This window comes from Thermobia domestica, chromosome 11 (genome assembly GCF_964235325.1).
Source record: "Thermobia domestica chromosome 11, izTheDome1.hap1.1, whole genome shotgun sequence".
Lineage (NCBI taxonomy): Eukaryota > Metazoa > Arthropoda > Insecta > Zygentoma > Lepismatidae > Thermobia > Thermobia domestica.
This window is the reverse complement of record NC_137464.1, coordinates 217,663,801-217,770,612: the sequence shown is the minus strand read 5'-3', so window position 1 is coordinate 217,770,612 and position 106,812 is coordinate 217,663,801. Positions and strand designations below refer to the sequence as shown.

The following is a 106,812-nucleotide window of genomic DNA, read 5'->3' as shown; positions in this document are numbered from 1 at the left end:
TTTCAAATCTGGAATGTTATTTTGATAACGCACCGCCTTAGGGGGGCACAGGGGGCGAAACATAAAATGATGGATGTTTATAAAAATTCCAAATTTTATCCTGGAAGTGTGAATGAGTATTAGATTAATCACAAATGACACAGAATTAATATTCCGATGTTCCTTGCATGTGCCAGTGATTGATGTGGTGCTACAGCCACCTTCCACAAATCACCAAAAATCACGATAAATATTCTTAACCAGGGACATACCAGAAGAAGCTTTTTTTTCTATTGGTCGATTAATGTGAAATTTGGCGTTATTGTAATAAAAAAGTTATGTATTTTCCAAATTTGAAATGTTATTTTGGTAACAGTGGACAAAGGGCGCGGTTGGTAATTTTTGCCTTTGGAGGGCACAGGGGCCGAAGTATAAAATTTCCAAATTTTATTTTGGTAGTACCAATGAGCATGAAATTAAATGCAAGGCGCACAGAATTAATGCTCCTATGCTATTTCTATGTACAATCCGCAGCAAAGAACCTGCAACATGAGCATATAAGTTTATTGTGAAACTACGACTAACAGCACAGGGAATCAACATAACGTCTAAGTGGCATGAATCACGCCAGGAGAAACCTCGGCGCCCTCCCCTGCACAGTTATTTTGGAGCAAAAGACTTCGTCGTTTCACAATAAACGTATATGCTCAGGTTGCAGGTTTTTTTGCTGCGGACTGTACCAATGACTGATATTAGGCTACAATCCCCTTTCATAAAACAATAGAAATTCATGATGAATGTCCTTATATGCAAAGACCTACTGGCAGAAGGTAAATATTTTTCATTATAAAAGTGAAATTTGGCATTATTGTCGAAAAATGTTTGTTTAGAAAAAGAGCTAAAGCGATAATATGATAATGGTCATGTGTTGATCTCTTTTAGTGGCGTCAACTCAAAATTTGATTGGCCTAACTGGAGTTTCAATGTAAAATGCGGAAATCAGTTCGCTCTATATTTATACGAATTTTGCTGTGCAGTTTTAGGTAGAAAATACGATACCATTCCTCTTCTTCCTCCCCTTTCATTATGATGGTACATGCGTTTCTAGTTTTATTACGCCAAACCTCCAAATTAGGGAAGATAGGCAGTAAGAAAAATTCAAACTTTTCGTTACTTCCCGTGAGCGTCAAAATATTTGGAAATATACCAAAATTAATGCTTAGAAGCTACCTCCATGTGCCAGCGACCACCTTAGTGATTCAATTCCCCCTTCACGGTCCCAAAATCATTTAAAGAACCACACCACTTTGCTTTATTATCTTCCATGCTTCTCTCTGGCCTATTCAGAATGCATGCTAAAAGATGTGTGTTTAAGAAGCACTGGAACACGTCCGAATCATTTGTTGGCGTCCCACTGTAAGCTGATTTTAAGCAATGTCAACAAACTTTTGTTTATAAAACACCCTCTAATTCCTGACTCAACTTCTTGTTCATGTGTGCTGACAACAGTTTCAGACATTTTCTTATCGCAATACACCAACGATTTAAGAGTTACCGTGTTGACAGTTCAATAGGATTTCGTGTCTGTAATCAACACCTGGGTTAGATTGACTTCTTCGGAAATGGACATTACATAGTAGGTGAATCTCGGGTATAGACTGGTTTAATCATTTGATAATTACTTCCAGTATACTTTAAGAGTGCATTCATACTGTAGTTTCCTTCGATCATGCAGTCTTTAACTCAGGATCAGCGTGCTAATGTAATTGAATGGTACATTTTATCAGAAAAATCTGCAAGAGCAACAAGATCCCGTATAGTTAAAGAACTCGGATCAAAAGCACACGATATGCAAATTCACCGTTTGTACAAACAGTTCAACAGCAATTGTTTTCACACTGCCCATCTTGCATCTAGAAAAAGTGCAGGAAAAAAAGAAATCTGTAAGTTTAACGTCCCACGATTATGCCGGTTAGGCTAAAGGAGACGGTGATAATGAGAAATAAGTGAAATGGTAGAATGAAGAGTGGGAGGAAACGGGAGTATCCCGAGAAAACCCACGAGCACGGTGTTTGTCCACCACAAAGTCCACACGGCTGGGATCGAACCTGGGACCCCAATCACCGGAGGTGAACGCTCTACCACTGAGCCACCGCGCCCCCTAAAGTGCAGGAAGATCTCCAAGTGTATCTACAGAAGAAACAAGAAGACAGGTGTTGTTATCTGTTACTAGTTCACCGCGGAAATCCCTTGCTCATCGAAGCTTAGGCTTAAATATTAAGAAAACTACGCTACAAAGAATTTTAAGAAACTTGAAGGTAAAACCATACAAGGTCCGAATGGTTTCTGAATTGTGTGCAAGTGATTATGGTGATCGTGTTTATTTCTGGAACTGGTTTATCGAGAAGTTAAATGAAAACCCTATGTTCTTATTTCAAGTGATGTTTTCCGATGAAGCAAAATTCTTCTTAAATGGTTCTGTGTCCTCATCACATGCAAGATATTGGTCATCGATACAGCCGAACGTGAGATCAGAAGTGTCAATGGACAAACGAGGAATAATTGTTTGGTGTGGTATAACTGCGACTGAGGTGATAGGACCTTTCTTTTTTGATGAAAATGTAACAACGTCATCATACCAAAAGCTACTAAGAGAAAAAGTATTTGCTGAACTTGATCGTTTAAATTTAGGTCAAAATGATGAATTATGGTTTATGCAAGATGGAGCGCCAGCGCATCGCTCAAATACGACTATAAATCTTTTGAGAGAGACATTTGGAGAACGGATTATTTCTATGGGGTCAAGTGTCGAATGGCCACCAAGAAGTCCGGATCTTACACCATGCGATTTTTTCTTGTGGGGATTCCTAAAACAAATTGTCTACCAAAAATCATGTAACAGTGTAGAGGACTTGAAACAGAGGATTGTCCACAGTATAGAGATGATTGCCCCAGATATGTTGGAGAAGATGTTCACAGTTTCTTTAGTAAATCGCATTAATTTGTCTTGCTCGTTCAAGAGGGCATGCCGAATAAAAGTAAGTTGATTTTATGGGTTTTACACTTAGGTTAATGATCTTTTTAAACAATTAGTGATAGTAGAGCCAAAAAGAGTTGTTTTGAACAAAGAATAATTTCCAGCAACTGATTCTTATTCCTCGGGAAACATTTGTTTCTATTACAACCGTGTGTCCGTGTGTATTACGTCTGCAGGACATACGAGTAAGTTGTTATATGGAAAGTTGGATAATACGGTTATTGCGTTAGAAGTAATGAAAATACATGCTTTTTCTTTTTAGGAATAAAGCAAACAATATTGAAGCTTAAAGCTCACTTTTAATTTTTAAGATCTTACTTTTCATTAAGTTTTTTTGTTCCTGCTACGTTTTCCATTGTCATTTTGTGTTCTATTTCGAGATGGTTCTGTTTAAGTGTGTAGAAAATACGTAGGTGATTTGTGTGTGTGAGATTTTCTGCTATAAAACTAGCCCTAATTGATTTTTAAAAATATAAAATTCTTTGATTATATTCCAGTGACACCATAACAACAAAGCTATATGCATAATCAGTTACACTGACAGAAGTTATTCATTTACAGTAATTTCCAGGTTTATTGTATTTTTTTTTGTTTCGCAATAATGACAACTTACATATTAATTATGACATATTTATCGTGAATTTTTGTGATTTTTGGAAGGGGGGTGTAGCCCATATAAGTCACTGGAATATACAAAGAGCATCGGAATATTAATTCTGTGACATCAAATTTAATCTGACCCTCACTGGCATTTCCGGAACAAAATTTGGAATTTTTATAAAGGTCCATCATCTGATGCTTCGCCCCCTGTGCCCCCCTAAGGCAGTGGTTACTAAAATAACATTTCAGATGTGAAAAACTCATACCTTTGTGCTACAACGACGCCAAATTACACATTAATTGACAAAAAGTATCTTCTTTTCGTATGTCACTACTAAGGATATTTATGGTGACTTTTTTTTGTGAGGGGGCTATAGCCCCATATAGGTCACTGGCACATGCAAGGAGCATTAGATTAGTAATTCTGAGACAATGGTGAAAAATCTGACGCTCACTGGCATTTCCGGAACAAAATTTTGAATTTTTATAAAGATCCATCATCGAGTACTTCGCCCCCTGTGCCCCCCACAGGCGGTACGTTATCAAAATAACATTCCAGATTTAAAAAACGCATACTCATTTGATACAATGACGCCAAATTTCACATTAATTAACAAAAATACCTTCTTCTCGTACGTCTCTACTAAGGATATTTATGGTGATTTTTTTATTTTTGAAAGGGGGCTGGAGCCCCATTATCAGTCACTCTTACACGTAAGGACATTGGAGCACTAATTCTGTGACATTTGTGATTAATCTCACGCTTACTGGCATTCCGAAAATAAATTTTGAAATTTTGGTAACATATCACCAACCACTTTTTTACGCCCCTTGCCCCCCAAAAGGGGGACCTTAGCAAAACAATGTTTGAGACGGCTTTACTAGCTTTGAGAATGAGTGTTTTTGCATTTTGTAACAAATACAACTCATTTGCTCCAAAATCTTTACGAATAATTATTGAAGAAAATTGCTTCTAAAATTTAACATTGAATCTCCCATAAGGAAAATGAACTTTCGTGTTTACACCCCTAAAAGGGGGGCTAAACAGCAATTTTCTCTTATTTTCTTTACAAATTCGAAAAATTCAGATATTTATCAATAAGAGTGCCAAATTTTACATTAATAGTGTATAAACTTCATCTTCTCCCAGCGCTGTAGAAAATAACACGAATTATGGAACAGTCTGTATATATATATATATATATATATATATATATATATATATATATATATATATATATATATATATATATATATATATTACAAGTAATAGCAATGGGCCTTATGCAGAGGCGGTTTGACATACGATTAGCATCACACTAAAAACGAACAACTGCAGGAAACATATGTTAGTCGAACTCTTTAGTATGGCACTAAACACACGTCAGAGCGACTCTGCAAGATATCCAATATGTTAAAGTATATAACAAACTAGTATCAGAAAATATTTTTTCTCATCTTCGTGCCCATTTATGAATTAAAGCTCCTTTCTTTACTCCTAACTTTATTGTAGTAAACATATTGAGTCTCTCGTTTTTTTTTTTTTTTTTTTTTTTGTGATTACAACTAGTGAAGTAAGCTTTTTGAGCCATGAAACATAAATCCGTTGAAATCTCGAATTTGATTTTTTAGCTTTACCCTAATTTATTAATCATTCGTCTCCGTTAACCTAAAGACCTAATCATGGGACATTAATCTAATTTTTCATTAACGTTCATGTCGTATTTAAATTTATTTCTAGCAAATATGATTCTTCCCTCTCTTCTCACTGAATCTATAATTGCTTTTCTCTTTTGATACGTGCGTCTGTGTGTCAAGTCATTGCACTGAAAGATAACTACAAGCTTTATAAGAATATAAACGCGTGAGAACTACAGAAAAGATAGGTTAAATGAATTTCTTATAACGTATTCTCAAAATTTAATTAAACGAGGGTGTAAAATTTGTCTTGTAGAATATAAGAGATACCACTGAGCCCAAACAGCGTTTTGTTCAGGCATGCAACCAGAGTGGGCTAGGAGGGGCCTGGCCCGCCTAAACTTTTCGTGGCCCTCTAGACCTCATTACAAAATGCTATTTTTAGTACAAAAACATAATTTAGATATTTATAAGAGAATTTTTAATGACTTGCCCCCCCTAACATATTCATGATCCCCCAAACCTCTGTGGCTGGTTGCGGGCCTGGTTTTGTTTAATCTTTTTGCGTATTGTGTGCAAACGCACTGCATTACTTAAGGCCGTGTCCAAAAGTGCATAGTGCACACTTCGAGGATGCACACTCGAAGTCTACAAATAAAGTGCACACTAAATAGTGTACACTTCGTCAAATTAGCTTTTGATCCACACTTGTTTACAGCGCCTCATAGTGGTGGAATATGGAACATTGATAACAAAAGAAGGGAGAATTTCGCGTACTAGATTTTTTTTTTTTTTTTAGATGAATGACTTTCCAGTTATATTAAAGATAAATATATCTACAGATTGACAATATGGAATAACCATAAAATGACTTAATGGTTTCTTTCATGTATGCCAACAGCTTCAGCTTTGCAGTATCTGCAAATATTTATCAGCATAAAAACCACTAAACTATTGGCGGTTCTATTTTATTAGGCATGCTTCCTAATATTTATTAATCCCCCGGAAGAAAAGCAGCACTGGTGGTTAGGGCGCTGATGACACTGTTGCGAAGTAGATAAAGAATTTTATTGCAGGTGAAAGTAGGCAATTTGCAAAAGCGTTAGGAGACCGAGGGGAGATCGCTATTTACAATAATGTGGCTCAAATCCACTTTGGGAGAGAGTTCATATTGAGTATAATTCCTTTATGTACAGTAGATACACAAGAATGACACTATAATTGTCGTCGTTCTACTGTATTGCTTCAGTTACAGGCATAGTGATTAGACTATTTCTACCATATTATGCTCATGTTGAAGTTCCTTATATATTACTCTTTCTTTGTGAATCTATAGATTTTACCCGTAAGTCTTAAAAATAGTGTCTCCATATTGTTAAGGTACACCAAAATTAATACTTACAAGGATGACAAGGAAAGAAGTGGTGGAGTTGAACAACATGAGGACCAGAATTTACAGGAAAAAGCTATTATGTCACTATGAAATACCAATTTATAAGGATCACGTGTACTCAAGATTACTATCTTATAAGCCCGCTTAAATTGAGTTCTGTACATTGTATACACTTCAACATTTGCGTGCACTTCACTATGCTTTCGGTGCCCTACATCTTTCTTGAAATATATCCGCTGTCTCTCCGACATTCTTCCCACTACGAAAATGTTTACTCATTAACGAAACAAATCCCCTCGTCCAAATATAACCATAAAAAGCTACTATTAACCTAATAAGAATTTTATGAAAAGTAAGAGACGTTTTTATGAAAAAAAATACAGTATGCAACGTAGTGGCCCTCATTGTTCAACTATACGGAAGGAATTACTTGTTCATAATCAATTCATAATGGATACCGTAATGGGATTATATGAATTAAAAGGAAGGCAAGTCTTTACTTTGGCCATTTCATTCAATGAACCGATTCATAACCAAGACTGAAAAGATATGCCTTGCGAGCCTCTAACCTGCCTTCACTCGCTGACGCTCGCTCAACAATACTATGTGAATTAAATATTAAACTTTGGTAGAGAAAGGAACCAACCCAGTAACTAACTTATAAGTTAGTTACTAGGTTGGTTCCTGTTCTCAAAACCGGAACCGAAAGATCAAATCGCTGAATCGAAGAATCAAAAAAAATAAATAAATAAAATAAATAAATAAATAAAAATAAAAAATAAAGTGGCCAAAGTAAAGACTTACCCAGAGGAATTTATGAAATCTTTGATAAATGTGGAGAAAGAAATTTTTGATCTGTACTTCACTTTTGGGCAGCTGTCAAAAATGCAAAATGTATGGTAATTGGTATATTATAGTCTCTTAAGCGCAAGGAAATATGCGCTTTGAAAGGAATTTGTTTAGAATCAAAACTAGAAAATTAGACCTATCTACCTACGAATTAACATTGCACCTGCAGTTGTAGCTGTAGCTATAGAGAAATGAATAATCTAGGTATTCATTATTCTATGCTAGAACTTAACATTTTAATTCATACGCCATTGAAATTTATCATTTACGTGCAAATAGCTCCATTACCGATAGTGTAATTATTTCAAATAAGCTACATAAACCACGTAATATTTAAAGACAAATGTCTTTATAGCATTATTAAATAAACACTTGGTTGCTTTTCCTATACTCCATTGCATACTCAAAGAACACAACGTAGTACGTTTGTTATTTGCGTAACATTTTGATATTCCACTTGTAAAATCACTAATTTGTATATTTATCAAGTAAATTATTATTAGATTAGCCCACATATATATTCACCTCAACAAAAGTATTAAAAATGTGTCTTTTAAAATTTTATTAAGTCACTTTGACATTATTGCTGTTTCTACTACGAAGAACTCCCATCTTAAGTACGCAAGTGTGCTAACGGAGTGTACATCCTCGCACACTACGTACTATGCACTCGCAGACTTGTGAACTTGAACCTTTTGACGCACACTAGGTGACGTCAGTTCCGGAAATAAGCGTACTTCGAATGCACACTTGTATCTTTTGGACACGGCGTTAGTATAAGAAGACGAATAAAGGTAAAAATTACATTTGAAATAGCGAAGATTTGGTAGATTAAAAAATGCACGCCAGGAATCAAACATTTGGACATCATTAATCCTATAATATATTGTAGAGCTGATATTTTGGTTACTTCCAGACCATCGAGTCTGTTCGAATAGCTAGGTTTATTTGAGTTACCGGATCTATCCGTGTGGCACCGAATCTGAAACGCAATCCTCGACCCGAGTTACAGGGATAAAAATCGTGACCAGAGTGATCCAAGTTACAGCAGTAGCAAACAATTACCATGAAATAATAGTGTGCGATATCGATAGCAAAGAGACTTTTCAAGATGAGCAATCTAAATATGATATTGTGTGTATTTAGTTTAAGATTCCTTTTTATGAGAAGCACTTTTTAAGTTAGGCGCTAATTTAAATTATTACATGAACAATTTTCAGTACTGAAAAAGTGTTGAGGAAAATATTCAACTGTCTGTGAAAGATGAGAAAAATATATGGGGAAAAGTTTTAGAGGACGATACATGCAAAAAGGCAGATGCCAGTATTTTGTAAGCTATTGATAAAATAATTGCTGGAAAGAAAATCTCTTAAGAAATAAAACTGAGCAATGTTCCAATATTCAAGCTTAAGTTACTACTAGTGTCACATATTACATTCAACGTAAGATATATCTTGCAGATAAAATTAACAGTTTGATTGTTGATAACATGAAAAAATGTTATGTATTATTCAACATCTTAAACATAATCCTCCTTATGCAGAGTCGTTACGAGGAATGATTAGCGTCATACTAAACCACTGACTACTGCAGGAGACTTATGTTAGTCGAACTCTTTAATATGGCACTAATCGAGCTTCAAAACGACTCTGCATAAGGCCCAATAACTTGCTTTTGACGCTAATAAATAACACACATACAAGACAGCACCAATACTATAAATCTACATCTATATTATACAAATGATGTCTATCAAGGGAAAATGGCTGAACTGTTTGAAAGGAATTTTTAAAACATAGTTAATATCTACCTCGACGTAGGTTTTATTAAAATGAGCATCCTAATTGAGGAGAGGGGGTTAAAATGTATGCCAAAATAGAATATCTCATGTTAGAGAAATGGAACTTGGTATACAAAATTCTTATTTAAAACAGGTGGTCATATGTTCTTTTTTTATTTTTTTTAAGGAATTTCAGCATTCAGTGGAGAAGAGGAGCAATTTCTATAACTTTTGCTTAATATTAAAGAATGATGACTTCGAGGTTGTATTGTCAGTATCGCAACAAAACGGATAAATCGCTTGAAATTACTTTTTTAACACACTGAATTTAGTAATTGGTTTCAGTCACTTTTTTCTCATGTCACATTCATTAACATGTATATCATAAGAGAAAGAGGTATTTAAAAGTTATACCAAAAATAGAGTATTCATCAAGTCCTTGTGCAATAGATATGAAGCTATGTATATAAACACTTTATTTTAAAATGCATGAGCACATCCTCCATGCTCTTCAAAAAATCCGGTTTTAAGGGGAAAAGGGTCAATGTATAAAAGTGACATAGTGGTTGTCTGTCTGATCATCACGGGTAAATAAATGATTTGTTTTAAATGAATTTTTAAACACATTTAGTTCTTACAAGAAAATGGTTAGCCGGCACTCACTGGAAATTTGACAAAACAGAAACAATTAGGAGGATGGTCAAATATGCCGAAATATAAAATTTTAGATGCAAGTGAACACAAGGAGAGAAGTAATATAGGTTTGAAGTTTAGCATTCGGGGTAATTGAGAAACAGAATTTGATGCGTACAAACGAAAAAAAGCGTAATTTCTTACTGGGTTTAAACACATGGACATCTGATTAACATATTTTCTTTTACCCCAACTGCTCGGGTATTGATTACGCTTGTCTAAATTGTTTAACTGCGCTCTAATTGTTACTGACCGATTACAGCTGCATCAAAATCTGTTTCTTATTGAGTTTCAATGCTAAACTCCACTTCAAACCCCATATCTTCTGCACATGAAATTTTTGTTTTTAGGCATAGTTGAGCATTCTCTAAATAATAGAAATATGCCACTGAAAGCCAGCTGACCATTTCTCAGTTAGCTTTGGCTGGGTTTTTATCATGTTACTTTCATTACCATGGTCGCCCTACGCGGGGAAAGGAGGATTAAAAATGTACGTCTTAAAATAAAGTATCTCATGAACCTCTTATCATAAGAGGATGAAACTCGGCATATAAACATCTCATTAAAAAATGTATGAACAGGTGTTCCACCGTTTTCGAAAATTTCGCCTCTAGGTGAGAAAGAGAGGCAACTAATACAATGTTTTGATTTCCTATTTTGTATTTATAAATTGGACAAAGCTAGGAAATGTTTTAACTCTTTAAATGAATCTTGAACATAGTAATTGGATTTACTTTTATCTTTATCATTTCACTTTGATTCAATTCTCAAATAATATTTTCATAAACTTATTCTTTATATTTGGAGAACAAAAATTTGAAGTAGTTCATGTCTGCCGTTTACGGATTTATCCAACCAATATTTTTGAGAATTGTTTATTCTTTTTTATGATTTTAGAACATACTTGAAGGTCTTTTGAGCTTATATTAGGAACCTAAAAGCACAATATTTGCAAGTTAAAAATCCAAAATTTAATTATGGTTCTCAATGGTTCAGAGAGAGATCCACTTGCATACCCAGATTTCTGACTTTAATCTATTTTTGAATTTACGTGGAAATCGTTCCATACATATCTTTTAGATTAATTGCGACCCTTTACGGATCACAAACTAATCATCTTCGCTGAAACTTATGAGCTTTAATACTGATGGGTTAAGAAATTTAGAGTTTGGCATCCCTTTCAGCACTGAGGTTATATGAAACATAGCTGTACAGTTTAACTTCGAATCCCAAACCAAGTCGGTTCCGATCACGAATAGAATATAAAGTTCGAAGATAATACTGCATTTCCACTCGGCTAAAACAGTAGTTTGTTAAAAATAATTTGGTTAAATAGTATAACTTATCTCCTTTTACACCATACTGAAAGCTTTAATAAAATAAAAATAGAACTTCTAATTAAATATAAAATACTTTTTCTTTCCTCTTCTCTTTATGTTTTCACACACAGAACAGTATTTCATTGATAAAAATTTTGATGGACTTTGAAGGGAAAATTAGTAGCTCGTGATTGGGGAAATGGGATATGTTAATCTTATATATGTCAATCTTCAATTTAATAATTTAGTAAGTATGAAATAAAAAAATAAATGAATTTTGGAATTTTTGCTTCATATGTATGTTTTATGATTAACTAATTCATATCGGACTTCCGAAGAGAAACATCAAAGCAATTTAATGATCGTGTCTATAGCGACAACTCCCAGTTACGACTCCTTTTCAGTTTTATTAGAAAGAGGAAAAGAAAGAGTGAGAAAGAAGAGAAGAAGGTAGGAGAAAGATGGAAAAGAGGAAGAGGAAAAGGAGAAATGAAGAAGGAACTAGAGATAAAGGATTACTGGATAATGATGGAAATATGGTAAAGGAACTTGAATAGTTATTAAAAAGGTGATTCATACTCGAATGTTATTACTTCAAGATCGTTTCTGAAATGATCCTGAAGAGACACATGTTCCCTCATATTACCCCGACCTGGATCCAGGCAACTGCACAAGTGGGAATTGCCCTAACCTAGCCCAGGTGATGAGAAGTTTTAATTTAATCGTTTGTCTGTTATTTCCAAACGTTAAATAACCTTTATCCAGTATCTGAATATCCATGGTAGAGATCAAACACACATTTGAATTAGCCAAGGAAAAGAAAAAATTCAAAGTGCTGTACATATTTTTCAGAAATAGAAGTTTTGAAATTCCTGAAAAGACTGGCGTTATTCAGGCTCATCATGTTATTTTGGCTTTCCTCCCAGAGCCGATTTAGACTAATTTAGACTTAGTTATCTTTCATGACCTCGGTCATACACTAATACATATAGCATGCCATTACACACTTATTATAAATACTATCGCCATAAATCAATATTAAATGCTACCACTTAAGACTAAATTGTCACTCATTCACGCACACACACATACATACAGGACAATGTATTGTTATAGGTGAATTAGTTTTAAAGAAACCATAATCTAACTACAATTTGTGGACATTTATTACATCTATTGAAAAATTAAACACAAAATGTTTTAAACATGCAACTAAATATACATATAAATGTATCATTCCATATATATTATTGAATTACAGCTATATAGATACATATATTGGTTAATAACAGACTAAAGAAAAAAATAATTATTTAAATGTTGATAAAATAAGATGTAAATCTTTCTACACTATTACATAAAAAAACTTGAAATGGTGGTTAGAATGAGCCAATATCTCCTTTAAAAAACTAGAAGAAAAAAGTAATCCAACGAGTCCTTTCTCGTGCTTTCAGATGATATGTGAAGTTACACGTATTATCAAAGCACGTTTTGATATTCATGCTTTGCCTTCATTTCATTTAAATGTACATACATGAGATCATGTTTATGAATTTTAAACGACATATATTCAATCTGTAGAAGAATTTATTTATACATTTTCCCATTTCCGGAATTAAAAGAACAAAGTTTCGTGACTAATATCACGGTGACTACGTCACTTATTTGGTCAGTTCATTTATTATTACATTAATTGACTATCTTTAAATCACTATCATCTTGTATCACAAGGTGCACACATTTGTCGTTATATTCGCACAATGTATAGAGAAATGAGAATTTTACAGATCCACAGCGATTTTTCTTTTGTATCGAGAGCACAATTACTGAAGTGGAAACACTGTTCAGGTTTGAGGATTCGCATATGAGGGATGGAATTAAAATGTAATTTCACAGGATTTCAGGTTTACGAACTTGAGGGTAGATTTAATAATACATTAGGGTTACGATGATCTGCCTTAATTCCATGCTACGTGCAGTTAGGATAATAACAAGATATTAACAGTTACATATATTACTTAATGATATTACAATACTTGAAGAAAATTATCTAACATGCAGCGGTATTTTAAAACTTACATTTTACATTCGTCGGATATTTTGAAACTATGGCAACCAACAACCGTTCGGGGTAAGGTACCAAGACCCTTTACACATATTTATCTACTCAATTTAAAATTATACATTTCACTTTAATATCATATTTATATTAAATTCGCATTTATATCTCAACATACATATACAGTATTTAATAATTATTTAAACTTTCAAATTAATAACCCCTACAAATAAATTTTTCCAGGTTGCAACATTTCATATAAAAATATTCCGACTATATCATAAATTTAGCTAATTGACCGCACATAATGATAAAATTCATATTCTCAAGTATTCTGTTTAAAATAGTGGACATTTAATGTGCGAGGCAGGCACGTAAGAATATGTATAAATATATGACTCTAAAATGTTAATACACTTTTGGGTCCAAACAACTACGACAACATTCACATTTATTGTTACCAATGGAAACGAAAGTAGAAATAACTGATAGTCCAACAGAGAATTCCAAATGGATAATGATAAAAGGAATGAAAGCAAAATTTAATTGTATATCGCAGTGGGTCGAAATGTGACGGAAAACGGTCCCTTAATATTCAACATCAACGAATACCTCCACGAATCGTGTCTCGCGATATCTCAGTGGGTAATTTAGATTGAAAAGATATATGTTAAACAGTTGCTATTTGTCAAGTACAAAACTGGGGGAAGGTTGAAAAATTAAAAAAATTCTTGAAGAGAAACTAGAAGTTTCGCTAGAGAAGGGAAGACAGCAGCGCGCCAAAAGAATAAGCTAGGACACTAAAACTACAAAGACAAGTGGTCGAATTTAGACATAACAATCCACAGACAAATATACTTTCATATGTGCCGAAACAGGTGGCCCAACGGGGTCTCTGAGTGCCTAAGTACGAGTCCGTGCCTTCTAGGCAATCAACTCACAAGGAATGATACCGTTTCCGGTACCAATTCACTCACATTACGTTCGGTTCAGCTGGAAGGTTAGTGTAGTCTCTTAATTTAGAATTTCTAAATAAAAAATATCCAACCCCTCAGAAACTGAGAAGAGTTAGAGTAAAGTATGGAAACTAAAATAAAATCAATAAAATAGAGGAAATCCTAACAGGGATTTGCCAAATTTAAAAAAAATACATGTAAATAAAATAAATTTTGTACTAGTAAGTTGTTTACAAATTCTTACTAGTCGCTCCAAGTCCGCAAATTCGCTACATCTTGAGGCGTCAACTAATTTCTGGACGCTATATCTACTAGAAGTAGAAGAAATGACAATTCATGGACATTGGGATTTTTGGATGACCTGGTACGGTAGTACGAAATTATACTGTAATTCATTTTCTATATTATTCGATTCTATCCACTTCGTCACCTCTGCGAACAGTAATGAACTTAGCTTAATCAGGTGACGTGGAAAAAATTTCAAAGTTGCAGAGTAGTATCGCAAATGTAAGCTGAACACATATATTTAAACGGTACCAATTCTGCAAATAGATATTATGTTCTGTGATCAATTGGAACATATACGGATTCATTCACTACATGACCACTATTCGCATCGTCAGACCGGATGAGCAGTCTGAATGTGCGTTTACTATTAAATGTCTAGCCACAAAGTGAAAATACAATCCATCATTTTTATACGACACACTATCCTCACACAATATTTATTACTGTATAAATACAATCAATACCTTGTAGCAAAATTTACAACTGGGCACATATATGCACGAGTGTCCTATTATTTATTCACACTCACTACAATATATATATATATATACCATTATTGTTACTCATTTATATATTTATTCATTTTTCTATTACGTCGATTTATTTTCAGACACCCTATATTCTACAATTACGCCCGAGACTGTTCGAAACAGTCTCATTATATATATTAAAATGAACAAACTAGAGCCTTTCTATTTGATCTGTGCCTCTTCTGGCGCTGCAGTCGATGTGTGCTTTCCCGTACCTCCCTCAAAAGAGGATTGACAAGTTGTTGCGGCCGAGATCTTTCAATTGTTAGATGCGGAAGCGTTGCCAAAATGAATTATTTCACGGACTTTGCTGTCGTCTATCTTGTTAGCCGTTCTAAGTAGCTATGATCTTCACTCGTCAAGGCTAAACGATTGAATGACAAATTGGTAACACATCTGAGTTTCCGAGGGCATGTAAGAGGTAGACAGGCTCTATTATAGTACACTTATCAATACGTGCGAATTGGTATGATCTGAGACTAGATTCTTTTAGTACAGACTACAGTATATTTCACTTTACGGCTTAATATTAATTTTATATACAATGAGAATTCAAAATCATTAGTTATCTTCTTAACTGAATGCAATTATACAGGGTGCGGCAGCGTTCATAGTGTAATTTAACTTACGTAGTATAATGACGTACTGCATGAATGCGCGCCAGCTCGTGTCGCATTGGTGTACTAATGAGCTGCCATTTTGAGTGTGACAGTGATATGGAGCGGTGGACTGCACAGCATCGTTTCTTTGCTGTTGAAAGTTATTTCAAGAATAACGACTCTGTTATTGCTACCCAGCGTCTATTTCGGCAACATTTCAACTTGGGACGTCATGGGAAAGTTCCAGATGAACGAACCATTGTGAGGTGGGTACGTGTAAATGCGAACAACAGGTTTTGTTTGCAATGGCAAACGGGAAGAAGTGAAAGATCTGTGCGGACACCAGAAGCCGTGGAAAATGTTCGTGCTGCAATATTGCGTAGTCCAAAAAGATCTGCTCGTCGTCATTCGCAAACTGTGCATATGTCCGATCCCTCATTCAGGAGAATGTTGCACGAAGATCTCTATTTTCACTAGTGAAGAGTCTTGGTCTTGCAGTTTTTGCAAGAGTTTTGCATGCAAGACCAAGACCAAGACCAGGAATCCCGATGCAAGACCAAGACCATGTGGTTCGGATTCCACGTTAATGAGTAGGTCCACGTCTCATATAGCCTCGCTGCTGAACGGGACGCTAAACTAAAAAAATCAATCAAGCAAGCAAGCAAGACCAAGAACAAGACTCTTGCACTATTACCGACACTACTTGAATTTTTTATAGAATGTATAAAGGAAGGGGACAATCATTACATCTTTCACTTGAACTTCTTGGATTCATTAAAATGCCGCTGAAGTGAATGTATTCCCACTAGTTTATGCAATCCGTGTGAGTCGATCTCGCCTTGTGGCATGTAGCTACAGTATGTCGTTTCCTGAATCGGTTCGCGTTTTCTGTGGTTATTACTCTTTTATTAAGTCACACACAAATGTCATCTTGCTCCTTATGAGTTTTTTTTGTTGGACAAACACCGTGTGCGTGGGTTTTTCTCGGATTTTCCAATTTTCGTCCTACTTTCTTCATTCCACCATTTCATTCATTTCTCATCACCGTCTCGGGTGCATAATAGTGGGACGTTAAACTAGATATTTAATTTCATTTCAAAACATACTAGTGGTGTTCTTATTCAAAAACTGAAGAGAAATATAGTATTGAACATCGGTAATTCAGTACACCATAGGTTCCGACTACATGGCTCCGAGGCTCAAGCATCCGTTGTACTCTTAAAACTAATATCGAAATAACGTTTCATGGCATTGACAAAAACTTAGTGCATGTGACCGCAAGACACAAATGACATAGACCGTTGAGTCGTTTTCAATTTTCACTCAAACTATTCTTAAATATCAAGAGGTTTGATTATAATCATTATTATGTAACAGACCGATTATCGGTTGTTTACATTCTGTTTAAGTTGGCTCCCGTATTCTAATATTTACCGGTTGACGTTGGTTCGCGTATAGTATTACTGTGCCCAGTTTTGTTATTGTTAATTTGTTTTCATTATTGTTAGTACAAGGAATGGCACAGAAGTATAAATGTACTCAAATTTTAACATGAAATACGCACGTAAACACATCTGAAAATTTCATTCGAAAATTCTATTGTTTTCTTTAAACTTAGTAAAGTACCGATTCACTTCAAATCATGTAACAATTTCTTTACAGTCTATACAGTATTCTTAGAACAATTAATATAAGTAAAACTAAATACTACCAAATTTTAGCTTAAAAGTTTACCGAATGTCTGATGTAGTGTTGTTATATTTCATTCATTTGTTAATCACTTTGGCGTCCATTTGTTACATTATATTACTGCTGATATGGCGATCATTCTGGTTCAGAATATGCGTTACTGGAGTGATGTAAACCTACATGAACTGCTCATCAACCCCTTGTACAGTTCTCGTGTCACAGTGTGGTGTGGAGTTGGCACCTTTGGAATTATTGGCCCTTACTTCTCTGAAGATGACAGCGGTGTGGTTGTAATGTCACCAGTGAACGCTACCTAAAGATGCTGCAAGTCTTACACATTAGTAAATGGCATACTTTTAAATATTAATTGACATAAAAGGTAATAAATAAATTACAGTTACTGCTTCATGGTGTGTTTTTAACATCCTACTATGAACACTGCCGCACCCTGCATTTTAAAGTGTCAACAATGCGATCGTTCATAGAAGGCAACGAAGAGAGAGAATTTGAGACCTCAGCCTGACAGCAGAATAATGCCATATAGATGAACTTCCATTTAAGGGAAAAACTCAAAGTTTACTATTATTAATAATTCGATTACTGGACTATATAAATGAATGTGCTTTTCAAGAAAGTTAATATATAATGTAGTTCGTCTAAATACCTATTCATATGGACCAGAACTAATATTTAGGCATCCATAATTACAAAAGAAGGGTAATTTTCGTGTTGACTAGGTCCTTAAGTCGCCGAGGAACAAAAACCTAGCGGTGAATAGTTCTCAGCCTGACACGAGATGGCATTAGTAGTACGAAAATAAACTTTGCACTATTAAATACTCTTTGTACTCTGTTGTCGTTCACCATAAGCAATATACTATGTAGTTACAGTACAGAATTACTATGAATTTGCGTGTAGAATTAATATACCCCTTTAAACTGACCAAAAGAAATGAATAATTACACGACAATATACTGTTCGTAACTAAATAAATCATACTTTCACTCACACATTACTTCTACTATCTACGTACTCAATCACCCACATACATGCGACATCCCACATAAACTAAGAAAACAAATACTAATACATATCACTACACATGTTAAATCATATCACACCACTCGACTATACATAAATCAAACAAATCACTAAATTTCATCATCTTAAACCAGCTCTATGAACTGGGAAAAGAAAACGGAATAACCAGAGCCCAATGGCCCTTCTATCAACTAAATCATGGTTTCCAATTACTATTAATGAAAAACAAAGATAAGTCCATTTCCTGATGTGAAAGGAACCCTCACGAAATATCGTTCAACTCATTTCCGTAAGAAGCTTTGGTCAATTTAGGAGTAAATGAGAGTCCCTGTTGAAATTTATACTGACATAGTGAAAACTAACCTAACTATATGAGAACCTAAACATACCGCCATGTAAAAAAAATCATATTTACTACGTATACGGACAAAGCTATATTAGGACAGGCCTATCGTAACCTAGCAGGAATTTTTAGGGGTAACAGGAGTATTCAGGAGAAACACTAATCTTCAAAACTGTTTAAAAGATCACTTATAGAATAACCGGAAACTCGATGCACTTCACTCGGAATTCTGTCCATAGCTATCTGCATTCTCAACATGGCGTCTGCTGAACCCAAACCTTATTTTAGATTTTCTGGCTGTTTTCACTGCAGAATTTTACTGTTTAACACGCCTTACTGCTTCCAACGAGTCTATTTAACTAATTTATACATTGTTACCTGATTTCTGTGCTTACTACTGAAGAAAACCAACATATTTTTGGATCAAACTAACGTGGAGTTATTCGATGCTTTTCCCAAGTAAAATTACATTTAGACGCGCCATAATACTAAGGCGACAGAAAAAAGTCCAATCAAAACAAAGAATTTTGGCGTCGGAAAATATAAAACGAATGAAAAATAGTAAAAACTGGATGAAACCGGATTTTGGGAGGATATGGGAATCTCAGAGGGACCAAAGGTGCCTAAATTATTCTGACAAACATCAGATTGGTGGATAATATTAAGAATTTCCGTCCAATTAACGACCTATGTTTTTGTATATCATCAAGCTGTATAATTTCAATAATCATCCATTTGAAATGCCCATATACCGAGTTTATAATGAAATAATATATAAAGAAAGAAATTACTGCCCGAAATATAATTCTTCCGAAGCTCCCACATTAATTTTGGTTTGAGTAAAGAACAAATGAATTTACTACATGAACCGAAAATTATGTGCGGGAAAAAATACAGTACGCAGTACGTTCGAAAAGTATTGGGTCTCTCCAAGCAAAAATTTAATTACCTTGATTGTGATGGCACATCACAACTTCACAGTTAAGACAAAGACAAGACAAATATTTCAATGAACATCTGAGTTTGCTATGCTCTCTCACCCCATAGCGTTCAGTAGTGACTCACCTAAAAAATCTACGCTTTCTATATTTTTCGAAAAGAAAAGCATATAATTATATTTGTATATGTGAACAGTTACTTGTTTCTTTACGAAAATAAAACTAACAACACCAACAATAATGAAATATGATTTAATAAATAAATAAATATTTAATAATAATAATAATAATAATTTAATATACGAAATGTTACTCTGGTTTTTAATACACGCTTTCACATTCGTTCATTCAGTGTAGTATTTTGTCTGTGGTTTAATTGGTGTTAGCAAAGATGCCTAAAGCTGGAGGCTCTTTTAAACTAACCATAATTTTTATTTGTAAAAACAGGACAGGATAGGATGAATTGGGAGATAGGAATTCACAAACCTCTGATTACCAGATTGCATTAGGCAGCAGCAATGATTTTCTAATTACAAAATACGCATAAAAAGTTTTAAGCACTCAAAAGTATTTAAATATTCAAGGCATGACCTGAAATGAAATGAAACAATTAATATACTTTAATGTTCCATGGTTATTCCCTTTGGCAAGATGAGATAGGTGATTATTGAAGGCGAATGTTTGTAAAATTTACTTTTTGTGTTGTCCCTGGTAATTGAACCTGGAATCACGTGCACCAAATTCACATGCGCAAGTCACTAAATCAGTGGGAAGATCTGCAAGGTCTAAACATTTTCAATGAGTATTATTAGAAAAAAAATAGCCGTACACATAGTCATTTTAACGAGGGAGTGTACATTCAATCTCATCTTATGATTTACGTTTTAAATAACACTTAAGGGACACTGTTCATTTTTGCTTAAAACCGGACATTTAGGCGCCCCGGTTGGGAATAAGAAACAGGAGAACAGCTGAAACGGGGCGTCTGGTCACTTTCGGTTCTTTAGATTTGACTGCCGCTCAAAAAGGTAATATTATTGATCGTGCTGCTAATGGTGAGATGTTGTCTCACATTGCTAGAAATTTTGGTTCTTATTCTAGAAATATGAGGAAGCGGCTAAATGTGTTGATGTCACACGGAGGAATGAGACAGAGAATGAACTAGGAGTAGAAGACCGCAGGCAACATCAACGGTACAAGTTTTACTGCAAGAAGTACAGTATCATTTTTTTTGCGATCTCAATCTGCCTTCAAGATAAGATGAGAGACGTCCACGTCCCGTTTGACTCACATCCAGTTCAGGTATACTATGAAAATCTAATTATTTTCACGAAAGCTTTCGTAAGACACATTTTCTAAGATGTAGGAAATAGTTACATTCTTTCTTCCATCCTCGACTGATTCTGTATCCAAGCGTTGGGCGATGACTGGAAAGCCTCAGATAACCTATCTATCCTATATTCAACAAAACCCGAATTTATGAATGTTATCGTGAATCATTTTTTGATCGGCAAACTCATTTCATATTTTTTATACTGACTTGAACTGTCTACAACGGGAATTATTGAAAAAAAAAAAAATCAAAGAGAAAATATGCACTATGCTGCTACAAAATCATATATATAATTGGGGATTCACTGCCCTTAAGTTCTTGACAGATGCAAATAAGCAACAAAATTTTACTACCCTAGAAAAATACTACTAGCCCACATCCCAATTGTGACTTTTATAGTCTTTACTGTTTAAAAACTCTCCCCTATCGATGCACCACTCGCCCCGGGCGAGTAGGCGAGTGGTTATTTTCATCTTTGCTTTAACCCCATGCAGTGGGGTCTTTGGAAAGCTTGAAAGAAAGTGTACGCCATATTACATCTAAATCAAATCATTATTGTAAAGTTATCAAAGAAAACTATTTTCTTAATATCATTTTTTTTCAATAATAAAACTACGAAGTTTTGGGAACTTACATCTTTTACCAATTTATCCTCGATCCCCTAAAGAAAGTATGCACTACATTTTATCGAATTCAAATAATGTTCACTTAGTTCCTATCAGAAAACGATTTTCTATGTGTGAAAAGTTACAGCATGGAGAGGATTTTATTCCCTTTTTCTCCGTTATTTTTGATAAATTTTTGAAACATCAAACAAGATTAATTGCAAAGATTGAAGGAAGACATACACCAAAGTTCATTAAAATTGAGTAAGTCAAACGAGAAACAGACAAGCTGACGGACGGACAGAGTTGGTTGAGTCAATAGGTAAACTCTTGCTACTTTCGTTTCAATTACGATTATTAATGGGAAAAATATAAAACACCCTTATTTTTGATCTAGAATCATACTTGTTGCCTTATATTACTACCATAGCAAAATAAAAAAAATCTAACAGAATAAAACCATATCTTAAACTCTGATATTATATTACGGAGCTGTTTCTTGGACGTAAAAAAAAAAAAATACTTGATGAAGATTCGAACATGGAGCAGCTGATTGGCAGGTAAGAACGTTACCCACTTACGCTATATAAAAATGAAATGAAATATTTGAGTTTTACGTCCCACGATTATGGCGATTAGGCTAAAGGAGACGGTGATGATGAGTAATGAATGAAAATGGTGGAATGAAGAAAGTGGGAGGAAACGGGAGAACCCCGAGGAAACCCACGCACACGGTGTTTGTCCACCACAAAGTTCACTTGGCGCGGGCACTTACGTGGCACTTACGCTATATAGTCACATGCTGCCTCCCTGCTATAAACTTTAAAAATTAAAGTAATTTTTATGTTTCTGTCGTGTGGAACTTACTATATAACATTATTGTGTTACATTATTTGTGTTAACTGCATAATATGTTCTGTTATTTTACAAAATCTACTATTTTAAAAGCTTTAATAAGGTCAATTAGAACATTAAGCGATTTGACTTTCTCATATTTTCCATTGCTTCAAAGGCTAAAGATATTATCCCGCGAAAAACATGCATTTTATTTTGTGACATAATCCATATACATATAAAAATGTGGTAATTACTCTTTCTAAAGACGATGACGTTCTTTGCATACATGAAGATCGTTGGTTAAACCCATTATGTTGGTTACTTCATCAGAATATATATTGGATACTTTGGGTCCTATTTCACAGATTCGAAAAAAATGACGCGAATACCTTTTATGCACTTAATAAAACAAGAATATCATAGAATATCATAATGTCATAGAATTACTTTAACTGTACTATGCCATAATCATTGACCGTGGATTTTGAGACTGTCTGGAGATTCTTGAAGAAATGAGCCTAGTACTATCTGCCTTTTGGAATACCCAAGCACAGTCTTCTATGGAAGAAACCAATGAGAGACGTTTAGTGACAAAAGTTCGTAAAATTATTAAGGCTGTAAATGACGTGCCTGAAGTTGCCCCCCACCTCTTCCAAATTACAACAAACATTGCACATCGTTAGTGCATCGTTAGTGCACTCAGAACTAACGTTAGTGCTATCAGCGTTTACGAGATATTGAAGATTTTTGGTGGGGGGGCCAACTTCATATGAAGTTAGCCACCCCCACCCATCTTTATGCAGACAGATTTTCACAAAACTTAGCGCATCGTTAGTGCATCGTTAGTGCACTTAAACACACTAAGCAGTACCGTTAGTGCTACCATATTTTGGGATTTATTTAAGATTTTCGGTGGAGGGGGCAACTTCAGAAATATCAAATTCTATACAATTAGAGGTAGAAACATAGAGTTAACGGCAATCGTTAGTGCATCGTTAGTGCACTTAAACGTACTAAGCACTAACGTTAGTGCTACCATATTTTGGGATTTATTGAAGATTTTTGGTGGGGGGCCATCTTCAGAAATATCAAATTCTATACTAATAAAGGTAGAAACACAGAGTTAACTGCAATCGTTAGTGCATCGTTAGTGCACTTAAACACATGAAGTACTAACGTTAGTGCTACCATATTTTGGGATTTATTCAAGATTTTCGGTGGGGGGCCAACTTCAGAAATATCAAATTACATAAAAAGTGTCAGTATTTTCAGGAAGCACTAACGAATCCACTAATTACTTTGTTAGTGCTTGAAGTGGGCGTAAATTCATGGTGACCACCAAAAATATTTTACTTGTAGCACCTACACTAATTAAGCAGTAACGTTAGGGGTTGGTGCACGAAGAAGCACTAACGATGCACTAAGGATTGTACTAGAAGTAATCATTAGTGCTTTTTAATTTGGCAGAAATTTGACACAGTGAAAAACTCCCCTTAAATTTCTTATGTGAGTTTCCTGAGATGAAACTGGCCATAACTATACTAATAGTGAAGCACTAACAAAACTAAAAGTATTTTCTAGAAGCACGAACGATGCACTAACGAACGGCTCTAATTTTTTCGTTATTGGTTGAAGTGGGGGCGCCAAGTTCATGAAGGCTTCCAAAGGTTTTTTTACTTGTAGGACCTACATTAATGAAGAACTAACGTTAGGTGTTAGTGCACTATGAAGCACTAACGATTTCAGTAGAAGAGGTCATTAGTGCTTTTGATTTTGGCGAAAATTTGACGCAATGAAAAATTCCCCATGAATTTCTTATGAGACTTTGTGCCATATAATTGGCCATATCTACATCAATAGTTAAGCATTAACGGAACTATGGGTGTTTTGCAGAAGTGCTAACGATACATTAACGAATGGACTTATTTTTCGTTAGTGCTTGAAGTGGGAACCAAGTTCACGCTGGTCCGCAAAGTTTTTTTTTTTTACTTGTAGCGCCTACACTAATGAAGCACTAAACTTAGGTGTAAGTGCACTAGGAAGCACTAATGTTACAAGTAAAGAAAACTTTCGAAATTAGCGTGAACTTAGCCCCCACTACCAGCACTAAGGAAAAATTAGTTTTATTCGTTAGTGCATTGTTAGTACCTCTAGAAGATACAAGCAGTTTCGTTAGTGTTTCACCATTAGTGTGGATATGGCCAATTATAAGTTACAAAACTCCCATAAGAAACACATGGGGAATTATTCATTGTATAAAATTCCCATCGCATTCAAAAGCACTAATTACCTATGTTAGTGCAATTGTTAGTGCATCTTAAGTGCTTCGTAGAGCATAAAACACACAACGTTAGTGTTTCATTAGTGTAGGTTTTACAAGTAAAAAAGACCTTTGGGGAAGTCAGCGTGAATTTCGCACCCATAATTTAAGCACTAACGGAAAAATAGTGCCATTCGTTAGTGCTTCTATAAAGCACTAACAATTTCGTTAGTGCCTCACTATTAGTATAGTTATGGCCACACGAGACTCACAAGAAATTTATGGCAATTTTTTTATTGAATCGAATTTCCGCCAAATTCAAAATCACTAATGATCTCCTCTAGATCAATCGTTAGTGCATTGTTAGTGCTTCTTAGTGCATCTACACCTAAGGTTAGTGCTTCATTAGTATAGGTGCTACAATTAAAATACCTTTTGAGGCCAGAAGGAACTTAGCGCCCCCACTTCAAGCACTAACTAAAAACTGAGTGCCATTCGTTAGTGCATTGCTAGTGCTTCTAGAAAACACTAACAGTTTAGTTAGTACTTCACTATTAGTTTAGTTATGGCCAATTACATATCACGAAATTCACATAATAAATTTATGGGAAATTTTACATTGCATCAAATTTCCGTCAAATTCAAGAGCACTAATGATCTCTTCTAGTACAATCGTTAGTGCATCGTTAGTGCTTCTAAAAAACACTAACAGTTTCGTTAGTACTTCAATATTAGTGTAGTTATCGACAATTACATATCACGAAACTCCCATAAGAAATTTATTGGGAATTTTTAATTGCATCAAATTTCCGCCAAATTCAAAAGCACTAATCATATACTCTAGTGCAATAGTTAGTGGTTCTTAGTGCACCAACCCCTAACGTTAGTACTTCATTAGTGTAGGTGCAACAAGTACAATATCTTTGGAGGGCACGGTGAACTTGCCACAACTTCAAGCAGTAACAAAAAATTAATGCCATTCGTTAGTGGATCTTTAGTGCTTCTAGAAAGCACGCAAGGTTTGTATGGACTTTGATATTTCTGAAGTTGGCCCCCCACCAAAAATCTTGAATAAATCCCAAAATATGGTAATGCTAACGTTAGTGCCTAGTGCATTTAAGTGCACTAAAGATGCAATAACGATTGTCGTTAAATGTATGTTTCTTCCTCTATTTGTATAGAATTTGATATTTCTGAAGTTGGTCCCCCATCTAAAATCTTGAACAAATCCCAAAATATGGTAGCACTAACGTCAGTGTTTAGTGTTTTTAAGTGCACTAACGATGCACTAACCATTGCAGTTAACCGCATGTTTTTACGTGAATTTGTATAGAATTTGATATTTCTGAAGTTGCCCACCCCACCGAAAATCTTGAATAAATACCAAAATATGGTAGCACTAACGTTAGTGCTTAGTGCGTTTAAATGCACTAACGAAACACTCCCCATGTTTCTACATCAACTTATATGGAATTCGATATTTCTAACGTTGACATCTAACCAAAAATCTTGAATAAATCCAAAAATACGGTCGAACTGACATTAGTGCTTACTGCGTTTAAGTGCACTAACGATGCACTAACGATTGCCGTTAACCCTATGTTCCTATCTCTATTTTAATATAATTTGATATTATTGAAGTTGCCCACCCCACCGAAAATCTAGAATAAATTCCAAAGTATGGTATCACTAACGTTAGTGCTTTCAAGTGCACTAACGATGCACTAACGATTGCCGTTAACTCTATGTTTCTACCTCTATTAGTATAGAATTTGATATTTCTGAAGTTGGCCCCCCCACGAAAAATCTTGAATAAATCCCAAAATATGGTAGCATTAACGTTAATGCTTAGTGCGTTTATGTGCACGAACGATGCACTAACGATTGCCGTTAACCCCATGTTTCTACCTCTATTTGTATAGAATTTGATATTTCTGAAGTTGGCCCCCCACCAAAAATCTTGAATAAATCCCAAAATATGGTAGCACTAACGTTAGTGCTTAGTGCGTTTATGTGCACTAACGATGCACTAACGATTGCCGTTAACCCCATGTTTCTACCTCTATTTGTATAGAATTTGATATTTCTGAAGTTGGTCCCCCCACCGAAAATCTTGAATAAATCCCAAAATATGGTAGCACTAACGGTAGTGCTTAGTGTGTTTAAGTGCACTAACGATGCGCTAAGTTTTGTGAAAATCTGTCTGCATAAAGATGGGTGGGGGCTCACACCAAAAATCTTCAATATCTCGTAAACGCTGATAGCACCAACGTTATTTCTGAGTGCACTAATGTGCACTAACGATGCACTAACGATGTGCAATGTTTGGTGTAATTTGGAAGAGGTGGGGGGCCAACTTCAGGCACGTCTGTAAATGACCAGCTCAAGAACTGGGAAACATTAGATAATATAATGTCAAATATCGAAATACCATATAATGGAGATTATGTTAAAATGGTGTGTATAGTTCTCACGTTTCCGCCCAGCAAGAGCTAGGAATGTGGAGAACGACGAAATCATTGCCCATTGGATGCTTGATTTAGTTTAAGAAATAAATCTCTTGCCGCAGACGGATGAAAAGAATGGTTGGCCCAAAGAGAAGGAAATATGGAGTATGGACTCTGCTAAATAACTGTGATCTTTCAGATTTCCCACGATTAAAATAATGGGATGAGCGATATTTGACTGCTGGAATATATCAGCTGGGGATAAGAGATGGCGCTGTACACCTAAGTATTGGGGAGCATTTGCTCTCAGTTTTTCTTCAATTTTTTACTATTTACAATTTATTACTATTGACAATTTTGATATTTAATACAATTTTAATACAATGGCTTTCTCTTTTAATATCTACATGCATCGTTTATCCCTCCTTATTACATTGGAAGTGTGATAAACAAGTCTATTTAAACACAGGCAACTTCGGCCATTTTAATACAAATATTTAATTCAAATAACTTTTATTCAAAACAAACTTAGTGAAACAGTCCACATGGCTCTATGGCCGGGGCTATAAATCTCCCGTAAGGGAGAAAAGTGAAAGTGAAAAATATATCAGCTCAAGCAAAGCAGATCTTATGTTGAAGCATTGCTTAGCTAAACGTATATATATATAAATATATAAATGCTCCCTCTGAAAAGATTCATATAGTTCGGGCTTTTTCATGTTTTAGGTCCTGTAATGATTAGTATGAAGTCTTCCCTTGCTTCTTCTTTTTCCTCCATGTTTTTTAATTCTTTTAACCGCTTGTTGCTTTCAAAAAGTCATACTTCTTCCATGTTTTCACTTTATTTTTAGCTTCAGTCATCCGTATTCCGTTTTTATCTTTTAGTACAGTGCTCTTTGGTCTTCGCAGTTTGAAGTTTCTTTTAATCTTCTTATAAGCCACATCTACTGTTTCTATGTTCATAACATTTTCTATTTCTTCACATGTCTTAGACACTCCTCCTTGACAAGTAGCTATACATTTTCGAATGATTTCATTGCTTATTTTTTATTCTTCTCCTTAGCCTAGTTGTTGCTAATTATCCTCAATTGCTTTCCCTCATCTAGTAATTCCAGAATCTCCTTGGTCATTCCATTTTCTTTTCTCTTTTCTCTTCGTGACCTAATACTTCATTCTTTTGATTGTAAGATCAGTTTTTTTGTATGTCCATCTTTGATTAATTTCTTCTTTCATTGCTTCTCATATTCCTAGACAATATGTGTATAGTTAATCATATTTCTAGGCTAAAAACCGGAACCTTTAGAAAATTTACAGTATATTCATATTAGTTCACTTGCCTCCTTGCCGAAATTTCAGAAAAATCCGGGACGTCAGTATGTGAAAACAACAATTGATACTCGACCTGCGACACCGTTTTAAATACCGTCTCACATGCCATGGTGGTCCTATCAGAAGCCATTTTATCCATGTTCTCCCATAAATCCTAGACTTTTTCTCTCAGTGGGAGTATTACACGTATTACCTTATTTACGGTCTTCTTCATGAAACTTACTTGAATTTCTTTGTTCTTCAGCTTATCTGTATGAACTCACCCATTTTTCTTTTATCCAAACTTCTGTTGTGGCCATTATCTATATCCACTTTAAAGTAACTTCCAGAATATGTCATTTGTCTTCCCTTGATCTCTCCGAGTTCGTATTTTCCTTTCTGCACCTTCTCCCAAGATCACATCCAATGTCATGTCTGAATAAGATTTCCTTCTTCTTTTTCATCTTTCATTACTTCTTCAATTGTTTCTTGCGACTTATTACTTCCTCATTACTGAGCGCTGTTCTTGGCATCTGGTTAATAGTTGTATCCATTGGTTTTACCTAGTTTTACTGTTATGACTCTGTCGTTGGCTATATTGTTATTTCTTATTCATTATAAATCTAAGTGACTCCGCTTTCCATTTCAGAAGTAATAATTATACATTAATCTGACAAGAAACCGTCTGGTTTTCCTTCTGTTTTACTTCGTTGATCCAAATTATATTCGCATTTACTCACTCTATCGCCTGTGTGAAGTTGGCCCCCCAAAAGTTTGGGCTACACGAGATATTTATTGGGCCAGAAAGTACTTCATTTGGGCTGTTTGGGCTAGCAACTTTTAGCGTTTGGGCTGCTCTGGAAACAAAGTTACAGCCTCAGACAGTTTGAGGGGCCAACTTCACGTTAGCCCCCCAAGTGTTTGGGCCAGACGAGATTTTTATTGGGTTGGGTAGTACTTCGATTGGGCTGATTGGGTCAGCAACTTTTAGCGTTTGGGCTAATATAGTTTCCGAAATATGGGCTATTAAACTTTTTGAAAAGTGATTTTCTTGCTTCTTTTGTCGGGGCCAACTTCACTAATATAATATTTCTGACAAACATGTTTATTGGAATTTACAGTACTTTGTGTCCACTAGCAGTTTAGGAAGTTTCAAGATTTGTGCTGTTTTCGAAACAGAATTAGAGCTTCACAAAGTTTTGGGGGCCAACTTCACGTTAGCCCCCAAATGTTTGGGCCAGACGAGATTTTTATTGGGCTGGGTAATACTTCGTTTGGGCTGATTGGGTCAGCAACTTTTAGCGTTTGGGCTATTATAGTTTCCGAAATATGGGCTATTAAACTTTTTGAAAAGTGATTTTCCTGCTTTTTTTGTCGGGGCCAACTTCACTAATATAATATTTCTGACAAACATGTTTATTGGAATTGGCAGAACTTTGTGTCGACTAGCAGTTTAGGAAGTTTCAAGAGTAGGGCTGTATTTGAAACAAAATTAGAGCTTCACAAAGTTTGGGGGGCCAACTTCACGTTAGCCCCCAAGTGTTTGGGCCAGACGAGATTTTTATTGGGCTGGGTAATACTTCGTTTGGGCTGATTGGGTCAGCAACTTTTAGCGTTTGGGCTATTATAGTTTCCGAAATATGGGCTATTAAACTTTTTGAAAAGTGATTTTCCTGCTTCTTTTGTCGGGGCCAACTTCACTAATATAATATTTCTGACAAACATGTTTATTGGAATTGGCAGAACTTTGTGTCGACTAGCAGTTTAGGAAGTTTCAAGAGTAGGGCTGTATTTGAAACAAAATTAGAGCTTCACAAAGTTTGGGGGGCCAACTTCACATTAGCCCCCAAGTGTTTGGGCCAGACGAGATTTTTATTGGGCTGGGTAATACTTCGTTTGGGCTGATTGGGTCAGCAACTTTTAGCGTTTGGGCTATTATAGTTTCCGAAATATGGGCTATTAAACTTTTTGAAAAGTGATTTTCCTGCTTCTTTTGTCGGGGCCAACTTCACTAATATAATATTTCTGACAAACATGTTTATTGGAATTGGCAGAACTTTGTGTCGACTAGCAGTTTAGGAAGTTTCAAGAGTAGGGCTGTATTTGAAACAAAATTAGAGCTTCACAAAGTTTGGGGGGCCAACTTCACATTAGCCCCCAAGTGTTTGGGCCAGACGAGATTTTTATTGGGCTGGGTAATATTTCGTTTGGGCTGATTGGGTCAGCAACTTTTAGCGTTTGGGCTATTATAGTTTCCGAAATATGGGCTATTAAACTTTTTGAAAAGTGATTTTCCTGCTTCTTTTGTCGGGGTCAACTTCACTAATATGACATTTCTGGCAAACATGTTTATTGGAATTGAAAGTACTTTGTGTCGACTAGGAGTGTAGCAATGTTCAAGATTTGGGCTGTAGTTGAAATAGTTGGACCTTCACGAAGTTTGGGGGCACGTTAAAGCCCTTCCAAGTGACTGCACCTGACGAAAATTTTATTGGGCTGGATAGTATTTCGTTTGGGGTAATTGGGTCATCAAGTTTTAGTGTTTTGGGCTATTAAGATTTGGTCTGTATTTCAGAGAGGTTAGACCTTCAGATATTTTGCTGCCGGAAATAATAGGTTTTAATGTAATAGGTACGGATTTTTCTTATCTTATAAACTGTTAGGACTATACATCGGTGGAACACCATATGGTGAAGAAAAATGCTATGTTCCACACAGTATGCAAGAGGTTTTGACACAGAATTTCGTCATTATTAATTTCTACGATAGTACTAAATTTATATTTGGAAGAGATTGGAAGTGGTCACCCAAAACCATTAAAATGATTCCGTGCGATTTCGCACTGTACAGTTTCACACAGTGCTCATTATCGAGCAATTTCGCACCGTCTTCTTTATCGGATTAATCATTCTGCAGGTGTGGTGCATTCTCACACGGTCCACCTGTCAATCGTGTGATTCATCCTGAAACCGCTTTCACCATAGGGGCAGGGAGGACAGAACAAATGTTAACTAAGTAAGAACAGAATTGAGCAAACACAATTTAAAATACATACGAACAATTGAATTAATACTACCTCAATTGAGCCGATGGCTTGACCAGGGTGGGTGGAAATGAGTCCATCGGCTCGGTTTGACTCGGCTCAACTGAGCCCATGGCTCAAGCCGACTCGATTGGATGAGTTGTAAGCTCGGCCAACTTCTCGGTTCAGCTCGATAGTGAATGAGCTGTGACCCGAGCAGCTCGAGCCGTTGACACCCCTAAATCCGGGCCGAGTATTTTTGAACATGTTTGCCCGATGCCCTGTAACTTTTAATGATTTTTGGCTCGAGCCCGAATACTTGCTTCTCCGGAACTCAAACCGAAAAGCTCGTAAACGGTGTCATTGCCTCCTAGAATCGCCTTGGATTTTGGTATTCAGATATAAACCGCCTGTCTTTCCTCTTTATATGCTGTGTTGTTGTTGTTGTTGTTGTTAAAATAATAATAATAATAATAATAATAATAATAATAATAATAATAATAATAATAATAATAATAATAATAATAATAATAATAATAATAATATAAAGGACACTAGTTACAATACTGTATGCTTCTTGAGACTTCATTGGGAAACAAACCTGGAGCTTTTGTATCAAACACAGGTATATATTATCCACGTAATCACGAAAGGCTTACGTAAAAAGGAAAGAATGAATGGATATAAAAATTATTTGGACATAATTCTTCAAGGTTTGACGCAATTCAATTATGTATGTAGTATATATAATTTTCACCAGTGTCTTATTCATAGGTCAGATTACCGTATATAACCAAACAATTGTAAAGTTATTGCTTTTACAGTTTATTAAGACAGTAATTGTTTTCCAGCAAAATAAATTTATGGGATTAAAGCCAATAACTACTTACACAAAATTAGCGCTGTCAAAAATTTAGATTAAAAAAAACCGGATTTAGAATTTAAACTGAAACCGAAATCCGAATTTCCGATAATAAAATGTCAGAAACCGAAATTAGAATTTCGGATAATGAAATGACGAAAGCCGAAATCCGGATTTCGTATAATGAAATACTAAAATCTGGATACATGCATATTGGGCAGCATTAGACAAAATCTTATGAAAAAGAATTCCAAACTGTATTACATGAAGACGAAGAAAACATCGTATATTTGAGTATATAGTAACTGGTATCTTATCTATCTCAAATTAATTGGCACAAGTATAATCTCCATTATAAATAACATTTAAAGAACTAAAAAAAAAAAAAAAAAAAAGAGAGAGAGAGAGAGAGAGAAATTGCACTAATTAGTAAAAGTATTTGTCAGAAATGTCATATTAGTGAAGTTGGCTCCGACAAAAAAAGCAGGAAAACCACTTTCCAAAAAGTTTAATAGCCCATATTTCGGAAACTATAATAGCCCAAACGCTAAAAGTTGATGATTCAATCAGCCCAAACGAAGTACTACCCAGCCCAATAAAAATCTCGTCTGGCCCAAACACTTGGGGGCTAATGTGAAGTTGGCCCCAAAAACATTGTGAAGCTCTAATTCTGTTTTGAAAACAGCCCAAATCTTGAAACTTCCTAAACTGCTAGTCGAAACAAGGTACTGTAAATTCCAATAAACATATTTCTCAGAAATATCATATTAGTGAAGTTGGCCCCGACAAGAAGCAGGAAAATCACTTTTCAAAAAGTTTAATAGCCCATATTTCGGAAACTATAATAGCCCAAACGCTAAAAGTTGCTGACCCAATCAGCCCAAACAAAGTACTACCCAGCCCAATAAAAATCTCGTCTGGCCCAATCACTTGGGGGCTAATGTGAAGTTGGCCCCCCAAACTTTGTTAAGCTCTAATTCTGTTTCAAATACAGCCCAAATCTTGAAACTTCCTAAACTGCTAGTTGACACAAAGTACTGCCAACTCTAGTAAACGTATTTGTCAGAAATGTCATATTAGTGAAATTGACCCCGACAAAAGAAGCAAGAAAATCACTTTTCAAAAAGTTTAATAGCCCATATTTCGGAAACTATAATAGCCCAAACGCTAAAAGTTGCTGACCCAATCAGCCCAAACGAACTACTATCCAGCCCAATAAAAATCTCGTCTGGCCCAAACACTTGGGGGCTAACGTGAAGTTGGCCCCCCAAACTTTGTGAAGCTCTAATTTTGTTTCAAATACAGCCCTACTCTTGAAACTTCCTAAACTGCTAGTCGAGACAAAGTACTGTAAATTCCAATAAACATGTTTGTCAGAAATATCATATCAGTGAAGTTGGCCCCGACAAAGAAGCAAGAAAATCACTTTTCAAAAAGTTTAATAGCCCATATTTCGGAAACTATAATAGCCCAAACGCTAAAAATTGCTGATCCAATCAGCCCAAACAAAGTACTACCCAGCCCAATAAAAATCTCGTCTGGCCCAATCACTTGGGGGCTAATGTGAAGTTGGCCCTCCAAACTTTGTTAAGCTCTAATTCTGTTTCGAATACAGCCCTACTCTTGAAACTTCCTAAACTGCTAGTTGACACAAAGTACTGCCAATTCTAGTAAACGTATTTGTCAGAAATGTCATATTAGTGAAATTGACCCCGACAAAAGAAGCAGGAAAATCACTTTTCAAAAAGTTTAATAGCCCATATTTCGGAAACTATAATAGCCCAAACGCTAAAAGTTGCTGACCCAATCAGCCCAATCGAACTACTATCCAGCCCAATAAAAATCTCGTCTGGCCCAATCACTTGGGGGCTAATGTGAAGTTGGCCCCCCAAACTTTGTGAAGCTCTAATTTTGTTTCAAATACAGCCCTACTCTTGAAACTTCCTAAACTGCTAGTCGTCACAAAGTACTGCCAATTCAACTAATCGTATTTGTCAGAAATGTCATATTGGTGAAGTTGGCTCCGACAAAAGAAGCAGGAAAATCACTTTTAAAAAAGTTTAATAGCCCATATTTCGGAAACTATAATAGCACAAACGCTAAAAATTGCTGATCCAATCAGTCCAAACGAAGTACTACCCAGCCCAATAAAAATCTCGTCTGGCCCAAACACTTGGGGGCTAACGTGAAGTTGGCCCCCCAAACTTTGTGAAGCTCTAATTCTGTTTCGAAAACAGCCCAAATCTTGAAACTTCATAAACTGCTAGTCGAGACAAAGTACTGCCAATTCTAGTAAACATATTTGTCAGAAATGTCATATTAATGAAGTTCGCCCCGACAAAAGTAGCAGGAAAATCACTTTTCAAAAAGTTTAATAGCCCATATTTCGGAAACTATAATAGCCCAAACGCCAAAGGTTGCTGACCCAATCAGCCCAAACGAAGTCATATCCAGCCCAATAAAAATCTCGTCTGGCCCAAACACTTGGGGGGCTAACGTGAAGTTGGCCCCTCAAACTTTGTGAGGCTGTAGCTTTGTTTCCAGAGTAGCCCAAACGCTAAAAGTTGCTAGCCCAAACAGCCCAAATGAAGTACTTTCTGGCCCAATAAAGATCTCATGTAGCCCAAACTTTTGGGGGGCCAACTTCACACAGGCCACTCTATCTCCCTATTCAGGATTTCTAAATTATTTGCTTTTTTTAGACTCCTAATGTTACATCCCCCAATGTCTATTACTAACCGACTTTTTGCCCCGTCCAAACCTTTGGGCTTTTGCACTGGTGTGGTTCTAAGTCTTGTTCTACCCATTTCGTGTAATGCAGTTTCAAAATTTGAAATTATTTTTCTGAGTGTTCTTGGGAATAATACGGTAATGGTTTCCTATAACATTTCACTAGTTAGAAATGAATTTTCTTTTCGATACTCTACTGGTTTTGGGCGTTGCCCACTACTATTGTAGGCACTTACTAGACCTTCGTTTAGACTGGTATACTTTTGTTTGCCTGCTGCACACTTGCCCAGACTCGGTTAGATAGTATTCGCGCTTTTTAATGGCCACCTAGCACTAGTTGGTTTGTGGTTTAAAGTTGGTTTATGTTTTTAATTTGTCTCGTGTTTTAGCAATCTGCAGCCCTTAATGCAACTCCTCCCTTAAGAAATACTATTTAAGGTAGTAAGGCCGCCCCTCCATTACTTCCGAATGCGATTACGAATGCGAATGAGAATTTCCCAGCACGTGTAAATAAATTGGAGTGCCTCGACCAGTTCCGACCTGCGAATTGCGAAAACATACGAAAAGATGCAAATTCGATCGATCCCAATTTGCTGGGATTGTTCGTCCGAAGTCGTGCGAATGGAGAGTGTTCTGCAGAGGAATTGAGCGCTACGTGAGAGAAGAAAGTTGTTTTGCGTGAAAGCAGATGATATTGCGCGGTGCGGAGATAAAAAATAAAATTAAAATTAAAAAATTTACGATGGAAATAGATGTTGATGCTTTAATAAATTGTGTTTTTGATAAAGTTCCATTGTGGAACGAAGCTCATCCAGATTACCACAAACGACACGTCGTGAACAAATTATGGGCAGATGTAAGCAAAGAACTTGGAGATGAAGGTATGTATATTTTTCTTTGTCTTTAAAATATGAAGATATAATTAATACACGAACTGGAACTTTTATTCAATTTATATTTCCTTTCTGTTCCTCAAATAATGATTTTACGAATACATGTAATTATTGACAAATATGTTTGAATTAGCACAAACGGGTTTGAAATGAAATGAAATCTTTCAGTTTTACGTCCCACGGTTAGGCCGGTTAGGCTAAAGGAGACAGTGATTATGAGAAATGAGTGAAATGGTGGAATGAAGATAGTGGGAGGAAACGGGAGAACCTCTAGAAAACCCACGAGCGCGGAGTTTGTCCACCACAAAGTCCACACGGCGCGAGCTGGGATCGAACCAGGGGCCCCAAGCACCGGAGGCGAACACTCTACCACTGAGCCACCGCGCCCCCCCCCCCCCGCAAACGGGTTTCTTTAGTCATGGAGAAACTTTCTTGGAAAGTAGGTTGATTCTGTAATCTCTATTTTTATTTAGTTAATTTATTTTAAAGTGAAAATAGAAACGGTTACCACGGAAGCATAATAATAACCAGTGGTGGCTAATGTTAGTGTTGCAGCATTGCGCAACGACCAAAGTATTTCAAGAAAAAATATTATTATCAATAGTAGTAAAAAACAGAAAAAATAATTTCTAATACTCGCATATATACACTTTAAATAACATTCTTTTTACTTCTGTAACCGTCCGTTCTGTTAATCCGTTTTAAAAAGCGAAAAATAATCCGTCTCAGAGTCTCTAATTTATATTGCGTTGCAGTGAGCATAGAACGACCAGATTCTTTCAGCGCGGCAATTGAAGCGAATGTTAAGTCTCCTTTTCCCCTACCTCAGAAGTTAAAGGGACTGGTCGTTGCAGTGCTTCTGTAATACAGCACGGCTTCCAGTGAACGATAATGTTTTTCGCGTTAAATGAGATTTCTGAATTTTATTTCAGTAGCAATTAACAATTGGAATTTGTTTTTATCTTCTATATATATAAAAGAGAACGCACAAAATCCTTTGTCCGCTCATCACGCTAATACGGCTGAACCGATTTCTTTCATTTTTGGGGGGTTGTTAGGATTTGGACCCTAGATGGTTTTTATCATATCACTTTAATTTTCAATTAGCAGTGTCTTGAGATAATTGACCAATCAGGTGTTCATACGTACAAAAAATCCTTTGTCCGCTCATCACGCTAATACGGTTGAACCGATTTCTTTCATTTTTGGGGGGTTGTTAGGATTTGGACCCTAGATGGTTTTTATCATATCACTTTAATTTTCAATTACCAGTGTCTTGAGATAATTGACCATTCAGGTGTCCATACGTACAAATCCTTTGTTATTAGTTCATCATATAAAAATAAACGTACTTATATGCAACCCGCATGACCCTGTGACTCGGCGGGTTAACATAAATGACAGGCGCTATAAATCACTTGAAAGCGAAAAAGTAAAAATTATCTAAGTAACAAAGTTTATTGCGTTCCGGGATGACCGCAGCGAAGCGGGGCGGGTTGGGGTGACCGCAGCGAAGCGGGGCGGGTTAACATAAATGACAGGCGATATAATGTTAACATTAGTGCAATCTTCTATGGTTTTTATCATATCACTTGAAAGCGAAAAAGTAAAAATTATCTAAGTAACAAAGTTTATTGCGTTCCGGGGTGACCGCAGCGAAGCGGGGTGAACGCTGCTAGTACATTCATATTTTTAAATTACGGTACTTATACTGAAGCAAATCAATATAATGACAATTAAAAAAAAGTGATTGCAGAATTACAAAATAAGAAAGAAAATATCTAGTAGATCAGAAAACAAATGAAAGTAGACCCGCATTTACAAGATAATTCTTAGCTTATATTGATAATGAAGGCTTGTTCTACAGTAATTTGTGAATCAAATATTAATAAGTCAGTATGTAGAATCGCCCCCCTCTGTGGATAGTATTTTAGAATATACATATTTCTTTTATAAAATAAGTATATTTTACACTCTTGATAATTTCCACAGAAAACTGTATGATGGGGAACGCCACATTGAATTCGGGACTAGTTAGCAATGCTCAGGGGCGTAGCCACGAGGGGGTCCACTGTGTTCGGACCTCCCAAAAATTTCGAAACTTGACCAACATTTCTAGACTTTCCTAACGAACTATTAGTGATGAGCGCAAGAGTCTTGGTCTTGCAGTTTTTGCAAGAGTCTTCCATGCAAGACCAAGACCAAGACCAAGACCAAGACCAGGAATCCCGATGCAAGACCAAGACCAAGACCATACCTGCAAGACCAAGACCAAGACCAAGACCATATCTGCAAGACCAAGACCAAGACCAAGACTCTTGCGCAAGAGTCTTGCACAAGTAAGGTACTACTTGATTTTTTATAGAATGTAAAAAGGAAGGGGAAAAATCATTACATCTTTCACGTGAACTTCTTGGCTCCAGTAAAAATACCGCCGGAGTGAATTTGTTCCCAGTAGTTTATGCAATCCATGTGAGTCAATTTGCTCCTGTAACATATAGCTACAGTATGTCGTTTTTTGAATCGGTTGTTCACGAGACGACCGACAGCATAATTCTATGAATTGTTACAAGCTATAATAACTTCAGTGTCTGATTTACTTTGGTCATCATTTGATCATTCACGACGGCCCATGATTGGATTTTATGAAATCATACGAAGAATAGTTGTGTCCTTAAGAAGTGGATAAGCAAAAATAAACTAAAGCATGTTATGGACACGGTAACTCAGTGGCAGAGCGTGCACCTCTGGTACATTGGGCCCTGGTTCGATCGCAGCTTGCGCTATGTGAGCTTCTTTGGTGAACAAACACCCTGTGCGTGGGTTTTCCCGTTTCCTCTTTCCTCTTACTTTCTTCATTCCACCATTTCTCATCATTACTGTTTCCTTTAGCCTCAGTGTAATAATCGTGGGACGTTAAAGTAGATATTTCATTTTATTTCAAAACATATTAATGGTGTTCTTCTTCCAAAACTAAAGAAATGTAATATTGAACATCGGCAATTCCGTACACCATAGGTGCCGACTACATGGGTATGGCCTTGGCTCTGAGGTTCAAGCATCCGTTGGAAATTTTTAATGTGTACTTATAAAATTAATATTGAAATAACATTTTCATGACATTGACAAAAACTTAGCGCATGTGACCGCAAGTTTGATTTCATAGATGGATGCTTATACGTTGAATAATTGTTTATCAATATAACTTATAGCCCCCTTAGGTATACGGCATATCTAGGATTCAACGATATAACATTATACAACAATAAATAATCTATATTCACAACTGAGAGTAATTTCGTACTTATTTCAAATAACTTGAAGTTTGATGCCGTTATTATGTATTTCTAATGTAGGTCAAAAGTATTTATATAAATTGAGTTTACACAAAAGATATAGACAGTTGAGTCGTTTTCAGTTTTCACTCAAATTATTCTAAAATATTGTGGCCGCGGTGGCTCAGTGGTAGAGCGTTCAGGTGTTTGGGGTCCCGCGTTCGATCCCAGCCCCCGTCAAGCGAACTTTGTGGTGGGCAAACACCGTGTGCGTGGGTTTCCTCGGGGTTCTCCCGTTTCCTCCCACTTTCTTCTTTCCACCATTTTCATTCATTTTTCATTATCACCGTCTCCTTTAGCCTAGCCGGCATAATCGTAGGACGTAAAACTCACAAATTTAATTTCATTTCATATTCTAAAATATTGAGGTTTAATTATTATTATTTTAATTTTTTCTCTCTATTTTGGTCAATATTGCAAAACATATCATCATCGTCATAATAATAGCTATTCTGCCATTATTGGCAGGTCACTTGCTGCAGCTGAGAAGCTTCAATGACTGTCGTCCTCAGCTAGTCTCTTCGTCTTAACGTAGCAATATTCTGTCTTAATATCTTTCTTCAACTACAATCTCCTTCGTCCCCTCCCTCTAGCACGTCCCTCATAATACAGTTCCTCCTCAGCCAATGTCGTCCTCTTCATTACATCTAAAATTCTTCTTTTCTCCCCTACTGCTACTATTTCTAAAACCTTCGCATTCGTTTTCCGTTCAACCCAGCTGATTCTCTCCTTTTTTCTCCATGCCCACATTTCGAAAGTCTAACTGTTTCATCGTTTTTGCGTAATGTCCTTGTTTCTGCCCCATACAGTACATATTAGAATCAGTAAAACAAAATCTCTATATTTAATTGGAAGTTTGTTTAATACAAGGATTAGCTAATCGTGGTTGAAAAGAAAGATCTGACGCCTTTAGAGTGTAAAAATAATTTTGGAATTTATGGTATTTCAGTGATCTGTGCCGTCTTGGTTTTCTTTCATGCGTCTCAATGTCAGGGGTAGCCTCCCCAGTTTGGAAACCAGTGGAGTATTGGATCTGTTAAAACATAAAAATATTACGAAATGTTGTGATTTATCTTATAAGTAGTGAAGCGTGATCACCCATTGAAAAAAAAAAAAGTAAAGGTCATCGCCTATGTTGTACAGTATCATCACACTTACACGAAGGTAAAATATATTACATTTAGAAACATACATTGTATTTCCCTCACTATTGGCGCAATGTAGGATTTATTATCCCTTATATCCAGAGTAAAATTTACTTATGAAAATCATAGATTTCTTAAAAGCAAAACTTGCAAGACTCTTGCAAGCAAGACCAAGACTGGGTGTGCAAGACCAAGACCAAGACCAAGACTAGGTGTGCAAGACCAAGACCAAGACCAAGACCGAGGGTTCCAGTGCAAGACCAAGACCAAGACCGCATGTGCAAGACCAAGACCAAGACCAAGACCACCCGGGTCTTGGTCTTGGTCTTGCATTTGCTCATCACTACGAACTATACTTGTCTAACAGAGAAACGATTGATGTAGGCTAAATATTTTATTTTACGCCTCATCATGTAGTTTCTCTTTTCTTATAAAAATAATCGTTCTATCATTTTTTTCTAAAAATATAGGTGACAGTAATTAAGAATTACTTATCGTCTTTTCGGGCGCAGTATAGGACAGGTTTCATATTACGTAGACGTATTGGACCTCCCTCAAATACTTTGGACCCCTCCCATCTAACATTTTTGGGTGTAGAACTGACAGTGCTGTTAGTTAGTTTTTGGCTTCTGTTACATGCAGATCCTACATCTGGCGGGTTTCGAGGTTTCCTTTCCAGAACATATGCCATTGTTTCGCCTTTTTTCGCAACAAAAATAATTGACACTTTCAAGGAATTGAATGTGCCCAGAAAGGTTATCACCATTGGTTATGCTTTCCATCGAAAAAGACCTGACAATAAGAATACCAGAGTTCAACCAGCATGTACGAGGGTCACTACGAAAGTTTTGAGATGTGAAACAACTTACATACTTAAAATCAATTTAACACTTACATTTTCTCAAAGTATTCACCATTACACTGTACACACTTTTGCATCCTCGAAAACCACTTTTGGAAGCAATGTTGCCAGTCTTTTTCTTCAAGTGTTGAAAGTTCATTCTCGTAAGCCACTACAGCTTTTCTAAGGGCTGCAAAATCTCTTCCCACGCATGCGATCTTTGATCCTGGGGAACAGAAAAAAATCACACGGGGCCAGGTCAGGGCTATACGGCGATTGAGTCATAAGTTTGATCTCCGTAGATTCTAAAAACTGAACTGTGATGTTGGCCGTGTGTGCGGACGCGTTGTCATGATGAAGCAGGATCCCACGCAATCCAGTTCTTACACGCCGTTCCCGAAGCTTCTGGAACACTTTTGTTAGGCAAACAGTGGTGTACCACTGAGCAGTAACAATCCTTTGTTCTTCAAGTGGAACAGTTGCAACATGCCCAGATTTGGAGAAGAAAGTTGCGACCATCTTCTTCCCCACACTTCGCGGTCGCTTCACTTTCGTGGGTGGATTTTAGTTTGGAAAGATCCAAACTGTAGACTGGCGTTTATTTTCAGGGTCAAATTGATAGATCCAAGTCTCATGACCAGTAACAATGTCAGAGACGCGTCGAGAATTGCCTCCTTCAAATCTTGCAAGCATTTTTTCACACTATTCCACACGCATGCGCTTCTGCTGTCCAGTCAAAGTGTGAGGCACCCAACGAGATGAACCTTCATGAGCCGAAGATGATCATGAAGAATTTTTGTTACTGCTGGCGATCCAATGTTCACTGTAGATTCAATGTCCTTGAAAGTTGTTCGAGATTTTCTCGAATCATTTGTTCCACAGCGGCAATGTTTTCATCTGACACAGCTGTTGCCGGACGTCCAGCTCTTTCTTCATCTTTAAGCGATGTCCGGCCTCTTCTGAATTCACCAAACCACCGAAAAATTGTAGCACGGTAAGAAGCAAGGTCCCCAAATGCCCCCTGCAAACGGTCAAGGCTTGGCGTCTCGTTCAAACCACTTTTGAAATCGTAGAGAATCATTGCCCGAAAATGTTCCCTTTCGAGCTCCATTCTAGACAGCCGAATACTGCTCACATCAACAAACAAGTGAAGGCGATACGGCCACGCCGATAAACGAGGCGAGTTGAAACTTGCTTCGCTTCTTCGCTCTGGATACCACTACCGAACGCAATTGTTGGAATTCAAATACTGTGCCACAACAATGCGTATCTCAAAACTTTCGTAATGACCCTCGTATTAGACAGATTTGCTCCAATCAAAGAGAGGAGAATGAACTTACTAATTAATTAAGGTGATTAATAGGATAAAATGTTCTGAATTTTTTTATTCTTTAAAAACAGAATTTTATTTAATTTCACATGTCACATAGCATTTGCATCTAAAGTTATGCTGATTAGTCAATGAGTCCACTTTATATCTTCTGTCTCCGATTGTTCGTACTGCAACCCCGGAAACCACAATCTACCGACCGCCACTGATAATAACGGGAGCGACATTCACCCTATTTTGCACACAAGGGAAATTAATAAATATTATTATTATTATTTAGGCTCTCAAGACTTTAAGGTTCGAATTTTCAAGCAAAGATATTTCACATTGAAGCCTAAAAAGAGACATTGCAATTTGATTCGCATTTGCAAAACTTCGGATGTACAAAGGAATATGAATTCGCAGTTCGTATTGGCAATCGCAATCGCATTCGGAACCAATGGATCCACGGCCTAAGAGTACATTTCCTGCTTAAAAAAAAAAAAAAAAAAGTTCATATTACGTGAATATAAGTATGCTCCCATATAATGGGTTGCAATACCCGGTATATGGTCACTTACATTTGCTTGTTTTAGAATTTATATCTCGTGGCTGTCCGTAAATATTTGCGATGACTACTACGGAATGAGCCCCTATGGAAATCGTCAAGCAGATTTGTTGACTTTTTTTTTTTTTCACTAACTTGGTTGAGTTCTGTGTGATTCAGTTGGTAACACTAGCTGACTGTTAACCAGTCGCGCAGACCACAGCGCAGTCAGTCGGGTGCTTGTTGCGGCCGACCGTTTGGTAGGAGTGAGAAACTTGTTTAGTTCATTAATTTTACAACGTTGTTATGTGTGGTTTTGATTTTTGTGTGTGGTTTAAGTTGAAAACTTGTTATAATAACAATTGAAGATTGTTTACATGTAAGTATTGTAATGTGTAATTATATCGAAGCTCGTACAGCTATTGGACATACTATACCAAATTACCCTTAGGGTAAATTCCGCTAGTTGAATAAATTTGAGACAAAACGGTCATTAAACAAGCTACACAAGAAATACTTAAGTTAGTTCTACTTGTAATTTAGTATGTGTGGTTCGTGAAAGGTCACTGCTACAGGGTGATTTTTTTTCTTCTCATACAAGCATGAGTCATATTTAGATTGTAGATAGAAGAGCATCCAGCAAACATCGTTGGAACGCTTGGAAATCCTTATTGGGAAGTGTCAGATTGGAATATGTTGAGGTGTTTACTGAGCTTTAAATAATGATATAGTATATAAATTTATTTCGTTTTTTAGTTCATGTACCAGTAGAGTGATGTAGATTTAATAATCTTAACAGTTGAGGACGAAGACGCTACTTAAGAAATACCATACCAATAGTAATATAGCTAAATATTCATGATCTGCTGAATGCTAAGAATGCGCGATTATTTTGATTAAATTTTACCGGTAAAATCTGTTTAGTCAGAAAGAAAAACTAATATGTAAGAAATTTAGATTTGAAGGCGCAGGGGATAAGTGAACATAAACAGCGTTAAAATATGGTTAATTACTATAGAATTTAAAGTAAAACTAGCTTGTACGGGAAGGTTCTAGAGCACAGTTCCCCCCATATAGGTTAGTAGCTAGGTTGGTTCCTTTCTGTACCAAAGTTTAATATTTAATTCATACAGTATTGCCGAACGAGCGTTAGCGAGTGAAGGCGGATTAGAGCGCCGCAGGGGACGTTGTTTTCTGTCTTTATTACAGCTAAATGGGAAGGGGGACCTGTGTTCTAGAACCTTGCCAGCTTGTACCGACACCTACCACAGATTAGTGTGTAGTATTTTTGGTTATAGTTAAGGAGCCGTACTTCCCATTTAGGGAAGGACGAGAAACGCCATACTTTCAGGAATTATTCATTGACTACCTAGGATGTTAAAAAGTAGGTAATAGACTGAGTTCTTGCCCTTGTACTTAGGGTGCTTAGGTAGTGCAACAGTAAGATGTATCCTCGTGCACGGGAGATGAGAAGTAGCTGTTCTTAACTATTACCGTATTTTTTTCTTTTTCCTTTATATAGCCTGATCTATGCATATATGTATATGCCTGGTTACTTTGCTTCAAATTTTCGTATCCGACTCCCTTAGCCTAAAGGATGGCAGGGTTCTAGAGCACTGTTCCACATCCCTTGAGTTATAGTAAAGTAATCAACCTGGCTGTTAGCCCGCCTTCACTCGCTATCGGTTGCTTGTCATTGTTGTGTGAATTGAGAGTGCTTGTTTAGTTTTGGCACATCACATTTTAGAACATATACAGATAAAATTCAATCAGTACTTTGCATGTAAAGAGGGATTTATAAGGAAGGCGTGTCTTTACTTTGGCCATTTCATTCAGTGAATCGTTCAATGAACCGATTCATAAGAAAAAGTTTCCTCGGACCAGTTTGATAATTATTACCAGGAACCTGTTCGTTACGAATCGAAACGATTAGAAATCATAGTGGTTCCGACTGTAATAATTCTTCTCTTTACAACATTTAATGTTTGAAGTATTGATACATGTAGGACTAAGCGAACTCCGTATCGTATCAGTTCTAAATGTAACAAAATTGAAATACATTGGGTATTATAATAGATGAGACTACAGCAAAAACCACCACACTTTCATAATGAAAACAATAAGCATACACGGGATCGAGCCCCCTACCTCCCGTAGAATTAGGAAAGAAATACAAATTACACAAGTTAAATACTTTAAACGACAGGAAACGAAACCACATACATATTTTACAATTACGGATAAAAATAATTTAAACTAAATACATGATATTTCAATGCAGTGTGTACAATTGCGCAACATGTTCCATGAATAAAAAGTATTTTTGACCAATGCTGTAACCTGAAATAAATTTCGTATTCCATAAATATTATCCAAACAGCAACATCATCCCTTCTGCGTGCAGCTCAAACTCCTCTTCAAATGGCACCAGAGATTCTCAATAGTTTATGCATATGCTCCACTTACAGGATCTATAAATTTATAAGAATAGATCACAGTCAGATACTTCTATTGACCACTACCTAACGACGAGTAACCTTTCCAGCAATCAGTGATAATCGTTGAATTCACATGAACATGCCTCGAAGTTATATCTAATAATTTTTTTGAATTTCTCTCATTATCTGGACACTCACTAACAAATATGTCATCGTTTTCCCTGGAAATTCCGCCAACAACTTCCAGCATTATACTTGCGTCGACTGAAAAATGCTTCATCTACTTCTACAGTCATACCATCACCACCAATGACACCTACGAAATGTCTAACCACAGTCTCAAAAACAAACTTCTCTGCAGAAATTGAGGCAATCAGAGACAGTTCTTGTGCTTAATACAGATCCAAATGAACATTCATGAATAATTATCATTATATTGCGAGCGGTGATAATGATTAGAAATAATGTAAGTAAAAGGGTAATAGTCACCGCAAGAAACAAACCTCATGAATTCATGTTTGATCGAAAAAGCAAAAACAGCAGCAGAACGGAAAATTAAAGATGCTTATTACATTCATAAGCAGAAACCGGCACTCAATTCAGATAAAGGTGACATAAATGCCATTTGGATAAATTTTTGGTACTCATATTTTCACCGTCTGGAAGATAGTGAAAATAGAAAAAGCAGTAAAAAACAGTGACAAGTGGATTACTATTAACATATGTCTAATTCTAGTGACAAGAAGATTTTTACTTCGTATATTTTAAATTCTTTTTATGGTTTAAATCTTTTTTGAAGTGTGCCTAGGCTGAAGATGAAGACTATGTTCTTCGAAAGTACTTCCTAGTGATGAGGATTGTTTCTTGCGGTGACTATTAGCCTTTTACTTACATTATTCGTTAATAATATTCTCATATCTTGTAACTCCAGACACAAACCTGTAACACTAAAAGAATCTCATGTATTTCCAACCTAGATCCATCAATAAAGCTGCCATTTCGAACATAACGAAGTGCACTTAACCGATTATGTCGAACTGTACTCAATAGCTTCTACTGTATTGTACTCAGTACTCTTTTTCACAAACACTGCAACTCCTCTCAAGGTCTAATAACTTAACAGTGAAGCAAAATCTATAAGCACCAAATCAGTTCCGCTGACTAATGTCGATAACCTGTCAAAATTTAAATTTCCTAGCACTTCATCGAAAGGAACCTTTAGCTCCTTGAAGTTCTAGTACCTATTTTTAGGTACTAAAAGTAGTGTCTTCATTATTCGATTAAAAACGAACCAATAAAGCTTTTCACTTTTTCAAGTCTAGAGGCATTGTAGAACATGTTACGTATGGTTTCACGCCTTTCTGCGTTGAGACATAGGAGGTGATGACGTCATAACTTTAAAGAAAATATTTTTGTTAGGCCTATTTTCATTATTGTTTGGTGGGCTTACTTTTGCGTCTAGACGATTGAAATTTTGCACAAATATTCAGTCCACCGAGTAGTATTTTTCAGATTTCTGTGTTAACACAGAGGGGGTCTAGAGGGGCAAAAAGGTTAAAAAAAAAAAAAAAAACTATTTTTCCGCCTCAAATATGTGATAGAGACATGTGAATGGTACCGTCTGAAAGGCAGTTCTATTCTGAAGAGAATGATGGGCGGACCATGATCCTAGGGTTAATTAGGGATGTCTCAGGGAATTTTATTGAAGATCCTATTTTATACGGGAATCTGCGGTATTGTGGCTATATATCTCTGTACTAAATAACTGTTGATTAACCTTTACAGCATGCATTTTGAGTAGTAATGTACTCTCTTTGTACTTCTGTAGCTCCCTACTATGTCCTGTGAACGAACCTGTAAAGCTGGCAGATATGTGTCCTTAAAATCTCATGTCTTACTATTACCTTCAGTTCATACAAAGTTCCCGGTGTCGGGATGTGGCGCCCCCATCGCCCAGTTCTTCGGAACTACAGTAGCCATTATTCCTCCATTTTTAGGGATGGTGCTGGGCCGATCTCCCGACTTTTAAAATCTGCGATCAAAGTACAAAGATAAGCTTCAGATGTGGACTGCTTTCTCTGGACACCAACCTCGTTATGGCCTGTTTTTGATAATCGGATTTGTGATTTGAAAGACGCATGGGACAGAGGAGTGAAGCGCATACGCACCCAGCAGGATCAGATAGAGTGGTGTCCGAAATGATTGGTGGGAGTTTTGAGAAGTGGATGGTCTATGGGTGTCTTCCTCCATCTGAGGTAGAAGTGCATTCATCTCGGCCAACTGTTACATGCGTCCAGTGTTTGTGTTGTCCGGTGTTCAAGTCTTTGGAAGTATAAAAAATACAAAAAGAAAAAGATAAAATAAAAAATAATAAAAGCGCAAAAAGATAAAAGAATTCGCATACTTTGTTCTCTTGTGGGCTGGTAGGGCGTATCTTTTTAATCGACAGGTCGTTTCTTTTCTTTCTTTTTTTTTTTCTGAGCCGTGAGTTTGTCTACAAGAATGGTTTTCTTGCATTCCCATTCCCCTTGACCGCGTTGGCCTCGAGTTGATCCTACGGTGAGGATGTGCTGATCAGATAACAGGGAATTAGCGTACTTTCTCTTCGTAAGCGCCCCGATGTGAAGTTGCCAACTGTTGGGGCTTTCACACGCTTTTTTTGTTTATCATTGTATATTTAACATCAACATTTCATGAGTACTAAAAATATAAAATCGGGTCCCGGCTAACCCTCTCATAAAAAGCTCGAGTGAAACAAGAGCGAGACAAAATCTCAAGGTAGTAGTGTGGAAAAGACAAGTATCGTGATGCCTGTAATTCTATATCTTCTAATTAAAGATAAAGCTGTTGATAGTGCCAATGCTGAAGCTAATCGTCCGGGTATTATTATAGTCTTGTCCCCTTTCCTTATTAATAAAGTTATTACTTATAACGCCGGACAGGTTAAAGATACAAGAAATTACGGAATAGCACCTTATTGGTAGAAACGGTCGACGAGAAATAAACAGTAAAGTTGCGAAAATTGACTTAACATTGGACCAGTGAAGGTGTCGGTAGAACCTCATCGTCTACTGAACGTTTTTCGCGTGTATATCAGTAAACGCCAGCGAGGAGAGATTAAATCGGAGCTAGCTGACCAACATGTAGAGGTAGCTCGCATCAAAAGTAAAGTCAGGCGTAGTCGTTTCTACTGATTCTTACTTTCAGTTTGTCTACACTTCCGGACTGCGTGAAGGCTGGTTATTGTCGGCTAAAGGTCCGTCCCTATATTCCCAGTTTCAGATATCACCACTTCAGGCACACCAGCTGTCATGTAATGCGAATGCTGCTCTTTGTGCGAATTGTGGCCAGGGTAGTCGTGGTGCGGAACCCTGTACAGCGACCAAGCCCTTTTGTGCCAACTGCAAGGGAGGGCTTTCAGCTTGGTCTCGGGATCATCCTGCCTTACAACGGTCAAGAGAAACGTATCAGAGAACTAATGGTTGTTGAGAAGATTTCTGCTGCTGATGCTAAGCGTCGCTTAAACAAAAGCATCCCTTCCTCGCTTTCTATTCCCTTTGATACTGTTACAGGTACTTCTTGTAAATCTGTGGCGACCCAGACTTTCGCCTTTTCCACCCTAACTGATCTTGCTTCTAGTAGAAGTCCACAAATTCCGACTCCAGTTGCAGTGATAAGTCATATGTGTAATTTCTCTGAAAAATCGGGAAGGGGTAGTTTGTTTGGGTGAGTTTTCTTTCGGATGATTTTCGCGACTCAGGTGATTTTCTTTATTTCATAAAGAAATATTTTACTAATAACCTGAGAGTATGGCATAGCACATTTGCCCTGAAAATAATATGTAGCTTCTTTTTGGGATGTTTAATCCAGACTATTTTCTCAAACTACTATAGCGATTTTGTGCATATTTCGTAAATAAATATTTTATTAATAACTCTGTAATATTTTGTAAATTATTCCTTACGGAAAGAAAATCACAAGGGGTAGTTCACTCTTGTGAATGAATTTATTTTCAGATTACTTTCTCAAAAATGACTCAGGCAATTTTGACTATATTTCATAAATAAATATGTCGTTGTTATTCTTATAATATTGCATAAATCACTTCCATGAGAATATCTACAACGGATAGTTTATTCTTGGGGTGAGGTCTACCAAAAAATATTTCATCAATAACTCTGTTATATGGCATAAGTTATTTCTTGTAGAAATGTTATACAAGGGGTACTTTACGTTTGGGGATGAGATTTCTTTTTGGTGAAGTTTTCCGAAAACTCCGTAGAGTTTTGTTCGTATTTGACAAAACATTTTCTTAATTGCAGCACAACATGACTTAGTTTAAGGAATTGGAGAGAGAAAGTTTAGTTCGGTGGACCTGTACCTTTCATTAAACTTTGATTCCCATTTGTAATCTTACTCGGGGAAACAAAAAAGTAACTTTTAATCTTGATCATGTGATTGAAGGCTTTCTTCTGGGAGACTATGAAACAATAATTTTGTTTTCGATATTGCAAATAGAAGAGTGTTACATCTCAAAAAATGGAAATTTTGAGTTATCATCGCTCAAAAGAGAATATAGAGAGAGGCTTTACGTGGTGATATTTTCACTTAAACGTAACTAAACAAATCAACCCGTAGATGGCAGAAATACTATTATTCCAGGGAGAGATTTTGATAGAATAAGAAACATTAAAAGTCATGTACCCACCAGCGCGTATTTTTGATATGTAAATCTTCCACCGGGTGTGCTATTAGTTTATCAGATTTTGAAATAGTTTAATATAGTTTTCTTTTTTATGTGGTTTATCGAGTTTTGATTTGTCGTTAACCTGAAATTTTTGAAAGTTGAAAATGATAAAAATTTTGCGTATTCTTATTAGGGATGGGCTGAACCGGTTTTTATAGAAACTGAAGACCCAACCGGTTTTTAATAGAGCATCGAACCGGTTTTGAAACCCCTCCGGTGCTTGGGGTCCCTGGTTCGATCCCAGCTCGCGCCGTTTGGACTTTGTGATGGACAAACAGTGTTCATAGGTTTTCTCGTTGTTCTCCCGTCTCCTTTAGCCTAACGGGCATAACCGTGGGACTTAAAACTCAAAGATTTCATTTCATTTCATTGGTTTTGAAACCCCTCCGGTGCTTGGGGTCCCTGGTTCGATCCCAGCTCGCGCCGTGTGGACTTTGTGGTGGGCAAACACAGTGTTCGTGGGTTTGCTCGGGGTTCTCCCGTTTCCTCCCACTTTTTTCATTCCACCATTTCATGCGTTTCTCATCATCACCATCTCCTTTAGCCTAACCGGCATAACTGTGGAACCTAAAACTCAAAATTTCATTTAAAAAAATGAATTATGAAAAATGAATTTCGAAGGCAGAATTTCATTTTTAAAAAATCTTAATCCCAATGTTCCACGTGACCACAGTTTGTTATTAATTTGTACCTTGGACTAATTAAAAAGCACTTTTAATTGATGGGGGCACCCTTAAGTCATTCCATGTCAAATGGACCAATGAAAAAACCTGACCATCTCTGATTTTGTTTATACTTGGTTGTCACGAAATAGCATCTAAGGTAGGAAAAACTGCAAAATTTGATTTTTATGTGTTGTACTTTCCAGTTAGAGCTTTCCGAAATATGGAAATTATAGTGAAAGTGTAAATAGTTTTCCTTGTAAGTTGTAGCGAAATTTTAGAATTAACTGTAATAGCTACTCATGTACCATACATTGTGATCCTATAACAAAACTTCTTGTGATGTGAAATGTGAAGTTATTCAAAATATGGGTTTTTGAAGGAAAAAAAGTTGTTATAATAATAATATGAATGACCCTGAAATTAAAAAATCGAAAGGTAATAATGTGACATGTCAAGTTAAAGCTCATTACAAAAGCTACAATTTGGTGCTTATTCCACTCTTCCACGTGAACTCTTTATGAGTATTTTGTGATTGCAGGTGTGCAAGAAATAGCAGTTTTAGCAATTTTTGTTTTTCATATTTCAGAAGGTTTTAACTGGAAACATGTACTTCATAAGAACCAAGTATGTATAAGATCAGAGATAGTTACGTTCAAAATGGGATAATAATAATAATAATAATAATAATAATGAAAATAATGAAGAAATACTTTATATGAAATGACCCTTCTACTTGTTTAGTTCAACTAGACAAATGTTCGTAATTGTCTAATTAGATCTACTCTTTATCATTAGTTGAACTGTTCTCGTTTTTGTTCTTTTCAGGTGTGTTGCTGCTGTTTTCGTAGCTGATTCGTTGGATTAGCTGTGCGATGTTGTCGGATGTTCCTTATTTGTTTCAGAAGGGCTGTGAATTTAGTTTCTAAACCTCGCTGCACAGCTGATATAAGACTTCCGTCATTATTTGATAAATCCTTTGAAGTGGTTCCTTGAAGTAGAATAAACATGTCAGGAAGTAAGTGTTGGCTAAAGTTCGATAGTTGAAAATAAATCCTTATATCGATAAGATATGTAGGCAATGTGAATAAAACGTGTGGGGCATATGAGCATGAAATTGCAAATAAGCATTACAAACTTCGTGATTTTGTCTGGGCTTAACTACAATAAAAGTGGAAATATTATTTCCTGAGTGGTGCGTCAATGAGTTATTTGAAAACGCTATTGTTTCAAAAAAATATTAGTGTTCTGTGTACAGTTCTCAGCAGACAAAAAGGCATACTAACCCACTTAATTTTGATTTTAAGTGTGGAAGAACTTTTTTTTCTTGACAGGAATAAATATGTAACTGTTCGATATTAATTAAATAGACCTGGTATATAGCACAAACGGTGAGTTGTGTAGTCGCTAACCTCTCGCCTTCGGTGCGAGCGGTCCCTGGTTCGATTCCTGATGGGGACACTCGGTCGAAAAAGTATAAAAAGCTTTTTCACGTCAGCTACCCTATATGGAGTTTTCCTGGGATTTCTTCATTCACACCAGGCAAATGCCAGAGTGGTACCTAACCTACAGTACCCAGGCCACTTCCTTCCCCAGTCCTTTCTACCTTACCTCTCCCCAAATAGTGTGCTCGCCGAGGAACGTCATCCCTCATACGTGACGGGCTAAATAGCCGTAGATCCCGAAAGCTCAGAAGTCTAAATCCTAAAATGCTAAACACAAACGGTGAGATTTCTGAAATATTGTAGGAAAGGACAACTCGACGACGCACCACATAGGTGACAATAATGCATTCTTTTGTGTTAAAATGCATTCTTTGATGTTTTAAGATAACACATATTAAAAGTAATGTCAGTGTGCATATTATAATATTAATAGAAAGGATGGGTTTAACTTGCCGAATGTGTTTAGTGGTTATCTGTTAACGGTTTCGGCAACTGCTGTTACCATCGTCTAATTAAGAACTTCTTATAGCTAAGAAATGTGACGCTCTCCTGGTTCATTTTTAATGTATTCCATTCACTGTAAACTTGTAAGGATCGTATCAATAAAGGAGCTTACTTTTACTCCCCCAAATTATTATATGTTGTTTTAAAAATTACATTTATCGTCTAATTTTCCATTAATAACTATCAGTATTGTCAAGACTAAGTTAATGAAAGCTTTTATTAGGGACAAGATTATAGAGATTAAATTATTTACACTCATAAATTAAAACATTCCTGCTTCACAAAAAGCACGTCTTCAATTTTTATTCTTTTCCTTCAGCAGTTGGTAGCAACTGAGGTTTTTATTGATGATATTCCAAATTTTGTTCACGGTATCCGTGTGTAACAAAGTTTAAATCTTTTATGAATCACTTGTTACAAAGTATTTTTCACGAACCATACCATAACATGTTGTTTACGTCAGTCAGCTGCTTCTACTCCAGTCAATCGAGATCTCTAACATTAGCTAGTGTTAGACGACTTATGACCTATGCTGTATTATTATTATTATTGGTGCCTTCCATTTCAACTCAGGCAAAAAAATATAAAATTGTACCATCACCATCTCAAATATTGTTGAAACTTTTTTTATAGCAACTAGACATGTTTTTAAGAGACCCATATTTTTTTGTTTTGTCGAAAAAAAAAAATTCCCGCCAAGTAATGGGCCACCAAAGACGGGGAGTACAAGTTATGTATTGTAGAAGACATGGAAAATGGTCAACTTTGGAGCCTCACCATTCGGCTATGGAGACAGGTAGAGTTATAATTCTTGTTGTGGTATGTACATAGGGATATAAATAAACTATATTTTATTATAGTTTGGTTTGCGCATGCGTATCTTTTTGTACAAAAATTAACAAATGAACGTCAATTTATCTGAAAAGTCGAAGTTTGCGAATTTTTTTCGAGCACTTCCGGTTCGAATTTTAAAATTCTGTTTTCGCGGTTGATAAGACCTGGTTACCTGCTTTCCGAAAAAAATTTGTATCGCTTGTGTGTGCAACCGTTTAGTCGCAAAAAATTCGAGAAATTGTAAAATTTTCAAAAATCGCCATTTTTGGGCGCCATTTTCTCGAAAACACCATCTTTTAAAATTCTGAAATTTTGTCAGATGGTTCAACTTTACATGAATAATAAACACACCAAATACCATTCTCGACCAATGCTTCATGAATTAACTGCAGCCTTTTAAAGTTATCGAAGTTTCGTTAACTTTGATGTCACAGTTAGCAACACTGCAAACAATAAAAGTGCAATGATTTGATTATGTTTGTGGTTGACATTCATTAAATGAAGAATAAAAGGTTTTCTTGACTGTTCTTTTCCATCATTTTGATCAAGAAGGCTCTCTGAAATAGTAAAATGAGCCTCCCCCTACTCCTCCGTTTTGTTAAACCGAAATAATCTGAGGTGGAAATTACGATTACGAAACGCACAAATTTCAAGTTCACTTACTTAAAATGGTCTTCGGAAACAAAATTTCCCTGATTTTATTATTATTATTATTATTATTTTACATGGACCAATCATTTGCTTGGTTGGTGTCTTCGCTAAGAGCATGTAACCGTGCAGGTGCTCCAATAGGTGTTGGCTCACTCACAACTCGTCCAGGAGTGGATCAAGGGGAAGAATTTTTTATATATATATATAAATAAAACCGATTTCAGAGTTTGGAGCTCTTAAAAGTACCTCTAAGTAGCAGTATTACTCCCCCCCCTTCCAGAAGTCCGTCCTGGATCCGCCCCTGCGTAGCACATTGTCGATAGTCACAAATGCTGAAGGTCCATGTAGAATCATAAACAGCACTTCAACTTCACGTAATTCATGATTTATTCATAATATTTCTGCTACGCACCACTGGTTATCATACATGTAACAAGAGTTCCTTTTTGCAGATTTCATAAATCTACACTTTGAATTGCAGAAGTTCGATTTTGGGGGAAGCATGAAGTTAGTTCATGGTGACCCATTACTGCCATAAAAACTTCGCCATTTTCCGAAAGCCAAAGATGACTTCGTTGAATACCAGTTACCGGTCGCATACTTTCCCTTTTTTTATTCCGAAAGTCGTCGAATTCAGTTCCAGGCAACAAAACGATATTAATACCCGGAGTTTGTACTTGCACTATACTCACGAATTCTTCTGTGGTTTTAGTGGGGGCGCGGTGGCTCAGTGGTAGAGCGTTCACCTCCGGTGCTTGGGGTCCCTGGTTCGATCCTAGCTCGCGCCGTGTGGGCTTTGTAGTGGACAAACACTGTGCTCGTGGGTTTTCTCGGGGTTATCCCGTTTCCTCCCACTTTCTGCATTCCACCATTTCATTCATTTCTTATAATCACAGTCTTTAGCCTAACCGGCATAAACGTGGGACGTAAAACTTAGATTTCATTTCATTTTCTTCTTCTGCGGTTTTAATACTGTGTATCTGTTTTTGCTTAAGGTTATGCCGCGTTGCCACATTCTTTACACCTCCCCCCTCAATACCGTCGCAGAAACCGGTTTCATGGCCGGTTTCACTGCAAAACCACTGCTTTATCGGACCTGTCTGCATATCAAACATCTGAAAGCGATTTTTAAAGTGGGATGCAACACCATCAGAAATCACTGACACGGTTTGGAAAATTGTAGACACTAATTTCACGTATTCAAACCTTTTTCTATAAAATATATTTTCGCTTTTCTTCGAGTATTTTTAGAATCTTGTCTATGGCTATGAGTACATGAGCTGAATCGTGTGTTTTATCGTCGTTTATTACAACAAAACTGCCAGTTGTTTCATATTCCGGTGATAACTCTGAATTTCACTTTGAAGATAAACAGTCCAGTTTTCACCGAAGTCCACATGAAGTAAAATAGAATTTGTATATTAAAATTTTATACGGTGCTTTGGATGATGGAAAAAAACAGTCAAGAAAACCTTTTATTCTTCATTTAATGAATGTCAACCACAAACATCATCAAATCATTGCACTTTTATTGTTTGCAGTGTTGCTAACTGTGACATCAAAGTTAACGAAACTTCGATAACTTTAAAAGGCTGCAGTTAATTCATGAAGCATTGGTCGAAAATGGTATTTGGTGTGTTTATTATTCATGTAAAGTTGAACCATCTGACAAAATTTCAGAATTTTAAAAGATGGTGTTTTCGAGAAAATGGCGCCCAAAAATGGCGATTTTTGAAAATTTTACAATTTCTCGAATTTTTTGCGACTAAACGGTTGCACACACAAGCGATACAAATTTTTTTTCGGAAAGCGGGTAACCAGGTCTTACCAACCGCGAAAACAGAATTTTAAAATTCGAACCGGAAGTGCTCAAAAAAAATTCGCAAACTTCGACTTTTCAGATAAATTGACGTTCATTTGTTAATTTTTGTACAAAAAGATACGCATGCGCAAACCAAACTATAATAAAATATAGTTTATTTATATCCCTATGCACATACCACAACAAGAATTATAACTCTACCTGTCTCCATAGCCGAATGGTGAGGCTCCAAAGTTGACCATTTTCTATGTCTTCTACAATTCATAAATTGTACTCCCCGTCTTTGATGGCCCATTACTTGACGGGAAAATTTTTTTCGACAAAACAAAAAAAATATGGGTCTCTTAAAAACATGTCTAGTTGCTATAAAAAAAAAGTTTCAACAATATCTGAGATGGTGATGGTACATGCTCTGCCTGAATTGAAATGGAAGGCACCTATTATTATTATTATTATAGAAGGAATAAATTTTTACTTCATAAACGTGAATAAGTGACTTGGATGGGAATCTCCTCTTAAATTCTTGAGGACATCACTGCTCTTACAATAACCGTATCCTGATTAATCTTCAGTTACATTACATTTTTTTTTTAAATAATGTTTTTAATCGTATTTAACATGTTATCTTTGCAGGACAGAGGCCTAAACTATCGAAGTTAACAGTCCCGAAGGAGGCAGCACCAGTGTGAGTTTTCTTTACTTTTAGTTATTTTGTTTACTTCGAAAACGCGATCAAGAAACGTTTTTTTTAAAATATATTTTTTGTGTATTTGCGGTTATGGTAGCGGCTGTGAGGTTTTCTGAAGTTTCACCGTGTATCTATTGAACATATAGTAAAGTACTTGGTACTTTATATACAGGATGTTACAAAAAATGTATCACAATATTTTGAGAATAAATTCCTCACATCAAAATAAGAAATAAGTTCATATGGACCTGTGCTCAAAAGTCAATAGTTTTCGAGTTATAGGGTGCCGAAAACGTGAAACAAGGGAACTTGAAAAGTTCGTAGCTCCAAGAACGCTCCAAATATTCATGTTTAAAAGTGCTCTAGTACTTGCACACCAATTTTGAGAGAGGGAGGTGCAGAGTGATTAAGTACTCTGAAACAGCCTCCTAAAAATGATTGAACAAGTACCGAAGGTTCTGAAAGATGGATATTTGGATAGTTCCTCAGTATGACTCGACTACGATCGGTGTTATAGTAGTGGAACTATGACCTTTAAAGTTAATTTTTTCACGTTTTCGGCGCCTTATGACTACGAAACTCTGCACGTCCAACCACAGGTCAATAAGAACTTTTTTTCTTATTTTGATGTGACGAGTCTATTGCCAAAATATTGTGACAAATTTTTGTAACACCTTGTATAAGACGTAGACCTACAGCTTAACGTGAAACCGTAATGTGTCAAGGTTGTCTCGTTCTCGATTGATTTTAAATCCAAGTAGTGATTCTGAATATGTCCTAGTGCATGATATTCTATATTCTTAGGAGATATCGTGGATCATATTTTTTAATCGGAAGGGAGGGGAAGCAGTTATCCATCGCACATTAGGAGGCTAAATTCACCGCCCATTTGTGGGTGATTGTAATTCCAAACATTGGGGTTACGGAAAAGCTGAAGAAAATATGCATAATACTGTATCAAAACCGAATGAGTTTTACGAAACTTATAGTGAAAGAAAAAAATCGGAGGGAAAGAGATGATGGATATTTTACTTCATTCTTCGCTGATTTTAATTCTATACAGAGAAAAAGATTGGGGAGCCTAAAAGAAAATGTTCGGCATGTTGGTGTAAAATCGCATATATTTCTTCATGAAAATTATTATGGATCACTTGTTCATTGTCGGCAGGTTTTGTCAAGCTATGGAGCTGATCAGAATGACGTAAAGAAATTATATCTATGTTTTGTCGTAATCGGATAATTTTCACGTCTTTTATATTGGAAAACTTGTTTTTCTCGTATATGTTTCCTTTGCTGATAGGGAGCCAAGTGTAATTAAAGTTCGGATAACGTTACGACTTTTACCGTGGAACAGACGTACTAACACACAAATGCCGATCGATAGGAACCCTACCTCTATTAATAATAATAATAATAATATTAATAATAACTCCTTGCTCTATTGTGTCTGTGTACTGAAGAAAAGTGTTTATAGGGTAAGACACACGACTTTGCTCCTCCATGAAAATTAGCTTCATTAGCAAAGTAAAAAGTAGCCTTAGAAAGTTTATAACGAACTGTAGATTTCATAATTTAGTTGTGGATAATGGATAGGTAGTACCCGAATTTCGTAAACGTTCATTTTACGAGTTTTTTATCGTTGCGCGTCAGGGTTGGCTGGTTTAAACCAAGCTGGTTTAAACCAGCTGTTTTTTTCAAAAAAAAAAAAAAAAAAAAAAAAAACAATTGGTTTAAAACAAAAAACAAAAAAATGTTCGTAAAAGTGTAAGTGTTTGTAGAATCTTGATGAACACACATTTGTGGGTTATCACGTTTCACTCCCGTATATTATTCGTATTATATTCAGACCTAAATTCCCCATTCATTACTCAAAAAGATTGTACTACAAAAACAACTTCTTTTTACAAGTTTATTTTGTGATTTTTTTGTAGTTGTTATTATTGTTATGTAATTGCAATCGAAGAAAAATTCTAAATATTGTTTCGTTTCAATGTTTACTATTGATAAAATACATCGAAAATGCCGTACTTTTTGTGTGTGTGGGGGGGGGGGGGTCATACAGACCCCACGAGAGGCATTTAGTAAAATAAGTATCTTTGGTATCTATTTATGTATAAATGAGTTCGAGCCAAAGTGGACTCAAATAATTCGTATCTTTATTCACTTTTCTTATTGATATGCAGATTAAGTCGGCGCATTTCTTTAATTTGGACCAATAAAAGTCGTTGTTGACTAACTTGAACTAAATTAGTTCTTCTGTACTCCGTAGTACTTTGAAATTGTTCATATGTAATTCTGTGTAATGGTTTCACTTGTGCAACTGTTTATCTTTTTGTCCTTCTGAAATGACTCTTGACAGTTATATTAAGAAGCATGTAAAGATCAGTATAAAGTTTTTTTTAATAATCAGGATTCCTTCGTGAGTGAGTCGGCAGACGTATCGCATTTGTGGCCAATTAGTCCTGGTTCTGAGTTCAAATGGGGGACAATTTCTCTCGGATGTAACTCGAGAAGCGGTTTTTATTCCGCTTTAAGCTTATGTGACCCCTTTCAGTATAACCCGGTTGTTGCATAATAACATCAAGGCGAAACAAACTTATTTCTGTCCATATATGATATGAATATATAGAGCAAATCATTTAAACCATAAAAACCTGGTTTAAACAAACAAAAAAAAAAAAAAAAAAAAAAAAAACTGGTTTAAACCAAAAAAAAACTTTTTTTTAAAAAATAAAAACCATGGTTTTTGCCAACCCTGTTGCGCGTAAATGTGGGGATCAATTTTCTGTTGCTTCGTTTTCTTTGAACTCTAATGGTGTTGGTGATCGAAAGTTGTGACGAAGTATTATACTCATTTGTTAATTACTCTCATATCCTTAACACTGTATGAGCACTACCATATCGTCGTCTGAGATTCAATACCGCGTAAGTAACATTTCATCAATTTTACAGGCGAGACAAAAAAACTATTTAAAAACTAGCTTTAGCCTCAAACAATACGGCAGTGGTTCTCAAACTTTCCGATAACGTAGACCCGTGTTCAGTCGGAAAGTGATATGCGAACCCCCTTGCTATACTATCTGAAATTTCATATGGTATTAAAAAAAATATACTGATTAGAATTACTACTGACAAGAAAAATAATGCAATAAGTAATTTATTCAAAAGATACATGATTGTTTCGTAGTGAACGAAATTTAAATTGAAAATACAGTATCTTTCAAGACTATTTTTTTAAAAAAGGAAACCTATTTGATAAACAATGTTCTCAAATGTGGGGTCACTAATGTGATCAATGACATTCTTTCCGTTTTTCCATAATTGCATTGAAATCTGCAATAAGTTTTGTCACCATCAACCTTCGATCCGATTCCACATTAAGATGATGTCGCTTTAAGGTTTTAATACTTCAAAGAGCAGAAAAGGTCTGCTCACATAAGTGGTACGGAAAGGCACCTAATAATGCAATGCTTTTTTAGACAACTCCTCATCCTCACAGGGCTGAAATTTATTAAAGGAGGAAAACATTTAAATTTACAAACGTAGGTATAATTTCTAATTGCTTTCTTTTTAGTAACTGAAAAATAATTCTTGCATAACAACTGTGAGTTCCATTTTATTACAACACATTTCAATTTTTAGGCGTCGCGGATCCCCTGGCTAGATCTCGCGGACCCCTCTTTGAGAACTACTGCAATACATATTTTAGGGAATAACAGCCATTTTCGTGATATAAATATACTACTCAACCAGAGTGTCCTTCATCCTATGCTGATTCTAATAGTATCAAAAACTCAAATTCGCCAAAAATGGAGATACGCCGTATTGAATCTCAGACTACGATATACAGTACCAATACTATAAAAGTGTTAATGTTGAAATACTAGGCTATAAGTTATCGGTTGTTAAATTATTGTAGTTTATATATAGTCATTTTTAAAAGTCCGAGAACACTACTTATTTTTTTCAGAATTTTCAAAATAAAATACACAGTATCCATACAAATCCCTGTTTGTTGGGTTTGTTTTGCAAAATAAACATCATTAATCACATAAGGAAACTCAAATAAACGTCCGGTTTGTATTGAAACAAATTTATTGAGGAAATTTGCGTTGATGGAAGTGCCAACCTTTAGCCTTGATATGAGCTTATATATCCTGGGCATTTATGTGATCAATGTATTCAGTCTTTGCGATTCCAATGGCTTTGAAGACCTTCCCATAGATCTTCATTATTCGTTGGCATGTGTTCACGAACTGTTAACGTGAAGTTCATCCCACAAGAGCTCGATCGGTGACAAATTCTGAGACAGTGGCGGCTCTTCTGTTTTTGTGATAATATGAGTTTCTTCTTTGTTTTGCAGATAATTACTTCATAACTTGAGAGAATATTTGGGACCGTTATCTTGTTGTAGTACGAAGTTCGGGTCCAAAATCATTGTTCCTAATGGACTTGCGTACCTCACTTAAATGTTGTGATACACGTTTTTCTCCATTATTCTATTGATTTCAACCAAACCATCAACTTGATTAGCTGTAAAACATCCCCACATAGTGACACTCCTTTTCCGTGTTTTATTGTGGGAATTACGTATCAAGATGAAAGCATCTGTTCCGTTTGCTTGTAGTTCTAATGAACTTGTGCTTACGAGAAGGTATTATTTCTGGACGATGAGCTTTTTTCCGCGCAATATTTACACCAATTTATGGCTGTCTTTTCAAGAGTCCGACATATTGCCTTTACTGATATCTGCAACCACTGAATGATTTTTCGCACAAAAAAAAAAAAAGCACTCTTCTCAAAATAACAACTTCAGCACACGATTTACACTTAGTTCAGTTTTACTTCTGCTTTTTATTATGGTACTTCCACGTTCTTTGTACTGATTTACTAATTCACTCAAATGAAAGCAACACAGTCGCATGCAGCAAGTTCACACCCAACTTTGCCTATATACGACACGAATAGAATACACACAACTGCTCGTTTTAATGAACAGACAACTAGTGATAAGGATTCGTACAAACAAGGCTGGGTGTCGTTAAAACGATGCAATGCATCACCAGGCAAAGCGTGACGTAAGTTGTCTGTTATTTATGTGTCGACTGGAAAGTAGTTTTCCTTAATAAATGTGTCCCAATGTAAGCTGAAACATGCATTCCTGTATCCTTATGTGAACAACGTTAATTTTACAAAACAAGACCAGTAAATACGCTTTCGTATAAATGCAGTGTCTTTTATTTGGAAAAGTCTGAAAACTCGAAGTGTACTCAATTTTTGAAGTGGACTTTAACATAATAAATTTAGTTATAATTGTAGAACTTAAAAATATGATCAAATTAGAGGTTATACTATATAATAAAAAAAAAAAAAAAAAAAAATTAAGTCATCTTGTAGGTCAGCTTTGTCCAACGCTTTCCGCTCATAGATTCCGTGCTGAAGTACGATTCTGAAAGACTGCAAAGTATCTACGGCTCCTAAAGCGTCGTCATTCACTCAAAATATTTTCAGCCAGAACTATTTAGATATAGGCGGAAGTCAGAGGGTGCCAAATCTCCTGAACATGGTAGATATTCCAACAATTCGTATTCCGGATCTCCAGTTTTCCCATTGCCGAAGTACCTTGTCCTGCTCTGATGATTTTTTAAAATTATTATTTTGGCTTCTTGTCACGTATTTTCACTAACTTTAAATGGATTTCCGTAGGCTATAAACCTTCTAGAACATAGACTTATATGACGACACTGTATTTCAGTTTATTCATTTGAACGAAACATAGTCAGTGAGGGTAATTATGAGACTCTGCTTATGGAGACTAATTATGAGACGCCTCTGACTGATCTTCAACCACTGTATGGTAAATACTAATTAAGAACACGGGCATTTAGTAACATCCTTCACAATGCTCTGTCTACATTTTTAAGTTTCAGTTTACAAAAGTTTGAATGTACCTTTTTTTTTTAAACAAACTCATTCAAAAAGATTGTTCCGAAATTTGAAATCTTGCCATTAACTTTGATATCTATTAGTGCAGTAATATCACAGTCGTAAAACCAATGGGTGTTGGTGGAAGCCTGGTAGGTCAGCAGTTATAGGTTAAGTTGAATTTATCCCTTGAGCTTTCGTTTCAGAGTTACAAATATTTTTGTTGTGTTATCTCATTTTGCTTATATGTATGGAGTGTAATTATGAGACGCATGTTAGATGTTAGATTAATGTATTTCAGCAATAACTGGGACCTGTCTCTGCATCCTAGTTTGTTAAGTTTCGAAAAAGCTCTATTCTGTAGGTCAGGTAGTCCTATAATCTTGCTTCTTAATAACTTCGAAAATTCTAGACTACATTATTTTGTTGAAAATAGCCTAGGCTGCATAACAATATACTAAAACATAAAGAAATAGAAGTAGCCTAAGTTGTTTTTAGTGAACAGTCTAGAACTTTGTCTAAATTTGTTCATGAGCCTGTTTTGTAACCTGAAACTATCTAATATAGGCTATTAGCCTATAGGCATATTATAATAAACTCCAAAGATGTTAGAGTAACATCAGTAGTTATTTCCACTTTCTTTGTTGGTTATTTTCTTCTAACTCCAAATATCTATATATCTGTATATAATAAACACAAAATAACTAAGACTTCTTTGTCTCACATTGGACTCCTTCATATGACCCGGTGTCTTATAATTACCCTTTTGGAGAAAAATTATGAAACAGCACAAATTTGACATTTACTCAACTTATGATATGACAGAAAATTTCTTGGTAGCAAATTGTTACTTAATTGGCGCCATAAACTGCTGCCTAGGTTAACTGCTTTCAGAACTAACGTAAGCTGAGTAAGTTGTGAAATCTGTCTCATAATTACGCTCACTGACTCTACACAACACATGCATTTTCTATGGCAAAACTGTTCGGTTGATCAAATTGACACTTGATTTACGTTATTTAAAAATATGTACCAACATAAAAATTTTATTGATATTAATCCCATCTTTGTGCCGGAAACCTTTCACCTTGCCCACGCGTGGGAATAGTTATGGTAATTTTTTGTAAATAATAATAATTTAAAGATGTAGTCCTTCTTTTACAGTACACCTCCAAGAAATTTGGACAAACAAACAACAATCACAATCGAAGAGAAAACTTTTGTTGTCGAAGCTGATAAGTTGGAGAAGATCTGCGATCTCGGCCGTGGAGCGTATGGTGTTGTAGAGAAAATGCGTCATGTACCCAGTGATACCATAATGGCTGTGAAGGTGTGTAATTTTTTTTTTCTTTGTTCAAATTCAATTTAAGATATTGGATACATTAGTTGTATTGATCGTACTTACTCTCAATACTCGTAAATGATTCAAAATTACTTTCGTATTTTGTACCTAAATATTTTGTGATCTTTACAGTGGATGTGAATGATTAACACATTTAAAAGGGTAAGTTCAGATTTTAATACCACCACTACAGCGCTCATCTAGCAGACAGTCCTGTAGCAGAGTCAATTGAGCAGAGTCTGCTGTGTGCTTTATCGTATGGAAAGTTTTTTAAAACACAGTTACTGGATTAAATATTTCACGATGCTGCAAAACTGGCTTGTTTCTTACATGAATGACAACTTAGATTTAATTTTCTAACGACGTAGGAGCTCCTTCGTGGCTAAGCGGTTGGCGTACGCGCCTCTGGCGTGGGAGACCCGAGTTCGATGCCCGATGGGGAGCTCATATAGTTCGAATTCCACGCTAATCAGGAACGTTAAGCTCAAAATCAGCTTAACTCCAACGACGTAGTTCGACGACAGTGTCACTGTAATTTCGACGTTTTTCTTGAATTAATTTCTACCTCAGCGATAAAGACTGACTGGGAAGTAAGACCTACCCTCCTTCGGTTAAGTCTACTGTCTTTTGAATTATCACACAAGATCCGTTACCCTAGTAAGTGTTTCAAAGTGGGAAAAAAAAAAAAAAAAAAAAGAGGCTATAAACTTTTGTTTGCGATAAAACATATAATAGCTATGTATCAACAGACGGGGCATATAGGCTGTGGAGTAGCCTTGCGCTCGAGTGGTGGCATGGGAAAATTTAGGACTTTCTCTTTCAAATGTTGTGTAGATTATTCACTTGTGGTGTATAACACTAGTTAACAAATTTAAACTTTTTGTTTGTTACATGAGAAAAATCACCTGATCTTAAAGGAACTTTTTGCGCTGAATTCGAATATGCACTCGGTTTCTCTCCATCACGTACAGTTTTCCCGTAACAGAGGGATTTTCGGGAAATTCCCTCAAAAATTTCCCTTTTTCAGATATTTTATTCCCCTAGCTCCTGTCCCCTTACATATAGTAACATAGAAATTATACCTAAGTATACCTTGATTTATATTTAATAAACCCTAAAAGTTTCGTTTCCGCTTTGTTCTTTCTAGAGAAATAAATATATTTGTATGTATACTGTGTGCACTGTTTATTGCACCTGATAGTAATGCTTTCAGATCTCCTGAGTTGGGGTAAAAACGATTTGCTTTATTACTACAAACACAGACATAAAAATGAATATTTACAATAGTCAACAACACACTTGTATTGCTCTCTGTAAATTAGAAACGTGTATAAAAATAGAATGTACTTCCAACGTATATTTTTTTAAACGTACAGTATATGTATATCTTAATACATATATATACAATTCTCCAAGTTTTTTCGTTTTGTTCATGAAATGGTTATCAATATTTGTTATCAAATGTAACAGAATGCAAAAGAACTTCCACTTCCCGAGCCCCCTACCAACTGGGAAGAGATATGGCCAAAAGACTCTGATGATGATCATGACCTTGATGAACCATCGACATCAACATGTACATCCAAGGATCCAACGTTCATCCCTGACTGTGTTCGCGAGCCACATTTCATCCGGCAATGTGAACTTAATGACCTAGTCCGTGATTTGCGCCTGACAAAACAAGAGGCGGAACTTCTGGGATCAAGGCTCCAGCAGTGGAACTTATTGGATGCAGAAACGAACATATCAGTGTACAGGAAAAGGCATGTTCAATTTTCAAGCTATTTCTCAATGCAAGATAATGTGTGCGTATGTACGGATATAAATGGGTTGATGGCGGAGCTAGGAATTCCTTACGTTCCAGAAGAATGGAGGTTATTTATCGACGCGTCAAAGGTCAGCCTTAAAGCTGTCCCTTTACATAATGGAAATAAAAAACCTTCTATACCACTTGCGCACTCAGTGATGTAACATCCTTACAGTGATTGGAGATTAAAAAAAAAAATCTTTTCATACCCCCCACTCTTTCCTTTATTTTTCTTTCCCCTATTACTTTTTACTTAATGCACTTGAATACAATCTCAATGGAAACTCATGAAGCAATTTATCTTTCTCTATATACACGATGATATAGGAAATGCCTTCTCTCTTTCTGGGTTGTTCCTTTATGAAAACTTTTTTTTTTTTTTTTTTTTTTTTTTTTTTTTTTTTTTACTCGATCGCCTAAAGTTTTCTGTTACCAAGCCACTATGATCAACATTTTCTATTAATCAGTAGATATTTTCATCACTATAACAACAAAATCTTAAGTTACGGTCGCCGGAATTCTAGTAACTCAGTAGCGAACGAGACGGTAAGAAGTCCTGTCACATGGTCGACAAAACTCTAACCCCATCTCCCATGTCATCTCCATAGCAACGATTTCAGAAGAAACCATAGGAGATATTAACCGTGTGTTGAATAAGGCGGGCACTTCACCGAAGAAAAGAGAAATAAAAACATTCCAAAGAAATTGAAATGTCTTTAAACTGAGATGACATGAGTATGGCCGTTAGACTAGGAAAGAAAGAAAGAAGAAGAAAAGAAGAAAAAGAAAAGAGAAGAAAGAAACAGTATCTAACCTGTCCACATAAAAGAATAACCCTGAGAGAAAACATTAAAAAAAGTAACTCTGCAATTTAAATTATTTCACTATTTCCCTTTTTTTTTTAACCAGTCACCGTTTCAACGATTACTCCATCTTCTTCTGTGCTATACAGCACTGAATATATGTATATATCTAGATCATATTTAGAGGAGTAATAATATATTACTTCATAATTTCGATTGATACTGTTTTCAGTGCATGCCTAAATTGGGTATTGATTTCTCTTATATATATTTGTATATATTCATTCACTATTGAAATATTCTTTATAACCAAATCGGAGTAAATCCACACCATCACATCAACCTAAAATACTTAAATACACAAATAAATTAAAATCTTACTAAACTACCATTAGTTGCTAGGATGCATTGGTCTACAAATTATAGAAAATAAAGAAACATTTTTTCCAGCTGGAATGGAATGTTTTTATTTCTCTTTTCTTCGGTGAAGTGCCCGCCTTATTCAACACACGGTTAATATCTCCTATGGTTTCTTCTGAAATCGTTGCTATGGAGATGACATGGGAGATGGGGTTAGAGTGAAGATTAAGGAATCCTATGACACCATGTCAACTTTGCTAAATCTTATAAATTACAAGGACCATTGTTGGCAAATATGTTGTGATCTCAAGGTAGTTGGTATTTTATTAGGACTGCAGTGCGGTTACACGAAGTACCAATGTTTTTTATGTTTATGGGATAGCCGAGCTGATGACAAACATTATGAAGTGAAGGAATGGGAACCTAGAGTGAATTACGTACCTGGAGAATGCAACGTCAAATACGCTCCTTTGGTAGATCCTAATAAGATATTACTACCGCCACTTCATATCAAGTTAGGACTTATGAAAAACTTTGTCAAAGCCATGGACACATCTGGTGAAGGTTTCAAGTATTTGCAAGATAAGTTCCCTAACCTGAGTGATGCTAAGATTTCAGCGGGAGTGTTTATTGGTCCCCAAATTAGGAAATTAATGCTTGATGATAGCTTTGACAGCAAGTTAAACAGTGCTGAGCTAGCTGCCTGGACAGCATTTAAGTGTGTTGTGCGCAACTTTCTGGGCAATAACAAAGCTGAGAGTTACACAGAAATCGTACAGGACATGATACAGAAATACAAAGAGTTGGGTTGTAGGATGTCTTTAAAAATCCACTTTTTGCACTCCCACCTCAGCTTCTTTCCTGCTAACCTAGGTGCTCTCAGCGACGAACAGGGGGAAAGATTCCACCAAGATATAATGGCAATGGAGAAAAGGTACCAGGGACGATGGGATCCTTCAATGATGGGGGACTATTGTTGGGGTCTTGTTAGAGAATGCAACATTTCTTACAAAAGAAGGAAGTAGTGTACGTTTTTGTAACCCAATGGAAGTTTCATATATTGTGATAGTTTTGATTGTCTTTTCATGACCTTTTGGTACATTTGTATTATTGTTTATTGTAAATTGTCACACTTGTAAATTATATTGTATTATATTTTATATATGTGTTTGTGGTAATAAAGCAAAACGTTTTACCTCAACTTAAGAGATCTGAAAGCATTACTATAAGGTGCAATGAACAGTACACACAGTATACATACAAACATATTTATTTCTCTAGAAAGAATAAAGCGATTATTACGAAACTTGGAGGGTTTGTTAAATATGAATCAAAGTATACTTAGGTATAATTTCTATGTTAGTATATGCAAGGGGACAAGATCTTGGGGTGTAAAATAAACGAAAAGGGAAATTTTTGAGGGATTTTCCCGAAAATCCCTCTGTTACGGGAAAATCGTACGTGATGGAGAAAAACCGAGTGCATATTCGAATTCAGCGCAAAAAGTTCCTTTAAGAACAGGTATTTCCTTTTATGTAACAAAACCTTTGTTAACTAGTGTAATTCATGAAATATTGACATACAAAATCTTGTACATCATTTTGAATCACGCTGTATAGTAATAGCGCATTTCGAACATAGGTAGTACCTATTGTGCAGTACTGTGAAATTACTATTAAAATTGAATAATGTCAAAAATGTTTTCTAAATATCACTCAATTCATTAATTTAACCTCAAAGAACATTTTACTCAGACTGTACATTGCTAAACAAGGATTTGTAAAGTCATTACACTCATTTAATCATTTTGTAAGAAAAGCCAGTAAACTTTCAGGTTAACGGGGTCTGCGGTGACTCAGTGGTTGAACACTCACCTGGGATGCATGTCCCGCCAAGTGGTCTTTATGGTGGACAAACGCGTGTGGGGGTTTACTAGGGGTTCTCTCGTTTTCTTCATTCCAACATTAGTATCCGTCCATTTCCTTTTAACCTTGGTGCAATAATGATGGGACGTTAACATAAGTAATGTATATATTTGAGTGTTAGTGGTTTAGTATTCCAGTAAACGTTAGCGTATCAGATGTCATATCACATCGTGAAATTAATAATTGTACTTTAAATAAAATCATTAATTAGAGTTGGCAAACCTGTTCTGGGTTTTTGTTTATGAACAAAGGATTACGATATATGTTAGTCTGCTATATCACTGTAGGGTTATTATTCCTAAATAGTACTGTCACAATCAGGGAAAAAAAGAAAAAGAAAAAAAAACTTTCGACCACAACTATACAGTTCTGTTCAAAAAAAAAAAAAAAAAAAAATAGCCATCCACCGTGCTGTAGAAGACTATATTCTGGCAACCTTCACTGGAAAATTCGAGTACTTTGGCTTTAAATAAAGATGTTAATTAACCAAAGAAGATCTACATTTAATTAATTTCAACTTTAGGTAAAAGCTTTCCAAAGAAATGTGAATGACTAAGTTTTTTTTTAACAAGACTGTACATTTTAATTAAAATTTCTTAAAATAATAGAAAAAAAAACATTATTTTAATTGTTTTATTTATTTACCAACTTTACAGCGGATTGCAGCCACCGTAAATACTCAGGAACAGAAGCGCCTGTTAATGGATCTGGATATTTCGATGCGGTCTTCTGATTGTCCATACACCGTTCAGTTTTATGGAGCCCTGTTTCGTGAAGGAGACGTGTGGATCTGCATGGAAGTCATGGACACAAGTCTAGATAAATTTTACACTAAAGTTTACAGAAATGGCAGGCAAATCAGAGAGGACATCTTAGGACATATTGCATTTGCTGTAAGTTGTGTAATTTCTTGATGCAAAATGAGCGAAAAGAATGTGTTCGTAACGTTGTATATTGCTGAATAGCGGTACATAATCTAAGAAGAAGCGAGTGAGATATTCAGTAATTGTGAGTGGATTTGTGGTGACAATTGCATATTTGTTTTAATGATGTGTTTATGTGCGTTTAACGAGGTTGGCTAACATGTGCAAGTGAAGTGCGTTATTGTTTGTTAATATGTAATTTTTCAGTTTAATGAGAGTGGTTAAATTATCATAATTGTTATATGAGAGTGGAAATAATATCTTCTCTCACGGTTCAGTTTTCTACGATATCAATTATCTAATTACTCAGGTGTGATGAGTTGGAGTGATACTGCATACGTAAGACTGGATGTTTGAAGATATTTATTAATTTTTAGTGTTGTAAATTGTCATATATGTGTGATATTTCCAGCAAGAATTAAATTCATGTCTGAAAATGTTGCTAACGTGATCTAAATGGAGGATACTAGCCGAAAACCAAAAGCAAAGAAATATTTTTCACATTGAGTTTCTACGATTTACTTTCTATTTTGAAATCTTCTTGTGTATCGATGTTAATAAGTTAAAATTAAAATACAGGAAAAGGCCGTTCCGCTTTCGGGACATAACATGAAGACCCGAGGGCTATGTGTGGCGGCAAAAGCTCCACACTTTCTTGATTTCGGCACTCATAAAAATATCAGCATTACCCTCTGGTCCTCTTACTTCCCCAGGTTGCCCCAGTTGAACATTTTAAAGGCTGGAGCTACATTGAAACAAGGGTAGAATGGGATCTCTCTCTCACCAGGAATCGAATTCAGGTCCCCTATTTTCCTAGGCAGACACCTTACTGACTATGGTACTGTGGTTTTGTAAGTCCAAATTAGTTGAAGAAATAGTTCTTTACAGCCCTTGGGGTTTAAATTAAGCGTGTAGTCGAAAATAGACTGTCTAGTATGTTTTGACCTAAAAATATCACGATGGTCAAAGGAGAGGGTGGGGGGAGGCTTCGCTTATTTTAATATGTTGTCATTGATTGGTTTGAATAATAATGCTGTAAACATTACGATAGAGCAGATTCACTGAATTTGTCATTAGGCGACTTAATTATTATTATTTTAGTACTTTGGTTTCATTCAATGTATCAAAAGAAAATGCTGTGATAAGCATAGCTCGAAATTACTTTTTATTTTCTCGTTCGCTTTGTCTTTAGGCTGTCGTGATTACATGAAAATATAATTTCTAGGCAACCCACTAACTCTTTTAATTTCGGGATCAAAAGAATCTGCCTGAAATTAATCACACACAATCATTATCCGTCTCTTAGAGCCTAAAGGGCATAAACATAGGACGTTCAATTATAATTTCATTTCATTTTCATTTCCGATCAAACTCGTGGGCATAATTTGTGTACTCATTTATTGATATCTACGGACTATACGAGAGCGTTTGACAATTCCATGACCTTGAAATTAAAGGAATGTTTGATGTTTTTTGACGTGGTCTCTTTTTAGCTCGATAGACTTTGTCCAACATTTTTCAAATAATTTTATGCTTTCCAAAAAGTAAGATCTATCAGATGCTCCAAAATAGGCGTTTGTGTCAAGCATGAACTCCACATCACATGGAAATCTTCCATCGAGCCAGATTGTCAGGTTGGTTAAGAAAGTCAGATGGGGCATATTTGGAGAATATGGGGGATGAGATAGCAGTTCGTACTGTAACTCGACAGTTTTGGCCATCGCAGTTACACATAGGTGTGAGTCGGATCATTGTCCTGGAGAAAGAAATTTTTTCTTCGCTGAATTGGGTTTCTTTGTCATCAATACTTCGAAAACTATCTAACAAAAGATATATAGTGTTTGAACTGTAATAATTTTACGCTTTTCCATATAGTCGATGAAAACAGGGCCACGGGAATCCCAAAATAGCTATTGTTGCTATGAGTTCAAGGCTTTTGATGAAGCACATTCTGCTGCTGAATCCCGTGCTTGTGTCAGGGTTAATTGATTTAAGTCAGAATCCAAATCAAATCTCGTATATCAATTAAAAAAAATCTCGTATATCAAATGTATTTTTGATTAAAACATATAAAATGCTATATTTTTGACCATTCTAAGACACGAATTAAATGTAATTCTGAAACTTACATCTTAATGCGTACGATGGTAGGATCTTAATAATACAAGTTCAAAGTATATAGTTTTATTTAGATTACAGTTAATGGGCCAAGAATTTTGAAAAAGTACTGATTTAATCATTTCATAATATAGGAGACTTGAAGAGAAAGCTTGAATCTATTTAACGTTCATTACTCACAATTTCTAATTCAGAATTGTACACATCGTGGTAATACATATTATAGCGTTTTTACCATAACTGAAACGTTTACTTACATATAACGGTCCGAACAATTTAAAATTAATTTTTGAACATAGCGTTTACCTCAAACTGTTTTTATCATATCACTGATTAAAATGCGTATCCAAAAGGGGGGAAGTCAAAATTTATGCTAAAAACAGTGTTTGAGGAGCCTCTCAAGGTAGAAAAATTATACTTGGTAAAACTCTTCATTAAAAATAATTGAACACATGTCCATCGCTTCTGCTTCTAAGGGGGAAGGGGGATTATTTCTTCCATATTCAAATCGACGTTGCTGTCTCATCTTATGGGAGAACGACTAAACCATTTCAAATTAATTTTTAAAGTAGTTAATACGTGGATGAAGCTTTTTTTTTTTTTTTTTTTTTTTATCATGTCACTTTCATCAAAATGCGTATCCTAAAGATAATAGAAGAGGGTGTTTGAAATGTGTTCTAAAAGTAGTGCCTCACGAGCCCCTTATTATAAATGGCCACGTAGTCTAGCGTCTTTAAAAAAATCAACATTTATACTATTCTCAATATATAAAATTAGCATCGACGTTGTCTGTTTCATCATCACGAGAGTGTGGTTACTTGGTCGAAAAAAAAAAAAAAGGGTATGAGCTTTTACAGGTTATCAGTCTTGTTTGAGTTTTTTCTGGGATTTCCTCATTCACAGCAGGCAAATGCCAAGATTATATCCCTGGACACTTTCTTCCCTACTTTCCTGGCTCGTCGAGGGACGTCATAAAGCCGTAGCTACCGGTAATGTCCAGAAATATAAATAAATAAATCACCGTCACAGGAAAACCATTTGGAATGAATTTTTGGATACAGTTAGCACTTGACTGTAGCCGGGATTTTACCGTGTCAGATGCATATGCTAAGAGGGGAAAAGTTCGAAATTTATTTATTTCGATTATTTACATGTTGAGGTTAAGGCTTTAAGAAAACTTAACTACCACCTAAACATGGAAAAAAAAAAAAAGCACCTCTATCCCTTTAAATTAGGCAGATAGAACTTGGTATGTAAAATCCTTACTGAAAATAAGTTGAGACGTGTCCAAGGATTTACAAATTTATGAGAAATTTATGATGAAAAAAGTAAATTCAAGTTGAAAGAAAAGGGATATACACGCTGTACAGCGCAATGCAGAATGGTAGCATATTCCACATGCGTATATTTTATTTCGGTTCTTTACTATTAAGATGCTTATAAAAGAGATATTAAGAATATCATAATTTCTTTCGTGCAATTATTCCAAAGTGAATTCTGAGATTTATTGTGATGACTATTTTTCTGTTAGGACAACAGTAATGTTTTTAATGCTGCTGAGGAACTGAGACATTTCAGAAAAGTTCAAAGATTTAATTTTAGAAAAAAACAAATTGATTCTTAAAAATAGTGATTTTTTTCACCCTGCTTCATAGTATTCTTTGTTTTCTAGTTGGTATTAATGTATCCAATATTCATGTTTCATCAACAGTGACCTAACGTCTCAAAAACTCGTTTGGTTTACGCTTCGACATGTCCAGATGCTGTCTCGAAAGGTTCATAATATTTCGCTTTTGCTAAACGGTGAACAATCGTAGCACCCTTCTTGCTGACAGTTTCCTCACTCGTAAATATTCAGGAGGAATATTAAAATCACGTTCGACTGAGATGTTAACCACCTTAGCTTTCTCGTGTATCGTCACTCGACGATCTTTCAACACAGCATCATTTATTTTATTCATTTTCTGCTTGTGATCTCCTTTGTACGCCGCGAATACTCAGCGCGGGAGACCCGGATTCAATTTCGGTGGGAGCTCATGTTGTTCGGATCCCACTTTAAGTTTTGGTCCACGTCACATATACTTTCGCTACTAAAAAGGACACTAAACTCGAGTTAACTAACCAAAGTCTCGAACACTCGTCATCGTTCATGCTCGTACGGCCACAACGAAATTCTGTGAACCACTCTTGCATCATTCTATCAGACGAAGCAGTTTCCATAATACTTGTCAAGGTTTACTTTTGTTCCCGTAATAGTTTTTCCTTGCAGAAGGTAGTCCTTAACTAGCACGATTTTGAACAACAGTACCAAAAATTAAAAACAATCAAAATTCTTCCAATTTTATTTATTAAAGGTTAACTTCAACTTTAAAATGAAACTTGTAATCGGACTGCCATCTCGTAAAATGTCACTTTTCACGGACTTACCAAATGCCTCCTCGTATACAATACAACAACTTAGTGAGTGCAGACTTTAATGTACAGTTTTCGGAATTATTTCGTGTATAATACACACTTTTAGACTTCCAAATTATGCCGTGCGTAAAAGTTAGAAGTCTTCTAGAACCGCTTTTTCCGTCCATCTGTCGACAGGTATCAGGGCAGAAATGATAAGAGTTATCGAGAAGCAGTTTTTGCTACCTACTCAGCGTCCCAAGATTAGGTTCTGTTAACCCTCTGTTCAAACCGGAAATGCTTTAAATTAACCATTTTTGGTTTCAACATTTACCACAATAAAAGAGAAACTGTAATAGATAGCTAAAAACTGTATTCTGCATTGGATTCAGGTCTCGAGAGAATATATTATAACAACCTACAGCACTCTACCGAAACCGGAACTGGATGAAATTTACTATTTCCAGTTTCAATACTGATTTCCATTAGAACAAAAATGAACATACCGAGATGCGGCTTTTTGCAGTCTATTCAGCGTGCCAAGAATAGGTTACATCTCCTCCGTTAAGCCTCTATTCAGATCGGAAGGGGTTCAGATTAACCGTTTCCGATTTCAACATTGCCATGAACAGAAACGATAATAGATAGCGACAAACGGTTTTCTAAAACTGATACAGTAGTGTCTCAAAAGTATGTATCATCGCGATCTGCAATACTCTACCAAAACCAGAAGTGTTTGAAACTTACTACTACTTCCGGTTTTAAATCTGATTTCAATAGAACAAAAACTGAGAGAGATCGAGAGGCGGTCGATTCAGCGTCCCAAGAATTAGGGATGTACCGATACAACTTTTTCATCGATACCCGATACCGATATTGAAGAGGCCGATACCGATACTTTCGGACAGATATATTATCAGGAATTTTCAGAATAATGAAATGATCAACTTTGTAATAGGAATATTAGATATATGGCCAAAAGCAGAGACATACAAAGACAAAAAGCAGAATTTCATATTAGGTTCCATACAAAAAATAAATTTCCTCTAAATTTATCCATCTCACATAAAATGAACTAAAAAGCAGCAAATTCTTATACAGGATGTTAATGAACTATACCGACAAACTGTGACAGGTGATCCCTCACATCGAAATAAGAGATGAAAGTTCATATGGACCTTTGCGAAAAGTGTATAATTTCAGAGCCAAGACTGTCCAAAATCGCGAAAAAGTAAATTTCAACAGGCCATTTTTCGAACTCCAGAAACTGTTAATGGTGGTCATTATCAACGTAAAGGAAGTCACGCATACGCAATCAACAAATGCATATTACATCAATTTTCGATGGGTGTGCAGGGTATAATTCTCAAATATGCTCTCAATAGAGTTTTCAGATGTATCCTGCTTTCAAGGAGGGTCCAAAGTAGGCAGAAGATAAGCTTTGACAAGATTTGACATCCAGTGCTTCGGAGTGAAGTCGGGAGTGTTAGGAACCGGTAGCTCCATGTTTTTTTTTTTTTTTTTCGGAATAACGTGTTATGCGATGTATTTCGTCACGGTGTATTTCACATTTTGTTCACTTATAAGCGTGAAAGAGAACATCGCAGCATGGTTTTTCCCGAGTACGAGAAACCGTGCTATTGACGATCCTTAACACTTCCGACATCGCGCCAAAGTATTCCGTGTTCACTGCTGTTAAGGCTTATCGTTTGCCTACTTTGGACCAATCATAAAGTCAGAGCATATCTCAAAATTCGGTTGATGGCATGTCTGGGAATTTCACCCTGCAGGGAATACTCTGCATTCGCATTGAACATTAATGAAATATACATTTTTGGATTTTGTATGCGTGACTTCCTTTACACTGATAAGGACCACCACTCCATGATTTCTCGAATTCGAAATAGGGCCCTTGAATTTTTTTTTTTTTTTTTTTTCGATTTTGGACAGCCCTAACTCTGAAATTATGCACTTTTCCCCACAGATCCATAGGAACTTTCTGACTTACTTTGATGTGAGGAATAACCTCTTACAGTTTGTCGATATTGTTCATTAACATCATGTAAAGTATAAACTTAATTCTAAGAGTCAGTGATTAATATTTAGATTGATAGTGTACTTTGATAGTTATATTGTATTTACGTGTCTCGATTACATGCATATAATGCAAACGGATGCTACCGTTACAAATTATTATTATTTACAAAATTATGCGTACTGAACCAGATGTTGCTTTGTATACCATAAAAAAAGGTTATTTAAGCGAAGTCGAAAACGATAAAACTATTTATTAACTTTAGAACTAATTGTTTTTAACCAGTAAGTAGGAGAAAATAATGAAAAATTAAGCGTGTTAAGGATTTCTTCCATAGCATTTTCTTCTGAATCGAAACCTCTGTCAAGTTTGGGATTCAAATTACGGGTCTGCTATTCTGACCATGGGAGCCCGAAGGGGGAGGCCTGGCTCAGGAAAACGTATACGTAATATAGCAAACCACGTATATTAAATACCAGACGTATATTAAAAAAACATAGTATGCCCCCCCTCCCGCCCCCGTAGAAAATTTTCTTCGGGCTCCCATTATCCTGACTGAGGACCTTTGGTTTTCTTCACCACTATTTTGGCATCGAGGAAAATATCAGTTGAGTACGAGTAGTGCAAATCAAAGGCATACATATGCATAAAGAAATCGATTGTACAATTGAAGGGGTAATTTGGATAAGGGCGTATCGACCTATTTCCGGTAAAATTAGATATACATATTTTCTGCAAGTTTGAGCATGTCCGTATTGTCTAGGTGGTGGTAGACGTTCGCTACGGAGCAGAGATATTACCTCGTCTCCAAAAATAGTGTGTGAATACGTTGGTTAATTGGATAAGGGCGTTTGTTTTTCTGCTCTCCTGAAAAATTGGTAGTTACACCCTTATCCAAATTTACTCCTCAATTGATAATAATTTAGATCAACTTTAAGTCTAAAAGCAACCAATGAAGTATGAGTGTCACTGTTAATATTAAACAAATCAAAAATATTCGGAAAATGTATCGGTAAATATCGGTGTCCATTTGCCGATACCGATACTCCCAAAAGTGGCCGATATCACCGATACGGATATATCTGTACATCCCTACCAAGAATAGATCTGCCTCCTCCCTTGTCCGTCTGTTCAAACCGGAAGTGGTTCAAATTAACTGTTTCAATATTCATTCATCGCCATAGAAGAAAACAGTCAGGCATAGCGAGACGATGGGTTTTGGATATGGATTCAGCGTCCGAGAACAGGTTCCATCTTTGATCTTTTTACTTTATTGCAACCGGGTCAATCCATATGAAGTGGTTCAAAGATGGGGGGAAATGGTTACTCGACCATCTCCAAAAATTATAAAACTTTGAGTGTAGCGAACCTTATGTATGAGAAGGTCAATAACATTATTCACGTTGTCTTATGTACAAGTGTTCCTGAATGGCGGCCATCTTTGTTGTCGGTGGAGTGCCATTTTTTGTACTTGCAAGCGTTTACAAAAACTACAGTTATTCAGGACGTACGTATCAGACGAACTCTAAACAAAAACGAATGTTTATAAACAAAAACGAATGTTTATAGGAGAGACTGAGGTACACGAAGAACATATGTTGTTGCTTCTAAATAAATATGCAGGGTTGCAAACCAATACATGGAATCACTAGAAAAATTACAGAAAATTATACTTTTAAAGGTGTTGTAATTTGGAATGGCAAATTACATAAGTGGGAAGTTCATAAATTTTGTGCTGAATACTATTGCTTGTAAAGAGTCTGCAGAAATATCCACACTTATGATACTACTGGCACCATAGATTTATGGGGGCCCGAAATTTAAAGTTTGAGATTTTGATGCCATGTTTGGGGCGTAATAATTCAGGAGGGCAAAGTTCTAAAAATTGCTGCTTAGGCCACAAAGAAATTCTGTATGTGAATAAACTATTGAAAAAAAAAAAAAAATCATGACAGATATTAACTTACATGGTAAAAACGCGAAGAAAGCACTTGCGTGACGATGGTCGTAGCCTGGAAAAAGTTAAAGGTTTTGATATATTTCATGCTAGATCTCAAACTATGCATGGTTCAGCAATTAGGCCCGTTTTTGTGTTTACTCAGTTTTGCAAAAACTTGCGAGTGGCGTTTGTTTCATCTTTCTAGCTCCGTGATCATTGCCACGTCTATATGGTAACGGGGTTAGCTCGTCCTTGCACCCACGACACCCATCGTTGAACTGGACCGCGGTATTAAGGCACTTAATGTTTCAGCAAGGTATCATTGAAATCCAATCCCAGTTACGGAAGTTAATGTGCTCACAAGGTTGCATTACACTTATCTATCCTATCCTGCTGAAACTGGCGTATTTGTGGAAAATATTTAAAATAATTGTTGTTTCTCTTCTCTTCTATAACATTACAGCAATAGCTTTTAGTAGCTGTAATTACAAGTTCTCGCAATTTCACGATTTAAGCAGTGTTGCAAACTTCAGCAATGTTTATCATATCTCCGGAACGGTTTGAGATATCGAAGTGCTGTAAACGGCAAAATAATTTACACATCCTTTACAAACCATACAAGTAACTAGATATGATGCTTATCTCAGCATATTTTCGAAATAAATTCTTTCAAAAAAATTAAATTTTCAAGCCTTAGTAACTTCGTTCCTATTCATTCGAAATAAGTCATACCATGACCATGGTATCCAACACTAAAGTACTTTCGATGTGCATTATCTTGTGCATCTCCGTTATGCTGTATTTGCGTTAAAGGCTTCCGAACTTTGAATGTTTGTGATACTATAATATCCTGTTTGCAACACTGGAATCCTGTTTGAATAATAAACGTGGTATTTTAAGATTACATTTGACACGTTGATTTGAAATATGTAATAATCAGACGTAGTGCTATTTTAAAAAAATATAACTTTATATTGGATTGGCAGCACTGTTTGTTGAGTCTTTCTATTTAATACATACAAAGATGTCCCCCTTCTTATAGTTGCTTCGTGCAAAGTTTCACTTTTCTCTCTTTTGGTTTGTCCGTTATAGCGGATGATCAAGATAAATTGTGCACTCTAGGCGTGCCAATGATAGTGGAACAAACGCCACTCGCAAGCTTGTGCACAACTAAACACAAACAAAAACTGGCCTAATTGCTGAACCATGCATAGTTTTTGACATTTAGCATGAAACATATCAAAACATTTAAATTTTTCCGGGCTACGACGATCGTCACACGCGTGCTTTCTTCACGTTTTTACCATGTTCTTACTTTTTTCTCCATGTTTTTTTTTTTTTTTTTTTTTTTTTGCAATAGTTTATTTACATACAGGATTATTTTGTGGCCTAAGCAGCAATTTTTTGCACCTTGCCCTCCTGAGATATTATATCAAGCATTGCATCAAAATCACAAACTAGAAATTTCGGACCCCCATAAATCTACGATGCCAGTAGTATCATAGCTATGCATACTTATGCAGACTCTTTACAAGCAATAGTAAGTATTCAGCACAAAACTTATGAACCCGCCACTTTATGCCATTCCAAATTACAGCCCCTTTAGAAGTAATTTTCTGTACTTTTTCTAGTGACTTCATATATTAGTTTGCAACCATGCGTATTTATTTAGAAGCAAGAATATATATTCTCCGTTTACTTCAGTCTCTTCTCTAAACTTTTCGCTTTTGTTTGGAGTTCGTCTGATACGTACGTCCTAAGCAACTGCAGTTTTCGTAAACGCTTGCAAATGCAAAAAAATGGCACTCCACCGACCACAAAGATGGCCGCCATTCAGGAGCATTTGTACATACGACAACGTGAATAGTGTTACTGACGTTCTCATACTCAAGGTTCGTTACACTCAAAGTTCTATAATTTTTGGAGGTGGTCGAGTAACCACTTCGTATGGATTGACCCAACCAGTAGTTATAGATGTACTACTTCAGGTTGAATATTGAATTCACATAGTTTGGAAGTCTGCTTTAGTTTTACACTGTGAAACGAAACTCACATGTTCGTTGTAAATATAAGTTGTAGACGCGTAAATGTAGTAGTACATACTGTGTCTAGAAATACTCTTGAGAGTTGTGTGACATTTGCCCAGCAAATATTGAAAAGGCAATTTACTAAAAGAATGTTCTGCCGTGACCCTGCCTTATCTCGAAGATTCGTTCTCCATACACTATGATTCTGAATCAAATAGAAAGTGGCTGGGTATAAGCTAGTAGTTAGCTTTTGAGCTTTGCAATCGGGAAACTTAGGGTTCGAATCTAATGACCATCATATTTTAGATTTTCTTCCGTTCTACTAGGCTGTTCTAACTTATACTGTGAAAACACATAGACCCTATGCTTGTTTAAACTTTCTCTCATGTAATGTAACGATCTTCCGAAGTTACTTCTCACAACATAGAAGCACCCATTCAGAACTGCCAACTTTTTAAATTTATCCATGTACAATCCGAGGCAAAAAACCTGCAACATGAGGATGTAAGTTTATTGTGAAACTACGCCTAACAGCACAGAGAATGAACATAACGTCTAAGTGGAACGAATCACGCCAGGATAAACCTCAGCCTCCCCTCGTGCACACTTATTTTGGAACAAACGACTTCGTCATTTCACAATAAACTTATATGCTCATGTTGCAGGTTTTTTGCCGCGCATTGTACCATGATAGATTGCTGTAGATTTACTTCATGTACCTCAAACTTGAGTTTACTATTAATGGTTACTGCAAAACAACTCTATAGAGAAATAAAAAGTTTGAAGTTGAATAAAAGGTGAAATGAAAGTCTAGAAAATGTAACGTATCGTACTTGCTTAGATATCAAGATAACTTTTTTGGTAATGCACAGGTCTTTAGGGTTAGAGTTCAGTGGGAAGCAGAGTAGATTTCGTGGTAAACAAACCTTGGGATTTTCCTCTTGTTCTGCGTCATTACTCCATCGCCATCAATTACCCCCGCCTTTATCCTAAAGGGTATAGCCACCTTGTAGAAATAAATTTATCGAAATTCTTGTTGACAACAAGCCATACGATAGCCACATAGAAGTTAAACCTCAAAGGATTATATCATAGGAAAGGTGCTATAAAGTGATATATACAAATTTTACAATTATATTTAATGCGAAATAAGGTTTAAAGAAAAGTATAATTTACCTACCATTTACATGTCTTTAGTAGCCGTGTCCTGAAATGTTTACCATATTTATCGTGTTGTCAAATATAAATGGACTAGATGAAATATTGGAGTAGTTTCAAGATTTTCAGATAGTTTAATTTAATAAGTGTAGAAAAACCTTTAATTTAAATATGCTGTACTTATAATATGACTATGTTTTTATTTTTATTTATTTTCTACAGGTAGTTAGTGCACTTCATTACCTATACTCCAGACTGAAAGTAATTCATCGTGACGTGAAGCCATCGAATATCCTAATCAATCGACAGGGGAAAGTTAAAATGTGTGACTTCGGTATCTCAGGGTATTTAGTGGACTCTGTTGCCAAAACAATAGATGCTGGATGCAAGCCCTACATGGCTGTAAGTTTGTTATTCTTACAAGAGTTATTATTATTCTATATTTACTTATAAAGAGTGAAAAATTTCTTTAAGAAAAATCTATTTCCCTCAAGGAAGTTTTTCCCGGATAGTGAATGATAGTGGCGTGATTTCAGTCAGCTCAGCTAGAACCATAGTTTCCAGCTAAACTAAGATTTAACTTTTTTTTTTCTTTTTTCTTTTTTTTTTTTTTTTAATAGTGTAGTGAGGTATATGAATTACATGAACTTGCACCGGGAACCGAAGCCGGATCGTCTGCATCTTCTCATTTGATATCTATCTCGACTGAAAAATTTTGTTTAAAATGTGGTGTATTTAATTCAAAATAGTAATAACCTTTAGTTTTTGTTTCTTGTATGAGACAATAAATAAAGGAAGATTGAATGGAGACAGTTCTATGTATTATGAAGAGACAGGTTACAGAATTCACATAGTGCACAAGAGAGAAAAAAAGAACGAAAAAAAAAAAAAACATCTATGAACATATTTCTTCCCTATTTGTAGTCGTGTATATTAAACGCTATAGTTATTATGTATCTGGTGAGTGTCTGCATTTGGTTTGTGGAATTGCTGCTGTTGTATGTAAGTGCATTTACTGTTGCGAAAAGGCTTTTTGGAGGACAAAGGTGATTTCCTGCAGTATTTGACAAGATTGCCAGCATTAGGACAGCAGAAATCAGTAGACAAAGTTAGTTTCTCAATTTTTGATATTTTTATACGATTGTTGCGACTTCAAGAGGAAAATGGGAATTCTTTAGAGGAAGAAACAAAAGCTTATTATCGTCATTAAATAACTGCTTGTTACGTGGATAGAAGTGTGAGAACTGTTACTAAAATCGGTAAACGGTGTGAAATTACAGAATAATTAGGAAAAAAAATTCTACGCCGGGGTAAGCTGCAACCTCAAGTAAGAGAAAAATCGTAGGATAATGTGGAACCATGTGTTATGAAAAGAAAGTAACGAGAGAAACCCCAATATTGAAAAAATAATAAGTTCCTACATAAAGAATATCCAGTCATGACAAAGTAAAAAGTGCCACGCTTGGATAAATTCCTAATCGTGCTTTTTATACTAATTTAAGGGTGCTAGATCTAATGAAACTATTTTAAAACGCATCTGTCTATGGCGGTCACACGACATATGCAGCACTTCAAAGACTCCAAGTTTGAGGTCATTTTTTTTCGTCACGCCCTGGACAAATAAGTTTAAAAATAATTTCCTTGGCTTCAGCATCCTCAAATTAGCATAAAACTGCAGCTAGAAATGTATCTAGGCAAGCGTTTACTACTAGTGCCATGATCGGATTTCATTTGATTAGGTTCAGCTTATTCTTTTTGTTTTCTTGGAACGCTTACGCTTATGCAAGAAATCTCACGTAAAAGCAATACATGTGTGAACATTACCATATTGGTTTATGTCACTCGTAACCAAGGATGTTAGTCCTCAGCTTTGTTGACAGTCTTTATGTTGAATTTCTTGAGTCCTGATGGGAGTTCATGTGGTTCGAATCCGACATGTTAGTCTTATAAAAGGTGTTTACAACCCTATAAACAACCGAAGACTTCCTCAGGTAAATGTCAAGAAAAGCCCGAAGAGGCGTCGTAAAAATCAATTGTTTGAAAAAGTGTATTTGGGTTTGTTGCAGTTGAAGGAGAAAATTTGTGTCGTAAAACTATTTCAAATGTAGTTTCAACGTACTTTATTTTTTATAAAATTTTCGCGACCATTTTATTTAAAAGAAAAAAAAAATCCGTGTATTGGTAAATAAAGGTCCAAAATCTTATTTCAAAATCTGGAACTTATAATGAAGGATATACGCTGGACACCCTGCATAAACAGCATTAACAGTTAATTAACACTCACCTATCATGTGCCCTATCAGATCTAATACAGGGTTCACACTGGCTTGAAAGTCAAAGGTCATAGAAAATTAAGAAAATTAAAATATATCAGGGAAATGTTTCAAAGTATGAGAGATAGGAAAATCGCTATATTTCACAAAAAGAGTAATGGGAAATGCAGTCAGATTTTACGCAAGTATTCAGAATTTCTATTACACAAGATACGAACAACTGCCCACAGAAGATATGAAGAACTCATCTAAGAATAAATAAATAAATAAATAAATAAAGTTTACGTCCCGCGCATACGCTGGCTAGGCTAAAGAAGACTGTGATGATGAGAAATTAATGAAGAAAGTGGGAAGAAATGGGAGAACCCACGCACACTGTGTTTGTCTACCACAAAGTTTACTTGGTGCGAGCACCTTGAAGAATCAGTGCAAATTTAAAAAGATTGTATATAAAGATCTTTAGAAATAAATAAGCTTGAGAAGTGCCAAAAGGTATTGAAACTTCAAGGTTTGAAAGAACAAATTAAACCAAAAATTTAGATGCCATAAAAGAAAATGGGTTAGGTTTGTTGGGTATAGATAATCAAAGAATTAAGCTGAATAATGTGTTTGAGTGTATAAGTATGCCGAGATATTACTCAGTGGATAATTATTGTGTGGTACTGATATTTTATTTTATTCCAAATACAGGAAATTTGACTCATAAGTTTACAATAACAAAGTGACTTTAAATACAGTGTAAGTATTTACAGTAAGCTTATATATATTTTTAAAGCGTTGAACAGCTATGGTAGTGGTGGAGATTTTTTTTTTGTTTGTTTGTTTGTAAACCTAACCATAAATGATAATGCTCACTATGTCGCCGGCCAGGGAGAATTTACTTAGTCATTAAAATTTAGAGAAAGCCAAGGGAAATCAATGTGAGAATTTCAGTGTGAACCATGTAATTGTTATATTCTTAATATGATCCACGTGAAGCGAACTGAAACCTTATTCGTATATTGAATATGCATCCTGTTAAATCAAGTAGCAATGTAAAGTGAAACATTTAAATTGTATGAAACTTATGTAAATAGTAACTACCGCCTACTGGAGTTAGTGTGTATGTGTATAGTGATCACGAACGCACATTTCAGTAACATATTCTCGTCGCAAGAACAAGAAAACTCTCCGTGGGTGGTTTCGGCAATGTCCGAACACTCGTATCCCATTACTAGTGACATTGTAAGTAAATGTGTATCCACCAACGTTGCCATAGTTTTGGGTCTCTGTTATACTCTGATTTATGACTTACACATGTGGGTTTAAGAGGTCACTTTCCTCTCTTTCTTTTTCCCCCTTGCCGTGGATTTGGGATTCCATTTTGCTCTTTTCTCCCCCTCGCAAACGAAAGGTACATGCTCTATTTTGTGTTAATGCTAGTTAAAAAAAAAAAAAAAAAAGAAATGAAAGATTTTTAAGTACACGGCCACATCGCATATAATGCAAGAAAATTAATTAGAACGACTTATGCTTTGGTGTAGAATTTTATAAAAATAATCGATGTAATACGCGTATAATGTAATTATGTAATAAAGTAATTGAATATAATGTAATAAAATGCAAAATATAATTAAAATACATTATTCATAAATTTCTGATCTCATGTTGCCCAGTGGCGTAGGGAAGGGGGGCAGCCCCCCCAAAGAGGTCCGACAATGTACTTTGGTACTTTGATGTTTGTAATTTTTTATATATTTTATGTTTATATATTTTTGTTTGTAATTCCTCTATATGTACCTATAACAGCACTTGTCCCCCCCAAACACACATCCTGGCTACGCTACTGATGTTTTAAGTTTTACGTCCCACGCATAAGCCGGTTAGGCTAAAGGAGACGGTGAAGATGAGAAATGCATGAAATGGTGGAATGAAGAAAGTGGGAGGAAACGGGAGAACCCCGAGAAAACCCACGAGCACGACGTTTGTTCACCACAAAGTCCACACGGCGCGAGCTGGGATCGAACCAGGATCCCGAGCACCGGAGGTGAACGCTCTACCAAATGATTTATGAAACACGAAAAGAAATTCGTTAGAGTAGTTTTTGAGAATATCACAAATTTTGATTTTCATCTTTCAGTAAACTACTCGTAGTTTTAGAGGTGTTAAGAAAATTGGAAAATGACGCTAGAGAATCTTGTAAAAAACCTTAAGTTTAAAATTATGTCTCGATACGCTGATCCGTAGATATGCCCTCTAGGCAACCGAACATATTTTCACTGGGACGAACAGAACTCCGTTTTGAGACATGTAGGGATCATCTAACGTACAAATCCGTTTAAATCTATTTTTTTTTTTTTTTTTTATGATTGCTATACTTTTTTATTTCCTATCGTCACTCGAAAGTAAAAAGAAAATTTTGTAAAGAAGACATCGAGACTATCTTCTCATCATCACGAGAAAACTGCTGAGCCGTTTGGAAAGAATTTTGGAACATTAGCACTTGGCTCAAACTGGGCTTTCCAGATCTCTTTCATTATAATGAGTTTCCTAAGAGGTATGTGTCCTCCACACTCAAAATGATGTTATTTGTCATCATCATGAGAAAAACGGATAGATTGTTTCAAATGGATTTTGCAATGTAGGTAACAGTTGACTGGAGTCGGATTTCTTTCATGTCACTTTCATTAAAGGCGTATCCTAGGGGGAAAGGGTTCAAATATAAAATATGTCAAAAGCTGTTAAACAGTTTAAAATCAATTTTTGAAAATAGCACTTGGGTGGCCTAACCTTTTATAATTTAATTTCCATTTAAATACCTGTTCTAAATGCGAAAAAAGGGTTCAAATATGATTAACATTTCAAATATTCTCCATAAATCTACTCTTCCCGTGAACGCCGGTTCTTCAGCCAGTTAATAAATAATTTTATGATTAGTGGTAATAAAAATAATAATTTAATGTTACAACGAAGGCAAGTTGTGTCATGTGTGGTGATCACATTGCTTTCTTTATTGTTGTTCTAGGCCAAGGTTCCCTCTTTCTTAATTCAATTATCTAAAGATGTAGATTAAAAACTGAAAATTCTGTTTGATCGGGAATCAATCCGAAACAAAGCATATTAAATTAACTATAATAGTAAAATAATAAATATTTCCTGGTGCTAAATTTCACACTACAATTGGAAAGTTTACAGAATTATGCAACGAGAAATCTTGACAGAATTGTCCACGATTTTCGTTTTCCTCTCAAACGAATTGTGAGATACTACCTTTTACTTATTATTTGTCAGCATCCTTTCCAAAATATTTCCCCATTTCTCATTATAATGTTAAAATTCATTCAAACTATACCTAGATCACTATTAAATACGTAAATACCTCTCAGCAATAATAATAATATAATAGATGAGAATAGTTGTTCCGCTAATAACTAACCATGGTCATCCTGTGTAACTCGATCTAAACCCCGTGGCCTATACATAACACTATCAAATACCGAAGAGAAAGAAGAAAATTTAATATTATGCCTATGTTCTTCCGGTGTCATGAGGAAAACTCAGTAAAAGAAAATTAATTTAGACGGCCTATGCTCTAGTGAAGAATTCTATAAAAATAATCGATGTAAAATATAGTGTAATTATGTAATAAAATAATTAAAAATAATGTAATTTAATAAAATGTAAAATATAATTGAAATACACTGTTTGTAAATTTTTGATATCTTGTTGCCTTATCTATTATGTAAATGAGAAAGTTAATTCATCATGCATTTCAGATATTATTATTCGACTAGAATTGAAGATACTTTTATATAGATTAAAATCTTCCTCGTGTTTTTTTTTTTCAATAGATGCATTCATGTTTATCTTTTAAAAAAATGCACAGTCCAAAATGTGTTTCTTGCCTTCTTTGTTTATTTCATTCTTTCTATACAGAGAACAGGGAGATGAACAAACATTGACCAACTGGCAGGAAATATGATTCGCTCCTTAACGGAAGAAGAAAGATATTCTGTTGGAAGTGTCAAATAACAAAACAACACGAAGGACTCGCAGCTTCCAGGCTACTTTTTTCTTCGCCAAAACATTTAAAACATTCCACTCCTTACTCAAGTAACGGAGATCAGCTTTTACTCACCCCCTCCTATTTTAGCTGAGAGCTGTCATGGAGTTCGAATTTGTTGGCAACATCGGATTTCGGAAAAAATATTTGTTTCACTACCATGTAATGGGCGGAGAAGGGTAATAGGTCAAGTTTCTGGACCTCACCCTAAGGCCGTCATGAAATTTCCAATAGTATACTGTTGATTTTAGTATTTTTGTGAAGAAAAAAAAAATGATAAAATTTAAAACGTTTATGAATCCGAAGCTGTTCATTAGTGTCTGTCTGTAGAAGACAACAGGATTGTTTGCCGAAATCATTCCAGGAATGTAATAGATTAGGATTTCCAGAGTACGTAAGAGATGAACGTTAGTTAATCTCCACAAAATGTGCCAGGTTGTATCTGTGTTAAAATATTACCAATTGTTTTGTTCTCAATTTGGTATTAATTTTGTATTTCAGCCCGAGAGGATTGATCCAATGGGAAATCCTTCAAATTATGACATACGATCTGATGTATGGAGTTTAGGCATTTCAATGATTGAACTGGCAACAGGCCGTTTCCCGTATAGTACGTGGGGCACACCCTTCGAACAATTAAAGCAAGTGGTAAAAGATCCTCCACCTCAACTACCGGCAGGAATGTATTCTGCAGAATTTGAAGATTTTGTGAATCAATGGTAAGACGAATCAACTAAATTAGTGTAAAACTTTATAAAGTGTCCTATCTATTGTTAACATGTCTATCTTTATTTCTTTTGGTGGTATATAAACATTTAAACTACTTGTATGACACAAGCTAGATGCAATTAAAATATTTTAAAATGATATTAGAAGCGAATTGACGAGAAAACTCGTATTGTTGCATAACGATAATTTAAAATTTCATTTGGTATAGTGATAAAATGGTAGCTTCACGCAGATTGGCAATAGAGGAACGATTTGAGATCCTCGTATGTAGGAGAAAGGCAAAAACCAAGGACTTGTAAATATTACAAATTACAGGCAGTTAAGAAACTGATTTTATTTTGCATTTTATCTCAGTGTATTTGTGAAACAGAACAGAAATAGAAACTGCTATAAATTAAAGACACAAATCTCCGGACGAAATTCCGGCTAAGCTATTTTTAACTGGAGGAGAAAAGTTGGAACAAGATACACAAACTCATTCTCATCTGGAACAAGGAATGCTACAGGAGTAGAAAGAATCAATCATTGCTCCAATTCACAAGAAAGGCGACAAAATTGATAGTAATAATTATCAAGGATTTTTCTTGTCAACTTCCTATAAAATCTTCTCAAACATTGATTCCATACGCAGATGAAATTATTGGAGATAGTGCGGATTTAGGCGAAATCAATCAACTATCGGCTAGGTATTTACCATTCGACAAATACTCGAAAAGAAATGAGAATACAATACCCCGATTCATTAATTTTAGAGGCTTGTGACTCAGTTAGGAGGGAAACATTATACAACATTCTTACGGAATTTGGAATACCGAAGAAACTAATTTAGTTTAATTAAGATGTCCCAAAGTAAAATCCAAGTAGGAAAATTCTTGTCCACGAGCTTCTACGTCGAGAATAGCTTGAAACAAGGAGATGCGTTGTTGCCATTATTATTCAACTTTGTTCTGGAGTACGCTGTAAGGAGAATCAAAGGTAGCAACCAGATCCTAGTGCTGAATGGTACTCACCAGGTTATGGCGTATGCTGGTCATGTAAATCTGATAAGATAATAATAGAAAGAAATACAGAGGTTTCATTGAATATTTGCAGGGACATGGGTTTAGAAGTAAATGCAGAGAAAACTAAATACATGGAAATACGTCGAGATCGTAATGTACTTCAAAATATGAATACGTCAAAATATCAAATTTTACTTTCGGGAAAGTGAATACTTTCAAATATCTAGGATCAGTATTAACAGATAATCCATATCCATGAAAAAATTAAATGTCGATTGAAAGCAGGGAATTCGTGTTATTATTCGGTTTAAAATGTTTTGTCTTCGCGACTTCTGTCGTGGAATTTGAAGTTTAATATATATAAAACGATAATCATGCCTGTATTGCTGTATGGTTGCAAAACATGGCCGCTTACTCTGAGGGGAGAACGTAGACTGAAAGTATTTGAGAAGCAACTTAATGACAGAAACTTCATAACGAGGAACTGCATAATTTATACCGTTCACCAAATATTGTTAGGGTCATAAAGTTTAGAAGGCTCACAAGTAAACCTTACGTTTGGGTGAATCGAGTTGCTGACTGAGACACATATGAGAAAGGAGTACTAAATGTGGTAAGTATTTCAGTGAAGTTGTAGGTGCGAAGCTCCAGGGGTTTAGGAGATACAGCTACCAGAACATCACATGGAAGTACAGAATAGTCTTCATACAGTTGGAGGTAAAAGCTCTGTAAGACCTCTTGTAACGACAAAAGGTGAATAACAAATATATGAGTACATATTAGGACTAGGGGGAAGTCATATAGTAAGGGTATACCTGACGGCGGCCATCTTGAAATCTGCCATTTTGAATTAAGGTTAAGTTTTTAAAATAGGAATAGGGTCATGTGATACATGATTTAAGGCGCAAATTTAATCAGAAGAACAATGGTGACGTTAATTTTGATTTATGCGCAATTGGTAAAAAGTTACAGGGAAATTAAATATTGTTGCAGCATATGTATTAGTCCTTTACCCCACCTTGTAAATTTAATGATAATGATAATAATTAAATAAAAAGCAGGTGGATAAATATTAGGTCTATGGTAAGAGTTGCCTTGATGGTGGCCATGATCAAATCCGCCATTTTGAATCAGACAAAAGTTTTAAACAAAACGCATAACAGTGACACCTTATTAATAGCAAATTTTACCATAACTCCAACGGTATAACCATTTTTGCTTTATCATTAACCAGCATTTGTGATCGCATAAACACGTTGCTGATTTAAGGAAAAATGACCAAAGTGGAATTGAGTCATAATTGAACTTGGGTCTTTCTTCCAGAAAAGTCCTCAACTAGTACAATCAATATGTAGTTCAGAAATACGAGCTGAGTGCATGACTTGAACAAATGCTCTGCTCACAGTGAGCACACCTGACAAAGGCAATCGAGTTACACTTGACACATTTGTCGTTAACAATTCCGTCTAAGGAGCGATCCATTTAATTTTGTGCTGGCTAATGATAATGATGATTATACCATTGGAGTTATAGTAAAATTTGCTATTAATAAGGTGTCACTGTTATGCGTTTTGTTTAAAACTTTTGTCTATTCAAAATGGCGGATTTGAACATGGCCGCCATCAAGGCAACTCTTACCATAGACCTAATATTTATCCACCTGCTTTTTATTTAATTATTATCATTACCACAAAATTTACTATGTGGGGTAAAGGACTAATACATATGCTGCAATAATATTTAATTTCCCTGTAACTTTTTACCAATTGCGCATAAATCAAAATTAACGTCACCATTGTTCTTCTGATTAAATTTGCGCCTTAAATCATGTATCACATGACCCTATTCCTATTTTAAAAACTTAGCCTTAATTCAAAATGGCGGATTTCAAGATGGCCGCCGTCAGGTATACCCTTACTATATGACTTCCCCCTAGTCCTAATATGTACCCATATATTTGTTATTCACCTTTTGTAGTTACAAGAGGTCTTACAGAGCTTTTACCTCCAACTGTATGAAGACTATTCTGTACTTCCATGTGATGTTCTGGTAGCTGTATCTCCTAAACCCCTGGAGCTTCGCACCTACAACTTCACTGAAATACTTACCACATTTAATACTACTTTCTCATACGTGTCTCAGTCAGCAACTCGATTCACCCAAACGTAAGGTTTACTTGTCAGATTGGCAGGTCATGTAGCCAGAATGAAAGAAAGTAAGAATACTTCCAAAATTTTAACTGGAATCCAATTGAAAAGTGACTATTAGGAAGACCTTAGACACAGATAAGACAATATAAAGATGGATTCCGTGGAATTAGCAGCACAAAATAGAAACTGGAACCATTTGGCACTGGATTTTAATTATTTTTCCATCAAATTTTACAAATTTTGTATTGCTAATGTTTGAATTTAGTAGATATATTAAGTATTCACGGCAAGAAAAAGAAATTCCTTTATTTAAAAACCGATTAATGTAGCACTTAGCAAGAAAATTGATTTCTTATTCTCTTGTATGCGTCATTTAAATTTAGAGGCCACGATGCCACAGTGGTAGAGCTCTTCCCTCTGTCATGTAGCGTCCATAGTTTGATTTCAGCTGTCGCTAAGTGAGCTTTGTGGTGGACAAACACCGTGTGCATGGATTTTCTTGAGTTCCTCCCACTTTCGTCATTCCAATATTATCATACGTCTCCTCCTCTCCGTTTGCCTAGGTACATATTCGTGTCACGTTAAGCTCCAATAATAATAATAATAATAATAATAATAATCTTCATCATCATCTTCTTCTTTCATTGGTTTATTCATTGGAAACTTTTTGTCTTTTACAGCTTGAGGAAGAACTTCATGGAACGTCCCAACTATAGTCAGCTGCTGACTCACCCGTTTATCGAGCAACATTCGAATGTGACAACTAACGTTTCAGAATTTGTTTGTGAAATTCTGGACTTACCTGAATTGAATCAAGGCGAAAGATAATAGTCATTATTATTATTTTTTCTTCCTAATGTCATATTGGCAAACAATTTTATTACTATGATTAAGTAAAATTAAAACGATTCTGACACGGATCGTTTATTGTTAGGATATGTAATATTTTATGACTTTTACTAGTTGATTTGCTTATTGAAATGTTAGTAAAAATAACAAAAGAAAGTATTGTTTTATTTCTTCCTTACTGTGTTAGGTTTGTAAATAGCAAAATACTACGTAATATATATACATACATACATACTCAGGGCGTCCTTTAAGTTCAAGTAACTGCAAAAGGAATAGTTCTCAATGGTGTGCCACGTTAGTCTCCCACGATCTTATATGGGAACCTCACGAAATGCCAATAGGGTACCGAACAGCCAAAGATCAGTAAAGGACTAAAAATAAGGTAAATGGGGAACGGGGAGTGTCACTTAAGTCTGTCCTCCCATCTGATTTCAAAGTTAAAACGACTTTTCTATGTTTAGAATGGTTCTGTTTGCCCTAGTTTGTGAGATATCGTTCCAGTGATAATCAGTATGAAGAGGGCTATCGAACGAGCCAATTAGCTGTTCGGTATCTCATTGACATCTCGTAGATTCTTATATTAGTTTGCGGATTTGTGGTGGTCGTAATTTTGATGCTAAGCGCACTTGTCAGTTCAAAATGTCAAATCTCAAGTCTGACAAGCTAACTTTTGAAATGTGATCACACAGAAAAATATTTAATGAACAATTTGGTCAAATTTTCCTATGATAGAGGACTTTCCGAACATTCTGTATAAAAAAAAATCCATATGAAGTGTTCCGCATAGTAAGCATAAACTCAGAGGCTTGTTTTGAAAAATGCATTTTAAACATCCTTCATAAGGACGAACTTCGCAAAACATTCTTCTATCAACTAATTATTGAAATTTCTATTATTAATTTGAATAAGTTGACAAAGTCCACAATAAAAAACTTACAACATATTTAGTGATCTTTTTTAGTGATGAAAGCTTGAAGCGCGCGAGCCTGTGGTACACAAGATCCTGAATACGATTCCCGACGGAGCAATAAATGCAATATGATTGTTCGGATTCAAACTTAAAACTATAGGTGCACATCTTATATAGCCTCGGTGCTGGAAAGGAATATTACAGTGTACAAACAAATGAAAAAGTTTTCAACCAATACCCCAGTGGTTCCCAACCGGTGTCTTCCGTTGCAGTCCCATAGGATGTGTCGCGAAATTTTAGAATTTACAAATCATGAATACGGTACTTAATTAAAATCAATTATGCGACATCCTGTACCAGTCAATGCCTCCAGCGGCAGCCTGTGCTACATGGAATCACTACTTTATAGAAACTTATTCCTACACTTTTAAAATTTATGCATAGTTTCTTTATAGTGCACAACTTAATGTAATGCATGTTCCTGTATGAACCCAAAATATTATTTCCAGTCTTGGGATCATCCGAACTCAAAAGTTATGAATTCTTTAACATTATGTCGTGAAATTATACGATGCTGTTGTATTGTATTAATATCTTGATATGGATTTGCGTATATGGAGCAAACCTTTGAAAATTTCTTTAGGAAAACTCGAATTTCTTCACTCCGGTCCTTCTGCATGAACTAGCAAGAAAATCACTCAGCAATAAAATAATCGAATGGTCAGCTGCGTGGAAAATACAAAAGTGGTAAAACCCAAGATTGGTGGTTCGAGCCCTCCCAAAGACCTGAGAAAAGTTTAAAAAAAATAAACTAAGATAAAAGAAGAGGATATTGAAGGCTGATAGTCAGAAAAAAATATAATGACGTAATCTACACCAAGAAACACCTGCTAAATGCCAGAAGAATTGTCTAGATAGGAATCAACCAAACCTTATTACTTTCCAGGTTTGGTTGCTCTGTTGTAACGAGCGAAGCCACAGCTGAGTTGTTAACTGTCGAATGAAAAACATGTTACCAGATGTATAAGCTTAAATCCGCTGTTTTGTAGTCAGAACACATGGTTTGTTCATAGGAAGCAAAAAGAAATTTATTCAAAGTACTTGTCCTCGCTAGCTACACATTGTGCCCACCTCTTGGGCAATTTGTGGATACCACGCCAAAAAAAATCTTTCGAGGCAAACCACTCAAGGTAGCTCGATATTGAAGCTATATTAAGTTAAAACATTGAATACTACTTTGTTTTTCTGTGTATTTTGTTTGCAACACAATAGATGTGGAAAATATAAGAACAAAATTACAAAAAGAATAATATGTATTAGTGGAAAATAAGCGCGGTAAAAGTGAGATTTGGAAGAAATTTCGCGAAATAATAATAATAATAATAATAATAATAATAATAATAAAAAAAAAACGAAAAAAAAACGATGTGATGAAAAAGTTCCCGCTGTTCAGTGCATAAAGTGTTGTGCTATCTTAAGTTACTCACCTTCAAAGACAGGAAATTCGCATTTAAACAGACGTGTTTGTAAAATTGTTAAAGGTCAAAGCAAAATCGAAAATTTTCTAAACCCTACTCCATCTCAGCTTTCATAGAAAGCTCAAACTGAAGTATCCAAAGTGTGTGTATATCTGTTGTAAAGACATAAGATTATTTGATATTGTAACTGGTGGGGGATTCTTATAATATTCTCAAACGTTAGTTGAAATAGGATCTCAATATGGCAATGAAAATGTTAAAGATTTAGTGCCCCACCCTACCAGTTTCTCGAAATGTGCAGAAAAAAACTGATATACTTCGAACTTCACTGGTTGAAACTACTCAATCAATGATAGAAGACAATGTGCAGCAACTACCGATATTGTGGACCGACGATCACAAACACACTTGTTATATAACTCTTACTGTTCACTTCATAAATGAAAAATGGACTGTTTGCAATAAGGTGCTCTTTACTGTAGAATTTTCCGCTGAGCGAAAAACAGGTGTGCTTGATTCGGAAAACCACTGCTCTAGGACAAACAAAAGAGCTTCTCGCAAAGTTTTCGTGACAGATCAGGGAAATAACAGTGAGTGCTCTTCAGGGTTGTACTAAATTAAATTGTTGTGCTCATATTATAAATACAATATTACGGAACACTTTTAAGAAAGTGTTTTTTTTTTTTTAAAAAAAAAAAAAAAGATCTCCCACATGTAAACTTACTGACTTTAGAAGTTAAGGAAGTGATAACCTACATGAAACATACAGGCTTGATCAATCAGTTGAAAACTACCCTTCATCAAGAATGTGAGTCGCGTTGGTATAGCAAAATTAACATGTGTCAGTCGTTTGAGAGTAATTTCAATGACATTGAAACTATTTTGATTGAATGGCATGAAAAAGAAAGAATGGAACATGTTGAACAAGATTTTTTTGAAGATGCTCATCACCTTCCTGGAACCATTCAAAGAAGTGTCCCTACAGCTGGAAGCAGACACACATCCCACACTACCACTGCCATTGCGATTCAACCTGATTACACATCTAAGTCAACCGGGTTCAACAGACTCAGAAGACATGATGAAATTGAAAGGTAGAGCCTTGCAGTTGCTTCATGAAAAATTTCCTGTTAAGATTCACCAGGTTGCTTGTTTCCTATCGCCAAATTTTCGTCAATTAAGGATGCTTTCAGACAAAGGGAAGGAAGAAACAAGGAAAGAAGTTACTTTCTTAATAAATGAGATGAAAACTGAAGGACAGTTATCCAAAGGAACTCCTGAAGAATTTTCCTTGCAAGATGTTACAGTGACTGGTGCTGGACCGCGTGGAGGTGAAAGAGTTGGAGAAGCTAAGAGACAAAAAATTATGGATTTTTCTACTTTTGAAGATAAAAGTTTGGGAAGACCTAATGGAGAAGGACGATGAAATAATGAAATATTTGAAAGGAAACTTCAGTGATACACTTCCAGTTGACATAAAAAGTTTATTAAAATGGTGGGGAAATCACGAAAATGATCTGTATATGTCGAGATTAGCCAAACGGTTTCTCTGCATTACCGCATCAAGTGCAAGTAGTGAGCGAAATTTTAGTGCAGCGGGTACAGTGATTCAGCAGCGTCGAACCAGTTTGAGCAGCCAGAGTGTGGATCCCATTCTTCTTCATAACAATCGACAATGACTTCCTTGAAGACTGTCTGAGTGACTATGGTACACATTCATTTGCATAAGAGTTTGCAGACATTGACATTTTGTTTAAAGAATTCATATAGTTAGTAAGTGGAAACGATAACCTTTATTTCATTGTTCCCTCTGAATCATGTAAGCTTTTAAACCACAAAATCAAATCTTTAGTTGAAAATAAAATACAATTTAATTTTGCGTTAATTATTAAGTTTCTGTAATTCGGGCTCATTTGAAGGGTATAGGAAAAAAACAAGGAATGTCCATGTGTGTGCTTTACCGAGTGCCTTGGCCTATCTGTCGGTGACTCTTGTTACTATTTCACTGCGTACAATAACGATTTGATAACAACCTTTAACTTTATTAAGTAATCGTTCGTGTAATTCAACCCTATTCATTTTGTACTCGGTTTTCAATATTAAAAAGCCGTTTTCTCAAAAATGTAGTTTTGTGACATTCCTTGTTCTTTCCTCTTACTCTTCATTTGATCATCACACGACCTCAGGCCTAAAGGATAAAACATATTTCGGACTCGGGTCGGGCCTCACATTATAAATTCACGAGACGGGCCGGGTCTGGGCTAAAAATTCCGGCCCGTGCAGACCTCTAACACACAGCTATACAATTGATGTGTTTTATCAAAAGAGTGGCAAATTAGCTAACAAGCTCCATATTTATTTTCAAGGACCATAAGGCACTTTTGGCCCAAATGTTTCAAAGAAACTTGAAGCAACATGTCCACAAAACATTCATGCGGAGGCAAGCTAAAGTGGCAAAATGACGAAAGAGCATATGAAAAGCTTTTTAACTACTGTCCTTGGTGAACATGTACGTGACGATGCGAAGAGCCTATTGCTGTGTGATTCCTGATCAAACTATAAAGATCATACTCCGTTAGAAGAAAGTTTTCCGAACAAGAATGTTACACTCAGGATATTGCCACCGAAGATAACAAAATATTGCCAATCTCTTGATGTGTACTTTAGACAATATAAACCCTACGTCAGAATGATCGCTGATTTTGTAAGGCTACAATGGGAAAAAACACAAGTAAAATTACACGATCATCTCCAGCGAAGTACACGCTTATTACAATATGTTTGGCAAAAGACAGGTTATGATCTTGACATACCAATATCATCGTTTGAAAATGTAATAGTGTGGCGTTTGATATTGGACTGCTTGAATGCAGAAGTGCTGTTGAATGTGAAAAAGTGGCTTTAGTCAGATGTGCATTTTGTTCCGTTCCACTTTGCTGTGACCACTTCATTGCACACTGTGAGGACTGAATAGCGGGGCAACACTATCAAGTCAGTGGCAAAGGTTTGTTGTTCAGATAGTGTAATACTTTTTAGTCCTCTTATATTGATATTTTGTTTCTTAGCGTTACTAAAGTTCCTCTCAGACCTTGCGTAAATAATCATTCAAATGCCTCTCGTGCTAAGACGCGCAGTTTTGCATCCGAATGGCTCATACCACTATGTTTGGGACGAGGATGTATATTCTAAGCACATTTTCATGCAGTTCTAAGCGTTCGAGGTCACGCACATCCTTGTGAGCAAATATCAATCAATAATTGTAATGAAGCAAATACAGTGTAAAATAATAATTATTTGATCAGAAGCCCGATCTACTATTCTGGTTTGTATCCGCGACAAAGATTCCTACTAGGAATCAAACGTGCGCCTAATATGCTCAGAAAGTTCGGATATTAGCGACTGAACGGTTAAGGTGTCACATGGATCTGTTTTGATGTAAAATCCAAAAATGTATTCTTACAGAAAATGAAACCATTGCTTTCCATGTCATAGGCAATGAAACTTACCGTTAAAATCACTAAGCATCGAAGTTCCTTTCCAGTCTATTGTCTCTCTATTAAACAGCCTCTTTCGGTTGCCTGGTATTTTATTAATAAATAAATGATAAAAATGACAAGTCATGTGTACTCTATATCAAAATGTTTATGAGTCTTTAATTTACTTGTACTCAACTTTTGAAGCCCGTAACTCGTTTGGTTTATTAACAAGTTTTCGATGCCGGGAGTAAGCGATTTAGCAGCAGACAATGGTTGGTTTGTTGGTGAGAGTTTAGCGTCCCTTGTAGCAGCGAGGCTACATGAAACGCGGTCGTACAGGCAAACGTGGGAGTATGTAATGTAAGTGGAATTTTTTCACACTTGTTCCTCCTTCAAACTTGTTGATTGATCGGTTGATTTGTATGTAACTGTACAAATGTGCAGAGATGCTATAACTACGGTTTGAAGAGGAATCTAAAACAGTGTAGTGAGTTGGATGGTCTCCCATTGCAAACTCGGGTTCGATTTCTGGTTAAAATTCATGTGGTTCGGATCACACAGTAAGCTGTAGATCTACGTCTGCTATACTCTTGCTTCTGAAAGCAACGCTAAACTCCAATTCGATCACCAGGAATTGAACTTAGAACATTGTTTACGGCTTATATATACATTAGTTATCAGAGCCGTATCTAGGGATGGGGGCGAGCGAAGCGGTAAAATAATCGAAATTAAAATGCTATTTGTGTAGTCAGATACAGAATAAAATTACAAAAGTTTACAATTATTACTGGAAATTAATGCTGTCACCTATTTCGAATATTTTAAAAGAACATAGTTTCTAATGTATTGAAATTTCATTTCTTATCGATAGTATGAAACGTTGGAAATAGTTATAAATTTCTATAACTGTTCTCCAGCCAAAGGTAGTTTTGTCAAGTTTAACAGAAAGTTCAAAATAAGCCTCTTGAAAACAGCTCTTATTTGTAAGAGGATACATAATGATCGCTTTTGGCTGTTGCAATGGCCTGTCCAACCAGCTTGATAAAAATTCAGCGTATGATAACAACAAAAGCAACTTCTCTTCCGAAATTTTTAGCTACGGCTCTGTTAGTCACTTTATTTTCATTTTTAAGCAAAAACTGAACCACTAAATCTAGCTACCTTTTCTCTCGCTTTATTTTGAAACATTTTTTTCTTGTAATACATAGACTTTTCTCGGCTTTATTTCACTTTTTCATATGACAATGACCAGGACATCATACGAACATCGAGGACAGTTAAAAAATACACATGCTTTTCAGTAGAACTCGGACTCAGGATAAACTTCGCCTCGTAATCTACAGCCAAACGCTGAAGTCCATTCATCTATGGATAAACAGAGGAGGATTTTTTTCGATGCTATTAAAAGTTGAATATAGATGATATTGAGCTTTCTTGAATTTAAAGTTTTCTGGCATATTAAATAACTGATAATATTGTTTCCATCTGCAACTAATAATCACTGATAAATCAAAAGGTGGCTACAGAATCATCTTTCCTGTTATTAATAAATCAACATAAAGAACAACACTATGTTACTTCTCATGTCGAACTAGCCATTCTCCATGTCGGGTCAAAGTTTATTTATTTATTTTTTTTTTACAACTATTTACGAAATGGCTAGTAACGCCAACGTTTCATTAGCAAACGTAACTGACAAGTTATGTAGTGTTAGAATAACCTATAATATAATTTAGTGACCATTTGCTTTCTTACATAATGAAGTTCTGTTCGAAATAATGAGTAAGTAGTTTCTTTGATTAACACCTTTCCGCTTTGCTTTCTGTTTAAAAATATATATATTAGAAAAAAAATTTAAAAAATGAAATTTTAACATCCCAAGGTTATGCCCTTTAGACTAAGGGAGACGGATGATTAATGAAAATTGATTGTGAAAATATTTTTTTCAGCTCTCCTACCGAGAACCAAACTGGGTCCACATACACATTAAGAGGCGAGAAGGATTTGTGTTGTGACGTATTTATGATTATCTTGCATCCGTACATGATACATGAATGTTCGTTTCAACAAAATGGAGATTCTTTATTTAAAAAATAATAATTTCAAGCAATAGGAATCGAACCCATTCTAAAATAAGCAACTCTTACAGAGTTCCGTGATGATAACCACCAAACGACGGAAGCATGACTTCGGAAGTGCTTCGTCTGTGTTTATCTACCTAGCTTTCTTCGTGATCCTGTTCCTTACAGGCTCGAATCATCCCATATCACCCAGTATGTTAGGTTTCGACTTATCTATATGCCATATATATCAAATGTTATGATTATATTCTATATGCCAATTATATATTTACTTCGCAGGAACGTGAAGATAGTTTATTTCTCTTGTAAGACTACGCATGTTACTCTGCCAGAATGGAGGGAAAATAAATTTCCCTGTAACCACAGATCCGAAGGACGTAAGGATCTAGGTTCAATTTTTTTTTTTTTTTTTTTTTTTTTGACAGTCCCCGGAAGGCAGTCTAGGTTTTCCTGACCAGAAGTGTACAACACAGTGCTCCCAGAGTCTGATCACTGATAAGTGGTAACGGTGATACAGATAAAATTGTTCATTTAGAAGTCACTCCTTTTCATATTTTAGAGAAGGGGGGTGGGGAGGTGGGTCAACTCGCGTAACATTTCCAGTTCTCTGGGCCTTGACTTAGGATTAGGAATTAATATTTCAAGCATCCAGCATCTATAGCTTGCCCGTCACGTACGACGGATGATCAGCTACCCGGAGAAATGGGGAGGAAGAGAGGAATAGCTTTATATTCGGTACCATCCCGACATTTTTCTGGTATGAATAAGGAAAAATTTCACTTAGCATGTCTTGCCTGAAAAGGCTTTTTACAGCTTTCCGATCGAGTGTCTCCACCGGGGATCAAACCCAGTACCGCTCGCACCAAAACTACCTTGTTGACACTTGCACCAAGGAACCTTTATATCCGTCGTAGAGCACGATGTTTTCTTACTAGAGAGCATGTACTTTTATTATCTGAAACAGGCCACATTGTTGGCAGGTATTTAGAAATGGATTCCGATATGGACACTTGTTTCCTACCAGTGTTTCGTTTTTCAAGATATATTGAAAGAGTATCATTCGACCCATGTTGCAATTGGAAACTGGTCCCCAGGGGACCCGTCGGAGTCACCACACACCCACCACTCGATGTTACTTATGAAATTTGACTACTCTGATTTTGTACTAGCGATTATTCTCTTACCGTGTTCCTACTAAGAGCATGCAAGTTTACCCAAAACAGGGAAGAAACTGTTTACCATGTCAACACTTGTTTGCTACCAAATTTGTTCCGTTTAACGAGATGTATTGAACGAGATATCACTCGGTTCATGTTACTATTTGAAATTTTCAAGTTGGCCCTAAGAAGCACTTGCTTTTTATACTTTTATCGGTTCACACTTTTGCACTCTTCATTTTTGGTCTATATCACTTTGCTCCTCCGATTCACACTTGATGGGAAATTGGCTTATAACATTTAATTTTACTCACCCTGTATATTTATATATATATATATAGCACACCAAAGCTTTCTTAACTGAAATATTCAGTTTATGAATAACCTCTACAGGTTGCAAGATGACCGATTAGTAGGAGTTTGACGAATAAAGGGCAAAACAGACAAACTGATCTCTATAGCTCATGGCTCAATTGGTAGACCATCAACCAACAAGGAGAGATGGAGGTTCAAGTTCCTGCCGATATAGTAACTAGCTTCTTCTGTGTTACTATATCGCTGTTCTGTCTACTACCACTAGTATCTATGATATATTAGTTTCTATATAATAAATATATGCTACCATCCACGGGCCTGTTTCTCAAAACTACTAGTGTAATACTTCATAAGCTACGAATCTGAATTTTTCTTCTAGTAATTCTTAAGTTCTCCAAAGTTTTACAAGCGCTTGTGAACAGGGCAGTTTTCCAGTAGTCACATGCTCAAAGGTCAGCCACGTACTGTATGAAATGCTGTGAGTTTGGCTATTCTCTGTAGTGCTGGTTAATGTATTTGGAAATAATAACAGATTTGCAATTAAATATTCTGAAAATAAGGGAATCACAGGTATTGTTTGGAGCCTTCAAGTGATTTGACACAACGATACAGTAAATGAATGAACAAAAAAGTTGAAGAAATGCCAGGCCCCTGGACTCGTTGGAGCACACAAAAAATATTCATATGTTTAGGATGTATTAGGATAACATAAGTAAAGCTTCATAAATAGAAATTAATACGATTATCTTTCACATAGCATGTACATAAGAAATAATACATAATGTTCTTCTGAGACTGGATACCAGCTGCTTCGCCAAATCGAGGAACACGTAGTAAAACGCAGAGAGAGAGAGAGAAAGAGAAAGAGAGAAAATACGTATGCGCGATGGAGAAAGTCCAAATGCAATGAAATATTCCAAAATGAAAATATTAAATTGCTTGTGCGCTTTCCTTGGGATGTATACTTTTTCATTAGAACCAACTGAATCTTTTGACATATTAGGTAAATCAATGGGCTTTGTTTTATGTACTCTAGTTGACCATAGTTTGTACTCAGTTTCAAATTCTTGTCTTAATTATTTAAATGGGAATATTTATACTTGCAAACACGGTCCAAGTCTCTAATCTTTTGTGGATATTTACTAATAAATTACAAGCTAACTGCGGCACACTAGCGTCTTGTGAAATAAAATCACTTTCTCTTGTAACGCTAATCCACAGACTTGGTAACTAGTATTTTACAACTGTAGATTCGGGAAACATAGATTCGTATTTTTTTGGTATTAGTATCATAAATGTATGAAGCGATTTTTTATTAGTCTAGTAGCTTTGAGAACTAAGCTCTTGGTCATGCTGGTTTACTTATTCGTGTAAAATCCTTTGTCAACCAATGCATAGTCTCGCCAATACTTTGATACAGACCCGTATGTACGCACGCGCCTAGGACTGCATATTAAAATAAATAAATACAAGTCTATCCACGACGGAGAAATTTACGGAAGATATATACTGAAAACAATAGCACGATTGAGTGTTCTCGTTACAACAGTACTGGCATTAGGAGGAGCCGAGGATATTGTTTATTAGATGCATTTGATTCTGTACATCCTGCCTCATTCCCAGTGGCCCAATATAAGTGGACGTGGCCATATTGTTTAGGCCTTTACTGAATACGAACAAGTAAGGATGAGGGGATAAAATTTTCTTGGGATCAGGGGGCGTAAAGTACCATTGAGGAAAACAAAATAGGTGTTTGCAGTTCGTGGTTCACTCAATGTCATGAGAAAATTCAGGAGCTACCTGAAAGGAACTGCCGACTCCACTCAAGAAATCCACCGGCAATTATGTGATCACACACTCGCAAATTTCAAATCGTCGGCTTATGTTGTTCAGGGTTTATTATCAGGAAATTTAGGTTTGATCTCAACGTTTCAAACAGAAACATTCATAGAAGCGTAATTAAGGGTCTAGAAACTGCAAAACAATATTTGAGTTGAATAATCTATTTCAATAGTCAGCAACTTACGACAATATGTCGGCTAATCTGAGCAGTAAAGAATATTCAAATTGATGGAAAAATCGAGAAACTATTGTAAGAGAAGCTTGTTTGGATTATAACAAATTGCTTTTTTTTTTTTTCTTTCTTAAAACGCTACACCACCTTAGAATTTCTTTACCTTAAGCTAGAAACAATGGTTGCCAAATTAAGAGAAAGACTGACCCTTAGAACCACGTTTTGGGTTTGTTTTGGAACTGTACTAAGATTTTCCGAAAATATTTTAATACAGAGTGACCGGAAAATTTCTGTGCACCGAAAGAACACTTTGTATAAGCGATGTTAAAAAACATTTCTGCATACACATCTGCATGTTAGTGCAGCGAGGATATGGCTTAGGATGTACAGTGGTTATTCAGCCTACGTTTGGCCGATTTCGTTCCTTCCCCCTCCCGGGCAGAATGGACTCACCCGACCTAGCTCGTCGCGTCCTGCAGTGTAGTGCAGTGGCTTCCTGGGAACGGAGTTGTTTTTCCGCGCGGACGACAATAACGCACAAAACAGGACCATTGTTGTGAGTGTTGTGTTAAATTTGTTTCCAAGTGTGTGGGTTTCCGCTCTGTGACCAAAATGCCGCCCAAACTAAGCCGGTTTTGGGAAGACTATGTTGCTGCTCTTTATAACGCCCACTTTAGTGTTCCTGTCATTAGAAAACAGTGCAAGAAGAATGGTTGCAACATCAGTTTAAGTGGAATAAAAATATTATTAAAAAGTACAAGGGCAACGAAGCTCCAACATTTGGGATCACCAACGAAGTTGCCTAGGAAGCGGGAATGCACCAAGGCCACCTCCACCATGCAGAGGAAACTTCCCAAAATGGCAATGCAAGAAAATCCGCCAACACAAAGGTGGATGGCTAATCGTCTTGACGTGTCTTTGGGGACTGTGAGCCGGACGTTACACCATCAACTCAAGCTGGAAAAAGTCATGAAAGCTCGCGGCCATCTTCTCACGGATGCCCACCAAAAGGAACGAAAGTGTAACGCCCGAAAGCTGTATGAACGGCTTCTGGCAAAACAAAGGTGGATGGATGTACGTCGTAACGCTCGATGAAGCATGGATTTACCTTTCTGCTCGATTAAGCATGGTACATCATGTACCGAGAGAAAGGCGCCAAGAACTTCAAAAGGTGGGTCTGTGTCTGTAAAGAATCCTTACCAAAAGAGTTCATGGTCGTTACTAGCTACTGTTACCGAGGTAAACTGAAGATTCGTAGGGTGGCGAAGAACTGCAAAATAAATTCGCAGTGTTTTCAGGAGCAGATCATGCGGCCGATCTACGAGCATGAGATTCCAACAAAGTACTGGTGCGCATTCACATGGACAAGGCCTCATCACATACCTCACGATCATCCCTCGCATTCTACAGGGAAATGGAGGAGACAAGTGGTATATAGGTGATATCTTTCAGTGAGCTACCTGTTAAATCTCCAGATGCAAGTCCTATGGACTATTGTGGATTTGGATTGCTGAAGCGGGCTTTGGGAAAATGGCGTGTGACAACTGTGGAAGGACTTTGCAAAGCTGTGCAAAGGGAATGGGACAAGATTCCCCTCCCAGTTCTTCAGAGAAGCCTATTACAGTGGAAATTACGCTATCGGGCTATTGTTAGGAACCAAGGGAAACACATCGAGCACTTACGGACCTGGCGCCATGGATTCTTCTAAACTTTTAGGTAAGTCGAAATTGGCCAAATGTAGACTGAACAACCTCTGTATATAGATGCAATTTGGTTTACAGGTCATACATTGCTTACGATGAAACATGCATCCATAGTGCACAGTAACTTTACGGACACCCTGTATTTTTTTTTTTCTTCTTTGGTGTCCAAGTGGCATGCAGAAAAAAAAATCTTCATTTATGTTCCACAGTAAAATGAAGCGCTTCGAACTCTGTACAAGCCAGTCCACAGTTCAGTATTGTAATTTTTCTGGTGTACCCTCTTCACCAAACTCAGCGTGAGTTAAACAGAACTCAGATAACATTCAACGTGTTACAAATGTCTAGGGATATAACATACGAAGCTGTGTGTGTTACAAGGGTTGGGGCTTCAATAGTAGAAAGACAGTTGTATATACGCTACGAAACTGTGATTTTCACTTATACCAACACGTTAGATCGACACCTCATCTCATAGCATATAGAGTCAGTCTCTTTCCAAAGCTATGCATATGCGCCATGACGAGAAAAATATTCTCATGTACGCGGGCATCTAAAATTGTACAACTTGAATGTTAAAGATTGAATGTGCTCATAACAAAATTACTGTTAATTTTTGAAAACATAATCTGTCGCAACTGTTATGATCTTTCTGTATAATCATTCTATCACTTGGCGGAACAATGCTCCGTGGCAAGTAGTGCAACCTTTGACTTGCTTGCTCGAGGGGACCGGGGCGTGCTTCACATCCACCATACTCTCCTGACTTAAATCATTATGACTAATCTTATTACCAACATGAAGGAGCTACTTCAATGTAATTTTTAATCTGGCAGTTTCTGAAATGTTCTAGAAATTCTCCAGACAAGAGCCCGCTCCATTCGA

The 106,812-nt window shown here is 36.0% G+C and overlaps 1 protein-coding gene and 1 non-coding gene across 2 annotated transcripts; one reads left to right on the top strand and one right to left on the bottom strand.

Annotated features, from left to right (window-relative positions):
- Positions 1-36,343: 36,343 nt before the first annotated feature.
- TRNAR-CCG (transfer RNA arginine (anticodon CCG)) lies at positions 36,344-36,415 on the bottom strand. Its single transcript has one exon. It is a non-coding gene; the product is annotated as a tRNA-Arg (tRNA).
- Positions 36,416-43,400: 6,985 nt separating this feature from the next.
- On the top strand, positions 43,401-92,948 carry lic (dual specificity mitogen-activated protein kinase kinase lic). Its single transcript, XM_081731634.1, has 8 exons — positions 43,401-43,584; positions 51,881-52,070; positions 56,942-56,993; positions 64,086-64,251; positions 69,815-70,051; positions 81,975-82,154; positions 88,569-88,786; positions 92,628-92,948. Exons 2-8 carry the CDS (start codon positions 52,061-52,063, stop codon positions 92,773-92,775), a joined length of 1,011 nt encoding a protein of 336 aa, XP_081587760.1. The 5' UTR covers positions 43,401-43,584; positions 51,881-52,060; the 3' UTR covers positions 92,776-92,948.
- Positions 92,949-106,812: the final 13,864 nt, after the last annotated feature.

Coding starts and splice junctions, on each gene's coding strand:
- lic (XM_081731634.1), top strand. Junction 82,155..88,568: donor GATGCAAGCCCTACATGGCT/GTAAGTTTGTTA, acceptor TTTGTATTTCAG/CCCGAGAGGATTGATCCAAT. Junction 88,787..92,627: donor GAAGATTTTGTGAATCAATG/GTAAGACGAATC, acceptor TGTCTTTTACAG/CTTGAGGAAGAACTTCATGG.